This window comes from Gossypium raimondii, chromosome 10, assembly GCF_025698545.1.
Source record: "Gossypium raimondii isolate GPD5lz chromosome 10, ASM2569854v1, whole genome shotgun sequence".
Classification (NCBI taxonomy): domain Eukaryota; kingdom Viridiplantae; phylum Streptophyta; class Magnoliopsida; order Malvales; family Malvaceae; genus Gossypium; species Gossypium raimondii.
Genome location: NC_068574.1, coordinates 51,033,975 through 51,178,153, shown reverse-complemented (window position 1 = coordinate 51,178,153; position 144,179 = coordinate 51,033,975). Strand labels below are relative to the sequence as shown.

At 32.2% G+C, this 144,179-nt stretch overlaps 11 protein-coding genes, 1 long non-coding RNA gene and 2 pseudogenes across 16 annotated transcripts; 9 read left to right on the top strand and 5 right to left on the bottom strand.

Moving 5' to 3' along the window:
• Nucleotides 1-17,793: 17,793 nt before the first annotated feature.
• LOC105777774 (aquaporin SIP1-1) lies at nucleotides 17,794-18,966 on the bottom strand. The gene has a single exon (XM_012601232.2). The coding sequence runs from the start codon at nucleotides 18,792-18,794 to the stop codon at nucleotides 18,063-18,065; it is 732 nt and encodes a 243-aa protein (XP_012456686.1). The 5' UTR covers nucleotides 18,795-18,966; the 3' UTR covers nucleotides 17,794-18,062.
• Nucleotides 18,967-52,731: 33,765 nt separating this feature from the next.
• LOC105775897 (hypothetical protein) lies at nucleotides 52,732-54,308 on the top strand. Its single transcript, XM_012598392.2, has 3 exons — nucleotides 52,732-52,879; nucleotides 53,013-53,374; nucleotides 53,452-54,308. Exons 1-3 carry the CDS (start codon nucleotides 52,819-52,821, stop codon nucleotides 54,286-54,288), a joined length of 1,260 nt encoding a protein of 419 aa, XP_012453846.1. The 5' UTR covers nucleotides 52,732-52,818; the 3' UTR covers nucleotides 54,289-54,308.
• Nucleotides 54,309-62,527: 8,219 nt separating this feature from the next.
• LOC105775565 (septin and tuftelin-interacting protein 1 homolog 1-like) lies at nucleotides 62,528-65,294 on the top strand (annotated as a pseudogene).
• Nucleotides 65,295-69,632: 4,338 nt separating this feature from the next.
• LOC105778430 (two-component response regulator ORR10) lies at nucleotides 69,633-70,733 on the top strand. The gene is made up of 2 exons (XM_012602140.2): nucleotides 69,633-69,999; nucleotides 70,083-70,733. The coding sequence occupies exons 1-2, from the start codon at nucleotides 69,888-69,890 to the stop codon at nucleotides 70,526-70,528; spliced, it is 558 nt and encodes a 185-aa protein (XP_012457594.1). The 5' UTR covers nucleotides 69,633-69,887; the 3' UTR covers nucleotides 70,529-70,733.
• Nucleotides 70,734-72,958: 2,225 nt separating this feature from the next.
• Nucleotides 72,959-75,182, bottom strand: LOC105778073 (60S ribosomal protein L7-1). The gene is made up of 6 exons (XM_012601659.2): nucleotides 75,015-75,182; nucleotides 74,734-74,938; nucleotides 74,202-74,299; nucleotides 73,975-74,112; nucleotides 73,394-73,496; nucleotides 72,959-73,309 (listed from the first exon to the last, which is right to left on the bottom strand). The coding sequence occupies exons 2-6, from the start codon at nucleotides 74,932-74,934 to the stop codon at nucleotides 73,091-73,093; spliced, it is 759 nt and encodes a 252-aa protein (XP_012457113.1). The 5' UTR covers nucleotides 74,935-74,938; nucleotides 75,015-75,182; the 3' UTR covers nucleotides 72,959-73,090.
• A 5,487-nt stretch (nucleotides 75,183-80,669) lies between these two features.
• On the top strand, nucleotides 80,670-90,219 carry LOC105777480 (PH, RCC1 and FYVE domains-containing protein 1). Of its 2 annotated transcripts, none has more exons than XM_052622329.1 (9): nucleotides 80,670-81,310; nucleotides 82,458-82,544; nucleotides 84,109-84,198; nucleotides 84,784-84,864; nucleotides 85,033-85,227; nucleotides 85,413-87,446; nucleotides 87,756-87,902; nucleotides 88,889-89,271; nucleotides 89,750-90,219. In XM_052622329.1, the coding sequence occupies exons 1-9, from the start codon at nucleotides 81,230-81,232 to the stop codon at nucleotides 89,880-89,882; spliced, it is 3,231 nt and encodes a 1,076-aa protein (XP_052478289.1). In that variant the 5' UTR covers nucleotides 80,670-81,229; the 3' UTR covers nucleotides 89,883-90,219. The 2 variants fall into 2 exon arrangements, with proteins under 2 accessions (XP_052478289.1, XP_012456234.1); XM_012600780.2 differs by having other exon boundaries at nucleotides 85,308-87,446.
• Nucleotides 90,220-91,837: 1,618 nt separating this feature from the next.
• Nucleotides 91,838-94,147, top strand: LOC105776775 (uncharacterized). Its single transcript, XM_012599682.2, has 3 exons — nucleotides 91,838-92,030; nucleotides 93,572-93,609; nucleotides 93,823-94,147. Exons 1-3 carry the CDS (start codon nucleotides 91,958-91,960, stop codon nucleotides 93,934-93,936), a joined length of 225 nt encoding a protein of 74 aa, XP_012455136.1. The 5' UTR covers nucleotides 91,838-91,957; the 3' UTR covers nucleotides 93,937-94,147.
• A 124-nt stretch (nucleotides 94,148-94,271) lies between these two features.
• On the bottom strand, nucleotides 94,272-102,589 carry LOC105776774 (flowering time control protein FY). Of its 2 annotated transcripts, XM_012599677.2 has the most exons (18): nucleotides 102,226-102,589; nucleotides 101,584-101,675; nucleotides 100,772-100,840; nucleotides 100,578-100,682; nucleotides 99,756-99,851; nucleotides 99,571-99,653; nucleotides 99,383-99,454; nucleotides 99,212-99,309; nucleotides 98,833-98,892; nucleotides 98,688-98,748; nucleotides 98,521-98,608; nucleotides 98,356-98,419; nucleotides 98,066-98,144; nucleotides 97,117-97,206; nucleotides 96,539-96,627; nucleotides 95,785-96,302; nucleotides 95,166-95,414; nucleotides 94,272-94,504 (listed from the first exon to the last, which is right to left on the bottom strand). In XM_012599677.2, the coding sequence occupies exons 1-18, from the start codon at nucleotides 102,398-102,400 to the stop codon at nucleotides 94,436-94,438; spliced, it is 2,157 nt and encodes a 718-aa protein (XP_012455131.1). In that variant the 5' UTR covers nucleotides 102,401-102,589; the 3' UTR covers nucleotides 94,272-94,435. The 2 variants fall into 2 exon arrangements, with proteins under 2 accessions (XP_012455131.1, XP_012455133.1); XM_012599679.2 differs by lacking the exon at nucleotides 102,226-102,589 and having other exon boundaries at nucleotides 100,772-100,851.
• A 982-nt stretch (nucleotides 102,590-103,571) lies between these two features.
• LOC105778007 (protein SENSITIVITY TO RED LIGHT REDUCED 1) lies at nucleotides 103,572-106,043 on the top strand. Its single transcript, XM_012601554.2, has 2 exons — nucleotides 103,572-103,722; nucleotides 104,866-106,043. The coding sequence occupies exon 2, from the start codon at nucleotides 105,026-105,028 to the stop codon at nucleotides 105,887-105,889; it is 864 nt and encodes a 287-aa protein (XP_012457008.1). The 5' UTR covers nucleotides 103,572-103,722; nucleotides 104,866-105,025; the 3' UTR covers nucleotides 105,890-106,043.
• A 1,271-nt stretch (nucleotides 106,044-107,314) lies between these two features.
• LOC105777531 (protein ACTIVITY OF BC1 COMPLEX KINASE 3, chloroplastic) lies at nucleotides 107,315-113,571 on the bottom strand. 2 transcript variants are annotated; one of them, XM_052622232.1, is made up of 7 exons: nucleotides 113,118-113,571; nucleotides 112,467-112,694; nucleotides 110,675-111,010; nucleotides 109,383-109,938; nucleotides 109,090-109,270; nucleotides 108,459-108,825; nucleotides 107,315-107,600 (listed from the first exon to the last, which is right to left on the bottom strand). In XM_052622232.1, exons 1-7 carry the CDS (start codon nucleotides 113,397-113,399, stop codon nucleotides 107,472-107,474), a joined length of 2,079 nt encoding a protein of 692 aa, XP_052478192.1. In that variant the 5' UTR covers nucleotides 113,400-113,571; the 3' UTR covers nucleotides 107,315-107,471. The 2 variants fall into 2 exon arrangements, with proteins under 2 accessions (XP_052478192.1, XP_012456314.1); XM_012600860.2 differs by having other exon boundaries at nucleotides 109,084-109,270; nucleotides 113,118-113,566.
• A 9,071-nt stretch (nucleotides 113,572-122,642) lies between these two features.
• Nucleotides 122,643-124,140, top strand: LOC105776752 (uncharacterized protein At5g39865). Its single transcript, XM_012599644.2, has one exon. The coding sequence runs from the start codon at nucleotides 122,892-122,894 to the stop codon at nucleotides 123,711-123,713; it is 822 nt and encodes a 273-aa protein (XP_012455098.1). The 5' UTR covers nucleotides 122,643-122,891; the 3' UTR covers nucleotides 123,714-124,140.
• Nucleotides 124,141-125,956: 1,816 nt separating this feature from the next.
• LOC105776751 (probable ADP-ribosylation factor GTPase-activating protein AGD11) lies at nucleotides 125,957-130,633 on the bottom strand. Of its 2 annotated transcripts, none has more exons than XM_012599639.2 (11): nucleotides 130,486-130,633; nucleotides 130,311-130,388; nucleotides 130,102-130,221; nucleotides 129,403-129,513; nucleotides 128,950-129,034; nucleotides 128,413-128,488; nucleotides 127,768-127,931; nucleotides 127,445-127,673; nucleotides 127,025-127,141; nucleotides 126,807-126,902; nucleotides 125,957-126,497 (listed from the first exon to the last, which is right to left on the bottom strand). In XM_012599639.2, the coding sequence occupies exons 3-11, from the start codon at nucleotides 130,142-130,144 to the stop codon at nucleotides 126,216-126,218; spliced, it is 1,203 nt and encodes a 400-aa protein (XP_012455093.1). In that variant the 5' UTR covers nucleotides 130,145-130,221; nucleotides 130,311-130,388; nucleotides 130,486-130,633; the 3' UTR covers nucleotides 125,957-126,215. The 2 variants fall into 2 exon arrangements, with proteins under 2 accessions (XP_012455093.1, XP_012455095.1); XM_012599641.2 differs by having other exon boundaries at nucleotides 130,102-130,216; nucleotides 130,486-130,549.
• A 1,180-nt stretch (nucleotides 130,634-131,813) lies between these two features.
• On the top strand, nucleotides 131,814-141,225 carry LOC105778338 (photosystem II CP43 reaction center protein-like; annotated as a pseudogene).
• LOC105778339 (uncharacterized) lies at nucleotides 138,506-139,236 on the top strand. Its single transcript, XR_001128674.2, has 2 exons — nucleotides 138,506-138,786; nucleotides 138,911-139,236. It is a non-coding gene; the product is annotated as an uncharacterized LOC105778339 (long non-coding RNA).
• Nucleotides 141,226-144,179: the final 2,954 nt, after the last annotated feature.

The window sequence follows — 144,179 nt, the reverse complement described above, 5'->3', positions numbered from 1 at the left end:
TAGTGGCGTTTGGGCCAGAAACGCAACAAAAATGTGTTTAAAATTATGTAAAACGGCGCCGTTTGGCCACAGGAATTTGAATTTTAGTGGCGTTTTTTATGAAAAACGCCACAGAATGTATGCAGTAGTGGCGTTTTTATAGAAAAGCCACAAATCCATAAATTTTTGTGTGTACGAAAACGGCGTCGTTTTCTTAAATGATTTGAACTCTTTAGTGGCGTTTTTATTTAAAACGCCGCAAACTGTAAGCTTTAGCGGCGTTTAGTATGAAAACGCCACAAATGTGTATTACAAAATGTTCAGAACGTCGCCGTTTCGTTACAGGAATTTGAATTTTAGTGGCTTTTTTTGGAAAACGCCACAGAGACTTGTTTTTTACTCAAAAGATCCAACTGATGAGGGTTGGTACGTTGTACTCCATAACATCCCTAGAGACTTGTTTGACATGGGCAGTGGAAGTAGAGATAACATCGACGATAGATCAGAAACTTTGCCTTTCCAGAACAAAACTTAAATTATAATATCCCTAGTACTAGTGCACAATTTCAATGGGTTCGTCAGGATACAGATGAAGATATTTACGAATAATGATGTAGTAAGATTTTACGATTGTTTAATTATATGTAATATCATAATTTAAATCTTGGTCTTATTATATATTTCAACTATTTTATATGTGCTGTTGTTGTTGTAATTAGTTATTAAGTTTTCAACTATTTTATGTGTATTGCAGATAAAATGTCTAGAAGAAAAATTCTAAGGGGAAGCATTGTTCAAAATGATCCAAACTCAACAAAAACAAATAGTACTGAACAACAGACAGCAATTGGATCTTCGAATGTTCCGATTACACCTGAGGATCCTATAGAAGTTCAAAGTAATTTTACATTTAATTTACATGCATGTTGACTTATAATTGATTCATTTTCAAATTCTTATATTATAATATACCATTTGTAGCTGAAAATGGTGGGACACGCAGAGGTCGATGACGTACGCTACTTAGAGAGTTATACGAGTTAGATCCAGTCGAGCGTGTCAAAGTTGGACGAAACAGTTTTGGTCAGCCTGTTGGATCAGAAGATCGACTTTTAGCAGGATACATGGGCATTTTAGCACGAAATGCGAATATGTTGCCTATCAACTACGAGTCATGGCATCAAATGTCCGATAGCAACAAAAATCAAGCCCTTGGTAATATTAAGGTAACAAAATATTAATGTCATTTATAATGCTTGGGAAATAGTTTCATTTATATTTACTTTATTAACTTGTGTTTTTTGTAGGCGAGGTTTGTTTTAGAGGTCTCGGATGCTTATGTAAAGAAGGCATTGGGAAAAAGATGGAGAGACAATAAAAATACTTTGAAGAAAAATTATTATAGGACAAAAACAACCCTCGATGAGAAATTGCAAAATGTCCCGCCGGGTATGTTGAGGTACCAATGGGAAGATGCAGTTAGATTTTGGCATTCGAAGAAAGGCGAGGTATGACGTACTTCCAAACTATTGTAATTATTTTGGTTTATAGTATTTACTATTTACGTATTAAAAATTTCATAACGTAGGATCGTGAACAAGTTGGAAAAGCAAGAGTGTAAACAAAAATTCACCACACAATGGGTCGAGAAGTTTGCATGTGTAGCTGAGGCGGAGGTATTTTTAATTTTTTAATATTGTCAAATATGTATAACTTTCCATTAAATAATATTTTTACTGCTATATTGTAGGAACTGTCGTCCGGTCAAAAAGTTGGACGCCTTCAACTTTTTGAAATTACACATAGGAAGAAAGATGGATCTCCCATGACTCCTGAAGCCGGTGAAATAATGGTACGTTTACTTAATACGATTTGACTTGTTTTAGTTATTTATAGTGTTTATTTTCTAATGGTTTAATTCATTGCTTGTAATGCGACTATTGTTATGTTGCATATGTTTTTTAATATATATTGCGTTCCTAACTATGTGATTTATTTATTAGGAAAAACTAAAGGATAAAAAAGGCGAGTCTGACGATTGCTTCTAGTGATAGTTCTTTTCATCCCAAGACATTGATAACCGGATTATTATTGAAGTTTTGGGTCCCGAAAGGTATGGTCGGTTCGATTTCAAGGATCTTTTGTTAGCCCAACCCAATATTTTGGATCCATTTCATGACAATACATGGCTTCGGGGAGTCAGGCTCAAGCTGAAGTTCAGAGGTTAAAAGACTAGATGGCTCAGATGCAAGCGACCACAATTGAGGTTCAAAGGAAATATGAAGAACTCCAGCTACAACTTAAAGCAGAGGCGGCAGCGAGGGAAGCGGAGGCTGCAGCGAGAGAAGCAAAGGTTCAAAATAAATATGAAGAACTCCAGCTACAACTTAAAGCTGATGCGGCATCGAGAGAAGCAGAACAAACGTTAGCGACGTTTTCGTTAGCGGCCTTTTTTGCGGCGCTTGTGGAAGCGCCGCTAAAGGCCTAAAAAAACGCCGCTAAAGACCTGTTTTGGTGTATTGTATGCATGTGGGAATGAATAATATAAGACGAACGCAAATTATGACGGTCCTCCAAATCTGTTCTTAAAGCTTCAAATGTAAATTAATCATCATCTGTTTTTAAAGCTTCAAATGTAAATTAATCATGGGATTCAATCCTGTGAATTTTAGCAAAAATGTTTGAGTAATTGGATCCGCTCTTAATAAGTCGACTAAGAATGAGTCCCCGTACTTGTAGTATATTTCTATGTGCGAATCGCAATGTACGGGCCAAATGTGTTGGCACCCGCCAGATTTGTTTTATGTGATCGATATAAAGAGTATTTTCTCTTATTGGTGAATTGCTTATTATTTTTCAAGTATTGGGATGATTATTGTATGATTCTATCATTTGCTGCTGTACTTGATCCTTGATGTAAGTTGAGTTTTTCTACAGCATCTTTTTGGGAAATTGGGTACTGATTACTAAGGTAATTGGTCTGTCATTAGCGAAGAATTCAAGCAACTTTTCAAGGAGTATGAGAATCGAAGTCATCTTTTCTCCATCATCTATCTCAGTTGGTAATAATGATCAAAGTCGTTGAAAACAAGTACCTGAAGATTCGAGGGTAAGTTTAATATTTTTATTGAAATATATTACTTTTTAATTTTAAATTTAATTTATGTATTTGTTACTGTAAGTTGATATGTGGATTATATTTTATTGTTATAGAATTTTACAAATTATGGCGTTGGATTTATTCGAGATAGAACTGAATTTGATATATATTTGGCTGCAAAAAGAGAAAATTTTAGATGCCAACTCGAAGTTTTGGATTGGTTTAAGTAAAATCGAATTCAATATCTCATCCTTTCAACAATGGCAAGGGATTTGTTGAGTTTTCGAATCCCTTTTAACTTTTATCATTTGTTAAAATACCTTAATTTGGATGGGAAAACGTTAACTTCATGATATGACTTGTGAATATTGATGTGACATTTACATCATAATCTACATGTATGTCATATCAGCATCTACATGTATGCCACATCAGCAATTAATTAAAATTAAAAATATATAAAATTTAGAAAATATATATTTAGTAAAATTAATATGTAGCATCACATGTATGCCACATTAATAATTAATTAAAATTGAAAATTATAAAATTAAAATTCAAAAATATTGAAAATTATAAAAAATATTTAAATTATTTAAATTTTACAAAAGAGATTGTAAAAATTATAAAATTAAAAAACACAAGAAATAAACTTGTATATATTATGGGCTTAGCATTTATGAAGATAAATAAAGGCCTTTTATATGATTACTTAAAAGAAGAAACATGATCGTAATTGATTGTGACTTCTCAAACCTAAATAAACTTGTATATATTATGGGCTTTTATTAGGTAAAATGTACTGAGGTAACACTTTATCCTTGTTTATATAGGAACTATTATTTCAAGTGCATAACTATCAATAAACTTAATTGATTCACTTGGTTTATATTTAAGTTTTCAAGGGAGAAACATATAGTGGGGTGTGATACAAATTAGAGAACATGTGTAAAGTTGCTAAATGGTGAGTGCTTAAAACTTAAATCATAACTAAAGTATAGTGAACTGGCTCTCTGAGCAAGGTTAAATTGACATAGAAGGAATCTGAACTGTATAACTAAGGTCAAATTGACCCATTAACTAAATTCCCTAAAACACATACAAGCTTTTAACGAAGTCGCTTGATCTTCTTCCTTATTTGATTTTTTATCAAGGACTTAAATTGCTTCAAGTTGACAAGCACTTGATCCTTGTGATTAAGGAAATACATTTAAACCTTTCTTGAGTAATCATCAATAAAGGTTAATACATATCTATAACCACCTTTTGAAGTTGTTGGAGAAGGCCCCCAAACATTAGAATGGAGATAATCCATCCTATCTTTTGTAAATCTCATTGCTAAACTTGACTCGAGTCTACTTTTCAAAGACGCAATATTCACAAAATTTAAATTTTCCCTACACTGGCCATACAACAAACCTCGTTTGTTCAAGACCAATAAGTCTCTCTTGTTCATATGCCCAAGTCATATATTTAAAAAATAATGTATAAAAAAACATAGACATGGAAAAAATTTTAACTCTATTTATGAAGTTGAAAAATTACCCTCCATGCATATCAAATAACTAACCTATTTTTATTTTACTTTTCATGTTTCTATTACATAAAAATATGTGCCAAACTAATTTTCAATTTTTAAAATCACATTATTTATTTTTTACTAAATATATTATTTAATTTTCAAAAATAGAAATAAAATTATTTATTAAAATGAAAATGAAAATATAAATATAAAATATTTTATTTAATTTTTATAACTACATAATCACAATTATTGTGACAAAATAATGGAAAATCTAAAATTTATTTATTTAATTAAGTTTTAATTTTTAAAAGATGAAAAGTCTTTTTAATTTAAATTTTATTATTTACAGATTAAAGTGCTTTTTAAATTAAAAATTAATATTGGTTGGTGCTTTTAAAATTAAATAATAATAATTTCACTTTCATAAATTTTCTAACTATAATGTTTTTTAATTAAAAAACATATTTTTTTAATTTTAAAATCCAAAGTTGTTACCCTACTGTTGCCACAACAAAGCTAACATATTCAACAATGATGATGATGATACTCCTTATATGAATTAATCCTACAAGGCTATAGTGGATGTTATGTCAACTGAATTAAGCCTGAAAGATGAAAACATTGAAGTGAAAGGAAAAACAAGTTGAAGCTATCAAGGAAAAATATAATGTGAAATGATCTCAAGAGACAAGATTGTGAATGAGAAAGATGAAATGATTGTTAAGAAGGAAGAGGTAAATGCTGCCTGCAAATCACATTCTCAAGAAGCTTGATAAGATGTTAGCCGTAGGAAAAATGAAAACTGGTCACTATGGTGGTGGGAAATCTCTAACTTCTACTGTTTTTGATGAAGGCTAAAGAAGGGTTAATGTACCAAATGGTACCTGATTTTGGCATTAATGTTCAATGCAGTATTTATATATATTTGTTCCAATTAGGTATTTATTTTGGTTTCTATTAAACAAATTAGTACCTAACTTTAACAATGCTAAAGTCTAAAAAATTTACCCAATTAACACTAAACAAATTAATGTTTTCTCAATGGTTTTTAATTGGGTTAACAAATGTTTTAGTATATCTATAAAATTAAATGAGAATCACCAAATTAATTAGAAACCCTTCATTTTAAATGATACAATCATCCTTCCAAAACACATCAATACATTTCCTTATTAGGCTTAAAGCTAATCTATCAAAATTTTAAATCAAAATTGGGGTTTTAAAAAATTTATAATAAATTAGAAATACATTCACTTGATCAAATCGCTAAAATTTATATCTGACCTCACCGTCATCAAATTAAACCGACCATAAATATCGATGAATTAAGAAAAAATTATCAAAAACCCCCCAAAAGACCAGCAATATCAGTGATACACAACAATTCAAGTCTTAAATCAACTACCATTATTATGATTTATCATGATAAAACCATCAGAAAACAATTCTTAATATTCACAAATCTTGCATATCCCCAAATAAAACTAAAAATTAAAAGTAAAATAAAACTCTTCTACATTCAAAGAAAATAAACGGCGCAAAACAAAAACTATGAAAATGTGAACAATCACGAAACAACACTATAACAAAACCATGATAAAAACAAAATAAAACTAGGAAAAATTGTTTTTAGAAAGCGGCATCCAACAAATGATACCTCCATCTTCCATCTTATAATCATCGGCAGTTTTCTTCGGATCTATAAGAAGCTATCGATTTTGAATATAAAATCTGATTTTCTTCGGATATTGTAGCGGCGTGCTTCGCGCAATCAAATACAGCAAGTGATAATCAGTTCCAAATAGACCCACTTTCAAAGTGATCTGCATCTCTCCCTTGGCCCGAGGCAGGGATATCAGTGTCGTCTCAGTGCTGGCGGATACATCACGTCGAATAACATCAATGGAATCACCATCTTCCAGCTCCAAACGATTGGCTGAAAACAATGGGTTTATAGGTGAACCATCAAAAACAAATCTCACAGAGCTTAACGGAACATCAATTCGTCGAGTGTAATCAATAATTAGTTCTTTGAAAGGTGTGTTTCGACCCATCCAATAGTAATATTGATCAGCATGTTTAAGGCCACTCTGCAGCTTCAAAAGAATCCGTTCTTCATTGTCTTTCACCTCAGACTCAGACAAAGAGATCAACGTAGATTGAGTTGCTGTTATGCGCCTGCTCGTCTCCATTTTTCACTAACTGTTTGATCTTATCGCCTTTTCTTATCACCAAAAAAACTTTATGTAGCAATCAATTAACAGCAAAAAACAAAGAACATTAATTAGTTTCAAAGCTTGTCATTGGAAATGAAAACTTGGAATTAGTAAGGGATAATAAGTACAGCCTGCTTTTTGGAAATAAATTTCTTCGGATTTGAAATTAAATTAGGATATTTTGGATATCTCATATTTATATAATTATTATTGTTGAGTATGACTCTTATTTTAATCAAATTTAAAAAAATAATATTTCAGTTAAACTCTATTTATTTGTTTTAATCAATCTCTGATTAGTCTAGATTAATTTTTTATTTGACCTATAAATTTAGCATATAAATAGTTTATTTTATAACCTTAGAAAAAACATTCATTAGAGATTAGAACTCATAATACCTTTGAAGAATTGTTATGTTTATTTTTTAGAGTTCTTTGTTTTCGTGTTTTCGGGGTTTAGTTTTTTTTATTCCCATCTTTTACACTTTTCGTTCTTTTTTCATTATAGTAAAATTATTTTTGCCCGTGATTTTTATCATTTTTGGAGGAGGTTTTTCTACGTTAAATTTGTATTTTTTAAGTTCTAAAATTTTTCGTTTTTTTTACTTGTTCGTTGCTTAATCAGGTCTATCCCTAACAATTATGATAGTAACTACAATAGAATTATAATTTTTAAATGTGTTTGGTGATAGATTGTAATTATATTATAATTCTTTATATCATATTTGGTATTACAAAATGTACATACACAGTTACATAATTTATATTTTTAAAAGTATTAATTATTATGAAAAATTATCAATATGATATAAAAAGTTTCTAAACCAGTAACAAAATTAAAATCAAATAATCATATACAATATGTTAATCTAAAAAGTAATCAATAATACGATTACATAATATTAAATTTTATCTAATTGCTCTAGCATTTTATATTTGTTAACCTATTCCTCTTTAACATTGAAGATATAGCCATCAAGTTCATTAAGATTATCAATATTTCCTTCGATGTATTATTCAAAGTATGAATCATCTCAATTTAACTTACAAATGAAGTTATGAAGTATGCAGCTAACCCACTAGTATGATTTGAACTTTTTTATGTTATACTTAAGTGATGTTAATATTAGATTTTTTTTTAAGAATAACAAAAGTTCTTTTAATCACATTTCAAAGCTTCAATGTCTAAAATTAAATAGTTCGTAAACCGTCTCTAGTGCTTCTTTTTGGCTCAATTCTTTTAAATAGTATCATACCACACATCATGGTACAAGAAAATATTTTGTATTTGAATAACTAGCTTCTACTCCATAATATTTGGATTCATATTGCAAAAGGCATTAGCTTTGATTATAAAAATTTCTATAAACTCAATTTGGAAAAAAATTTATTCTAAATTACAACCCTTTTATGATACCTAAAATAGGTTTAAAATATAAAATTTTATGATATATAACTTTTATTAAAAAATGTTTTATAAAGTATCCAATAACTTTCATTACACTATTTATAAATAATATAATTTTTCCTTAATTTTAGAAATTTATTTTTATAAATAAATTATGGAAAAATATAATATTTTTTTACAAATAAGAATATTATTTTTATAATATATAGCATGTGCATGAAAATAAGTTATGTTAATATCTTTTGAAATACCTTTTTTTATAAATGAGTATATTATCATACTTTTATAACATTTAAATTATTTTTATAATATACATTTTGTCCATAGCTTTAGAATTATTTTTAGGACTTAAATATAAAATACATATAGATTATTTTTATAATATATATTTTAGGATTTATAATATAACTTTAAAATTTTTTGTCATAATCACCCCAAACACTCATACATGTTCATGCTTATAATTTAATTTTCATAACTTAAAATTGTATTTAATTTTAAAAAGATATATCATGTATAAGTGTTTTGACAGTTATAAGGTAATTTTATTTGAGTGTAATTACATGTGTAACGGCACGACTTAATTTTAGTTGGTGTCAAAAACTACGATTTTGAAGTCAAAATCCATAAATCGAACCATTGAAATCATGAAAAGAAGAATTAGTGAATTTTAAATTGAAAGTATAGTATTGGACAATCAAGTAATTGAACCGAGAAACAGTTAATTATAGTACAATAACTAAATTGTAAATGTACAATCACTAGCAAGTTTTAAATTAGAAATGTCAGAGGACTGAATTAGCAATTGAACCAAGGGTCAAATGTACAACATGGATAATCAAGTTCGATGACTCATCAACTTATTCTCTAATTAAAGGAGTTAATTATATATTATAACCATCTAATTAAGTTAATTAAATTTAATTAATTCCTTAACCTAACTATAAATAGCAAGTTAGTGGGAGAGAGATGAAAGCCATTGTAATGGCCCAATATTGCCCGGCCCAATAGATAATAAAAAACCAAATACCACAGTTTATTAAACAGTCCAAATTACAAACAATTTCACCAAACCCAATTTGCCTAGACTCTAGCCCAAACCTAAACCTAATTCTAAACCCAGCAAACCACTTAGCCCAACAAGCCCAAACCCAATTAAAGCCCAAACTAAACTACCCGAATCCCAGAAACCCCTAGGGTTTCTAAAATGCTTTCACGCCTCAACAGCAGCAGCTTTCTGCCCTCGCGCCACAGCAGAGTCAGATCCCCACGCATGTTGCGCCTTCGCGCCAGGTCCACGCGCGCCTTCTCCAGCTGTACTTGCAACCGATTCACACAAACAAACAGCAAATAATAGCAGCGAAATAACAAAAAAGAAGAACGGATTGGGTTTTTATTTTTCTATTTTTATTATTTTTATTTTCTTCTGTAAATCTGGCTATAAAAGAGCCATTAGGAATATTGTAAAAGGGGTTACACACATTGAATACAAAAAAAAAAGCATTATAAAAAAGAGACGAACAACATTTTTTAAGGAGGTGATTTCAGATTTTATTTTATTTTATTTTTATTTTATTTTCTTTCCTCTTTCGCTTCATTTTGGTGCACTAGATAAAATCAAGGCGAGAAGATAAAGGGCTGAGAGTCACCTGTTGCTTGAATGTTGTTTACTCCGCCGTAATCGGAGTCGAATGAGCGTTCAATGAGCCTCTGAACGGCTGAGGGCATGAAGCGGCGCAGAGTGCTTAGGTTTTTTTTAGTTTTCTTTTGTTTTCTAATAGCAGATTAGATTTAGATTAGGTTTTTATTATTTTTATGTTAATTATTGATACGACGCCGTTTAGAGGTTGCGGCCCGCGCTGTGACCTAACCCGGGGAGGATCCGCGTGTTTCGTGAGGATGGGTTATTTGCGCACGTGGTCCTTCCGCATTTCTAGCGCACTTAAATCCAGTTCTTTTTTTCTTTTTAAATTTAACCTCTCGATTTTCTTTTGTTTCATTTTAGTCTAATGCAACGCTGCGTTTTGATAGGGCGGGGAATATTTCTGTTTAGTCCTCCATGTTATTTGCGCATTGCACATTGGCCCTTATTTTGTTTTATTTACGATTATTTCCCGATTAATTTCGTTTTAGTTGCAATTTAATCTTTTTTGTGTTATTTGTTTCTTTTTAATTAGTTTAATGTTTCCACCATTATTATCATTATTATTTTTTACTTAAATCTTATTATATATATCCTTTTATTTTATTATATGATATTATTTTATGTTTTTATTTATTATTACTTATTTTCATAAATGTTTTATTATATACATTTTATATTATCTTAGTATAACTTATATATATATATATATATATATATATATATATATATATATATATATATTTTAACCTCATATGTGTAAAAATATACGTTTAGCTTCAAAACTTTTCATAATAATATCTCATGTTTTTCCATATATATATATATATATATATATATATATATATATTGAATTGAATTTAGTATACATATGTATATATAATGATACGTTATTAATTTCAAATTGTAAATTTTACTTATTTTTATGCACAAATATTTTATTCCTTTTAAATTTGCTATTCTATCTTAATTACTTTAACTTATATATATTATGACTATATATATTATTATTTACATTAAGATTTTTTTACTTATAAATCAAAACATATATCAATTTAAAAATTATTAACCTTTATTTTCTTACAAATTTTGTCTTTAGAATTTACTTAAACATTTTATTTTTAGTTCCACTATTAAATTGTTTGAAATTTTATATTAATTATTTTTAAATTTTGTGTATATATATATATATTGAATCCTGAATTCATTTTATTTTATTTTGTGAATACATTTTATTTCCTTTTAGATTAATAATTCTTGAATGTTAATGTTGATATTTACATGTGATGTGAAATTATTGTATTTATGCATATGGTATTTGTTTATTGGTATTCATTTATTATTAGTGTTTATTAACTTATATTGTGGTTTATAAATTATCACCTCGCGTCGTGCATTGTTATTCCATTGTGCTTTATTCGTTCAAAAAGTCGTGTCTAATATGGTTTAATATCAAAACCGATTTATTCAAAAACTTTCAAGACAATGCAAAGTTCGATATTTGGAATCTTCGAAAGAATTGAGCCCTAACGTATTGGGTTCCAATTTTCCTCGTTGAATCTAAATAATCGAAGATTTTCTTTAATCAAAACACATAAATAAAAGCTCATTCTCGGGAATTCGATACGCCGTGTCCTAATGTATTGGACATGACATGTTGATTCCTCGAGATGAGAATTTTTAAAATAATAATAAAGGCAATATTCGATATTTAGGAATTTTGTGAAATCGAGCCCTAACTTACTGGGTTTTGATTTTCTCATTTGACCCAAATGATCAGATATCCTTCTCAAAAATGCATAGGTTTTAAAAGTTAGGAGATAAACTTAATTTTGGGGATTTAAAATTTTGTACTCTAACTTATTGAGTGTGAAAATTTATCTCTTTGAAATAAATGAGGCTTATCATACAATTCATTTTATTCAAATTTTCTTTTCAAAGGATCATGTTTTAAAATCTTTTCAAATTCTCGACACTAAGACATTAAACAATCAATTCGGTACCAATTTTGGGCATTACGAGGGTGCTAACCCTTCCTCGTGTGTAACCGACTCCCGAACCTATTTTCTCAAAATTCGTAGACCTAAAATTGTTTTAAGGTGTACCGATCACACCTCAATAAAGGATCGGTGGTGACTCCAACTCCCATTTTATTTTCAAAAGTCGATAACCATTTTTCAAAATAAAAAAAAATGGTTTCAACAGCCATCATCTAAATCTTGCCTTAGTTTTTGTCGTTCCATACAATAAAAAAAGAAACTTAATTTAATTAATTCCAAATTTGGTAGTTTAACTTTTAAATAATGTAATTGTTCAAGATACTATAGATTACATTTTCATTTTCATTTGAGAGTAACAAGTTTTATCACGAAAAATTACTTTGAAAAATGTAGTATTAATAAGAAAGTTAAGCTTTGAATACCCAGAAACACGCACTAGTTTATAGACAAAATCAACTTATTACAAGCTAATATTGAACTTTTAGGTTTTTGTTAATTTACAATGGCTTCTTCTTCTTCGTTGAACTCTTTAGAGGATAGGGCCACCAAAAAAATTCGTATGCGTAGCAATGATGTGGGGGAGGAAGATCACCTTATGGCGGTGGACGAAATTGGGATTTCTATTGGTATTGAAAAGCCTGCTAACTCACGAGTTTCTTTCAAAGACATGTTGCTTGGTGCTTCGAGTGATACAGAAAAGAATATGATCGAACAAGATAATGATGACTTACAACTTCTTGATGGAGATGTTACCACGGGAACAGAGGATGGTTTACCCTCAATTCGTTTCTTTGATAAGGTTCATCAAATCTTATATCAAGGTACGTTTCATACGGTTGTGGTTAAACTTTTGGAAAGGAAAATAGGTTTCCAAACACTCTCGAACAAAATCTATCACCTTCGGAAACCAACTATCCCGTTAAAATTATGGACTTGGAAAATGATTATTTCATGGTGAAGTTCCAAGAGGAATTAGATTATACTTGGACCCTCGTTGAAGGACCTTGGATTGTTTTTGGACAGTATTTAACGGCTCAGCCATGGACAGAATCCTTCTCCACTTCCCAACCATTCCCTCCAAAGTGATTGTTTGGATTTGACTTCCGGGAATTCTTGGTTTTATGTATCGACAGAGTGTTTTAAAGAGCATCGAGGAGACGATTGGGCATGCCATAAAATTGAATGTTAACACTGGTAGTACGCAAAAGGGTCGTTTTGTTCGTATGACAATTTTGCTTGACCTTAACAAGCCATTGGTTTCCATTCAACATGTTGAATCATTCCAATATTTGTTTTTCTTGTGGACATTTTGGTCACTTTAAAGATTCTTGCTCCTCCGTTTCCAACCGTGTTCCAGTGTTGGGGGAAATGAACCAAGAAAATCTGATTTTGTATGAGAACAAGAAAGACTCGGATATGTTTAGGCCATGGATGATGGTTAATCAACAGATAATAGACTTGACCAAAAATCAACACTTGGACTGGAAGAAAGGAAAGTAACAGGATCAGTGAGATCTCACTTTTAACATTCTCCATGATTTGATGAATGAGAACCAAGCAATTAATGGGGAATCTAATCCCACTGATTCAGCAAAGTTGAAAGGTAAAGGGGTTGCCATTTATAAGAACCCCTTAGGTGAAGAAGGGCCAACTCCCAGGGATAGTGATGAACAGATTCAGGATTTTGGGGTTCCACGATCGCTTGTAGAAGAAATTGCTATGGGTCAAGGGCTGGATCAAGAAAAATGGATAAGGCGTTAGGCCTGGTAGACCCAAACGTTGTTGGTTCCTCCAAAACGGTTAATGGGGCTTCCAAGCAAAATGCCAAGTTTCTACTGGATCTCAAAAACATGAGAGTTATGGGCATTTTAGGATGGGTTCTATGCCTGGTGGTTCCAAATATTCCCTATAGGCTATCACTCTCATTTCTATCGAATTGAACCCAACTTCTTATTTGTGTATAGAAGGAAGGTGACATTAATTATAAAGAAACCCCTGTTCGCATTTCACATGATAATTCCAATAGGGAATTAAATTTGTTAACCCAAGGCACTTCACGCAATTCAGTTGAAAAATCTAATGTGACTACCTTAAATCCAGAATTTCATTTAGTGATTAAATTTGTAGAAAATCATGATCCCAATTCTCATTCTACTGGTATGAATTCGTCTGCTTCCTTTTCTTTTTCAAAAATTGGAAACCTTAAAATTTTTAAGAACGGGTCTCACAATATATAGGATAAAGACAGCAAATTCAAGGTGAAGGTAGTCGGTCGTGATTCTGTTGCTGAAGTTATGACGAAAGTCGTTGATAGGACCAGTTCAAAAGGCTTGATTGCAAAGGAAAATAACTTTCAAGGGGTACCTCCTGGTTCTAATGAGATGACTACCTTAGATGTTTAAGGTGGATTTGTTGATGTTTGTCTTTCACTTTATGATTTGTCAGATGTTACCAAGTATTTTTGTATGAAATTGTCAAGGGTATACATCGCCTAAGTTTGTTAATGTGGTTAGAGATTACTTTGCTGAATTTAATGTTGATGTTGCGACATTTCTTGAAACTTGAGTCAGCGGTTTGAAGGTTGATAGAATCATTTCTAAAATTGGTTTGGATTGTTCTCACAAAATTGAAACTAGAGGCTATGTTGGGGGTTTATGGATTTGTTGGAGAAATACTGTTCAGATCCAAATTATTCTTAATGATCCACGGTTTATTCTTTGTTGTACGGGAAAACAAGGGGGATCCAAAAGTGTTTTAGGTACCAATTGGATCATACTGCTCAATCCATTTCCGAGCCATGGGTTTTGTTGGGCGACTTCAATTCAGTGTTGTCTCCAGATGAAAAGAGGGGTGGTCGTCCTATTTTCTGGGTGCAAGTTATTTCAGGATTTTATCCTTAGTAATAGTTTGATGGATCTTGGTTTTAAAGGTCCAGAGTTCATGTGGAAAAGAGGGGCTATCTTTGAAAGATTAGACCGAGCAATTGGTAATAGTGAATGGAGTCAACTTTATTCAAATGATTTTTTCTTCCATCTTCCTCATTTCAAATCTGATTACAGACCAATTTACTTATCTTTTTCTAGTCTCAGTCAAGTTGTTCAATCGAGACCTTTCCGATTTCTTGCATCTTGGATTTCTCATTCGAATTGTAACAATTTCGTCTGTGATATTTGGAGACATGATCTCTTACCACAAACCTTAAAAAGTGGAATTTTGATGTTTTCAGGCGCATTATCAGAAGAAAACGGTCGATTGCCCATCGTATTGGTAAAGTTCAAGTTGTTTTAGATTGTAGAGGTTCCGGGTACCTTATAAATATTGAATCAAAGTTACGTTTAGAATATGAAAATATTCTTGATGAAAAAGAATTACTCTGGAAACAAAAATCGAGGATGGATTGGGTCCATTTTGGGGATTGTAATACAAAGTTTTTCCATAATAAAGCTCTTATAAGGCGGAATTCTGATAAAATTTCTGCCTTGAAAATTAGGGATAACTAGTGTTATGATAATGAGAGTTTGCATGAGAAAGCTATTCGGCTTCTTCTCTTCTTTCTTTTACTTGGATGATTTGTCATGTGTTGCTTTCCCTTTATGTTGTCACTTTCCGTATGTCGACTCTAGCACGATGGAATCTTTAACCTTGACCGTTAGTGTAGAGGAAGTTAGAAGTGCTTTGTTTAGCATGGGTCCATTAAAAGCTCCTAGCCCTGATGGTGTTCACGCTCTTCTCTACCAAAGTCAGTCGAGTCGGATGTTTATTCTTGGGTTCATTATGTTTTTTTTGGTAAGATTCCCATCTCTTCTATTAATAGTACGCTCTTGGTTCTCATACTGAAAATTAAAAATCTTGTTTCTTTCTCCCATTTTCGACCAATAAGTCTTTGCAACGTCTTGTATAAGGTTGTCACAAAAATCATTTTCGATCAGTTCAGACACATTCTTCCATCCTTCATTGCTCATAATCAAGTTAGTTTCATGGCAAGAAGACATATTATGGACAATATTACCATTGCTTAGTAAATTATACATTCTATGCGGACTAAGAAAGGGAAGAAATCGTGGATGGCTATAAAAGTGGATTTAGAAAAAGAGTAACACCCATATCCCATTTCTGTTGCCAGAAAAGGAATACAAGATGTTACCGGTCAAATTGGATAGATAATAACGATTTGCATTCAATAATCATTTCACTACTTTATATTGTAGATCATTATTTATGCTAACAGAAATAGTATTTAAGATTTTTTTTTAAAACATTTTTTTATAAATTTTGTTACATTAATTTAATGACAAACATTATTATGTTTATATTATATTGAAATTATTTTTTACTATATTTAATTTTTTATGCAAACTCTATCAAATATGTCCATTATCTACTTCTCAATTTATTTACTTCCAAATTTTAAAGTCAAAAAATATTAAATTTAGTGATAAAATATATTCTACTCTCAAAAAAAATGAAAAATGAGATTATATAAAGAAACAAGGGTAATTTACCAATAAAAGCCGTTTTTTTTTCAAAATTTACCGAAATGGGCCGATTTTTTGATTATTTACCGGAATGGGCCATTTTCCGCGAAATCGCGTCCACGTCAACGCGATGTCAGGGTACGTGTCAAGACATCGCGTCCACGTCAGCGCGATTTGCTTACGTTGACACAAATCGCGCCTACGAGGAAGCGATTTGCTGACGTGGATGAACAATTTATGTTTTTAAGCTTGGAAAACTTTGAAAGGCCATAACTTTTCGCTCGGTTGTCCGATTGAGACCATTTTTTTTATTTCGAATAACTTTTCGAGATCTACGCGCTGACAAACAGCCGAAGGCGGTTTGCCGTAGTTTTCATCAAAAAAGATCTTTTTTTGCCCCTAAATTTCGATTCTTTCGGTTTAAAATTAAATTTTAAAACATTCAAATCATTATTTTCCTTATTTATTTGAAGTAAACACCGGATCTTTTTTTACAGAATTGTCTTATATCATCCTGTTATAGGTATAAGTCAGCTCATTCCACTTTTGAGAAGTTCCCTAAAATTTTCCATTTTATTCAATTTAGTCCCTAAAACCTAAATAGTCATATTTTCAAATCTAAGCTTCGTTTTCAATTCAAATTCAATTTCATCCTTCCATAACATTCAAATATTCTTAAATACAAAATTTCATGCTAATTTTGAAATAATTACACTTTAGTCCCTATACTCGTAACTAACAAATTATACTTTACAAATTAGTCCCTATTCATCTCTAAGCGTTTGTCGTAGCGAGATCTCGAAAAGTTATTCAAATAAAAAAAAATCGTCTCAATCGGACAACCGAGCCAAAAGTTATGGCCTTTCAAAGTTTTTCAAGCTAAAAAACATAAACTGTTCATGCCACGTCAGTAAATCGCGTCCTCTAGGGCGCGATTTCCTGGCGCGTAGCCTGACATCGCGCTTACGTGGACGCGATTTCGCGGAAAATGAACCATTCCGGTAAATAATTAAATAGTTGGCCCATTTCGATAAATTTTTAAAAAAATGGCTTTTATTGGTAAATTACCCAAGAAACAAAGGCAAACCTATTTGAACAATAAAACAAAAGAGTTTAATAATAATAATAATAATAAAAAAATATGAAGTTCCTAATTTGCAAGAGAGGAAAAGGAAACAAACTTCCAAGAAGTAAATTCAAAGGATTTAACACTCAACCGCTGTCACACGTCAGCAATAATTTGATTCAGCATCATTTTTATTAGGTACGCCGACAAGGGGTCCACCATGGATTTGTTATACAATATATAAATAAAAGTTACAAGAAAATATTCTCAAATCTGATTCTTTATTTTTATAATTTTACAATTGAAGCCATAAATATATTTGTAAAAAATAAATAGAATAATTGAAATACAAACAATAGATAATATTTGTAAAATATAAATATAAATTAGAAATTTAGGGGTAAGTCATTTATTTATTTGTGGAAGAAAGGCAAACTCAGGTAGCTGAGCATTACTACCTACCATTCCTACCCATCCTTACTACACATTCAAATTAAACAACAAAAATTACTTTCCTATGATCTATCTTTATTTATTTTAATGTTTGATCAAGTAATCCACAAATAATTTGCCGAAAAAGAAACTAGTGAATCATAAATGCCAGGACGGTTTTTTATTATTAATAAAACTAGTGAATCATTTACCTAAAAATCAAGCTTTTTTCTGCTTGGTTGGTGGTGGAAGTGGCAAAGAAACCATGAATCTGAAAACCCAAGCACCCAAAGTTGCCCCAAACAAAGCACCGATCCAATAAACATAATAAAGTTCCCATGAATTATGTCGATTATTAACATATGCCCATCCAAATGCACTTGCAGGATTCATGGGAGCTCCCGTGAATCTGGAGCCCGTTAGAACCAAAATCGCCGTCGCTAAAGACACCAACCATTGCTTAACCCACCCGTTCTTTGGACCCTTAAACATTATCAGCAGCAGTGCAAGGCTTCGTCCGAATGTGAACAGTCCTTCCGCGACGGCTCCCGTGTGTAAGTCCACTTTCAGGGAAGGTCCAGTCAGGGTGTTGCTGTATTCCGCAGGAATCAAACCCAGAGCTGCCTTGACGCCTGCGACTCCACCGGCGGCTTGAGCTGGGAATCTGACGGCCATGGAGAGGATGGAGTCGTTTTTCTTGAGACCCGCAACGTGGAAAGTCATGGAAGCGGCGGGATTGAAGCTTGCGCCGCCGAAAACGTTGCCGATAAAGCTGAAAATCATGACTAAAATACTGACTAGGACCGTCGAGACCATGAGAGTCGCCAAAGGCAACGTTTGGGCGCCGAGGAAACCGACGATTTTGAAGGTGAAAATCTTTAAGAGCGGCATGGAAAATACCCACATCGAGGTTAACAAGGCGTCTCCAATGGCTATCGTAATGATTCCCATGGCTGCTGATACTGAGCTCTGTTTTGGCCTGGAGAAAGCCTCTGAATGGGAATCTTCAGCCTACCTTTCTTTTCCTGCTCTTCAAATTTATTTGTTTATTTTTTATGGTTTTTTATTAAAATATAGTTGTTTTTTTCTCAGAGAAGGGATTTGTTTTAATTTTTGAGTTTTGTGAAAGAAAAAAAATAAATGTTGGAAGACACTTTTTTATTATGACTTAGGCTTGTTTCCAAAATAATCTGAGTTTAATATAACCGATTTTAACAAAAACATAATAATAGTTTAAAAATAATATACAATAAATAATTAAATATATAATTTGAAATTAATTAATAATAACATATTAAAATAAAAATAGATTTAAATGTATGTGAAACAAATTTTAAACTCATAAATACATCAAGCTAAGAACACTAAATGAATACATCAATCTTAAGTTTGTGTTAATTAATATGTGACAATAACTCAATTAACAACATTATTAATATATATATATATATAATATTGATGGAGGTAATAAAATTAATTTTTTGTAAAAATCAAAATAAAATTTTACTTGAATAGTAAATTTAATGTTTACCAATTATATTGGCGTGGTTCAAATATCAAAAGATTCATTTTTTATTTTTTAAATGAAAACTAAAGTACTCATGAATAATATATCTTATTTTAAATACGAAATGATTTTTTTATTTTTTAACCTAATTGATGCTCAACTCATTCAAGATTTAAATAATATCAAAATTGATGTATATTTAATATGACTATAAGACAATAAAATTTTAATATCATAAATTTATTTGCCTATCGTAAATGGAAGTCGACTCGACTTCTATTCTATAAATACCTAATCCATATCTCTTTTCTTCCCACTCAAAATCGCTTCAAAATGAAATTGGTATTTTGAACTTTCTTTTATCGGGAAAAACTGATTGCTTCACTGTTATAATTTGATAGTTAATTTTAGATCACATGTTATAATTTGATATGCTCAATATTTTTAATTTTTGGATTAGTTGTGTGTACAATTTACATGTATCCAATCATTAAGATTAACGTGCATCTATAATACAATAAACTATATCCCAAACTAACATGAGTTTTATATCTGTATTGTCGAAACCATTCTTTCGTAAAACGAGGTCGACTGAGATTTTGAAAATGAAAAAAAACGAACATGGGAGTCCCCACAAATCCTTTTTTAATGAGGTGTGATCGGGTCACCTCGAAAAGTGGTTGTTTTTTAATAAATGGTTTGATTTTATTAAAACAACGATTTTGGTCTACGAAATTTAAAAAAACGGGTTCGGGAGTTGATTACATACGAGGAAGAATTAGCACCCTCGTAACGCCCAAAATTTGTACCTAGTTGATTAATTGATATCTTACTGTCGAAAGTTGAAAACTTTAAAGAGTTTTAAAAAATACAATCCTTTAAAAAACTTGAATAACATGGGTTGGAATTTAGGATTCTCTTGTTCTGAAAGAATATCACATCCAGCACGTTAGGATACGATACTTTAAACCCTCGAAACCAAGATCACCTTATGGTTTCCAAAACCCATACTTTGAAATTTTAAGAGGATACTTGGCTATTTGGTCAAACGAGAAATCGAAACCCAGCACGTTAGGGCACGTTTTCTCGAATTTCCAAACGCAAAATATTATCTTATTTTGAAAATTTCTTTTTTTTTGAATTTGAATAAGCACTAATGCGATATTTGATAAGATATGTGTTTAATTCATTCAAACATCGCGTGGGAGCGAACAGATATTTTAAACGTAATGTATAATACAACAATAATGAAGTAATATAACATAACTCCATGGGTAAAAAAAGTTTAAAAGGTAAATAAAGGTATACAATAATAACAAAGAAGTGATTATAATAACAACACCAAGTAATAATAATCATATTAATTACTATTCTAATGCTAAAACAATAAAAATGAATTAAATACTAATAATGATGGCAATAATAATGATGATAATGAAATATACAAATTGAGAATAATAAAGGTAATAATATAAAAATAAGTGCAATAAAAAGAATGATAAATAATAAATGGTACCCCAAAAAGTGTAAAAATAAAACAAAAATAATGAAAGTATTGAGTAAATAAAATAAATAAAGCATTTGATTTTTTTTTAAAAGGAATTAAATCAACAAAGAAGAAAAAACGTCCAACAAAATAGTTTATATATTAAAAAAATGAAAATAAGAACAAAAAAAATGAAATTAAATGGACCCAGGACCAAACTGAAATTAAAACAAAATTAAATGATAGAATTTAAATAAAAAAGGTAATCGGGGCCCGAACTAAATGCGCGCAAAGATGCAGGGTCGAAAGGGAAATATTCCCATGCCATTTGAATGGCACCGCTTCAGGGGACAACATCTGCGCATGGTCCACAGACTAAATTGAGGCAGAAGCAAAATTTGAGGCCCAAATCAAAAACAAAAAAGGGATCAAATTGCACTATACTACAAAAGCGGAGGGGCTGAAACTGCAAATAGCCCCTTCAAGCCAAAACGCGCGAGTCCTAGCCGCAATTGGGTCGAGTCACGCACGGGTTGTGTAAAACGGTGCCGTTTTAGCGCTGAAATCCTTAGGTGAAACGACGTCGTTTTACTTATGCTATAAAAGCCAAAATTTCTTCAAAATTTTCATTTCTCCCTTCTTTAAAAAAAAACCGAAAAAAACCTCCCAAATCCCATTCTCACCCCAGAACCCAACCAAAGGTACGGCCATCGGCCGCCGGCCACAGGTGATGGCGCCGCCGTACGCGGTGGCTGGAGAAGGGGAGAACTTCAAATCTGGTCCTTTCAAGCCTCCTCAGCCCGAATTCGTGTTCAGAGTTCCCAAAATGTTAACAAAAATACCCTAAAGACTCAAGAAACCTTTCAGCTTCCAGCCACCTATCCTCGGAGGTGGCTCCCTCGGCCGTCCCGGCGGCGTTGCGAACTTGAATACGGGTAAGTTCTTTCCTTTTCCTTTTTTTTTTATTTTTGCATGTAAGAATATGTATATAAAAAAAATAAAATAGACTAAAAAATGAAGCAGAAGCTAAGATGATAATAGATATCAACCTTTGGATTTTTTTATTGATTTTGTTCTCTTAGTATTCTGTTGTCTGTGTAAAAAATTACATGGTTATTTTTGTGGCTTTTATAGCCACGATTACATTGCTATATCACTGTTCATTTTGCTTTTGCTTTTGTTCTGCTATTATTTCTATTGTCGTTTCTGTGTTTGTCTCCCTTTTGGCTTTGTTTGCAGGTCTGTGGCAAAGTCAACTTGCCGTTTTGGTGCAAATGGAGGCTACCTTGGGCGACGAGTGTGCTACGGAGGCACATGGGCAGCAACGGTGTGTTAGGGCACTAGGGTTTCTGCCTTACCGAAACCAATTAAGGTTTTGGGCCTATTGGGCCTTGGGTCTTTGGGTTTTGTCTGATCTGGGTTCTTTAGTCTGGATACTAGAATATTTTTATGTTTTAGTTTTGTATTATTTTTTTGGGTCTTGGGCCATGTATTTGGACAATAGGGTTTTGGGCCTGTATGTATTTTATATATCTTTGTATATTTAAAGCTCGGGCAAGAATTGGGCTCTACATGTATATTTTACTCGTTTTATTTTAACAATTGTATTTCGCAATATTTGTGCATGTAATATATTGAAAATATTACTAATATTTTATATTTCAAATATTTTATACACATAGTAAGGGTAAAAAATTAGTTGTAAATTATATTCCCATAAAGTTTCAACTCAACTTTTTTAGTTTTGTAATTTTTGCAAAAATGTTTTCAAGATGTTGCCAAATTAAATTATTTTATTTTGATTTTTTGACCAATGAGATGATCAAGTTCTTCAAGTTTAACATAATCTACAATTCTCAATGGTCTATGCATATATCGAAGGGTGCTTAAAGGCGACTGGTTTACATGTGACATCCACAATAACGAAGTTTAATATGATATCGAAGGTGCTTACCACTTTAATAACTTGCTTTTCGATCGACAAGCATGTGGTAACCAAAGCCAGTAACAGCGATGGGGTGTAAAAGTGCCAACGATTATTGGGTGCCGTCCTCTCTAATAATAAGTCAGAGAATAATTTAATGGGAAACAGATGAAGTGTATGTAGTTGAGAGGCTTGTTAGACCAATCCCCTCAACTACATGCAATTGAGAGGAGACTAATTGATATGATAGAGTTTAGATGATTTGGATGATAAGGAAAATGTTGTTGCCAGACAAGTTTGGCAACAAGGTCCATTGCATTTATCTTTCCCTATTAGAGTCCTTCAAGATGGTCGATAGGTTTGGATGGGTTCTGCGACTTTGGTGTTGTTGTCTAACACTATCAGGGCAACAAGAAAACCAATTGATGAATTAAATAGTTGGTGTTTGCTTATGCAAGCATGAGCATTGATACAAATGTAGTGGTTAGTGTCTATCCCTTAACAATCATGAGAGTTCCCTCTCAATGAAAGCTAAAAATAGAATTGTGTATAAGGTAAAATAGTCATATCAAAATTTAAACTTATTATTTTGTACTTCGTTTCACAGGAAAAATGGTTACATGAAAGTTTCAAGAAGAACACGTTGCAAACTATATTGTAAATATGATAAAATTTTCAATCCATTTTTCATTTTTTTTATTTTGGAATATTTTTAAGATTTTTCTTTTGGTCATATTATTTTTTTAGTGATTTTTTGAACAGCAAAAAGATTGAATTATTTGTGCTCTACATAATTTAAAATTCTTAAATATGGATAGATATGCCAGTGCTTTGATGCTTTGGATGGTAGGGGGAATGTTGATGCTAGAAATGTCTGGCAACAAGATCCATTGCAAATGTCTTTCTCTACTAGAGTCTTCTGATACAACCAGTAGATTTAGCCAGGGTTTTGCAACTATGATATATTTGTACAATGCACTTTGTAGGGTGATACGAGAACCTATCAACAAAATAATGGTTGTTTCCTGCATCTACAAACTAGGGCATAAATACAAATGTTGTGGTTAGTGTTCATCCATTCACAACTATGCGAGTTCCTTCTCAATAGAAGGTAAAAAAATATAATTGTGTATAATATCTTGAAATTTATTCAACCATCAATATTTACTATCCGTTATTGCATTAAATATTTATATTGATTTAAGAGGCGCTTGGATCATACATGTTATAGAAGGGACTTGGTTTGAATGTGAAAAGAAATCGATTGACGAGCTAATGAAAAGGTATGTGGATGTTGAATTGATTTTCCTATTAATGAATATAATTGTATTTGTATATATTTGCAATTTCAATGGATGTTATACTTGGAAAACGTGGTGTTTGTCATCATTTCAGAGATAGCTTTCAAGTAATATGTGCTATTCAGGGCATGAGTGGCCATCATCTATTTCCACATCATGGAGTAGGGCCCTAATAGGGTGAAATGACAGTTTGGGTTCGTCAAATATGTTGTAGCAAACTCATAGAATAAGGGTCTGTTTGATTGACGGAATTGATTTTCCGGAAAATCATTTCCAACTTTTCCAGCGTTTGATTGGCAGAAAACATTTTCCATTTGGAAAATGAACTCCAAAACAAGGGAAAATGGGTTACATTTTAGGGAAAATGTCTTACCCTTTCAATTTCCGTAAGACATTTGCCGTGCTCTCCTCTCTATCGCCTCCTTCATTCCTTCCTTCATTTTCGGTAGAAAACTGCTTCATTTATCGATTTTCCAAGAACTAGTTTTTTAATTATTCAATACTTGTTTTTAACACAATTACAAATAATTTATTTGATATTATTTTTTCAATTTATAACGATTAATATTGTAGCTTAATAATTTAGTATTATTATAAATAAATCATTGCAATATATGTAAAAATAATTTAAAATATAAAATTTATTAATATATATTAATATATGTAAAAACAACTTTTTCAAAAATATTTTCAAAAATCTGCTAAACAATGAAAATATTTTACATGATTCAATCAAACACCGAAAATATTTTCCAAGAAATCAATTTACAGAAAAGTAAAACATTTTCCAGAAATCATTTTACGGAAAATATTTTACTAACAATCAAACAGACCCTAAATCTAAGGGGTTGCAAAAGTATTGACTAACGGAGCATACACTGTGGGTTGTGCTTTTGGGCCAACGAGATCAATTTTTAGTTAATTTTACATACTTAGGTTAGATTAAAACTTTTGATCCACGCTTCATTTAGAGTGTCATAATGCTGTTGATACTCTTGCAATGTGAAGAAAAAGAGTTGAGCTCCTGTATCCTAGATGGAATCAACTGAGCACGTGCTTTTTTTTTTTCTGCCCATTCAACTGGGTTGTATAGGGGAGGGGATCTCATGCTTCATTTACAAGCCGAGACGTGAAGGCTATGTAAGTTTCAATAAGTGGTTGGATTCTATGGTGAGATTCATTCGAATTTTGTGTCCCTCACCCTCACAATGCCTGTTATTTGGACTGTGTGGCACATTAGGGCGGCACGTAATGCCTTTGTGTTTTAGTGTGGTCCAATGCATTTCAACATTTCACTGCCTTTTTCCAATTTGGCCTCCCTCAAGGTGACTGACTTCTTTATCCTCTGCTCCCATTGATCCACCAAGCAAGATGGCCATTAATCGTGATAAAAATTTAAATTGATAGTTAAAAATTTTATATAATAATAAATTAAATTCTTAAAATTTATAAATCATGTTAATTTGGTCATAATTCTGAAAAAATAATTTACAATATTTAACTATTATATTATTATCTCAATTTGATGTTTTTTTAATTTTTAATTGAAGTCCTTAAATAATGAAAAATATTTTATTTAAATTTAATTAAAAAACCATATAAGTGGAAGAGAAATCAGAAGAAAAGGACGTGACATGTGCAATCATTAATCATTTTCTGCCAATATCAGATGTCTGTATGTGGCTTGGAGAATTTCTAGGAGCCCACGTTATCTACCATAGAAAATCATTCATAAATCCCATCCACAAACAAATTTACTTTCAATGTAAATATCTTGTTTCCATATTCAAATTCATCACTTCTAGATTCAAACAAGGTTATAATATTTTATACCTCTATCTATGAATTTTTTTTATTTTTTTTAAGAAATTAATTTTTATTTTTATTTTAAAATTTAAGTCTATTTGTTAACATTATTTTTTAATTTTTCAGTATGATATTTTAAAATAAATATATATATATATATTCACTAGGTAGTAATATAACTAAAAAGAAGATGTTGTAATGAATATGAATTTAACAATATATTTTTAACAATGTTGACAATTGAACTTGAATTTCAAAATCTAAAATTCTTAAAAATAAAAGTACAGAGATTAAATTTTAAATTTATAAAATGTTTAGGGCTTAGGACATATTTTAACCTTTAAACAAACATCGATTTTACTTAATACTTTATTCAAAAAATAAAATATTATTTGCTATAATATAGTATGTATAACAATATGAGTTTAGAGATACTTTTGAACTAATAAAATATTTTTATTGTTTGTTATATTACTAAATTGACATTAGAATAACAATTTAATATGTTACAATTATTATGTGATAATAACAAAATTAATATTAATTATTAAAATTAATTTATTTTATATAATTAAATAAATTTAAAATAATAAAAAACCTTTAGATCAGTGATATATAGATATTACATATATTCTTTATTATTATATGTGGATGTAATTTTTAGTTTCACATTTCTTTTAAAAATATGATAAAATATTATTAATATAAAATAAGAATAATTATAAAAAATTTATCATGTTTATTTTGTTAATATCTTTTCATTATTAGTGTTATAACTATTATATTTAATTAAAATTTAGATCCATATTAAATTTTATTTATTATTTTAAATTGAGTATCACTTAATTAATGTTACGATTATATACCCATTCACACTATAAGTAAAGGTATTAGCGAACATTTTCATTCAACTTTAAGATTATTTTATAGGTTTTGTTTTCATTACCAAAAAGAAGTGTGATTTTCATTAGTATGTGATGTGTTCAATTTTTATTAATTTTTTTATTATTTGATAAATAATATTCCTATTACTTTTTATATTAGCAGTATTTTCTTCATGTGAAGAATCGCTTATTAATTGATGATGGTGATAATAATGATAGATTAAAGAAGAAGATCATTAAAAGTTTGTCATGAATTGATAACTCAACATTTTTATACATTAAATTTCAAAATTATACATAAATTATGGTTCAATGTGTAATCTGTATATATGAACTTAATTTGATTTTGTACAAGTTTATGCATGAAATTTTATTTGATTCAATTCTTGTAAATTTTAATATAATTATTAATATAACATTATTCTATATTTATATATTGGATGCATAAATAATTATATTTATCCAATATAAAAATAATTTGATGTACTTATTTCTTTCAATGTGTATGATTAAATCAAAATTAAATTTTCAAGTATACATTTGAAAGTTTCTTGTGTATAATTGCACCAAATTAAAGTTCATGTATAATTTTAAGATTTATCCCTTAAATAATTTATCTTGATAACTCAACATGTTTAAACATTAAATATTTTCTTATGAATCATTATCAATATTATTATTATTACTATTATGGATAATGCATATAATTTAACTGTGCATTTCGTCTTCTACTTCGATGTTTATTAGTTAGTAAATATGATAAAATATTATTAATGTGAAAGTTGGTTGAATTTTGCTAGGCAAACACACATCCAGATATATGGTAAGTGATGGGTGTCGAATTCATAAAAAATAATATCCCTATATCTAAATAGTATATAAATAGCAGTTTATGGAGTAGAATCAATCTCACAGAGATTGATATATCTAAAATTGTCATTTCGATTTAGTCAAATTGCGCGTCAGGTAGTTGTCGTGCCCACGACGTGTAATGGTCTGTGAAAAAATAAAATAAAAAAGAAATCTGAATCTAATAAAAGTAAAAATAATAGAGGTAATTGAAATAAAATAATTTTGAATAAATCAATGTGATAAAATTCTAGCTTCAGGCTCGAATTTTGCTTCTGTTTCAAACCAATCTTTGATAGCAAATCTTCTCCTTCAAGCGATAAGTTAGTTATAGTGATCAATGATGCCTCAAACCACCAAACGAACAACAAAAAAACACATATCTATTGTAATGGCCCAATTTCACCTGGGCCCAAGACCAAATACAAATAATAAATAAAACCCAAATGAATAAAAAGTCCAAATATCAAGTCCATTTACAACAAACCCAACAGTTCCAAATTACAAAAAAAAACCCTAGTGGCCTAACAAGCCCAAAGCCTAAACATCTTTTCAAAAAAAAAAGAAGAAACCCTAGCCCCCATGTGCGGCGCTCCTCCTCGGGTACACCACCCGCGCCTCGTCCTGAGGTCTGACCTCCCTCTGTTGACCTTGCACCAAAACGGCAAAAAGCCGGAGCCTCCGCCTCCTTTGACCTCGCCAAGCCCTGCAAAACAGATTTAAAAGAGAAGATAGAGTAGGCAGAAACGAAAGCAGAACAATAGAAATAATATACAGTGTTGTAAATGGATATAAAAGCCAAACATATCAATGTAAATTTTTTTATAGACAATAGAATAGAAAAAAAAAACGAAGCAATCAAAAACAGAAGAAAAAGGAAATCTTTTATAGGTGGTCTTTTTATTTTTTTTCTATTCATTTCGTTTTATTTATTTATTTTTATTTTTTTAAAAAAGAACAAACGAAAACAGTAAAAAAGGGGGGAAGATCTTACTTTTTTTTATTTTGCGCCACCGAGGAAGGCCGAGGTTCGTCGTTTCCGATGAAAAACGACATTTTTAGGCTCAGGAAGTCAAAAAACCAAAAAAATGGCCTTTTTATTTTTCGGCAACCGTGAACGGCGGTGCCGTCGCCGGCGATCGACGGTCGCCACGGTGGCCCGACAGCCGGACGCCTAGACAGAAATAGGAAGGGAGGGGAGAGTTGAGAGGTTTTCTTTTATTTTTTTTGAGGAGAGTATTAAAAATAAAAATAAAAAATCTGAAATTCTATCTTAAATAGCAACCATCAAATGGCGATGTTTTGAGAGTTGGGTTCAGAGATCGAAACGACGTCATTTTGGCCTCTGACCCGTGACCCGATCCATTTGCCCAAAGGATCCGGGTGTTTTCTAGCGCATGGGTTATTTGTACAATCGGTCCTTCCGCTTTTGCGATGCGCTTCAATTTAGTCATTTGTTACCTTTTTAGATTTTTTTTTAATTTGGGCCACTGATTTTTTTCGTGCTTCAATTTAGTCCCCAATTCGTTGATCTGCAGAGGAAAGGACACGTGTCCTGGGGATAGGGCTAATTTCTTATTTAGTCACTGCTTGTTTGTCCGCATTTGATTTTAGCCCTTTACTTTATTTTATTACTTAATCTATTTATTTTATTATGATTTTTACTTTAAAGTTGGCTTAGATTCTGATTTAGTCCCTTACTTTCGATCTTTTACTTTTCTTTGTTTTATTTATTTATTTATATTTATACATTTTTTTACTTTCTGTTTTTCTTGTACCATATTTATTATTATTACTATTTATTTATGTATCTTATTACAAATTGCACCCATAATTTCATTTATATTTTAATTAAGTCCTTTATTTTCAATATTATATATAATATTTTCCTTTATGTTTATTTACTTATTTATTTATTTCTTTGCCTTCATTATATTTAAAAATTGGTATTGTCATTTCATGCACATATTTTGTCATTAGAACTATTTTTGTTATCATCGTCATTATTTGTTTTATTATTTATTTATTTTATTTTTCTTTAATTGTTTATATTGGTATTAAAGTGATATGTGTTATGAATTGCTTATTAGTACATTTATATTGTTGTCATTCATTAGCGTAACATTTTATTCAGATATCAATCTTAATATTACATTAATTTTTATCCAAATTCGTAAAAAAGAAAATTTCAAAAATAAAGGCAATATTCTGTATTTGGAAATTTGAGAAGTCGTGCCCTAACTTACTGGGTTTCGATTTTTCTCGCGTTAAACTTAAATAACCTAATATCCTTTTAAAATTAAAATAAATGATGTTTAAATAAAAAAATAAAAGGCAAGCTTATTCTCAAAAATACGAGGTGTCGTGTCCTAACTTACGGGATGTGACATCTTGTTACTTCGAGATAAGAAGGCATTTTACATATTTTGATTTATTCGAGTAATTTTAAAATAACACAATATAAAGAGGGATCGTATTTTAAATTCTTTTCGAGTTTTTAATCTTCGACATCAAGACATTAAGTAATCAACTAGGTACCAATTTTGGGCGTATCGAGGGTGCTAATCCTTCCTCGTGCATAACCGACTCCCGAACCTATTTTCTGGATTTTGTAGATCGAAAATTATAGTTTTAGTAAATTTAAAATTTTATTAAAATAATTAAATTATGAGGTGATCCAATTACACCTAAATAAAAATGATTGGTGGCGAGTCCATTTTCATTTTTAAATAAAAGTCGACCCTTTTACAAAAAATGGTTTCGACAGCTTGGCGACTCCGCTAGGGACAAAATAAGAGAGTCAAGCCACGAGTTGATTATTTCTTGCCTTTTTGTCGAAAGTTGATAATTTGGTTTAAATTTACAATCCTTTCGTTGCATTTCATTTTTATAGTTTGCGTCATTTTGCTATATTTGCTTTATTTGTTCAAGTCTCTCGACATATTTTTGCATATTGCATTTGGGTATAACCGTTCTGTTATACACTTTTAAGTGGGAGTGAGAAACTATTCCTTCGTGAGGTCTTCACCTCCGTGTAGGATAGTCGATCACTTTCGGGATACACCCGTACCTATGTCTTCATGAGATTTTCATCTCCGTGTAGCCATAGGGAAATGTATTCCCCTGAAATAAACTTGGTCCATATGAGCCTATAATGGGTGAGGATCGAGGAATCTACCGGTTCGGGTACCTTTACATTAGAACCGAACCCTATATGGCGAGCCTTAAGAGCCCACCCTAGGTAGAACCGCACCAAACCCCTAGTGGTCATCCAAATAGGTACTCTTTTCGTTATTTATGTTTTTACTGACGTGTTTTCTTTTGTTTTGATTATGATTGCATTACATTTTCATCATAGAAAAAAGGTGTTGATTCACGTTCAGTTGCTAAATAGAGAGCTTGTCATGGAAAATGGATTTCTTGATAAAGTGAAAGACAATGTGGTCGTCTGAATATGGTCCGAGAAAATGCAACGAGAGAAAGGTGATAGTCTGATGAATGAGTACACGACTTTGCTTCGTTGATCGAGGATTCAAGTCGACAAAGCTTATTCGAGAGCCGTCAACATCCCAGCTTTCTTAAAGAAGCTAACGAGTATCACGACGATGAGTAAGCAATGGGTCGCAGCCTGGATCGAGCAAAAAGAAGCTAGTAGAGGCATCCATTGGAAAGGTCGCGAGATTTGATCTTAACATCCGGATATGAAGAAATGGATCGATGTCTTCGCCTGGAGTATGAGTGTAACACCCCTTACCCGCATTCCTGATCGGAACAGAGTATGAGGTATTACTAAATTTTTTTAAAAAAATTCGACAGCATTTCTGCTTATTTTTACTTAGACCTCCTGCAAATTTTCAAACACAATTCAATATTCCAACCAATTTCAGTTGTATAAACATACACAATTTAACCATTAATAAACACAACATTTTAAATCGAACCATAACATATATTTACATGGTGACACCCCATTACATAAGTCGTCTATACATGCCATAATTTCTGGAATACTAGTAGCAAAATACCCAAACGTGGATGATAGTGTAGATGATTGTCTGACTCCGTCCCAATTCCGAGTTAATGGAAATCACTATAATCAAGGGAAAAATAAAAACGAGTAAGCATATAGCTTAGTAAGTAAACATATGACAAATAAATAAATTTCTCACATGACTACACCATAGTATAAATTTATTCACAAATAAATTTCATTGTTTGTGTAATTTCCAGCAAGCTGGTTTTCTGCGTCATGACCACTAATTTATTTTTATCCGGAGCTACAGGGCTCCAAATTGAATTCTGTAAATTTTCCCTGAAACTAGACCCATATATCTTTCTATCATAAAATTTTCAGAATTTTTTGTCGAGCCAATTAGTACAGTTTATTCTTTAAATATTCCCCTGTTTCACTGCCCGACAGTCCTGACCTCCCCTTACAAAAATTCACATAACTCTCTGTAAAAATTTCAAACAATGTTCTCATTTGTTTCTATTAAAAATATACTCAAAAGGAACCCAGACATATAGATTTCAAGCCATAATTATTTTTTTTATAATTTTTGGTGATTTTCCAAAGTTGGAACAGGGGATTTCGAAATCAATCCAGCCCTGTCTCAAATAAATTCAAATATCCCCAAATATAAAACTCTTTTTCTTGCTCTGTTTCTTTCATATGAAAATAGACTCACCCAGATTTAATTTCATATATTATTCAACCTCCAATTCAATTTCCACCATTTATGGTGATTTTTCAAAGTTGCCCAACTGCTATTGTTCAAAACAGTTTTATATTTAATTTGCTCTTTTGTAGTTTTTGATACTTCCTCTTACCTTATACATGGATTGACTATGTATCAAACTCAATATTCCTCCCATAAATTTGTCCACCATACATAAATATTCACCTTCCCAATTTCCTCGTTGAACACTCGGAATGTTAACCGTTATCGGTGGATTCAGCACTTAGCAACCATCAGTGATTCGGGGAATCAGCACTTAGCAACCCCTTTCACATTCAAAGATATGGTGGAATCAGCACTTAGCAACCACCAATCATTCGGGGAATCAGCACTTAGCAACCCCTTTCACATTCAAAGATATGGTGGAATCAGCACTTAGCAACCACCAATCATTCAGGGAATCAGCACTTAGCAACCCCTTGGGGGAATCAGCACTTAGCAACCCCCTTCACATTTAAGATACGGTGGAATCAGCACTTAGCAACCACCAATGAATAGGGGAATCAGCACTTAGCAACCCCTCGGGGGAATCAGCACTTAGCAACCCCCTTTCACATTTAAAATACGGTGGAATCAGCACACAGCAACCCCTTTATATGCAATATGCTCCGGCCTATTCCGAGTGTTCAACCAAAAACCGTGTTTTGCAACCCCTTACCACATTTCCCAATTTAACAACATTTTTGGAATCTTGCCAAACATTTATTTTATATTCAAATAAATCTCAACACATATCAATAATATCAAAATAATACATTAAGTCACATGTTTACTTACCTCGGTGCAAAATATCGTAATTTTGCAATTCACTCCACTATCTTTTCTTTTCCTCGTTTGAGATAATCTTCCCGTCTCTCTTGATCTATAATAGCAAATTTAACTCGTTTAATGTTCACGTTTATTAAAATAATCCTCCACCCAACTTTTGAAAATTTACAATTTTGCCCCAAACTTTACATATTTACACTTTTGTCCCTAAGCTCGAAATTAAACTTCATCACTTATTCTTAGGTTTTATGACATGCTGAACATTTTCCCTTCTATGGTAACATCAAATTCTCACTCTAACACATACTTTTGAACATTAACTATTTTTACCGATTGTGTCAATTTACCCGCTTTGCTTAAAATCGCTAGCAAAAGTTGTTTAACATAATTTATAGCATCATATTCCACCATAAAACAGTAAAATAAACACATTTCACCTATGGGTATTTTTCCAAATATGAACCCTAACACGAATTATTGATAGAATAAGCTAAATTAAGTTACCGGGACTCCAAAAACGTAAAGAACATTAAAAACGGGGCTTGGAATCACTTACTATTGAGCTTGGAAGCTTAAAAACCCTAACTATGGCTTCCCCCTTGCTGATTTCGTTCACCATGAAGAAGATGAGCACATTTTGCCATCTTTTTCCCTTTTAATTCTTTTTATTACTAAATGACTAAAATGCCCCATTTAAAAAATCTATTTCACCCATTTCTTATGTCTATTTTTTCCATCAATTAACTAATGGTCTAATTACCATATAAGGACCCCCAATTTATAATTTCATAACAATTAGACACTTATAACATGTAGAACTCAACTTTTGACTTTTTACAATTTAGTCCTTTTGACTAAATTGAGTGCCCAAACGTCGAAATTTTCGAACGAAATTTTTACGAAATTTTTTTGTAAAATTTTAGACCATGAAAATATAATAATAATCATATTTTCTCTCGTCGGATTTGTGATCCAGAAACCACTATTCCGACTAGGCCCAGAATCGGGCTGTTACAATAAGGGCAAGACCGTATAAATATCTATTTTATGTAAAAATATTTGTTTTCTAATAAAGTTATTCTAATAGAATTGAATAAGAATCAATGCCTCTTTTTGCATTCATGCATCTGCATTGTATTTCATCATATGCATTAAATTTCATAAAAGGATCCTAATTAATTAGAATTATGGAAGTTACCCTAGAATATCGTTACGGTACACACGGAAAAACTAAAACCATGGACCAAAGATTAGAGAGATTAGAGCAAATGCAAAAGGATATGCAAGACCAACTGCAAGCACAGATATAAGAACAACTGGCCAAAATTCAACAAAACATGAGAGATCAGATGCTAGAATCTCAAAGAAATATAATGAGCCAATTAACGCAGTTACTAGCCGGAGGGCTTGAAAAAGGGAAAGGTCCAATGGTCAACAATAGGGTTGATAATGAATCCCCCATCTATCCTCTAGGTTTTATCCCAATAAGCATCCAGGCCCAACCAGACGCGTATCTACAAGGGGCACCTGTTACTATCAGACCCCGACAATATCAGACCAGTACCTCAGCACCAATAAATTACTCGACAGGCTCAGGTTCCAATCCGGAGGACAATCCAACCAATCATGTAGTTCCTGATCTAGATGAAATGCTAGAAATAGAAAAAGTAAGGGTGGAACTGCCAAAGCAACGATACAGGTGGTTAGAGGAAAAACTCAGAGCAATGGAAAATTTTGATTACCATAGTGGGGTTGATACCAAGGATCTGAGTTTGGTCCAAATCTAGTACTCCCGCCAAAATTTAAGACTCCAGAATTTGAAAAGTATAATGGGACTAGTTGTCCTAAAGCTCACATCACGATGTTCTGTCGAAAAATGACAGGATACGTTAATAACGATCAACTGTTAATTCATTGCTTCCAAGATAGTCTGATTGGGCTGGCTGCCAAATGGTACAACCAACTGAGCCGTGCCAAAATTCGCTCATGGAAGGACTTGGCACAGGCTTTTATGAAGTAATATAGCCATGTAACAGACATGACACCTGACAGAATTACACTACAGAATATGGAAAAGAAGCAAAGTGAGAGCTTCAGGCAATATGCCCAAAGATGGAGAGAGGTAACAACACAAGCCCAACCACCTCTTTTGGAGAAAGAAACCACGATACTTTTCATCAACACTCTGAAAGCCCCATTTATTAACCACATATTGGGAAGCGCTACCATGAGCTTCTCAGATATGGTAATGTCCGGCGAGCTGATTGAAAATGCGGTAAGGAGTAGGAAGATAGACGCGAAAGAAAGCGCCAAAAAATTAACCCCGAAAAAAAATAAAGTGAATAATGTGAGCAAAGAGTATTCTAAATCAGTCACTGTAGTCCAGCCGAGGGTCGTGACTACTAGCTATCAAGGCACCTCAAGGCAAGAATCCAACTAGAGGCCAAACACAGAAAGACTCCAGTTCACACCCATCCCGATGACATATAGAGAGATATGTCGTAAAATTCTATGAACTGGAGTCTATGCCCATTCCGATGCACATGTGGTATCCCTGTTCTATTTGGAACCCATGTAACCTCTGTTCCCAAAATGGTATGACGCGAATACTCAATATGAGTATCATGCGGGAATAATAGGACACTTAATTGAAAACTGCACCACATTTAAAAAGTTAATTGAAAGGTTCATTAAGATGGGCATCGTGAAATTCGATGATCCATCGAGACCTCATGTAGCAAGAAATTCGTTACCCAGTCATTCAGATCAATGGGTAAACGCGATAATTGAGAATGGAGCAAAAAGAACCAAAACCAATGTTGCAGAAGTAAAAACCCCACTGAAATAGGTTTTGAAACAAATGATAAACATGGGACTAATCATTCAAACTTTGGAGAAAAGAACAAAAGGGAAGAGGAGCTACTGTAAGTTCCACGCTGAAGGAAGTCATGAAATCTAAAAGTGCGCTGAATTCAAAGCCTTGGTGCAGAGCCTAATGGATAATAAAGAGTTGGAATTCCTTGAAGAAGTCAAAGGCCCGGAAGGAATGTTGAGGAATTTAAATGTTAACGCCGTATCCAAAGAAGGAGCCGGGGAAGAGAATTTATAAGGCATTTGCCCTTTCACACCTAGGAGTGTTTTGAACAATGGGACTGCGGAAGAGATTCCTGTAGTTTTTAGACCTAATTCAGAGTAATGTCCAAAACACGCTTATTGTTCTAAGCTTAGGAGCAATAAGAATCTTTTTGTGAGATAGGCTTATGTCCAGCATCTTTATTTTAATAAAATGCATCTTTGTTTCTCACTTCAAGCAAATATTCTTTTATTCTTTCCGTTTCATTCATAATCATACTATGCAGATAAATATTCTTAGATTCTTTTGTTCTTTGGATCTTCTTTCGTCCTTATAATAGGTCTCTGGATATTAATGATATGAGCGACACTGCTATTGTCTCAGAAACTCCTTTTAAGCAATATATGTGTCTAGAGGAACCGCAGAACTTTGAAGATGATCGAGACTGTAGCTTATCTCCTGATTTGTTAAGGATGGCAGAACAAGATGAAAAATAGATCCTACCTTACGAAGAATCAATGGAATCTATAGTTTTTCTCTATGTGGGGCATCGATGTCATTGGGCCGATCTCGCCAAAAGCTTCTAGCGGTCATCGATTCATCTTTGTTGTCATTAATTACTTCACTAAGTGGGCAAAAGCTGCTTCATGTGCCAATGTCACAAAGTCGACAATCAGTAAATACTTGAAAAAGAAATCAGATGTCGGTAAAATGATCATATCTGACAATGCACTAAATTTGAACAATAGCACGATATCAGAAGTTTGTAGTCTGTTTAATATTAACACCATATCGCCCCAAAGTGAACGGTGTAATGGAGGCAAAAAAAAAACTCTACCGGGGTAACTCTTTTCTCATTGGTATATGGAATGGAAGCAGTTTTACCCATCGAAGTTGAGATTCCTTCTCTTCGAATGGAGGCAGTTTTACCCATCGAAGTTGAGATTCCTTCTCTTTGAGTCTTGTTAGAGCTGAAGATTAGGTGAAGCAGAATAGTTCCAAACCCGATATGATCAGTTAAATTTCATTGAACAGAACAGGTTGAAAGCTATCTGTCATGGTCAAATGTACCAAAAGCGAATGATGCGAGCTTACAACAAAAAGGTTCGCCCTAGATAATTTCATGAGGGGGACTTAGTATTGAAGAAGATCATTCCCATACAAAAAAAATTTAGAGGAATATGGATGCGAAATTGGGAATGACCTTATGTGGTAAAGGTCTTTTCTGGAGAAGCGTTGATATTAACTGAGATGGACAGCAAGAGCCTGCCTAATCTAGTAAATTCTGATTCAAGCAAGAAATACTTCACTTTAAAAAAAAAAGAAAAGAAAAAAAGGAGAGGTCAATGTGAAAACCCGCAAAGGGCGGTTTGAGACCAAATGGGTTTTGAATTAAAAACTCAGGAATGGGCAATTTAATTTTTTGATCAAAAGTGGGGCATGTGGTAGCCTTGTCCTCTTCGAATTAACAAGAAGGAGGGATGCTACATCTTGGGGCATCAACAAAGTCTTCTATGACTTCTAAACACGTATCAAGTTCAAAGGGTCCTCAAGAAATTTTGTGCAGAGAAGCTCATGTTACGATATCTGGGGCACCGATTTTCATCTTATTCATTTCGTATCTTAGCAAAATTTTTTATCTTGATTAATTTATTCATTTCGAGCTTTGCTCTCAATAAAATTTTATCTTGTCCATTGTGATAATCTTTTTCAAGCATTTTTCATTAAAATAACGATTAATAGGCTGATAATATTCAAGCAAAAGGAATTTTGCATATTACTCCGAAAGCTTCTAAATAGTACAAGGACCTAAAACAAGACTATTATTTAGAACTAACCAAATTTAAAAATTGGAAACATTTGGGAAATAATAGTTTAAATTATGACTATTTCTTCATGTTTTCTGTCAAAGATACCAGCTGAATAAGAAGGCAGGGTAATGCGTCAGTGATAGACCCTTGATGAACAACGAGCAATGTCAACCCAAGCATTAAAAAGGGGATCATTCTCAAAAAATAACATTATATATTCATGCAAATTTCATTCATACACATCTAGTTAAGAACATTTGATTCATTCTGATCATGACATCTTAATCACTAGGCATAAATAGGTCCATGAAATAGATTCTACAGGTCATCTTCCCTAGAGGACAGATCGGTAAAACCACAAATCCTATATCCGTGAAGTTGCAGTGGGATGGATTGATGTCATTATGGCAGATCTTATCTTCCTGAAGTTGTAGTGGAGCAGATTAAAGCCACCAGCTTTATCTCCCTGAAGTAGCAGCAAAGCAGACTGAAGACAGTGAATCTTATTTCCCTAGCATTGAAGTGGAACAGATTAAAGCTACAAATTATGGTGAATCTTATCTTCCTAAAGTTGCAGTGGAGCAGATTGAAGCCATTAGCCTTATCTTCCTAAAGTTGCAGCGGAGTAGACTGAAGACAGTGAAATTTATTTCCCTGGTGCTACAGTGGAACAGATTAAAGCTACAAATTATGGCGAATCTTATCTTTTTGAAGTTACAGTGAAGCAGATTGAAGCCACCAGCCTTATCTCCCTGAAGTTGTAGCGGAGCAGACTGAAGACAGTGAATCTTATTTCACTAGCGTTGCAGTGGAATAGATTAAAACTACAAATTATGGCGAATCTTATATTCTTGAAGTTGCAGTGGAACAGATTGAAGTCACCAGCCTTATCTCCCTGAAGTTACAGCGGAGTAGATTAAAAACAGCAAATCTTATTTCCATGGCGTTGTAGCGGAACAGATTAAAGCTACAAATTATGGCGAATCTTATCTTCCTAAAGTTGCAGTGGAGTAGATTGAAGCCACCAGTCTTATCTCATTGAAGTTGCAGCGGAGCAGACTGAAGACAGTGAATTTTATTTCCCTGGCGTTACAGTGAAATAGATTAAATCTACAAATTATGGCAAACCTTATCTCCCTGAAGTTGCAGTAGAGCAGGTTGAAGATACCAATCTTATCTCCTTGAAGTTGCAGTGGAGTAGATTGTAGCTACTAATCTTATTTCCCTGAAGTTGCAGTAGAGCATATTAAAACGATGAATCTCATACCCCTAAGGTTGTAGTAGGTCGGATTAAATCAACCATAGCAAGTCTTATCTCCCTAAAGTTGTAGTGGAGCAAAATAAAACCGCAAGTCTCATCTTCCTGAAGTGGCAATGGGTTAGAATGAGGCTACTTGAAGAAGATAAGCACCAAGAAGTTAAGATTCAGTGAGACTGGACAAAATTAGCCTTTTTTGAAGTCTTTGCTCTATTCCCGTTACACGACAACGAGCAAAGAAGGGCAGCTGTAATGGTCTAATTTCGCCCGGGCCCAAGACCAAATATAAAAAATAAATAAAACTCAAATGAATAAAAAGTCCAAATACCAAGTCCATTTACAATAAACCCAACAGACCCAAATTACAAAAAACTCTAGTGGCCCAACAAGCCCAAAGCCTAAACATCTTTTCACAAAAAAAAAGAAACCCTAGCCCCCATGTGCATTGCTCCTCCTCGAGTGCACCGCCCGCGCCTCGTCCCGAGGTCTGACCTCCTTCTGTTGACATTGCACTAAACCGGTAAAAATCTAGAGCCTCTGCCTCCATTGACCTCACCAAGCCCTGCAAAACAGATTTAAAAGAGAAGACATAGTAGGCAGAAACAAAAGTAGAACAATAGAAATGATATACAGTGTTGTAAATGGCTATAAAAGCCAAACATATCAATGTAATTATATTTTACAGACAATAGAATACAAAAAAACGAAGCAATCAAACACAAAAGAAAAATGAAATCTTTTATAGGTGGTCTTTTTATTTTTCTATTCATTTTGTTTTATTTATTTGTTTTTATGTTTTTTAAAAAGAACAAACGAAAACAGTAAAAAAAGGGGAGAAGATCTTACTTTTTTATTTTGCACCGCGGAGGAAGGCCGAGGTTCGTCATTTTCGATAAAAAAATGATGTTTTTAGGCTTAGGGAGTCGAAAAGCCAAAAAACTTACCTTTTTTTATTTTTCGGCCACTATGGATGGCGGTGCTGTCGCCGGCGACTGACAGCCGCCATAGTGGCCCGACGGCCAAACCCCTAGACGAAAATAGGAAGGGAGGAGAGAGTTTAGAGGTTTTCTTTTGTTTTTTTGTGGAGAGTGTTAAAAATAAAAAAATCTGAAATTCTATCTTAAATAATAACCATCAAACGGCGCCGTTTTGAGAGTTGGGTTCAGAGACCAAAACGAAGTCATTTTGGCCTTTGACCCGTGACCCGACCCATTTGCCCAGAGGATCCACGTGTTTTCTAGCACATAGGTTATTTGCGCAATCGACCCTTCCGCTTTTGCAATGCGCCTCAATTTAGTCCTTTGTTACCTTTTTGGATTTTTTTTAATTTGGGCCACTGGTTTTTTTCGTGCTTCAATTTAGTCCCCAATTCGTTGATCTGCAGAGGAAAGGACACGTGTCCTTGGGATGGGGCTAATTTCTTATTTGGTCCCTGCTTGTTTCTGTGCATTTGATTTTAGCCCTTTACTTTATTTTATTACTTCATCTATTTATTTTACTATGATTTTTACTTTAAATTTGGCTTAGATTCTGATTCAGTCCCTTACTTTCAATCTTTTACTTTTCTTTGTATTTATTTATTTATTTATATTTATACATTTTTTTATTTTCTATTTTTGTTGTACCATATTTATTATTATATTTATTATTAATATTTATTTATGTATCTTATTACCGAGTGTTTCAGCCGTATCTGGATCAGTTCATCGTGGTATTTATCAATGATATTCTGATTTACTCTAAGACTGAGGATGAGAATGATGAGCATCTTAGAGTAGTGTTTCAGATACTCCGAGAGAAACAGGTCTATACGAAGATGAGCAAGTGTGAGTTCTGTGAGGTAACTTTTCTGTGTCATGTAGTTTCTGCTGAGGGGATTCTAGTTGATCCTAGAAAGATAGAGGCTGTGCTGGACTAGAAACAGCCTAAGAACGTATCTGGGATCCGCAGTTTTCTGGGTCTTTCGGGTTATTATCGGCAGTTTGTGGAAGGGTTCTCTCTAATTGCAGCTCATTTGACTAAGCTTTTGTGCAAGGGTGTTCCTTTTGTTTGGACTGATACGCAACAATCGAGCTTCGAGAAGCCCAAGTCTATTCTAACTCAGGCTCCTATTTTGATACAGCCTAAATCTGGTAAAGAGTTTGTGGTGTACAGTGATGTATCGCACGTCAATTTGGGATGTGTACTGATGCAAGATGATAAGGTTGTGGCTTATACGTCCTGTCATCTTAAGAGACACGAGTGGAATTATCCGACTAATAATCTCGATTTGGCTGCTATAATTTTTACGTTAAAAATTTAGAGGCACTATCTGTACGGTGAGAGGTGTATCATCTACACTGATCACAAGAGCCTCAAGTACCTTTTTACACAGAAGGAGTTGAATCTTAGACAGCGTCGATGGATGAACTGCACAAAGATTATGACTGCACGATAAAGTATCATCCTGGTAAGGCCAATCTGGTAGCCGATGCTCTATGTCGTAGAGCGATGACTAATTTAAGGGTGATGTTCGCTCGTCTTAGTCTGTTTGATGATGGGGGTCTATTAGCCGAGTTGCAAGTTAAGTTGACCTGCATTGATCAAATTCAGGATAAGTAATTAGAGGATGAGTATCTGGGTTTACGGTTTTCTCAGATTGAGAGTGGCAGTACTTCAAATTTTAGGCTGAATAAGGTTAGAGTTTTGTATTTTCGAGGTCAGATCTATGTGCCAAATGATTCTGATGTGAGGCAGTCAATTCTGAGGGAGGCACATAATATCCATTATGCTATGTATCTTGGTGGTAATAAGATGTATCAGGATCTTCGTGAATTGTACTAGTGGTCGGGTTTGAAACGTGAGGTTACGAATTTTGTTGTTTGTTGTCTGACATGTCAGCAAGTTAAGGCTGAGCACCAGTTACTTTCGAGTTTGCTACAACCTGTTAAGATTCCCTTATGGAAATGGGAACGAATGACGATTGACTTCATTAGTGGGTTGCCCTTTGACACCTACTAAGAAGGATTTTGTTTGGGTCATCGTGGATCGATTGACCAAGTCTGTACATTTTATTCCTGTTCAGGCAGACTACTCTTTGAAAAAGTTAGTGAAGCTCTATATCTTCAAGATTTTAAGACTGCATGGGGTTTTTGTTTCGATAATTTCTGATAGAGATCTTCACTTCACTTTTCGGTTAGGGAAAAAGTTGCGTGAGGCTTTGGGTTTGATATTGGACTTCAGTGCTGCATTCTATCCTCAGACTGATAGTCAATCTAAGAGGGTGATTCAGGTATTAGAGGATATGATTCGAAGTTGTGTGATTGATTTCTAAGTTAGTTGAGAGGATTTTTTGTCAGTGGCTGAGTTCGCCTACAATAACAATTTCCAGTCTAGCATCCAGATGGCACCTTAAGAGACTTTGTATGGTCGTAAGTGACGTGCTCTGTTATGTTGGATTGAGTTGGGTGAACGTCGAGTTTTGGGTCCGGAGTTGGTTTCTAAGACCAAAGATAAGGTTAGACTGATTCAGGATCGTTTGAAGGCAACTTCTGATAGACAGAAGTGTTATACGGATCTAAAGAGGAGAGATATTGAGTACTCTGTGGGTCACTTCATTTTTTTAAGGTTTCTCCGTGGAAGAAAGTTTTGAGATACGGTCGTAAGGACAAGTTGAGCCCTATGTTTATTGGACCGTATCGAATTCTGAAGCGTGTGAGACATATTGCTTATCAGTTGGAGTTACCTCCGGAGTTGAACTGTATCCAAGATGTGTTTTACGTCTCGATATTGAGGCGGTATCGGTCTCATCCATCTCACGTTGTTCCTGTTGAGGAGATCGAGGTTAGACCGGATTTGACTTTTGAGGAGGAGTCAGTTCAGATTTTGGATCATGATATTAAGGTTTTAAGGAGAAAGTTCATCCCGATAGTTAAGGTTCTATGGCATAATCATGGCACTGAGGAAGCCATTTGGGAACCTGAGGAATCGATGCGTCAGCAGTATCCTCATATGTTTAGATCAGGTAAATTTCAATGTCGAAATTTCTTTTAAAGGGGTAGAGTTGTAACGCCCTGATAAATTTATTTATATTACTGTAAAATCTGACACAAATATCTATTTGCTTCAGTGGTTAAGTGTTCTGGGTGTGTCTGAAAGGTCATGGGTTCAAGTATCACCTTTGCCAAATTTTGTTATTTTTCTAATCCTAACCTTACCCTTATTGAGTGGGTTTATATTAAACTGTCTCCTAATTTATATCATATTGAGCTTGCTGGTTTGAGTGGGAAGGGAGTTAGTGGGTTGAAGGTCCTGTGTTCAAATTTATGTATTAGCATGGGTGTTAATTTTTGCTCAGTTGACTAATAGAGTTTCGGTGGAGCTAGAATTTTAGGGTAGTTGGATGTGGATATGTGGGGAGTTTGGATATTAGTAGGATTTTTGGATTTTAAAAAGATTTTATTTTATTCCTTTTAACTTTTTTTCATTTTATTTTATTTTTCCCAAAATTCCTCTTTTCCATATTTGACGTTTCCTATTCCCTTTTCTCCCCTGTTCAATTTTCGTCTCTTTCTCTCATTTTCGGTTTTCCAAATTCACCTCCTTTTGTGCAACTTTTGACTGCGTTCGTTCGGCAAGTCTTTTATTAATATGATCTTAATATTTCCTGGCTAGTGTTTTAATGGGGGTTTTGTGTTTACTCTCGATTAGGGGAAGGGCAAGAATCCGTTAGTGCTCCTGTAGCGATTTGAGCGTTAGGGGTTTCTGTTCGTTAGCGGTAAGTATTCGAATTTACTGATTGATATTGTAAGGCTCTGTTTGTGAAATATTTTCGATTGAGTTTCGTAAGTGTATACTAAATTTGGGCATTTGGATATTGTTTCTTAGGTTTTGGTGGTCTCGGGAGTGCTTGTGCATCAAAACGGTACTAGGTGTGTACCCAAAACATGAAAAACTAAATTTCGACGAAAGCTAAAAAACCACACTGTCGACGCCACACGAGCGTGTGTCTGGCCGTGTGGTTGGCTGTGTGCGAGACACGGCCATGTGATTGACGATGGCATAGCCATGCGCAAGACACAGTCGTGTGATGATGTGAGTATGGCGTGTGGGCCATACGACCTAGGCCAAATTGGGCGTGTGGGATTTGGGCCAGGTCATATGGGCCATACAGGTGAGGCCAATCTCAGCATGTGGGCCCACAGGAGCATTTGGACCCATAATTTTGAATTTTTCTTTAGGGTCACACAAGTCATTCCGGTCGATTGTGGGCCTACCGTAGGGCCGGTAAGGGCTAATTAAAACCTAAAATTATGTGACCTGATAAACTGATATTCTGCTCTGAGTATGACATTATATGCATGACTGATTATTCTTATAAGTGTATATATATGACATATATACAAGAACATGTTATGCATGATATTACTGTAACTGTTATTTTTGTATCTGTGACTGAGGTGGGTTTTGTATATGTGGAGGAAGTCATCTGTACGGTGACACTTCACCTATATTCTGGCAGCTTGTATGCATATTATCTGTAACATGTCACATTGACACTAAAATTTTATTTCGATCTAACCTGACCCGACCCAACCCATAATCCGATCTAGTTGCCCCTAATGCCGCTCCCCCTGTCGTTTCTATTCCTAAGAATATATATTAATAATAAAATAAATAAAACCTAATAAGTATTGGGGTTGGCTGTTATGCGCCCTCTATTATTTGTAACGCCCTGATAAATTTATTTATGTTTCTGTAAAATCTAACACAAATATTTGTTTGCTTTAGTGGTTAAGTGTTCTAAGTGTGTCTTAGAGGTCTTTGGTTCAAGTCTTACCTTTGCTAAATTTTGTTATTTTTCTGATCCTAGTCTTACCTTTGTTGAGTGGGTTTATATTAAATTGTCTGCTAATTTATATTAGAATGAGCCTGCTGGTTCGAGTGGCAAGAGAGTTAGTAGGTTGGAGGTCTTGTGTTTGAATCTCTGCATTAGCATGGGTGTTAGTTTTTTCTCAGTTGACTGATAGAGTTTCGATAGAGCTGAAATTCTAGGGTAGTTGGATGTGGATTAGTGGAGAGTCAGGATATTAGTAGGATTTTTGTATTTTAAAAAGATTTTATTTTATTTCTTTTAACTTTTTTTATTTTCTTTTATTTTTCCCAAAATTCCTCTTTTCCCTTTTTGACGTTTCATATTCCCTTTTCTCATCTGTTCAATTTTCGTCTCTTTCTCTTCTTTTCGATTTCCAAATTCACCCCTTTTTGTGCAACTTTTGACTGCGTTCGTTCGGTAAGTCTTGTATTATGATCTTAATCTTTCGTGGCTAGTGTTTTAATGGGAGTTTTGTGTTTACTCTCGGTTAGGGGAAGGGCAAGAATCTGTTGGTGCTCCTGCAGCGATTTGAGCGTTAGTGGTTTCTATTCGTTGGCAGTAAGTATTCGAATTCATTGATTGATGTTGTAAGGCTCCATTTAAGGAATATTTTCGGTTGAGTTTCGTAAGTGTGTACTGAATTTGGGCATTTGGATGTTGTTTCTTAGGTTTCGATGGTCTCAGGAGTGCTTGCTCATCAAAACGGTACCAGGTGTGTACCCGAAACACGAAAAACTAAATTCTAGCTTAAGCCAAAAAACCACATTGTCGACTCCACACGAGCGTGTGTCTAACCGTGTGGTTGGCCGTGTGATTGACGAGGGCATGGTCGTGCGCAAGACACGACCATATGATGATGTGAGTGTAGCCGTGTAGGCCACACGGGCTGGGCCAAATTGGGCGTGTGGGCTACACAGGCATACCATACGGGCGTGTGGGCCCACACACCTATAATTTTAATTTTTTTCTCTAGGGTCGCACGAGTCGTTTCGGTCAACTGTGGGCCTACTGTAGGGCCGGTAATAGCTAATCAAACCCTAAAACTATGTGACCTGATAAACTGATATTCTGCTCTGAGTAGGACACTGTATGCATGACTGATTATTCTAATAAGTGTATATATATGACATCTATACCTGAGCACGTTATATATGATATTACTGTAACTGTTATTTCTATATCTGTGACTGGGGTGGGTTTTGTATAAATGGAAGAAGTGATATGTACGGCGACACTTCGCCTATATTCTGACAGCTTGTCTACATATTATTTGTAACGTGTCTCATTGACACTATATGGTGTGTAAGGATGGGTGGGTGTTTATAACCCCACATGGTGTGATGGGCTGGTCGGAGATCGTGTGTAGAGGATGGGGGTAGGATTTTGCATATCTGTACTAATTATCTGATTCTGTATCTGTATCTGAAATGGACAGGAGTTCGAATCTGTATCTGACTGTATATGAGATCTTTGTATGTATTGCATGCCTATTTCTGTTAGGTTACACATTGAGTTTACAAAAACTCACATCTGTTTGTCTGTTCTGTTCTGGTAATCCATGGGCTTAGGCGGATCGATGTGACGGAGCCTCACGGTGACCATGAGTTCGTAAACTGACTTAAATATTGGTTTTTATTTAATTTAAAGAATTATTTTCGGGAGTTTTGTAATAATTGGACTCTTCGGACTGTTTGATTTTATTTTGGGATTTTGGATTTTTGTTTTTACTTTTTATTCGCGATGGATATAAAAAAGAAACATGATTTTTTACTAAAACAAAGGTTTTGCAAAATTTACGAATGGGATTTCCAAAAATAACGTTTTCTACGACTTCTGCTGTAAATTACATTTTGGCGAATAATTTAATTAAATAACGTTTTCAACAATAGATATAAACGAAAATGAGTTACAAACTAGAATGATTTATCGAAACGACTCTGTTTTCAAAACCTTACTTTGTGACATCTCTGGATTCGGTCATAACGTCTAGGCCGGGTTTGAGGTGTTATATTATTTCTAACTAAATTTTATTTATATAATAACCCTAATTTATAAATTTTAAAATAAAAAAATAAGTTTAAAAATATAAAAAGTGTTAATAAAATAATTCTAAAATCTAATGCCAAAACTTTCATGCAATTAGCATATTTGTTCATTTTCCGACACGCTAGACTATAATTGTACCTACATAGAAATTGATTGATTAAGTGTTAAATTAGGTAAAATTCATGTCCAAAATTAATTAAAATAAATAATAAATATATGTTGCTTACGTGCATTATCAATTTGCAACTAGATAAAGAGACAACAGTAAGTAAAAAAAGAGTTGGTCACAAAGAACTTGTTTATGCAAATCAAAATTTTTTTACATTTGTGAGGTCTTGTCTAAAGAGTCAATGCACTATCCTCCAACAACTACAAACTATGATTTAAGTCTTACAGACTCACCATGTAGCAAGCTCACATCTATACTTTAAATAGGACCATTTTCATTTAAGACTTTCCTCTAAAAACTTAAATGTAAACCAAATGACTCACTTGTACTTATTTACAATTTTTTTTTACTCAAAATAGTAGCTCATATTTGAACAAATATAAATTGCTCTCTCAATACATTTTAACTTAATACAAGTCGTGCATATATACAAGTGATTTGACTTGATAAGTTACAATCAATTACAATCATATTCCTACATAAGTAGTCACATAATAAAGGTCTTCAATTATCTTCGTAATGACTAAGATAAAGGCCGAGATTTCGGTGATATAAAAAATTCAATACGATTTGATCTTCTTAAATGGGAAACTTGAATAATATTGAAAGACTTTGATTCATCCCTTATTTGATTATTGCACATTTAAGCATTATAGATGGGCCATGAGCAATTTCCAAAGTTCAAGAACTAAAGCCCATATCGTTTTAGATAAAAAAAAAAAATTACCAACACAAATAAAGTGAGTTTTGTCACCGCAACTTTCATTGTAACTAGAAATCAAAACTAATTCTAACATAATATTTAAGCTAAAAACTAAAATCATTATTATTATAATTATTATTTTATTAATAATAATTAAAACAAAATATTAAAGATTGCCTTATTTGTAACTCTATCAAAGTGAAAATAAAATTATTATTTATTTCATTTATAATATTTTACTTATATCGATATATCGATATCAAAACAATAAAATGGAAAAATAAAATAAAAATCTACAACATTTTATTTTTAATATTATACAAATAAAAACATTTTATAATATTTTATATATTTTAATAATGATTATTTTATATTAATTATACAAAATTAAAATATTTTATTAAAAATAAAATAATTGAATACATGTATTCACATGTAACACACATGATATAAAAACTAGTGATTATAATATTAAGTACTAAATTGTTATAGCTAAAATTTATAAGTGTTAAATTTATATTAAAAATTGTTTGGTAAATGGAATATAATTATGTTGTTTGATAAAGGGTAAATATTGATTTTGAAAGATTATTGTTTTTAATTTTAATATTATTAATATATATTTTATATTATTTTAGAGAGTCTTGGATAAAAGATAAATATAACAATTTTAATATCTCAATTTTTTTAAAATGATAGTTTATTTTAATTTTTAATAAAATAAAATAAACTTAATATTTTATATATTAATTGATAAGTAACGATCGCTTATCTTATAACACTTTTTGTTGAAATTTTATATTAAGTAAAAAATTAAAATATTATCAAATGCATTTATATATTAAATATTAAATTATTTTAATAATTTATCAAAAATACACTTAATCTAATATATATCTTAAGATAGTGATTATATGAACTTTGTATCACTAAAATAGAACTCTCAAAATTTCAATTATAATTTTATAAATTTACATTAATTTTTATTTGAATTTTGTTTCAACTTATTATTATATTTTATTCATGTAAATTATATTAAGTTAAAAATATATTCTTCTATGTAATTAAAATATTTTTTAATAGGATGAATTAAAATTTTAGGCACTAATCAATAGGTTTCCTGTAGTGGACATTCTCAACATGTATCCACATTATTCTCGTCTAAATTTTATTTTTAATTTATTATCGAATTTCTTACTAAAGTAAAGCTCTTTAATTTAATTATATCATGATTCTTCTCAATTGTTTTTAATGGATGAACTCATTGAAATAAGTTGCTACGATGGCCCAAATCACTACTTAATTAATCTATACTACTTATATATATAAAAGAAGAGCCTTCAGACATTCCTTCAAATCTTTCCATATTTTAACTTCAATTTTAATTTTAATTTTTTAGATTATCTAAAAGTAATTAATTTTCAGTTTAAATATTTATCGGAGATTTAATCTTTATACTTTAATTTTGAATTAATTTTATTCCTTAACTCTTATAATGTTATTAGTTGGTTTAAATACTTTATTCCAAGTAAAATGTTGATGTGAATTTTTATGATTTGTTAACATTAATAAAATTCTTTATTAAATTCAAGTCCATTACAATTAAATGTGTTCATAGGCCAAGTCAAGTCAGGCCTATGCAAGGTATGTAGATAAATTTTCAAGCTCTAGTCTAGCCCGACCCAATTTAAGAAAAGTAAACCCCGGTCCAACCCGGCTCGCCCATTTTTGATTTCTTTTAGATTGTTTTAATTTTAAAACAATTTTTTTAAAAAATATAATACACTAAATGCATTAAAAAATACTAAAATAAAAGTTTTCTAACACATTAAAAATACCTTAAAAAACATTTATATTAAAAAACACTACCATAAATATTTTATTATATTAAAAACTCAAATAAAAATAATAAATCTTTTATTATATTAAATATAAGTTTTAAAATTTTATATTTTTGGTTAGGTTATTTAGTTCAATAAGTTTTTTTTTAGGTTTTAGGTAATGGGTTTAATTGTTATTGGTTAGTGATTTGATATAAATATATATAATAAATATTTAACATATATAATTAATATAATTATTTTTATAGGGCTAGAGTAAAAAAAATTCTTGTCCAAGGCCCGACCCATATAGAAAACGAGTCTTAAACTTTACCAAAACTTATTTTTGGGTCTCGTATTTTTGTTCAAACCCTCCTATTTTTTAAGCGGGCCTTCGAGCCTAAGCGAGTAGGTCTAATTACAATGTCATTTTGCTGCATGAATACCAAGTGAGTATTTTTATAAAATTTAAATTTGTCACATCAACAAATTTAACAAATGAATTTTAACAGTATTAATAAATAGATCTATAATTTTAAACTAAAAAAGTGGAAGGACTAAATTTCTAAAAATAAAAATATGAAAACTACATTTCAAATATATAAATAGTACAAAAATTGAAGGCATATTACAAATTTAAATTTTTATCTATAATTAACAAAAATAAATAAATATTTAACCTAATGTGAAGCATGCGGGGAATCATACTAATCTGAGTTAAGTATAACTACTTCTAATTATTAAATAAGTTTTTCTAAACCCTTGTAGGCATGATGTTTTGGGCTTGGCCACCATTATCTATTAAATACAAAATAAAAGTATTTTAGAAATTATTGTATTATATTTTAAATTATATTTTAATCCTTCTACTTAAAAATGACTAAACTCATCTTTATACATTATAAAATTGGTGTTTATATTTAAGGCGTAACAATAAATGTAATCTTAAATTTAATTTGACCCTTGTTCTTTTAAATTAAATAGCAAACTTGGAGATTAAGCTTACGAAAAAAGAAGTATTTATTATATTTGTTCTTTTTTACATAATGTCTAGGATTACCCATGACTCTTCTCCAACCCATAAATAGGAGGATAATGCGCTTCGGCACACTTGATCCCACGTCCCCTATATTGACAACAATACCTATGCCAATCGAGTTAAGACTCAATCGGTAATTTTAAATATTTTTTTATATTACTATAAAAATCACAAAAAGTTATTACAATTATTAAAACTCCTTTGTTTTTCTTTAGAAGATTGTACGTCCATGTTCACAAAAATGTTATTCAAACAATTTTTTTTAAAACCCTTGTCTTTAGCCTTTTCTTATATTATATAAATTATTTTTAACTATTTTTGGAGTTCTTCAAACATCAAGCCAGGAATCAAGATTTAAGGGTTAAAATATAATTTTATTATTGTATTAATTTAATATTCCAAAATATTTAAAAGGAGTAGAGTGAAATATTTCCATTTTGGAAGTCAAAAGCATAATTTTATTGTTATATTAATTTATCCTTTCATATTTTTTTCAAGGGACCACAAAAGAAATTTACCATTTTAAAGAGGGTAAGGTATCTGTCTGCCATTGCCACATCCATGTAGCTTTTTACATTTTGTTAGTACAAATTTATGGATTTCGTTTTAGTAATTAAGTTGGAATAGTTTTTTCTTTAAAAATTAAGTCGGTACAGTTAAACAAAGTAGGAGGACAAGTACAACCTAAACAAATTCAATGATTAACCCTTCGTGTTCGATAAACTCACTAAAAAAATAGATGCTAGTCACGAGTTTTATTATTGTTGTTTAGTTAAGCTCCTCCATTTCCTATTTCTTACTTTTAATTTGGTAATGTATAATGAATATAAATACACCTCCTTGCATATTCCTAAAACAATAAAATGAATAATTTGGTTTTGTAATACGTTTTATTTAATTTAGCTCAATATATTAATTAAGAAAATAGAAACTCTTGAATAATAAACCATAAATATTATCCCAAATAATTCCATTTTTAATCTCTAAGTATAAAAAATACGTTTTAATTCATACATTGAGTCATCATTTTCAAAAATAAATTCTATTTGATAAATATAAATTTTGAATATTATATTTTGTTTATAATCTAAAATTTAAATCATGAATGTCGTGTAGTTTAATAGAATAAATCAATTGAAGTTGAATTAGTTGAGCTTTACTCTATTCTCATTATTATTATGATAATGTTTTAGTTAGAGTTATGGGGAATTTAAGGAACATTTACAGGAAGTTGTCTAATCATACATTCCAACACACTAAATACCAATGTTAGGAGTCATGCAAAACAAATGTGCCAACAATTTCGCTTCTTGAATTAGGTTCCACTATTTCCCTATTAATTTCCTCCCAAATTGTAATGTAAAATTTAATTAGTCGATTGAGCATTAGTTCGATTAGTATGGATGTTGTCGTCAATGTAGGGGGATATGGGTTCGAGTGTGCTGAAGCACATTATTCTCTTATTTATGGGTTAGGGATGGACTAAAGGTAAGATTTTATACATGAATTTTTTTTATTCGATTCAATTTACATAGATCACTAACAGCATTATTGAATTAGCACAATTTTACGTTGATATGAAATTAAAATTCATGTTTAAATTGCACAGTAAATCAAAATTGATGTATAAATTTAATATTTATCGTTATAAATCTAATAATTTCTTAATTTGCTGTTGAATTAGTCTATATTTAACTTTATAAAAATGAATAAATTAAAGAGCTTTAAATGAACCAACGACTGCATTACCTTTCCTTTTCCAATTGCCAAGTATAAAGTCTCGGCCATATCAACGAATGCGGCAAGACAATTCTATATTATTATATATAATCACAAGCATCAATCCTTTCTCTTGTTTATTCGGTTCACCACCTTTGGTTGCTCTAACAAACAACTCTTTTGTCTTTGCTTTTTCTATTTTCTTTTCCAGCCATCGTTATGGCCGACGGCCCACAAACCCCTGCAAGTAGAGCTTCTGCAACCCTCTCTCCAGGCTTGTGTGCGTTCATAGTTGATTGATACTGAAATTAAATATGTTGTTTGTGTACTCTTTTTTTCTAGTAACTGGTGTTTCGTGCGTGCAGAAAAGGTGGTAACTTAATGCAATTTATTCATTTATAAATGCAATGCAGGGTATAGATGGTCAAGGGTTGCTATGGTGGGGTTACTGCTTATGCTCCAACTCTACTTTGTTGCTAGCCATAGAAATGTTCATGTTCCCCAGCCCTCGGCCTCTCCTCCTCTGAGACACAAGCATTCCCCACAGGCTGCTATTAAACCTTTGATCGATGAATTTCTGGATGAGAACTCCCCCCTTCGGCATTTGTTCTTTCCAGATATCAAAAGTGCTATACATCCCGCAAATGGTAGCCACTACTACCGTCCAGGCCACATTTGGTTGGATACTCAAGGGAATCCCATTCAAGCTCATGGAGGTGGTGTGTTGTATGATGAAACATCGCATACGTACTATTGGTATGGAGAATACAGACAAGTAAGTTTAATAAAGACAGACATTTCATTGCATATTAGATCCTATATCGAATATTTTGCTTTTGTTGTAATCTGCAGGTGGGTGTTATAGGAGTTGGTTGCTATTCTTCCAAGGACTTATGGACATGGCAAAACCAAGGTATTGTGTTGTCTGCACAACAGATAAATAATGAAACCCACAAATCCAACATGTTGGAACGCCCAAAAGTCATTTACAATGACAAGACAGGAAAGTATGTAATGTGGATGCATGTTGACGATGTCCACTACAGGAAAGCTGCTGTTGGCATTGCTATCAGCGATCGCCCAACAGGTCCTTTTCAGTATCTCGGTAGTCGAAGGCCTCATGGATTCGATAGTAGGGACATGACCATCTTCAAGGACGACAATGGTGTAGCATATATCATTTATTCATCTAAAATGAATACAGAACTTCACATTGGACCTTTAACCGAAGATTATCTAGACGTGCAGCCTAATATGCGAAGGATTCTAGTTGGACAACGCCGGGAAGCCCCTGCTGTTTTCAAGTACCAGGGGACGTACTACATGATAACATCGGCTTGCACTGGATGGGCACCGAATGAAGCAAAGGTAGATGCAGCCGAGTCGATCATGGGACCGTGGGAGACGATTGGTGACCCGTGCATCGGAGGGAAGGAAATGTTTCGACTTACAACATTTTTGTCACAGAGTACATTTGTGCTTCCACTGCTAGGCCTTCCAGGTTCATATATTTTTATGGCAGATCGATGGAATCCGGCTGAATTAAACGATTCGAGGTATGTATGGTTACCTTTAGCGATCGGTGGTCGGTCTCTTGAATCGAATAGTTCTGGATCTCAATCACCATGGCCAAGAGTGTCAATACATTGGCATAAGAAGTGGAGACTTCCCTTGAGTTGGAGGCTATAGAAATCAATATGATTGCTTCATTAGTTTGTAGCTAATAATACTCTTAATTAGGTCACTTTCACTTCACTTACAAGTTTCTATATATCTTTATTTATGTAATATTTTTTATAGGTAAATGTTGATAGGAAAGATTACTATTTGGTTGGTTAATGACTTCTACTTATTTATTTTTCTTAATATATAATTTGCACTCAGTTTTATTTGATAAATGAACCCTCTGCGAAGGTCTATGTTATTTGCCCCCAGAAAAAAGAAAAGGCCCATTTTGGTTAGGCCTATAGTTTTACCAAGGCACGCTTTTCAGAAATTTGTTTGAATAATTATTTTTGGGAACATACAATCAATGTCTTCCTACTTCAACTTATTAAAAAAATATATACTGAATTAAGATGTACTTGCAAATAGAGAAGGTAAACTCGAGATGATATTATCGAAAAGAACAATTACAAACCCTGTACAACAAATATGAAACATGTATTTAAAAATTATAGTATATTGATAGATTTTCATCATGGTAAAATAAGTAACATAACAAAACAATCAGCTTTTTAAACTCTCTTTAAAAAGAAAAAACTAATTCTGGTCGAGAAGTTTAAATCTTGACTAACAACGTATAAAAATGGACTCAAACAATAACACTCATTTGTTTTTGTTTTTGTGTTTTACATAAAAGGATTAGAGTTTGGAAGGAAATAAAAAGAACATAGATAAAATGTATTTAATCAATTGATTTGCAAAAGGAAAAATTGCATTTATGTTTATTTTAAAAGAGACCCTAACACACTACTAAAAAAAATATGGTTTTTTTTTGTTCAACTATGCTTGCAATAAAAGAGAAATCAAGAAATATAATTTCCCCGAGAAAAATTATTCATTTATATAAAGAAAAATATTTCTTTTTCTTCTTAAATTATATAACTGTTGTTGATGTATGTATCAAGCTAGGTGGAAAGGGAAATGAAGATGGATGTTTCACTTCGCTCAAAGCAAAGTGGAGAGCTGTCGAGGAAGGTGCTAGAGGGAGAAGGAGAGAAAGGAAGAATGTGTGTGTTAAGGGGGAGAGAGAGAGAGAGAGACCCTTGTCTCACATGTCGAGTTATTACAAGTGGACTAGAGGAAAGTAGCCAAGTAGCTTGCTACTATTGGCCTACATAAGGTGGCAATTGGACATACTTTCAATCATCTCAGATGAGACATGATAGTTGGAGTCAGAAGTGGCAGTTAATAAATGAGGCCCTCATGAGTGCTAAGCTTAGGTGTGCTTCTAAGAGGTGTGCCCGAGGGGTTCACTAAGCTTATTGCTCGGTCCCAGAGATTAAGATATAACAATTTCGCCTCTCAATTGCAAATGGTTATACAATGGCCTCCTTCGAGACATTGCTAGATGTTTAGTTGTTTGAAATGTTATGTGGTACCTATTATTTAACACTTGAAATTTGAAACGTTAAGGTTTGCATGTGGAATGTCCGTGTGGTTTGTGTTGTTTTAGGGTGTGTACATATATGCACTTGCATTATGATTATGTGTTACATTAACTTAGACATTTCCACAACAAAGAATATTAATTTTTAAGCAGAACCTAAATTTTTTTTTATTAAATTGAATTATGATCACAAAGTTCAGTCATTTATGCAAACACATACCAAACTTATATCAATAAATGGAACAAATTTCTATCTCTTTCACCTAAATTATGTACTTTTCACTTTTTAATGAACAAAAACAACAACCCATATCCATGTAATAGAAGGGAGAAAATGAACATCTTATCAAAACAAACTTAAAGGCTAGTTTAATAATACTTTTGAAAATTGCTATGAAAAAGTGCTTTTGAGAAATACTTTTAAAAGTTTAGTTTAAAATTTGAGTATTTAGCATTCATTGTCAAAAGTCTTTTGAGAAATAAAATGTCCATTTTAGACATGTTATTATCAAGTAACAAATATGCATTTAAATAATATTTAAATTAGATTATTATATTTTAGTAAGAATATAAAAAATATTATAACTTGTTAATATTTTAATATATGAAATATAAATTTTAAATATTTTAAGTAATAAATATTAATTATTTATAAAATTTAATTAGAATATATAAACTATATTTTAAATATTTAAATATAACCATTAAATATTTGTAATTAGTATTTTAAAAATATTTTTATTTTTAATTAATAATTTTAACACATTTGTAATTAAGTACCAACAAAAAAAAATGGAAAAATACTATGTCATTGGAGGGGTGAAAAAGTGTATTTGGGAGAGGAAAGGCTAAAAATTTTAGTTTCTTATTTTCAGAAGTGTTTTCAAAAGTGTTTTTCAAAAGCACTTCTGAAAAGTAAAATATTTCAGCCAAAAACATTTTTTTAGCACAAATTTTCTTCTAAAAATATTTTTTTAAGCACTAATGAATAAAGACCAAAAGCTTACTCAAATTGTTTTCAGTTCTATTTGTTCATATTATTTGTAGTTTTGTCCATCACATCATTCTATTTGTTTTCAAAGTCAATAATTTTTTAATTTGATTTAATGAAATGTGGGACTTTTGTTAAGTCATGTCATTCTATTAGAGGCTAAAATTTTAACTTTTTAGACGTATAGACTAAAATGCTCCTTCTAATAAAAGAAAATTTAAAATAAATATTTTGACATTTAACCAATTCTATTTCATTTGAATTTAGCCAGATACACACAACCAAAAAAAAACTTTAAAAAATTAATTTGATTTTTTTTTTACATTTTTTAAGTACTTTATTCGCAACTAAACAAAATTTATGCTTATTGATGGGCATCAAAACCACCAAATATAATTTCCTACGCTCTAATTGAATTAGATAGTAGTATAGAGTAGTAGGATCGATCCCACAGGGACTGAGATTCCTAATTTTCCCATTTAGGTGATCAAATTCTTGTGTCTAGGTAGCTATTGTGCCTACGACAGCATATAAAATAAAATGAATATTAGAATGATAGTTGCAAAAATAAAATTAAGTAATTTAAATTAAATCGGTAAATCAATGTGTGAATATACTTAGCCTTAGTCTTGATACGCTCCAAACTCAAACCGATCCTTGAAAATGAATTTTCTTTCTCTTAACGATAAATTGATTATAGCGATCAGGGACTCCCTAACCGTCAACTCTTCCTTGTGTAGTTGGTTCTAGTACGTTCTGCAAACCAGCCCTTACCGATTATCTAACCACGTAACATGTGTTCGCGATTTAAGATCTCGACAGCCTTGCGACCTAGAAAAGCTCAACTTGAATTAACGGCCTCAACCGCGCGAGTCATTTAAATCTTATTTATCTCCCTTGACAAAACCAACTAGATTTTTCCAATTGGACACGCCAATTTGTTCGCGAGAACTCGAATACGATAGGCGACCGACTCGCTTTCCCAACTGTACGCCAAAACAACTCCCTCCCAACATGCACTTTGAGCTGAAATTGAATCAACTTTAAGGGACGATTGTGACTATCCCATATATTAGAGAAATTACGAATACTGTGTTGAAAAGTTTTAGTACAGGTTCATATCTCACGATTTTTGATAGAAATGATAACCAGTCTAAGGTTAAATGAGATTTAATTGAGCATGAAATTAATCATACTTGATGGGTATTTAAAAAATAATACTTTTAATGGAAAATAATAGGTGAAGAAAAAATTGAACCAAAATAAGGAAGTGAAAAAAATGACAGTAAGCTTTTCAAAAGCTAAAGACGTGTGGAAAATAGAAAATAAAAATAGTTTTTCATTCCATTCAAGTGTCTTTACCAATTTCATATGCCAAATTTAGCATCATTCCACCTAACATTATACTTAATCAACCAACTAAAATCAATTTTTTTTCTATTCACAGAGTTTAATAAATTCATAATTTGACTTTTTTAATCAACCATTGATTCTGCAATTTTTCCAATTTGACCCCTTTCCTTTCTTTTTGTTCCAATTCAATCCATTTTGCTTGATTTGGAATTTCGACACTCTAAATTCGTCTCTAACAAAATTAAAACAAGAAACACAAGCTTAGCTAGTAGCATTCTCTTCAAGGTTTGACCACAAATAAGTACATTAAACACACAAAGTTAACTTGCTATCGCTTCTAATATCAGCTCGATATTATAATCTTAATTAACCCCACTATGTCGGGGTTTTCCATTTTTTTTCTTTTTATAAATTATATATAATAATATTAAAATTTAATTTTCACACAATTTAATAAATTAATTCTTTTGTTAATTCTAAAATTTAAATATACTATTTATTTACAATTTATCGAATGTAAATATATAATTTAAAATTAAATAAAAATTTTAATCAAATGTAAATACATAACAATTCTAATAACTTATTTTAAATTTCTTTCTTTCTTTCCAAATCAAACAACACTTAATTAGAGATAGAGTCGAATTACAATATTGAGATCTTTTTAATAAATGTCTTACTCTTATTCTCAAATCCCCAAATTAATTTATATTTTTAACAAAAATCTACGCCTTCGCAGCGTTCACTGATGGGCGTCAAAATCACCAAAAATAGTTTCTACAATAAAATAACTCTAAATAGTAGTAAAGAGTAGTAGGGTCGAGTCCACAGGGATTGGATATTATGATCAACTTTCGTGTTTTTCATATGAGCAAAATTTCGGTCGAGCCAATAATCGTGGCAAAAGTAGTTCCTACGACTCCAAACAGACCTGCTGAAAAGAAAATTAAATAGATTAGGGGAGTTGGAAATGTCTAGAAATTAAATAATAATAGTAGAAATAAACAATTAAAGAGATCGAAAGTAAAATTAAATTAGAAAATGAATTTGGATTTTTGCGAACAGAATTAAAAAGCCTTAACCCTAGACTCGGCGAATTCCGGTTTTTGAATCGATCCTCGAAAATTAGTTTTCTCCTCCAAACAATAAGCTGGTTATAGCGGTTAAGAACGTCCTAACCGCCAATTCTTCCTCTCGTAGTTGATCCCGGTATGCCATGCAAACCAACACTTATCGATTGTCTAATCGTGATACACGCGTTCGTGATTCAAGACCCCGGCAGCCTTGCATTCTGAAGAACCCAACTCGAATTAACGGCTTCAACCGCGTGGGGCGTTTAAATCTGATCACAATCCCCCTAATTTGTTCGCGAAAATCTGAATAAAGTACGGTCGACTCGTCTTCCCAACTGTACGCTAAAACCACTCCAACCCAACATGCACTCTTTGAATTGAAATCGAGTTAACTTTAAGGGATAAATTTGTCAATCCCAATATTCCGGAGAGATGGTGAATACTAATTTAAAAGATTCTTTAGTGCGGATACATTTCTCACGATTCTTGACCGAAAATAATACCTGGCCTAAAGCTAAGTTAGAATTTTAGTGAAGCATGAAATTTATCATGCTTTTGTTGGTTTATGGCAAAGGATTAAATGGAAATGGAGATCGATGGAAAAGAAACGGGACTTGGAAAATTATTAAGCTAATAAAGAAATGGAAAGCTATTGAAATGAAAATAACAGAAAGAAAAGAATAAGCTACATATGTTTTTGAACAAAAGTAATAAAATGGATAATTGCATTAAATCCAATTAATTTTCGGTCTGTCTTCAAGCTACCACAAATGTCTTATTTATATACAAATGATTTACTAAATTTGGGCTAACTACCCACTACACAAAATTAGAATTAAATAAAAATAAAATCAGATTTTCTTCTGATTTTAGCTTCTACAAGATCAAAAGAAATCTGATAAGTCCTTTTCTACTCGTTTTTTAGTCATAGCATCCCAATTGCATTCCTGACAGGATTAAAACATAAAATCACTAATTTAGCAAGGATCAATTCCAGAATTGACGGATTTAAACATAAAAAATCATGCAAATTTAACATGTTATCATTCACCAATTGCTATTCGTCGACAGTCGTCTCCATTTAGGATATAGGTTACTTCTGAACCTCCGTAGGATAATTTTGAACCAATGCTTGAATTTTTTATTTCTTTTCTTGTTATGTTTTTAGATGAACCTTTTTCTCACTTTCATTCAAAGTATTAATTCAATTGAAAAGTATATGTTCGTAATTTTATAATTTAATTCATAATATAATTGTATAATTTAGTTGGTCATTAACAAAATATAAGTCTTTTATTGAAGAGTAAAGGACTAATCATTTTGAGAAATAAAGTTTTGCTGAGAATATAAATTAAATTGAGAGTTACTTGAACTCTAATAAATTAATAAAATGAATCATACTTTTACTATAAAATTATATCAATTACAATGTAATTGTTGTATATAAAGAGGCTTTAAGTTGAGTAAAGAAATTGGGAGTAACTAAGATATGATCACAAGAAAGAAGCATAAAATATCCTAAAATGAGAGTATATATAATAAAATAAGATACACAAACAAATTAAGAAATAATCTAAGTGGCATCACAAGATCACAATAAGTGGACACATTTTATGACTTAACACCTTATCTTTTTTATATAATTGTTGAGCTCACATCTTAATCAATAAATAATATTTCATTTAATTTAAAATAAATATAAATATTTTCTTTATATTTAAAATAACTTTCTCAAATTTGAAACCATTTCTATTTACAATGCATTTTAGGTTTTTCTTAAAATAAGAAATTTTATTTATGATTAAAATTATCTTTAAACTTTTTATTAAAATAAAAACTTGTATTTTAAAAACTTTTAGCTACTCTAATTAACTTGTTTCTCAAATATGTAATTTCACACAATTTAATTAGAATAGGTCATATTCATAACTTATTTTTATAAATTGTAACAAAACTTTTAAATTATTAAAATAAATTAAATACATTATAATTAACTAGAAATTCTATCAGATTATATGCGTAGAAATTACATATTTAAATTATAAGTATATGTTTACAAATAATATACAACAAATAATGAAGAAACTAATAATAATACACATATAAAATACGTATTTAAATTAAAATGAAAAATAATTTAAATGGAGTAGTGGCAAAAGATTTATGTTTAAGGATATATTTATTTCATTGAAAATAACTTTCAGAAAATGATTTTTAAAATATAAATTGATTTTTCTAAAATAAAATTATATTTTATGGTGTTTGGATGCTTCTACGTAAACTAGTTTCCGTTGTTTGACAAGTTTTCCTGAATTTAATTTCCAAGACTCAAGCTTGGCCAAACCTAATTTTTAAGTTTGTAATGTTTTATATTATATAATTTATAACACATAAACATTAAAAAAAATTAATATGACTATATATAAAATTATAACAAAATAAAAATATATAAAATTTTTAAATATTATACTAAAATAAATATAAATATATATTTTTTTTAAAATTAAAAATAATAATATGGGCGGCATAAAAATGGGCTTGGGATAGTCATTTACAAATATAAGCGAGCTTGAGCAAAATTTAAGTCTCATTTTTTGGATTGAATTGGGCTTGAGAAATCATAAAGCGTGTTAATGTCATGCTTAAGTCCAATCTAGACTCGACCAATGAACACATCTATGTTTGTGTATCATATATACACATTTAATATTTTTATATATTCTTTATATAGGTGCTCAAGGGTTGGGTCGGGTCGGGTCGGGCCTAAACATGATATTAACATACTTTACATTTACCTAAGCTCAGCCCGACCTAAAATATGAGCCTAAAATTTTGTCCAAATCTGCTTATATTTGCAAGAGACTAGCCCAAGTCTATTTTAGGTTTACCCATATTATTTTTAAAATTTTTTAATAATTTTTATATTATATTATTTTAATATTTAATAATTTTATACCTTTTTTATTTATTAAAAATTTTTATAGTCATCTTAACATTATTTTAATGTTTACATTAGAGTAGTATTATATATTTAGTATAAGTTTATTTTTTAATTTGTTCTAAATTACATAATATATAAAAATAATATAATATAAAATATTATAAACTTAAAATTAGATCGAGTCAAACTTGGGCCTTAAATATTCAAATCTGAACCTGACCCATATTCTAAACGGACCTTATTTTTTAAACCTAGGTATCCCGGCCCGAAGCACCACCCAAACTTTAAAGTTAAAATTTATAACATGTATTTAAAATAAAATTTATTTTAAAAATTAGAATCAAAAAGTAAAAGATAGGGATTATATATATAATTATCATTCATGTAAGTTGAACTCTGAATTCTTAAATCCTAAACCCGTAACTAACTCCCACTTCCTTCTAATTTCTAATTTCTAATTTCCCCATTCGTATAAGTCTGATTCCCACCCTCTTTGTACATATCAAGAGATGGAAAGGTTTTGGATGGAGAGCGATTTTGAAGACGCAGGCAAATTCTACTACAAAAAGCGCAAAGCAAAACGGACTCAGACAAGAGATGATGTTATTTACGGTGTTTTTGCATCTAATACCGACTCTGAAGACGGTGGTTCTTCTTCATCGAGGAAGAGAAGGAAAGTATTCGGGAAAAAAGTCGACTTGACGAAGCCTGTCAACTTTGTTTCTACAGCTACTATAATGCCTACCCAAGAAATTTATAAGAATTCTAAGGTAGAGAACGATAATAGTGTTCCTGATGAGAATAGGAATATACCAGGCCTGGATTGGGGTCTGGCATAGGTTTAGGGTTTGGTGGCAATGATAGCTTGCCCAAAAGTGATGGTAATGGTGTTGCTGATGAGGTTGAGGGTTTTGGGAGAAAGATAAAGGAAGGGGCACAAAGGAGAGAGAAAGAGAGGGAGAGATTGATAATGGAGAAGAAAAGCTTAGGAGGCAGAACAAAGGCTGGAGGTGGTAATGGGGATGTTGGGTCTTTCGAGAAGCATACTAAGGGTATTGGGATGAAGTTGCTTGAGAAAATGGGGTATAAAGGAGGTGGTCTTGGGAAGAATGAGCAAGGAATTGTTGCACCTATTGAGGCAAAGATGAGGCCTAAGAATATGGGAATGGGGTTTAATGATTTTAAGGAGGCTAAGTTGCCAGGGTTGCAGCAGTTGGAAGAGAGGAAAAGTGTGAGTCAGCAGCCTGTTGGGAAAGCAAAGGAGAGGCTTCGGTCGAAGAAGGCAAAGAGGAGGAAGGAGGTGGAGTATATTACAGTGGAAGAGTTGTTAGCAAAGAAGCAAGAAGAGGGTGCTGAGATTGTTCAGAAGGTGATTGATATGAGGGGGCCACAAGTTAGAGTTTTGACCAACTTGGAGAATCTAGATGCCGAAGAGAAGGCAAGAGAGAATGATGTTCCGATGCCCGAGTTGCAGCATAACTTGAAGTTAATTTTTGACTTGGCAGAGTTTGATACTCAGAAGATTGAGGAAGAGAACTCGTCTGTTAAATTGACCTTGGAGTCCCTTGCAAATAGTTTTAGGGATTTGCAGAAAAATTATGGTGATGATTACAGATTGTCTAACTTGTCCTGCATTGCATGTTCATTAGCTTTGCCTCTGTTTATAAGAATGTTTCAGGGTTGGGATCCTCTTGCGAATCCAACTTACAGGATGGAGGGGATCAGCATGGAAGGATTTATTGCAAATAGAGGGTAGTTATGACATTTGGGAGGATGCAACAACACCATATTGTCAATTGATCTCGGAAGTTGTTTTACCAGCTGTGAGGATATCTGGCATAAACACATGGGAGCCTAGGAACCCTGAACCAATGCTTGGATTTTTGGAATCATGGGAAAAGTTGCTTCCGTCACCTATTCTTCAAACCATATTGGATACTGTGGTAATGCGGAAATTGTCAAGAGAAGTTGACTCATGGAATCCCCGTAAGGAAACTGTTCCAATCCATGTCTGGGTTCATCCATGGTTGCCAAAGTTAGGGCCAAAGTTGGAGGGTTTGTATCAAACCATACGTATGAAGTTGAGTGATGTTCTTGATGCTTGGCACCCAAGTGATCCATCTGCTTATGCTATACTATCACCATGGAAGACTGAATTTGATTCAGTGAGTTGGGAACAACTTACGCGCCCGTATATAGTCCCCAAGTTGCAGATTGCTCTGCTGGAGTTCCAAATAAACCCTGCAGATTAGAAGCTTGATCAGTTTTATTGGGTTTTGACTTGGGCCTCTGCAATTCCCATTCATCTCATGGTTGATTTGATGGAGAAATTTTTCTTTGTAAAGTGGCTGCAGGTTTTGTATCATTGGTTGTGTTCAAAACCCGACTTTGAGGAGATAAAAATTTGGTACATGGGTTGGAAGGGACTTCTGCCACAGGAGCTTTTGGCTAATGAAAGCATCCGCAATCAACTTCACTGTGGTCTTGAGATGATGGTTCGGGCTGCTGAACATGTATCAGTAGTGCAACCTGGTTTGAGAGAGAATGTTACATATCTTTAAGGTGCGTGAGCAGAGGCAGTTTGAGGCTCAGCAGAGAGCAGACGCACATGCACAACAGGCAGCTGCGGCCCCGGTGGACAGCAGCATGAGTTAGTATTCAAGCCCAAGCCTGGAAGGATGCATAATGGTCTACAGATATATGGCTTGGGTAACATAAGTGTAATAGTTGATTCACTTCACCAGAAAGTTTTTGCCCAAAAGAATAATGGCTGGTCCCTGGTCTCACTTGATGATTTGTTGAAAATGCACTCTAATTCTCCTGCAAGGAGGCGTTGAGTTTTAGGTAGCTTATTAGGAAAGATGCTGCAGTGAGAATTGTTTTTGAGTTTTAGGTTCAGATAATAAAATGAGCATTTTAAGTGTTTTTATGAACTTTCGTCCCAATCCAGACCTAAAGGAATACTAACGTGTCAATTAAGCGTGCAGGATATCAGTAGACTGCGTTTGATGTTGCAACACCAAGATTGCTCCAAAACCTTGTTGTCGTGACATCCAACTCAGGCGAGGATGAAAGGAGCATATTACTTTCGATGTTGCGACACCGGTCCTAAAGTACTTGTAGTGAACTTAGCCGGTTACACACAACCAAAGAAAATCTTTAAGCAGTTAATTTGATGTATTTTCTTTTACATTTTTAATTAATTATTAATTTCGTTTTTGTGAGTATTTTATCCACAACTAAACAAAATTTTACTGTTTGCTTAGATTTGGAAACTTTATGCTTATAATATCATCTCGATATTGTAATCTTAATTAAATCTCAATATTAATTTTAAAAAATGGCATTTGATTATAAGGAGACTTATTTTTGGACCACCACTAACATTGCTTTCTTTTTATACAGCCAACCTGATCTATTTGGTCCCCGAAAGCAACATTCTATGTCTTATTATAAATTAAGTTGGAATTTGCTTTACACAAAAAAGAAAAAAAATTGTATATGTTATCGAATAAAACAAATACAATATCAAATTTGAAAATGAAAGGTAGTATTGTTTGAATCTGATCGGTTGATCAAAATGAAAATCGGTTGATGTATCGGTTTATATGTACAGATTGAACCGACCTTTGAGTGTACTATTTAGAATCAGTAAACAATCAAAAATTGGAATAAAAATTATCGGTTGAACTAATCGAATCGATTTTATAATTTTTATAATTATTTTTAACTATATTTAATTATCATTGGATTGACGATCAATTTGATTGAACCAAAAAATTTAATTTTTCAAACCGGTTTGATTACCAATCGATTATTAAAACATTAATAAAATGATGATTTAACGTGTCATGTCACTTACTATTACATTGTTAACGATAATTAATGGCTCAATGATTAAAATGTTATAACACGTTAATGTAAGTAATTAAAACGTAACATTTCAAATATAAATGATTAAATGTAACCTAAAATAAACAAAAGTTTATTTTGATAGTTTACCCATAATATTAAGTTGATCTTCCCTATTCGTGTGCATATATATCCGTATACAAAGTTTCAAATAAAAAAAAAAGTTAAACATAACTGGCATTGAGATTTTGGCTTAACGATAAGGTTGAAGTTTTGGGAATTTTGAAATTACAAATAGCATCATCGAGTTTTATTTTAGATTTGTTTTGGTTAGTTAGAGTTAAGTCGGTTGTTGAATTCATTCAGGGGTAAATTCATAATTTTCTCAGGAGGCCGAAATTGAATTATAAAATTTTGGGCTTCACCAATTTTAAATTGATATATTATTACAATTATATCTTTTTATTTGGAAGGAATTATCTAAAAAGAGTATATTAGTAATGCTGAAATATAAAAAGTACAAAATCTTAATAATTGTAAGTTCATTAAAAAATGCAGAAAATCTTCATAGATTCATAAATTCTTTAATTTGAAATCTTTTTATTTATTTTCTCTGTAAAGAATATTTGATTTTATTTTCGTCTTTGAAAAAAAAAGCAACAAAATCATTGGTACATCTGCAAATCACTTTTTTTTATTTAAAATATTTTCAGAATCAAAAATGAATTTAACTTATATATAAATATTTCATACATTTTGGGATTTTAGTGATCCCAAAGGATTTCATTTCTAAAAATTTTATATTTGTGATGTAATTTATATTTTAATTTAATAATCGTTAAAATAATTTTAGAACTAATTATTTTATTTTTAAATTTTTAATTGAATATTAATGAATAAAAATTAAAATGAAAAATAAATAGAATAATAAGTTTGAAACTTTGAATACTTTTTTTTTTCAAATTAAGTTCACATTCAAAGGTCATCATGGTTTAAATCAAATCATGGTTGTACAAGCTAAACTCAATTCAATAATTTGGTTTCAATTATTATCGAAGTTAGTCCAATTTTATAAAAATAAAAATTAAAATGCTAATTTTCAATTAAATTATTTTTAAATTTTTAAACAGGGATAATTTAATTTAATATATATTTTTATATTAATATTTTTGTATACTTAATTAAAATTTTACATAAACAGGGATTGGGAATTTTGCACAAAAATGAGAAACCCTAAATTATAATGGAAGTTTCCTACCAATTTTCAATACAATTGGCTCCATTGAAAATAAGCAAACCATTCTGTCAAAATCCAAGCAAAAACAAACAAACCATGGAAAATTTATGGTTTCAAATTACTCCTTTAAATATCTTAGCTCACCAATTTGACTCTCTGTTTATGTTAGCACGTGTTTGACTCATAAAATATTTAAATTTAATTAAATTATTTTCTTCCATTTTAGGGGCTGAGGTCCCTGCCAATCCCCTACCTACACCTAAAGGTGAGTATTCGATCGAGTCGAGTCAAAAAATTTCGAGTCAAGTTGACGAATCCTATTATTTATACTCAATATTATGTTTACATGAACTGATTATTTAACTAGTAGACGAAGTATAAGATTATTAAACTACATAAACAAATATAATGGTTTTACCTTTTAACTTAATAAGTAAACATTTATCAAAATACCGTAGTTTTGACTTTTAACTTTAGAAAAGGTAAACATTTATCAAAACGACATAGTTTTGTCTTTTCTTATTTGGATTTTCGGATAACTCAATTGTGCAATTCATATTCAAGTTAAACTAAAAACTTAATTTTTTATTCGAATTGATCCAAATAACTTGATTAACTCAAATAACTCGAATTACTTAATTCAAAATTTAAATTTTTTATCGAGTTTTTTAAATCAAATTGAATTTTGCTCACCCCTAACTACGCTCTTGCTAAGTTCATTTTACACTTATTATTAATAAATATTGAATTATATCAACAAATAAAATATTAAAAATATATCAATCTTACTTTCAGGGAAAGAAAAAAACCTTACCCAACCTTAATTTCAACCTACAGCAAGACTCATCACCCAACTTGTGGTTGATTCTAGGCCTATTATTAGAATTAGATTAAATCAATTAAATCGAGAATCGATTAATATAGTTGAATAATTTAAATTAATTCGCCGAGATTAAAAAACCCAGAAATTAAAACAAAGGAATTATGATTGAGTTAGTTGAAACAGTATATAATTTTTAAAATTTTAAATGCTTATTTAATTATTCTTAAACCAAGAATGGAGCAAAATTTTAAAACATTGACTTCTTCTTATTACATGGCTTGGCTTGTTATAGTCAAGATAATCATATTGACTCTAAAATTTTATTGCAAATGTTGTAGTAGGTCTCTTAATCATCTTTACTTAAAACTGTTTAATTCTCTGTTATGCAATTAAGATTATTTAAATATAAACATTTTAAATGTTTGATTTTATTTTCAAAAATAAAAAATAAAAAGTCAAAATGTATGTACATTGCTAATATCTCATTTCCTTTAAAAATATATGTATTTGGAATCTTCACATGTAGTTTACTAAAATATTCCTATTGTGAAAGGCAAGACCTACTGACTTTATGATTGATGTATTTAAAATATATCAACCAATCAATAATATATATTCATTAAAATAATCTTTTTTTTATTTGCTGCCATAATCTGGTCATTCAATAATAAAATGAATATTTATCCAAAAAATAAATGAATCATATGTAGTTTCCTTCTAAAAAATAACAAAATATATCTCATAATTAATTTGTGTATTTGATTATATTTATCCAGACAATAAATGAATATCACTCGATTTGGTAACTTTTCAACTTAGCCCTGAACTTTTTTTTAGTCTACATTAGTTTTGGAACGTTAAATTTAGTTATTGTGATAACGTGATACTTTGAGACTGTAACGCATCGTCAACTAACATTTTATAAAAAAATTATAATTTATAAGTGATGATATGATGCAACATTTGAATGTCACATCATCACAGAAACAAAAAATTGAGAAAAATTGTCAAGTTCCAGAAGTAAATATTATTTTACCACTTAAGTTTAATAAAAGTCAATTAATAGTGTTACTAATTGGACTAAATTTTTAGCATTAAAAGCAGAGGGACTATATTTCAAATGTCCAAACAGTACAAGGACTGAAGCATAATTAACCACTAACAAAATATCTTTTCTCTCTCATATTTTCTTAATATTTGTTCCAATTTGTACCGTATTTAAAAAATATATATGGGATTATTACACACCGTCATATCTATATATAATAAAGAAAATACACTGTCATAAAATATAAACCCATATTTTAAGTATTTTTTAATAATATCATTCTGATTCGATAATATCTATTTTTTACACTAATATTTAGAAGGACTTATAATTTCATTTCACTATAAATAAGAAGATAATATGTTTCAAAGATATTCGATCTCATATCTTTTTGTATTGACAACAATATCTATGTCAATCATCTTAATTGACATGTCCTGTAAATTAAAAAATAAAAAATAAAAAAATAGACGTGCATAGAAAAGTCTGAAACAGTAGCCCCATGTAGAATGGAAAAGGCCATCAAATTAAAATAGATGTTTGATTAACTTTGCCTTAACCACTAATCAAAAGAGTCAACACCCCATCTTTATTATTATTTTTTAAATAAAAATAAAAAATAGGAAAAACAAAAGCACCATCTTTGCTTGTTGTCCAATTCAAAAATCAACCTAGAAGATCCGCAAGATTCTGTATGAAAATCTCCCCCCGATCTTATTTGCCTTTCCAAACTGTCAGATTTCCCATCAATGGCTTCCCCTTTTATTAAGTCACCCCATCTCCCCCTTTCCCTTCATCTTTTCCATTTCCCTTCTTGGTTCTTTTTCTGGGGTTTTGTTTTGAATCATAACAACAATCATGGGTATGGCTATTGATCGTGATGACACCCAGTTTCATGTTCTTGCTGTTGATGATAGTCTCATTGATAGGAAGCTCATTGAAAGGCTCCTCAAGACTTCCTCTTTTCAAGGTTGGTCTCTCTCTTTTTCTTTTCTTTTTTTCTTTTTTCTATGGTATTTAGCAATTTAAGTCCTTATACATATGTGTTTGCAGTTACTGCTGTGGATTCTGGAAGTAAAGCATTGGAGTTTCTTGGATTGAATAATAATGATGCTGATGATGATGAAGAAGATGAACAAAGGGATTCAAACACTGAATCTGTTTCGTCTGATGAAGATCAAGATCATCAAGATTTGGGATTGGGGGTGAATTTGATTATCACTGATTATTGTATGCCTGGGATGACTGGCTATGATCTTTTGAAAAAGATCAAAAAATCATCATCTTTCAAAGACATACCAGTTGTCATCATGTCTTCTGAGAATATCCCATCGAGAATCAACAGATGTTTGGAAGATGGAGCTGAAGAATTCTTTTTGAAACCAGTTCAATTATCTGATGTAAACAAGCTCAGGCCTCACCTGATGAAAGGAAGATCCAAAGACATTGACTCCTCTCATAAAACAACATCCACTCGTTTGATTACCTCTGGGAACTAATTGATTTAATCTTTCTATTGGTTTTTTGAGATTTGGAACTTTCTCGGGAAATTTTTCTTTTATTCTCTCTCCTTTTTCTTTTTCCTTATCCTTCATCTCTATGCTTATACAGATTCGGTGTATATGATTTTAGTTTCATTTGAAAGCAAGAATCATATTTCCAATGTAAATTATCCTAAGGAAAAACATAACTCAATTTTGTTTAGATTATCCTCACTGATCAACTCCTAAAATCTAGGTTTTGGGTTTTCTGTTCTCAAAAATAGAGAAAGAGTTAGAGAGATTGAGATGTGTGATCTACATAATCATAGTTAAATCCGGATTTTCCATTAAAAAAGTTACTAGTTTGTTAATTATTTGAAGCCTAATTTCATGTCCAAATAAGATCATTCCTTATCTGAAAGATACATTTGTGTGGTCATATTTTAACAAATTCTTACAAGGAGGACTAAAATTGCAAATGTTAGAACACAAATGTTCTAATCTAGTTATTGCAACTACAAGCTCCTTCTTCTATTTAATCTTTAAATTTTTACTTACAACTCAATTTTCTAAATAACATTTTATTTAAGGATGAACAACATCCAAAATCATTAAATTACTAATTATGTAATAATTGAAACTCATATTTCCTCTTTAAATCAAAATTTAAACAATTTTTTATATTTAATATTAGTCGTCACCTCAATTTAAACATAAGATATATTATTTTACTTATTATGGCTACTAAGCCACTATATTGATAATCAAATAATCATTTAGAGCTCTGTAGTTGAATTTTAAAAAGAAAATTAATATCTTATTAACTTAGATAAAAACTTTTAAATATTTTAGTGACTATTTTATAATTTTTGAAGTTAAGTGATCAAAATATAATTTTATTAATAGTTTAGTGACCGTAAGTGTAGTTTACTCTTTATTTAATGATAAGCAAATTTATTAGTAAAAGTACCATGACAATCCTTATACTAAGAGTCGGATTGTATTTTGTTCCTTCCACTCAATAAATGAGCAAATTAGTCCTAATTCGTTAGATTAACCCATCATTCCATTAAAAATTCCATCCATTTTTATTGTTAAAAGCTAATCCTTGTACATGTCAACATGAAATATACATAGCACATAAAGTGTCCATATCTGATTATTCTGTTAGTCACACCAGTTTTTAATAATTATAAATGAATGAATTTTTTAACAAAAAAATTAATTTTCTCTTTGATCTAACATTTTGTCCATTTTTTGAGTAGATAAGACAAATGGTCCGTTTGTATACATGTAAAAGGTTTTATGGAAAATGTTTTCTGTATTTTCCTGTGTTTAATTCACAAAAAATAGCTTGGTCAACGGAAAATGACTTATAAGTCAACGGAAAATAAACATTTTTCCTTGTAAAATGACTTGCCCTTTTAAAAAGGGTAAGTCATTTTTCAGAAAAGAACTCCTCAATAGATAATTTTATTTTTATATAAAAATTAACTTAAATCAAGTTTAATTTTATGATATTAATAATATTTTTTATTTTTTAAAATATTTAAAATATTAATATAAAATATTATAATTTTAATATTATTAAACATACGTATTTAATTATTTATATTTAGTCATATAATAAATTATTAATATAATTAATATAATTTATTATTTTTAATAAATTATTTAATATTTAAATTTTATTTTAATAGTAAATTTTAAAATAATAATTTTAAATAATATTATTCACATATTATTGAAAATATCAATATTAATATTTTAATACTAAATATTTATTACAATTATAAATATATTAATAATAAATGTTTTGTAGTATATATGTTAAAATATGTCATAAGTCTATATACTCCTCATAAATTTGCAATTTAATTTCTATATTTTTATTTTTAAAATTTAATACCTCTACTTTCCAGATTTAAAAATCAAGTTCAATTCTTGACATTGTTGATTTTTTTGTCAATTTTGTTAATGTCACATTTTAAATAAAAAATACTTAGTTGGTAGTCATGTAACTAAAAATAATTGTTGCAATGAACCTAAATTTAACAAAATATTTTTAATATATGTAAAAACAATGTAAAATATAAAATTATAGATATAAAATAAACTCAATTAAACAATGCAAAATTAAAAAAAAAAAACTCAAATTTATGTTTGTTTAATTGAAAACGACTTTTATAAAATATTTTTAAAGAACCTGCCAAACAAAAGAAAATATTTTACACAGATTTATCCAATCACCAGAAAATATTAGCTTTTTCAGAAAAGTAAGTCAATTTCCGGAAGCCATTTTCAATAAAACAAACGGAGCCAAAATGCAATTTGACTCCAACTACCGGAGCCTCATGGTATTTTCTCTCTCTTTCATTCTGTTGCTCAGGAACCAATCACTCAAAATGCTCTAATAATGCACAACAATATGCTAATAAATCAAGGGAATTGTTTTTTCCTCAACAAACAAGTAGTAAATTAGCATTGATATAATGATAACCAAAGACAATTGTTTTGTCAATTTAAATCTGGACACATCCAACAAATCAAAATTTTCTTGCATGGACTATGATGTTCAAACTAATTCATCTTACTGATTAGGTCATTGATTTCGTCTCCGCGGTTACCGGCATCTCCGCCTTCTTTGTACGGCTGTTTCTTCCCTTTGATTAATCCATCTTCTGGTTTGCTCAGCATAAGGGGTCCCATAAAATGAATAACCTCCTTGAAATGTGGACCGACATTAGCGATTTCGTGCACAATATCTTCTATGCATATGATTCCATGCTTTCCCAATGTCTGAAAAAGACCAAGCATTATATACTTTTGTACAAGGTTAAGTCGGAACTTCTTCCTTAGATTCAGTTAAGACAATTACGATACCTGTTCGATGATATTATTATCAGTCAGAGGAACCGCTTTCTTGTCGATCCTTGCATAGCCCTTCTTGTAAATCAGCTCTTTCATGTTCTTAAGATTAGGATATCTGCATAAAACAATCTTAGCAATATAAATTGACGGCTTAAATGGCAACTTTAAGTTAAAGAAACAAAAGTACGAGCCATTGGAAATCGAACATAACCCTTATTAAGTAGCTTAAGATTATAGTTAATGAAGATTTGGCCCTATGCCTACAACAGTTGTAAACCTCTAACATTTCCCAAAGTAAAGCCCGTCTCATACATGATGTCCATAGTTTCCAAAATGCCAAATAAATTTAAGATCATTTGTGTGAAATGCCGGCAATTAAATGGAACCAGGCTATAAGCAATGATTATATATGCTCTATATGAAGATTTTGGTAATTAAATGAAACCAGGCATTGATAAAACAATGATATGCATACACTAGAGGATGAAAATAATCAACATACATACGAGTTTTCACCTTATTTGATTCACAATTTTATATTAACCATAAGAAAGAATAAACAAACTCGAAAGGAAAAAAGATTGCCTTCATACCCATATGTAACATAGGGCTCCACCTTTTGTAGCATTTCCATCACACCCTCAGTTGCCTTCACAAAGACACCACTAAAAAGTTTCCTCAATCCCAGATTGTATAGGATCTTCCTAGTTTTCGGATGCATATCATTTTTGCTGCAACGAAGGGAATAAAAAAAAATCAGAGCTGGAAAATATTGAAAGCAGAGATACTGAACAAGACCAAGATGAAAAAGATCACCTACCCTTGTAAACGGATAACAAAAAGCAAGTTCGATCTCAGTTTTGGTATCATCGATTTTGGCCTCTTTGCCCTCTGTTTCATTCTGATCAGGTCCAATTCCTAAACCCCAAAAGTAGAATTAAGATGGCCTTTGCAGTAAGTACAACTAAAAGGAGTGTAAATGCAAACAGTTGATCAAGCATACACAAGACTTAATTAGGATTATCATTACTCAAATACAGAACTTGAAACTCGAGCTTGAGCTCGAGTTCGAACACAAAACAATGTTGAAAACATGTAATGAATTCATATTACATAAAAAACAACAATTCAAAAACGTCTCCAGGCTCATGAGTTGCTCGAATCAAGTATTAAAGAACCCGACTCGAGTAGTTTCATTCATTTACAGTTACACCCTTTAACATACCCTAGTTAAAGAAAGCAGCAAAGCTTTCAAAACAATAATACATTCAATCAGCAGTAAAAACCCATTTAAAAAATACAGTAAACATGATGGATAAGCTAAAGAGACTTAAAATATGGCAATGATTTACCTTGTCTCTGAACTCTTTAATGAATTGTTCGGGTCTTTTGATGTCGGAAACATCAGATTGCTTCTTGCTTTTCTTCGCTCCGTATTTACCCAACTCCAACTGGGTCCTCCTCGTAATAGCTAACTCATCTCTTATTTTCCTTTTCTTCAACACTATCTCCGATACATATGGTAACGGCTGTCCTTCCTCTTCCGTCATCATCTTTCTGTTTCAATAAAATTTCTTTTATAAGAAAATTATACGAAAAAAATAGCAGTAAAGCAGAGAAAACCGGAATTTACTAGGTAAACGGCGTTGAAATTGGCGGCACAGCAGAGGAACAACGGTGCAAGTGATTCGATGCGGCGACGGAGAGTTTTGAGAGTTTGGGAGTTGAGTGGCGGCGGCGGCAAAAGGGGAGAGTGTAAAAGAGAAGGTATGAAAATAGAAAACAAGGGTATAAAAGATAAAATGTTAACCTTTAAGGGCATTTGTGTTTTTCGCGTCAGGTTGTGGGTGGGTTATTGGAACAAATTGTCAAAAACGTCGGTCCCCCCGACCCGGTTTTTGGAAATTTGCGGTGGAGGCCCAATACAAACATTTTTATTCAGCCTAGTCCTTAAGGCCCAAGGCCAAGCCTGCTATGGTTAAAAATCTAGATTTCACAACTCTTACAAATTTTATTTTATTTTTTAAAATTTTATACCGAGTTTAAGCTTACCACCTATTATTAAGGACACTGACTTGTTTGATAATTTTTGTAAAAAATCAATCTAACTAAGGATTCGTTTGTTTTCATATAAAATGTTTTACGGAAAACCCTTCAAGAAAAATATATTTTACGGAAAATATTTTCTGCACTTTCATGTGTTTGTTTTACAAAAAACAGCTTAGTCAACGGAAAATGACTTACAGGTCAACGGAAAATAAGCTTTTTTCCTTGTAAAATGACTTACCCTTTTGAAAAGCATAAGTCATTTTCCGAAAAATAACTCCTCAATAAATAATTTTACTTTTATATAAAAATTAACTTAAATCAAGTTTAATATTATTATATTGATAATATATTTTATTTTTATTTTTTAAAATATTTAAAATATTAATATAAAATATTATATTTTTAATATTATTAAACGTACGTATGTAATTATTTATATTTAGTCATATAATAAATTATTAATATAATTAATATAATTTATTATTTTAATAAATTATTTAATATTTAAATTTTATTTTAATAGTAAATTTTAAAATAATAATTTTAAATAATATTATTCACATATTATTGAAAATATTAATATTAATATTTTAATATTAAATATTTATTACAATTATAAATATATTAATAATAAATGTTAAAATATGTCATAAGTCAATATACTCTTCACAAATTTGTAATTTAGTTTTTGTACTTTTATTTTCAAAATTTTAGTCCTCTACTTTCCAGATTTGAAAATCAAGTCCAACTCACGACATTGTTGATTTTTTTGTCGATTTTGTTAATGTCACATTTTTAAATAAAAAATACTGAGTTGGTAGTCATGTAACTAAAAATAATCGTTGCAATGAACCATTTAACAAAATATTTTTAATATATGTAAAACAATGTAAAATATAAAATTATATATATAAAATAAACTCAATTGAACAATGAAAAAATAAAAAAAATCTCAAATATATGTTTGTTTAATTGAAAACGACTTTTATGAAATATTTTTAAAGAACTTGTCAAACAAAAGAAAATAATTTACACAGATTTATCCAAACACCAGAAAATATTAGCTTTTCCAGAAAAGTAAGTCATTTTCCGTAAGCCATTTTCAGTGAAACAAACGGAGCCTAAAAATTAAAATTTTAATATAGGTCGGTGTAAAAAGCTCTCAAGTTAAAAAAAAAATAATTAAGTCCCTATTTTTTCTTTTACTCAATTGAGTACTTGAACATTTAAAATATATAAAAAAAATGTCAAAGTAATTAAACCATTATTATTTTTGCACTCAATTGAATAATTGAATTGTCAAAATATATAAAAAAGACACTCAAACTTTTTCAGTTAAAGTTAACAACCCCTAATTTTTTTCAGTTATTGCCATCACTATCGCAACAAGTGACATGTAGCAAAATGATAAAAAAATAAAAAATAAAAGTTATAGAAATGTTATAAAATTCTTCTTTTGTACGATAATTTTTATAAATTTTTTATGAATTTTATATTTTTACATTTTTATAATTTTCTTACGACTTTATAGCATTTTATAATTTTTTCTATATTTCTATACATTTTATAATTTTTACAATTTTATAAAAAATTCTAATTTTAATAAAATTTAAATATTTTTATATTCTTTTATTAAAATTTAATATTTTTTTATCATTTTTGTCACATGTCACGCCATAATTGTGACACGTGGTGGCTTTAATTGAAAAAAATTAAGGGCAGTTAACTTTAATGGCCAACTATTAAAATTAATGGTTAAAAGGTCTTTTTAACATATTTTGACAGTTCAAGTACTCAATTGAGTGCAAATAAAAAAAATAGGGCTTAGTTACTTTTTCTGAAAAAAATTGAAGACTTTTTTTAATGTATTTTAAAATTTTAAATATCCAATTGAGTGTGAAAAAACAATGGCTTAATTTTTTTTTTAAAAATTGAGAGCTTTTACACTCTTAAACTTCTAATATATTTGATAATTCATAATAAAAATTATTTGGTAAAATTTTGGAATGAAATTTTAAAAAGAAAATAGATAAAAAAACGGCTAATTTATCAAAAAAAGTCATTTTTTTTTTAAATTTACCGAAATGGGCCGATTTCTTGATTATTTACCGGATTGGGTGATTTTCCAGGAAATCGCGTCCACGTAAGCGCGATTTCAGGGTACATGTCAGGACATCACGTCCCACGCCAAGAAGTTGCTTGATGATGTGGACGCTTGATGTCCAGCAAGGTGAACAATGGGGTCTAACGGTCAAAAATTTGACCGTTGCCCCCCCAACGGTCAAAAAATAAAAAACTATAAAAACCCCCCTACCCCCATTTTTTTTGACAACCAAATCCTATCTAAATTTCCTTCCAAAATTCTCTCAATTTCCTTCCAAAATTCTCTCAAACTCTCAAATTCCTTCCAAAATCCTCTCAATTTCCTTCCAAAAATCTCTAAAATCCATATTAAATTTCTTTTTCTATTCAATTTCATTTTTTAAGATAATATTAAATATTTTTATATTTTTTTAAAATAATTTTAAATTTTTTAATATTTTCAACAGTGGCCAGATCATTGATTTGTCTTGATAGGAATCACATATTGGTGGAGCAAATGAAAATGGTAAGTATTAAATTTAAATTTTAAATATTATTTAAGATATTTTTATTTATGTATTTTTAGATAATTATTAATTTATTATTTGTTATAAAGTCTGAATATCGGGTATTGGAATGCAATATCCGGAATATGCATGCTCCTCCATCACCGTTAGTAGAGGACTACCTGCGGGAAGCGGGTTTTTGGCACGTGGCGACGGTAGGCCGGAGATGCAAGTTGGAGCCGAAACTGATCAGTGCGTTGATCGAGAGGTGGAGACCCGAGACACGCACATTTCATCTTCCATGTGGAGAGTGCACTATCACTCTAGAAGATGTCCATCTGCAATTGGAATTGCCGGTGGACAGGCACTCAATCACTAGGTCTGCCCAATCTAGCAATTGGGAGGCGGTGTGCTACGAGCTTTTGGGCGCTGTTCCGGATAAAATGGATGGAGGTAAGGTGGAGATGGTCTGGTTACGTGCCACCTTCCCCGATCCGAATGCAAATTCAACCGAAATTGAAAGAATCCGATATGCTCGATCATACATTCTTCAAATAATTGGAGGTTATCTGATGCCCGACACGTCACGGAGCCGTGTACATCTAAGGTGGCTGCTAAAACTCGTTGATTTTAGATGAGCCGATGAATTTAGTTGGGGGTCTGCCATCTTGGCAACATTATATCGGGAGATGTGCGGGGCGACGCGACCGAGGAGAGCAAACATCGGAGGTTGCCTATCACTACTGCAATCATGGGTACGGTTTCACTTTCCATTTCTACGTCCTCGAGTATGCATGTGGGCTGGAGGTGAGTATGCTCTGAATCGTGGATTTTCTTCATCATCTGAACTCCTTTCACCATCTTCACCTTCTGTTGGAATAGGCTCCGGTTCAGAAAATAATCTCACATCTGCACCATCCGGCCCGGGCTCTCGAGGTGGCTCCACATCGGAGTCATCTTCAAACCCACAATCATTTGTAGCATACGACGTCCCCTCACCGATTGATGTCGTAGGTAGTACGTCATCCCTTCTTCTGGGCATTTGATAACGTCCCCAACTGGATGTAGATTGCCATCCACTAGAACTTGATGCAATTCCCCAGTACGTATTCCCAGCGTCAAACGTCGAGCCACCGACGTACATGTCCCATCCACCGACAGAGTGTCTTGCGGGGGATATGCATTCGACACTGCTACCGAACATGGGCTGTTTCGTATTTTGTAACCCGCTAACCGAGTGTCGGCCAGGGGTCGTGTATACATCTCGAACACCGGACATAAGTACATCAGTTGGCGACGTAAATTGTACATATAACTCAATATAAGTTGCTCCGCTAGCAATATGAGTCTGCACCATTGCCTCCAAGCTACGAGCACCTTTTATGTCGAACGAGTCATATGTCACCGGATCAACACAAGAACAAAATCGATATGTGATTGACAGAACTTTCATTGGCGTCGTTCCAAAGATTTTACGCCTAATTCTTTTACGAAGTTCTGGTTAAATGACAGTCGCACCGTATTCTCTGACAAAAAATAACACCATTCTCGGTGTGGCAAACCTCACCATCGTAGTAAATAACAGCACTAATACGTTCACTCATTTTGAAGCTCTAACTTTCTTAGCCTTTCTAAAATGTTTCTGCTATGACTTATGCACTCTAAGAACATTTTCTGCCTAATTTATAGCCTCAGCCCAAACTTGCTACTGTAGTAAAATCGCGTCCACGAGGGCGCAATTTTATACTATTTGCTCAGAAACGTAAAAAAAAATTATTTCTTACATGACCAACTGTAGCGAAATCGCGTCCACGAGGGCTCGATTTCACAATTTCTTCTCAAATATCATCCTGGTAGAAGCGATTTAATACTATTTGCTCAGAAACGTCAAAAAAAATTATTTCTTACATGACCAACAGTAGCGAAACCCTAAAAAGCCTGCACCCTAAACCCTAAAAGCTAAAAAACCCAAACGTGAAATCAACGTCAAAATCGCTTCCCCGGGAACGCGCTACGTGGCAGGACATCGCGTCCACGTCAGCAGGTCGCACTGACGTGGACGCGATGTCCTGACACGTACCCTGTCATCGCGCTGACGTGGACGCGATTTCCCGAAAAATGGCCCATTCCGGTAAATAATCAAGAAATCAACCCATTTCGGTAAATTTTAAAAAAAAAAGACTTTTTTGGTAAATTAGCCAAAAAAAACTACTTGATAAAATTCTTTTGTCCATCATTTAATATTGGAATTTATCGAAGATTCTAATTATATTATGTATTTAATATTAAATAGTATATTGAATATATTTTATAATTTAATATTTAATATTTAATATTCAATATTCAACATTTTAATTTTTAAATCTATTAAACAATAATAAAAATATTCATGAACGGTACTAGAACTTTTTATAATTTTATAATAAAAATTAAAACATAAATTTTAATACAAGGAAAAGAATGTTAAATGTCATCCAGTTTATAAATTTAATTTATTATTAATAGAGTTAAAAATGAGGTGGCGAAAGACTATTGGTGACCTGACTTTAAAAAAAGAAGAAGTCAACATGTTGAACGGTATTACATCCAAACAAAACAATCATTTTCAACAAACTTTTCCATCAGATTCTTCCCTTTTTTTTTTTTTTGCCTTTCACTCTACTTGAGCTCTCTCCTTCCCCCTCTAATGTCTCTTTTCAGCTGACCCGCCTTCCATTTTTCATTTTTTTTCCTTCGCATTTTCCTTCATTTTCTCGAAAATAATCCCTCGAACCAAACGGACCTTTAAAGCACAAAGAAACACAAAAGTACAAAGAGAATCTTAGGATTTTTCACCTTTTCTTTATTTCTACCTTTACTCTCCTTTGTCTCTTTGCTTCAACCTAGTTGCCACTTTCCCCTAGTTTTACTCGATTTTTCTTTTTTAAAAATTTTAAAATTGTTTCTATATTGTCTTTTCGGTTTTAGTTCTGTTTTAGTTGTTAAATAAAACGATGTTAATTTTTGAAGGAAATTCCTTTTTCGAGTTTTGATTTGCTTAAGGTTTGTCGCCGACGTGAAACGCGGGGTTAGCTGCGATCGAGCTAGGTTTTTTTTAAATGGTTTAATGTAGTGAAAAAGAGTGAGAGAGGCTTCGATCGTGTGTGCGCGGGTGCATTGGCAAGTGATGGATCAGAGTATGGTTGAGAAAGTCTATTGCTATTATTAGTAAATGCTGAAGTCGGAAGGGATGGCTGCGGTGAGGGCGGAGCAATCGAGGACGGCGGATGTACCGGAGAGGGATATTGAGTTGGTAAACCTTTTTGCTTTGATCCTTTTTATAATGTTTATAATTATAAAAGGAAATTGATTGGTATGTTGCTATTTAGAGTGAATTACGCTATTACTTACCTATTTGAATGTCTTAGCTTGTCTGGTGACAAAATGGAGAATGGAAAACGGTTGTTACTATTATTATTAGCTTTGTTGAGTAGATTTCTGATTGAGAGCCGTTAAGCATGTTGTTAATTGTTTTTTTTTTTTGTTTTTTTTGGTGTGTGTGCATTTTCTCTTTTCTTTGAATTAATGGAGTTGGATATGACTATGATTGTGGTTGGTGGATTTTGTTTTGTTGTTGGGTGGAATAATTGTTACTTGCTACAATGGATAGGGAAAACTTGAGTTTCTTGTATTAGGCAAGCATTTGAGTGTCAAGGATGTTGTAACCCATGATGTCCCGCCACGCCCCGATTGATGGAGAAAATGTGTACATTTTAAGAAATGGAAGGAAGAAGAACAAATATTTTTGTTGAGAAGAAAAGGAAGATAGGGAATATATTTATGATTGGTAAATGTGGGTGTATTAAAACAAGAATGATGGAACTTGATGACAATACCTTACTTGAGGAAACTATGAAATCTGTTAATATTGAATATCGTTGAAATTAACTGGCATAATTAGCCATAGCTTAGATGGAGATTCTGGATGAAACAAATTTGATGTCCAGAATATTGTTTTTCATAAATTTTATATACTTCACTGGAATGTGGAGATTGTTATCCGATTAGTTTTCTTTCTTTTTTTTTTCTTTTTTTTTTGGGTGTCTGGTGAACTTCCTGGTTTAAATGTGATGTTCTGCGTTATCTTTTTAGTTATTTCATACTTGCACATAGCATTATGATCATATTGTCAACAAGCAATAGGTGTAGCGGCCAATGTGTTGCATTGCTTTAATCCTTGTTGACGTTTGGTCCCCGGTTCAAACATGAACACCCTTTTCCCCTACCCTTTAATAAATAAATAAAAAAGAAAGAAAACACATTGTGATCATATTTTCCTTAATAAATTCTTATATCAATCCACTACTAGAAGTCTTTTCTTTCCATATATAATTCAGTTTGCAAGTTGGATTTTCTGTGGTTTAATTCATATTTTCAATTTTTTTATTTATTTACGACAGGCCATCACTGCCCTTAAAAAAGGTGCGCCATTGCTCAAATATGGTCGTAGAGGAAAGCCCAAATTTTGCCCCTTCAGGCTGTCTAATGTAAGAACGAATGCATTGGAAGATGCATATGTTAAGTGTTGTATGTATTTCTGTTAATAAATCTGCAGACATTAACTATTTTTCCTGTTTGTAAAAGTCATCTTTGAATGCGGCTAGCTTTGTGTCTGTCTTACTATTTATGTAAACTATGTTTCATGATGGAGTTGTTGAAAAGTTGATGATCTTTTTTACTTTCGGGAAGTTAGATGTCTGAAGAGCTGTCATTCTACGAAAGTGAACAAAAATTTTTTTATATACCTGTACCAGGAAGGGGGTGTTAGATGATCTCTTCTTAGTTATGAATGGCTCTGATACATTTTATGCAGATTGGTTTAACAGATTTTAGATTAATGACAACAAAATGACTGTTTAGCGATCTCGACATAATTACTTTTTTGAATAAATTTTCAGAAACTCAATTTTGGAAGCCTCTTTACCTAGAGTTTCATAAACATTACTGGAAAGATTGTAAAATCTAGTCGTAGGTGATTATCACCAGAGCTTCCTGCTTCCTATATGTTAGACATGCAAGAAAGTTAACTTCTAATAGAATGAAGGTTTTGAATTTATAGTTTTGAGCAACTATTTTTCTTGTGTAGACAATTGCTGTTTCAATCAACTAAGTGTGGGGGCTTATGTTGCTTAGAGGTTGCAACTAAGAGTCTTTGATTGTTACCTATGGTGAATGCATGTTGGCACTTAGAGTTACTTGGTTGAGAGGAAGGAAGGCTAAAGGCTTAATACAATGGTTAAACTACAGAGTAGGAAAGTGATAACGAAACCCAAGTATTATATTAAAAAGGTTTCTTTCCTTCCTAAAAAGAAAGCCTTAGGAATGGGTTCAAGAATTCAGTCTTATAAGTAACATTGCTTACAAGAGTTATATGTTAGGACACAAGTGAAAATTATGGAAATTGTTCATTGAAACTTATAAGTTGCTGTATCATTGAAGCAATGAACAAACAGAAGTGAACCATCAAGCTTGTGATGATATGAGGCTTACGATGGTAAAATTGCATCCCCCACCCCAACTTTATAATTCAATTTTGGCCCCAATATAAAATTTCCAGTTTCACCCTTACTTGCTGGAATTGTTGTATTACACAGCTTTTATCCTTTGCTATTTCTATGCTTTTACTAGATTTTGAAAAATCTTTGTGTGTCAATTTTATGGATAATAGCAAGCATGAGACTGAAATCAGACATGTAAAATCTAGGTAACAGTACTAAGAAGAAAAAGATAATACTATTTGTAAAGGGAAGGACAGTCCTAGGTGGCTTCCTTAAAATGCTTTCTTTATTGTTTGTATGCTGCTTTCCTTGGAAAATATGTGAGATAATTCAAATGTGCTCATAAGGTATGGCATTTATTCAATTTGTGAATGATGTTTTGTGGTTGCTTGCAAATAGTCTACCACCAGTATGTCCACACTGAATTTTGTTGGTTGCATTTTGTTTCTTTTGTTCCTTTCTGTGAAAACAGTCATCTTATTGGTGTTTGCATCAAGAGCCTACTGTAACCTAAAACTTCATTTCCCACATGTCTTTTCCTTGTTTCTTTCAGGATGAATCTATTCTAATATGGATCTCTGGGAAAGAGGAAAAATACCTTAAACTAAACCAGGTCACCAGAATTATACCTGGTCAGCGTACTGTAAGTTTATCCATGTCTATCTTTTGTTACATGTGTTAGTTATATCAAGCACTAAAGACTAAGTCTACATAAATTCAAGTGATTCTGCATAGTAACAATTGCAATGTTTAAAGGTTTTTGCTTTTAAATATCATTGAATGAGAATTTTCTTTTCCTGAATTCCAAGGGGTGTTTTACTTGTATTGTTTACTATCAAAATTCTAAATTTGTAAAGTTTTTAATGACGTGGTATGCTTGAGGTAGATTACTTTGTTTCATGCCTTCATGGAAACTGACAAGTGACGTAACCTAATCTGACAGGTATCTTAGCCGCATGTTTATTTGTAGCTTAGCTTACATATTCCAGTTGCATGACTCCTGGGTTATAACAGATATGCATTTAGATAGCGGTTATTTTTCCAATTTCTTTCTGAAGTGAGTTTTTAATGAGTTGGAGTACTTTTATTCAAATAAAACATGTCAAGCTGGAGTTCATTAATTGAATTCCAATTTTAGTTTTAGCAATAATAAATGCAAATTAGCAACTCTTTGGCGTATGGAATTTTATTTGATCTTTTTTCTTTTTTTCAATTTTGCTCATTGCAGCCAATTTTTCAGAGGTATCCCCGGCCTGAAAAAGAATATCAATCATTTTCTCTTATATATAATGATAGATCCCTTGATTTGGTAAGCTTCCCATTTCTATTCCCTGCTAGTGAATTGCGCACATGTGCCTAAGTTCTAGTTGTTTGATTCTCCATACATGCATAATTATTGCATCGTTAATTATTTACCGAGTTTTTGTTGGATGAAACTGTTTTATAGTCCATGAGTCCAACTTCTATTTTGTACCAGATTTGCAAGGATAAAGATGAAGCAGAAGTCTGGTTTACAGGTTTAAAGGCACTGATATCACGTGGTCATCATCGGAAAGGCAGACCTGAATCTAGAAGTGATGGGGTTTCATCTGAAGCAACTAGTCCCAAAGCACCTACCCAAAGAAGTTCACCTTTGAGCTCTCCATTTGGTAGTGGTGCTAGTTCACAGAAGGTTTTTTCCCCTTCCATTTTCTGTGTTTTACTACAATCTTTTATATATATATAGTGAGAATTCTCTTGTTCCTGATATAGGATGGGATGGATTCTCTTTGCCTTCATACTCCACATGAGAGTCCTCCTAAAACAGGTTTAGAGAAGGCATTATCTGATGTAATATTGTATTCTGTGCCTCCCAAGGTGTTTTATCCTTCAGAATCTGCTTGTGGATCAATGCATTCTCGGTCATCAGCAGGTTCAGATGGAAAAGCTGGGTTCATAAAAGGTTGGAATGGGGATGCTTCCAGAGTTAGTTTATCTAGTGCTGTTAGTTCCTCAAGTCAGGGGTCTGGTCACTATGATGGTGATGCTTTAGGTGATGTTTTTATTTGGGGTGAAGGCACTGGTGATGGTGTGTTAGGTGGAGGAATACATAGAATTGGAGATTGTAGTGGTATTAAGATAGATTCTCTTCTGCCTAAAGCTTTGGAATCTGCAGTTCTTTTGGATGTTCAGAACATAGCTTGTGGTGAGCAACATGCTGCTTTGGTAACCAAACAAGGAGAGGTTTTCTCTTGGGGAGCCGAATGTGGTGGCAGACTGGGGCATGGTGTGGATTCCAATGTCTCCCATCCAAAACTTATAGATTCTCTTAAAAATATAAATGTTGAACTTGTTGCATGCGGAGAGTACCATTCTTGTGCTGTAACGCTTTCTGGTGAAATGTATTCATGGGGTGGTAGCTCAGGCAATTTTGGTTTACTTGGTCATGGAACTGAAACAAGTCAATGGGTTCCAAAGAAATTAAATGGACCTTTGGAGGGAATACATGTTTCATCAGTGTCTTGTGGACCGTGGCACACAGCTGTTGTCACTTCTGCTGGACAATTATTTACTTTTGGTGATGGAACATTTGGTGTTTTAGGACATGGTGACCGCAAAAGTTTGTCTGTACCCAGGGAAATAGAATCCCTCAAGGGCCTACGTACTGTCCGAGCAGCTTGCGGTGTTTGGCACACTGCTGCTGTTGTTGAAGTTATGGTTGGGTCTTCAAGCACCAGTAATTGCTCTTCAGGAAAACTTTTTACTTGGGGGGATGGAGATAAAAGTCGTCTTGGGCATGGTGACAAAGAAGCTCGATTGGTGCCTACTTGTGTTGCCGCTCTTGTTGAGCCTAACTTTTGTAAAGTATCCTGTGGGCATAGCATGACCGTTGCACTTACAACCAATGGTCATGTCTATACTATGGGAAGCCCTGTTTATGGGCAATTGGGAAATCCTCAAGCTGATGGAAAACTCCCTATCCGAGTTGAGGGCAAGCTCACAAAGAATTTTGTTGAAGAAATAGCTTGTGGTGCCTACCATGTTGCTGTTTTAACTTCAAGAACTGAAGTTTACACTTGGGGAAAAGGTGCAAATGGACGGTTAGGTCATGGTGATACAGATGATAGAAATTCTCCATGGCTTGTTGAGGCTCTAAAAGACAAACAGGTCAAGAGTATTGTTTGTGGCACAAGCTTTACTGCAGCTATCTGTCTTCATAAGTCTGTGTCCAGTGTTGATCAATCAAAATGCTCTGGCTGCCGTCTTTTGTTTAATTTCAAAAGAAAACGTCATAACTGTTATAATTGTGGACTTGTATTCTGCAACTCATGCAGCAGTAAGAAGTCTTTTAAGGCTTCGATGGCACCAAATACTAACAAACCTTATCGTGTTTGTGATAATTGTTTTACCAAACTCACAAAAGCTTCTGAAACTAGCTCATCAAACCATTATGCTCTGAGTAGAAGAGGAAGTATGAATCAGGGACCAGATGACAGTGTTGAGAAGGTGGAGAAGTTGGATTCAAGAACCCCTGCCCAACTTAGTCGAAATGCTTCAATTGAATCATCTAAAGAACTGGATGGTGGATCTTCCAAAAGAAACAAGAGATTGGATTTTAATAGTACTCGAGTTTCACCCTTCCCAAATGGAGTTTCTCAATGTGCTCCACTAAACAACCCCAAAACGTCAAATGCTCTATTTGGGTCATCCAAGAAATTTTTTTCCACTTCTCTTCCTGCATCACGAATTGTATCCCGAGCAACATCACCTACATCTAGACGAGCCAGTCCACATCGTGCTACTACACCTACACCAACTCTGTCAAGCTTTTCATCAAAGAAGGTTGTTGTTGATGATGTTAAAAGGACAAATGAAGGTCTAAGCGAAGAAATTGTTAAATTAAGAACTCAGGTAATTTTACAAGTTAAATTATTTGCAGGGAAATGTGTTTTTCCTTTTAGTTCTTAGGTTTCCCTTTTTCTTTTTCAGCATTAGTTATTTGCAGAAAATGTGCTGCGGAAGGATGGAATAGTTTAAGTTCAGTAAATTCTGTATGCAAATTCATGCTGATAAAGTTAGTAATATATCAATATAAATAGCTAGCTCTGGATTTTAATATTAGGACGGATTGAATTAAACTGTGTTTTAGTCTTTAAACTTTTGGTCTTTGCACAAGGGTGTTAAATTTGTTTGCTGCACCTAATTGGCTATGTGATGTAGGTTGAAGAACTTACTGGCAAGGCACAAATTCAAGAAGTTGAGCTTGAACGAACAACTCAACAGCTGAAGGAAGCCGTAGCAGTAGCAACAGAAGAGACTGCAAAATGCAAAGCAGCAAAGGAAGTCATAAAGTCTCTCACTGCTCAAGTAAGTTAATTGACTCATTCCTAAAGCCTATTTATGGAGGGTTTTAACTGTTCATTTATTATTTTCACATCATAATTGGTAATCTTTAGTTTTTATGACTTAAAATATTTGTGCCTGATCTTCCTATAAGCCACTGTGCATCGTCTCAGGTAAGTTTTGAATCCCTAAAAACTCTACTGTGCTAAAATTAAGAACTTTTTGAAATATTCATATGTCTCAAAGAGACCCGGATAGGATGGAAAAACGTCTACAAATAATAGGTTTCATCATCCCCAAAACACCTACCTCCTGCCTCGCTCTTGTTGGGGCTTAAATGCCATTCATCCAAGCTTCCAAAGATGATAAGTCCTTGAAATACTGAGTTATTTGTGACCTACTAAATATCTCTTAATAGTATCATAAAGAGAAGGGGAAAACCTTTCTAAAATGGTGCTTTATGTCCTTGTCAACCTTTCTACTTCTGTGTCAAATTCCATAGTTTGACTACTTATATTTAACACTAGCAATACTATTTAGGATATTTATGAGATTCTCAATTGCTACATCAATCATGTATATGGGGATGCATGCTTAATATTAGTTCTGAACGTTTCTATTAAATTAGGGGGAAAGTTAGCACTTAAAGAAAAGAAAGGCTACTTCCAAGAGTACAAAAGCAGCTTGTTTAAGTATCTAGGTAGCCTGACTTGTATGATTTCCTTCGTGAAATTTGCAAACACCCAAGTCGCTTAACAATTGCTAGAGTGTCAGCAGCTCCATAAGTTCTACTTGCTTGTAATTTGCAAATCTATGCACTTTTCATGACCATTGTTAGAAGGCATCTATATGAAGATGCAAAATGCTTGGTTAATTATTGTTCAATCTTGAACATGAGATCTCGGGTTCCTAAGAATTACATGCATCACTTCAATGGGCCCAAAGTAGATTGCTTAGATCTCAAGACTTCATCCAATGTTTAACTAGTTTTCTTATTTTATTTATGGCAGTTGAAGGAAATGGCTGAAAGATTACCGATTGGTGCAGCAAGAAGCAGCAATTCACCCTCTTTTTTCTATTCTAGCTCAACTCCTCCTCGGGATGTTTCTTCTGCGGGCAGTGAGCAATCGAGTGGTCCAATAAGTTGCCATGAAATGGATTCAAATGGATCAAACAGCCTAGTGATTTCTAATGGGTCAGGAACCATTAATAACAACCTTTCAACCCCCACTGATGTCTATCATTCAGATGGAACAGCAAAGAATAGGAACAGAACTACAAAAGTTGAACCCAACCATGGGGATGAATGGGTTGAGCAAGATGAGCCTGGTGTATACATTACCCTTGTTGCATTGCCTGGAGGTATCAAAGATCTTAAGCGTGTTCGGTTCAGGTTTGTTATAACCACTGCCAACTTTTTGCATTTAAAATTAAACAGCCTGAGATTCTGAGTTTTCATGGTCTGGAAAAAGGATTAGAACTTCAATTAAAGGGATTGATTGAACCAACATGTGCCTGATTAAAACTGTAGTACTCAGTTCTGATTGGGCACAAGCATTAAGCAGTCCATAGTTCTCCAGCTGTTCCATGACTTACCAGATGCATTGGCCTCTTACTGCTTACTCTGTCTTCCTTGTTTGTTTATTCAAGTAAAACACAAGAGTGCTGGGTTGTTTTACTGAAGCGTTCTTATTCAAGAGCAGTGTAAATAAAAAACTTAGACCCTGTTTAGAAACATCCATATTCTCTAACCTCGTTGTCTTTTTTGTTTTAATCATAAATCTATTTTTTTGTTCTAGTTGTTGGTCTTTGTTTATCACTCCCACCGCTTAAATTATGTTTGACTATGGTCATTGTTCTCATGATCGCAGTCGGAGGCGTTTCAGCGAAAAGCAAGCAGAACAATGGTGGGCAGCAAACAGGGCTAGAGTATATCAGCGGTACAACGTTCCCTTGGTTGACAAACCCGCTCTTGGTGTGGGAAGGGAAGGGTTAGCTCATTGACTTGGCAGATTCAAGACTCAGGCTACTTAATCCAAAGTTCATTCCGGGCTACAGCTTTGAAGACTGAGCCAAGGTAAGATGCCCTCGATTTTGTTTTAGTTTTGCGAGGGTGTGTACTAGTTCTGGTTTCGGCACTTTAAATTTCGGCTGTAAATGTATAATTGTACTATGTTGGATTTTAGGAGATAAACTGTGAGGAATTGATTGAGTTCTTTATGACTAGGCTGCGGAGAGGGCTTTGTATTCGAAACAGATTGTAAATGCATAAGAAATTACTAACAGTCTGATTGTATAGCATTCATAAACTGAATGCATCATGCATGTGCTTGTTCTTTAATTTCTTTCTTTCTTCTTTTTTACTAAACAGTTAGTTTAAGCAATTTGATTTTGCCAATGATGCGTTGGTTGTATTAGAAAGGTCAAGGTTTTGGGATTTGATAGTTTAAGCTTGAGTTTCACCATCAACAATTATTAGATTATTATTCTGGTTTTAAGTCTTATCATGTGGATCATGTTCGGATATATTTCAATCTTTAGTTCGTTGTGATCTATATAGTTTGTTATTCTAGTTATGGTTTGTCAAACATGTATCATTTATGATTTGTCTTCAAAAAATAATTTGATTTTTATAAATTAAACCAAATAAACTTTCAACATTATAAGAAAAGGGTAAAGCCGTATAGCAATGTGACTAACCTAACTCGAATTTAGACTACACTTGAGACGCTGAAACTCTAACTATCAAGTTAACACATGGGATTCTTCAAACCTAAGTTTTAACTCTATCTACTTGAAACCCAACTTCCTGCAGTTTAATCTTGGCTGGCTATATTGGATTACATCTTTACTTTTTTCTTATCTCTTTTCAATATGATCTCATCAGTGCTATTATATGGATTTTTCATTTTGTCTAGTAAAATTTTTATTTAAAATTATTATATACAAATATATTTTAATTTAATATATTTAATATATTGTATGTGATTTTACGCATTAAATATTAGATAATCTTTTAAATATTGAACTTTTAATTGTAGTAATTAAAGTTAAGTAATATTTCTTATTTGAATTATTGAATATAATTTAAATATATTACCTTATTAATTCAAATATTACAATAGGAAATTTTCAAATCATAATTAAAACATTTTAACATATTCAACTTCGATATAGTTATATTTTATGTAATTAATGCAAAGTAACATAATTCAAACTAAAATTAATTAACATAATTAATTTTAATATCAATTAAGTGATAATTAAGATATTTATAATATTTTATATAAATAAAATTAGCACAACTTCTATTTTAAAATTAATACAAAATTTTTCAACTAATAAGTGTAAATAAATTATAATTATTTTTAAATGTATATATATCAAATTATATATTAGATATAGATTAATAAGTTAAACTTTGAAAAATATTTGAAAACACTGGTAATATAATTAAATTTAATAATTTTAAATATAATATAAAAACGCGGTATATTTATGGATTATTGGACGAGATTAAAAAGTGTCATCTATCATTTTAGTTTTAAATTCAAAAATATAACTAAAAGATTGTGAAATTAAGAAAAGTTCTTAATAAATATAAAATTAATATAATAATTTAGGTATTTAGTATAAATATTATATTTATTTTAAATATTTTAACATGTTTTCTAATTTATAATAGGATTAAGATAACATTTAGTATCTAAACTTAACACTTTTTTTAATTTACTAAGATTTTTTATCCAATTTGGTACTTGATATTTTTTTCTTAATTTAGTACCTAAACTTGACATTTTTTTAATTTGGATAGAAAAATCATACATACCAATTTGAGGAAAGTGAAAATTTGAGGGCTAAATGAATATTTAAGCATTGTAAAAATTATCAAATCTAATTCTGACTATTTTGAAGCTGAGTAATATTTTAAATTAAATATTTTAATAAGTTCTATGGTACAAAAACATAAAAAAGTTGAAGCATCCGACAATCTAAGCATCTAAGCCTAACCGAACTCGCAGAAAACCTAAATAAACAAAACAAACGGAAAACAAGGGAAGACGTTATACTGAGCCGACATGGCAAGGGACAGCTGCTTGGCTCGCGTCACCGCTGGGGTCGCCGTCGGAGGCGCTGTTGGCGGCGCCGTTGGTAAGTTTCCTATTCTTCCACTGCTCGGTAAAACCCTAAACCTCATTCCTCTGTTTTAGTTAGCTACTGAAAACATTGAAACCAATAATTTTACTTCAATTACAATAGCAATAGCTATAATTATGGCTTTGAATTATTTCCAGAAAGCAAAAATAAACTTTAAAGAAATAGCTATAATTATGGGCTTAGAATTTTAGAAGTAAAATGTTTAGATTTCTGACCTTAAGGCTTTTTAACATATATAAAGTATTTTAATAGTACTTTTTTCTATTTTTTTCCTTCACTGATTTAGCTGATTGTTTGCAAAGAAAATTACGAGTAAAAGGAAAACCCCAAACTCGAAGAATTTTTTTTATTTATTTTATAAAAAAAAATCAATGTGAAACAAAAGCCCCACTTTTTGTTTAAGGATGGATGGTGGTTTTTTTCTTTTCAGTATTACACTATTACACCATTATGCATGCTATTTTCTTATTTCCTAGTAAAAAGAGGGAAAAAAAAATAAAGGATAATATTTATGGTCTTAATTTTGTACAAATGTGGAAAATTGGTTCTTTTATTAACTCTTTTTATGGATGGCCAAAGAGGAAAAAGAAAGGCTGACCTAATGATTTTTGGTTAGCTAAATACTTGTTTTGACGTTTCTCTCTCTCTCTTTTCTTCTTACTGTTGATTCTTTAATTTCTTTCATGCTTAAGTGTCTATGCTTATTGTGACATTGAAAAGCGATTTTGTGGAATATGTGTTTAAATGATCAAGCAATTATCTTGTTGATAGTATGTTTCAATTGGTTCACTTGAGAAAATTTAGTGTGCTTAAATTGAAAAGAAATGATTCAGAGACAAAAGTATTGTTATTTGTAGTTTTGGGATCTAGAACTGTGCCATTGTTACTTTTTTGGCATATGTCAAAGCACAATGCAAATCCCTTTACAGCTAATGACAGGGAGCTTGTCCTCTTGCATTCGGTAAATCTCAAACTGTCCGTCCCAAGGCTTTCAAACCCAGACCTTTAGTTGGAAGTTAAAGTTCTAAGCATTAGGGACATAGTGTTGGAGTTCAATGCATCTGCACATAGTTTTCAACTATCGAGGAACATGCAACACCACTACTTTGTAGAATACTTGGTATTTAAAGAAAGAGTTGGAATTCGAGGATAATGTGCTCGACACCCATGTTTGATCTATGGAGATTTGATCCTCCTAGGATTGTCCAAATGTAATAAAGAAACTTGAAAGAGTCGGCCTACCTGTGTCGGATATGTACTCGAATTTGACACTCACCTGAATATGAGTAACATAGATGTGCTTGAATGTCCTTAGAGGTTAGAAGAATGAAGATGATTAGCATAAAATTAGGCTGCTCGACGGAGGTGGTTTCAAGGACAGGGTCTGCTATTAGTACCACCTTTTAAATGCAACTATTCTACCTTATTGCAAATATTTCTGACAGTTCTTTTAATTATTTATTGCACCATGTTACATCACGTAAATTTGTTTATGGTCATGAAATAGGCACATTTATGTGACTTTGCTTGTGCAGGTGCCGTTTATGGGACTTATGAGGCAATTAGGTACAAGGTAATGTCCAATATTTTCCTTTTATTTCAAGAGAGGTGATAAAACTATCATGGATATATATGATTCATATTTCTATAGCCCATGCAATGATTATGTCGTGTTTTGCTGTTTTTCCTACTTCCGTGGTGACGGAGGTAGTAGTTAAAGATATCCGGCCACGCAATGGCATAAAATGGCTGTGTATGTCAATATTCATATTTTCGAGTTGTGCAGGTTCCAGGACTGCTGAAGATTCGATATATTGGGCAAACCACATTGGGCAGTGCAGCAATATTCGGACTTTTCTTGGGTGCAGGGAGCCTAATCCATTGTGGGAAGTCCTACTAAACCAATTCATTCTTTGTCTTGAAGACCTTGAGAATGTATTTCTCAGAATGGTGCTTAGCTTTAGATTTAAAAAGAAATGGTGTTTAACGTTTGCAAGCCTCGGTTTTGTTCTTTGAGCTTCCTCTATTGCCTTTCTGTGGGAGAATGCATACTTGGGAATACATTTGACTTCAATCAATGTTGCATAAATGTTTCTCCTTTGTTATTTCAATTTTTATCCCCATAAAAACGCATTTAAATCAAAATAAATCATTATTTTGTCAACCAATGTTCAATATTTCTTTCTAAGAGAAAAACTTGAAACGTACAGTTGAGAAGCCAAGGCAAAATGAGGATTGGGCTTTCAAGCATTCCAATTTTCATACGATAACGTACAGCAAAAACAAACAAAAACCAATTTGCTTGGTGATATCCCAACTGTTCCATCCACGTCAAACAAAAAACAGTTGTCTCAACGAAGCCAAAATAAATACTTGTAAACATTCTAGAACCATAGGTCTTACTGCGGAGTTTGGCCATGTGGTGTGGGACCCGTTGGCGGTGGAGGCATACCAGACTGACCACCAGACTGCAATAAGCGGAAGCAATAACATGTTAGTATCATATGAACTTGGGTATTTTACCCAGATACAGTTGCCTCAGATGAGGCTGCATGAAATGCAGGAGCGTTCCAGCAGTTATACAACCGCGCAGCAGAATCAAATGTGTGTTTTTATGAGTGCTGAATATAGATATGTATCCAAATATGATTATAATAGTGGAATATCTAACGAGTATGGCAGCATCGCCTATAGGAAATAGGATGCATAAATTGTTTTACTCTCAATCCAGACAAAATGAAAATAAGCACTTAATCAAATTGGTTTTCAACAGAAGTAACAGCACGAGCAAAGAATCTCAATAGTTTCCATTAACTTTCCATTCCGCTGAAACTGAAGGGGGCATTGAAGTGGAACAGCAGGCTTTGGCCCTGTGGCTCATATTGATGATGCAGGGACAAGGTTCAAACCTCACTCCTGCTTAAGCTTTGGATTATCACCGATTACTATAAAGAGAAGGGAGCATCAGGAAAGAAGGAACGTGACAGCTATTCATTCATTTACCAATCAGTCCCGCTTAAGTGCTTCTGAATGCTGTTCTATCACTAATTCTGGCCATAAATCCAGTCACTGACATAAAATATAAGGGCAGAGACGAACAAGATAAAGATAGTGAACGACATCATTTACCTGGTATGGATTGTACCCAGGCATCATTGGCATCTGACCACCTTGTGCACGATTGAATCCACTACCCTGCGGATACATTTGGCCACCGCCCATATTTCCAGGGCCCTGCATATTTTGCATACCATTTGGAAAACCTCCAACTGAAGGGCCACCACTGGTGGGTAATGATCCTGAGTGCATTGGATTCATGCCCATAAAATGACCTTGTGGCATTGAAGGAGGCATCTGATTCATTGTACCTTGCATGCCCTAAAATTTTGAAATAAGTTTTGATCAAGCTTCTTAAATTTGTCTCCGGTAAAAGAATGAATCTAAACAAATATCTTAGCACCGCAGGCTTATGGAAAAATCCACTTTCCAATCAAAATACGGAATAAATTTTGAAATTTTACAAGAGATGCATCCACAACCCATACTCAAAAAACTAGTTTCAACAGAAATATCGACTGCATGCCATCCACGCATGCAGCCAGTCAGCAAAGGAACTATAGAGAATAAAACAGCTTCCCTCTTTGGAAACAAATTAACTATGACCCATTTAGAGAGTAATATACAAAAAAGAAAACCAGAGTTGCAAAAAGGAATGATTTATGTAGTAGAGCTATTTACAAGGTCATACCATTGGACCAGGCATTGGCATTGGATGTGATGTCGGCATTGATGAAGGTGGATTCAAAGATCCTGGCATTTGTGAAGCCATACCATGAGGAGGCATTTGGGGAGGAGGGCGTTGTAAATGAGGATGTGGAAGCAGGGGCATGTGAGATGGAGGTTGTAGCTGCATATTTGGAGGTCCCATTGGCATAGGAGGCATTTGCTGTTGCATTCCCTGTTGCTGCTGTTGCTGAATTTGTTGAGGGTTTTGTTGATATCCATGCTGCTGATTGGCTAGAAGAGATGGATGTGGTCCAGGAGGAAGAGGAGGAGCTCCAAAAGGCAAGGAACCAGGATGAAGCTGCTTTTGGTCCCCTTGAGAAGATGCATCAAGAGATGGAACTGATAATGGCATGGGAACTCCGATGCCAGGGATTGTTCCCTCATTCCGGGTTGCAAATGGCCCCGGAGTTGTTGGGCCTTCAGGTGCTGCAAAATTACCAGGCATGCGACTGGCTAATGCAGGATTTTGCTCACCATAGCCTAGAAACAGTTCATAGTGTTATTAAGTATAGAACAAGTATAAACAGTATACTCCGGGATAATTACAGAACAACATTGACTTTTGCGACAAATACAATGACTTGCACAACTGAATCATTCAGGTAGAATGGAAAAAAAAATATAACAGCTTAAACATTTTTCTCTTTTCACCTATTACTTTTCCTGATTATTGGGAAGAGATAAAAACAGTAAAAAGCAGTAGAATAAGTAGAAACCTTGATTTTGACCAATGTTAAATTTATCACGAGGGGTATCTCCAGGCCTATTTCTGCACCAAAACTTTGTGGTGTGATCATTGCTACCACTGCATAATTATGAATACAAGTTAAAACACCTGATGATGGGATTGACATATAATTTACAGATTGATAAGACTCAATGCTTATTAGTATACTGATCTGGCCAGGAATAAATCAAGTTCTATATTCCAAATACAGCTAAAAAGGAAAAGAACAGAAATCCAAATAAAATCAAATGAGTTCTAGCACTAAAAGCAGCAAAAAGAAAAAACAGTAACAACAATCACCATAAGAAACTTGATAATGTTCACTAATGAAATGGAATTGAGTCAGATGAGGATCAGATGACATTTTTAAGCTTTAGAGATGTTCCCCAACATTTCATTCAATTTCTATCGCAGAAAATCAAACATGATATATAGCCAACACTTTCCAGCATTCAAACAGTGCAGCATGTCAAAAATAGAAGCATATGCATTTTAAGTTTCATATGGTATGCATATATTAGGAAATCAACAAGGATGCAGGACAACCATAAGTCTAGAATTGGGCACCTGCATAGAAGATATCCGATAGGATGCCAGGCGATGTCCCACACGCTATTATCATGTGCATTGGGAAGCTCAATCTGAGGTGTTTCATGCCTGCACATCATAATAATCTTTAGCAAACATAAGTTGAAATAATAGTAATAAATCAACTACCATTAATCTGAAAGACGCTAACATATCAAATGAACCACTGAACTTTCTCATTTTTTCTAAGCCTCTATGCTTTATTGTACCCAAATAAGTCTTTACCCTAAATTTGTATCCAAATAAGCCCTTATTCTAAACAAAAACTTATATCTCGAATTTTAAAATGTTAATTGGAACAAATTAAAGGCTAAAGGCTTATCCGGTTATAAATAAAAGGTTAAAAGCTTATTTGGGTGCAAATTAAAGGACTTATTTGGTGTAATAAATGTATAAGGGCTAAAGTAAAAAAAAAAGTGATAAGGTTCAAGACTCTTTTGTTACTTTAGTCTTCCAAAGAACAACAATAAATATATAACTAATATTTGAAATAAGAGAGATAAATTAGCTTTGGATATGGAAGGGCATAATGAATCTTGCATATGTATATTAAACAGATGAGCATGTTCCTAGATGAACATCAAAAATGAATTTTAATATGAAAAAATATATACACAATAAAATAATAAATTTTCTTTGGTAAAAGGTCCTGTTCCCTTATAGTATTATCAGCCTTAATGATTACAACTCAAGTTTAACCCCATCAAGGTCTATAAACTGAATGTTTCAAACGTTTTGATGTCTCTGATAATTGGCATTGTCACACACCAACTTAATAATCCACCCTAAATGTATATTCCGAAAGATAAATACCTTATGTAGAGTAAAACAAATAAAATCAAACAAGCTTTGTGACCTGGAGCACAGAGGAAAGGACAAAACTAAAGAATTCAGTAATGCAGCCAGCACTTTGAATCAGAAGACTTACCCAACCAGCCAATGGAAAATAGATCCATCAAAGCTCCCACTGACAAAGTATTCTTCATGGAATGGGTGCCAAGCCAATGCTGGCAAAATTGGAAATCAATAAGTTTAAGTACCATCCTTATAGAATTCATGCAAGAAAAGAACTAAATGATCATGCACAATAATAACAATAAGCCACAATCAACACAGTCTTCTCATCAATTCTATCACAATGGTGACCAAAATCCTGCACTCAAGCATATATTTGATGGGCCAGATGCTTTAAGCAAAAGGGGTTCCACTAAGACTGACCAGTCACATCCTTCCTGTGGCCTCGGAAAGATTCAAGTTCCTTCATAGATCTAATGTCATAGAGCTGAAAAGGACAGTGAATATGAAAAAGAAAATATTAACATATATGTGTTTATATATCAACTCCCATCAATTAAATAAAGCAGGGAGAAAAAGGATAGTGACCTTAATGATTTGATCCTTTGCAGCAGTCAACACCCAGTTCCCATTCTGGTTCCATTTGACACAAAGTACTGTATTTTTATGGCCATGACTGCAAAAGACTTGCATTACTTCTCAAGATAATTATAATCGTTAGCATTTCTATTAGTTTCACCAAGATATTTACTCACAATGAGCAAAGCTCTCTCCCTGTCTTAGCATCCCATAGTTTCACAACGTTGTCTTTTCCACCTAAAGAGAAGCCAAGCATGGCATTACAATGACAACTAGCAAAATGATCATGCAAGAAGCTAGGAAAATCAACTTGACACATACCTGAAACCAGTAAGGATTTTGTAGGATGCCAATCAACACTTTTGACATCCCAACCATGGCCTGCCTGAGTTCAAACCATGTAAGAAACTCTTAGGTGAATCCATGCATGCAAGAAATATATATGTGTGTATGTGTATGTATATGCATGTATATACCAATATATGTGCATTTTGACAATCTTTGTCAAAGACAATGCTTTACCGGAAGATAATGATATTACATATCTCAGTACAAACACATCACCATAAAACTGCCAAAAAACCAGAATACCTAGTGTAATCAATGAGGCAAGAGATTATGCTGCTTCACTATGCCATCAAGAAAATACCAACTACAGAAACATACTAGTTCTTATAGTTGATAAGTAAAGAAACATTACCAGTTAATGAACGCTCCTCCTGGCACCGGGCAAAGTCCCATACTTTTACAGTAGTATCATCAGAACAGGAACAAAACTTTAAATCTGTCCTACAAAAACTGTTAAAACAGTACATCTTAACTTCCATACAGATAAAACTTTTACAGAAAAAAGACATGTCAGAAAAGGAACCTTAAGTCACGAACTGATTCTTTGTGAGCAGACTTATTGACCTTAACATTATTCATGTTGTTCTGCCAATACCTGTAAAGTCACGAACACAATTATATCAGCACAAAAACATGTCTAATTCAAACAAAAGTTCACAAGCATGAAAGCAGTGAGGCTAAATAGTACAAAAGAACAACAATAATATATACTTTATTGCACCACCATCGTCACCAGAAACCATCCAGTTGTCATTGTGACTCCATACCATAGACCTGATGGCTTGATCATGGGCCTAAATATTTTACGGGGAAAATGAGTCCAAAAGCCATCAATATGGATTCTTTAATGAGTAATCCTAATTAAATATGATAAACATCTCAGTTAATAAAAATACCTGAAGAATCATTTCAAAATTGAATGATTGTCCGTTCCATAGAGTAAATTCTCCACTCTGCGACCCTGTGATAAGACGTCTACCCGTGGGAGTCCACTAAGATGAGGGAAAAAACCGGTATAGCAGCTTAGCAAATTTGGTAACTTAAAACAAAAACCATTTTCCCTTTCGGGAACTGGGTGAAACACATTGCTATTCCAGAGAAAATAGATAAAACAACAGTAGAACCAACCCTATCCTATCCAGATAGTTGTATACAATTTCAAAAAGAAGTGTCATTAACAGCAATAATGACAAGCTAAGCTTTTCCACAGCATAGGCTTAGCTGTGATCATGCATAAAACATCAAGAGATAAGTAATGAAAGCATGCAAGTATAAATACAGGTGCTACTTGCTACCTAACTACACATAACAGTGATTTGTGGATAAAGATGCACTAAGATAAGTTGAAGGGTTCTGGCTTTTTGGCCATCTGATATCACCGCCTCCTTTATTTTCAATTTGTTGGGTAAACAAAGAAAACCCAAAATTTTAGAAGTTAATTCAATTGGATTTGTATGTAATCATGTTAAACACATTACAGTAACATGTGTCATCATTTCTAGCAAGAAAAGCTAGTTATGGAACCTTTTAACTAAAAAACAATAGTCCCAAAGTCAGAAGCCAAATAAATTTGGGCTCCATTGCTTCCTCCAAGTGAAGCTAGACCGAAGCATTTAATCACAGAAATAATGGAAAACACTTGGATAAGATTGATTGTAATCTAACTTGCTAAGGAAAAGATAACCCTACTGAAAAAAGTTTATTCTAATAAAACTCACCAAAACGCGATTTATAGAACACCGGTTCTTGTTTAGAGATGTATGAACAAATTTGGCAGCAAAGCTTGTGGATGGGTTATCTAAATAAGCAGCTGTCGGCAACATCTGCATGGAGGATCAACCAAGTACATATTTATATCTTGCTACTCATAATCCAGGAAATAACAGGATAAAGAAAAAGCATGTTCAGTAACATCAATTGCTGCTGCTGGTGTAGGCTGCAATGTTGTCCTGTCCCGTGAATCCCGCTGTGACATTCGAATCTGCAAAACCACTGCTATTAGATATAAGGACGTCAACATCATTTGAGATTCAAAAGGGAAAAAATTGTGTTTAATATCAATAAGAGGAGAACATGTATTCAAACAAAATAAACACCTTCTCACCTTCTTCCTAAGGATATAAACCATTACACCCCTAAGCATGAACAAGGATTATGGGTGTAATGATAGGTTCTACTCATGAATCATGAACTGAATAGTGATGAACACAAAGTCTATTGGCATTGGTCCAAACTATGATAAAGAGGAGCTACTCTTAGCAACTAGGAAAAATATGACATAAAAAGACATCAACTTAATATTTTTCCCATGAAGCAAAAAAAAAAAAAAAACATCTTAACACCATACATCAATATTAATGGATTTTCCAGCAGCAATCTGAAACACAACTCCATAAGTTAAGCTATCATAAAGATACAATTATGGCTATAATAGTGCTACAGAGCTTTATAAACTTTAAAATACAGCAGCCAAGTACATTGAATAATAAACTTGAGCAAAAGGCTACAGAAGAAAAAAGCAAACTGATTTCTATGATAGAGAAATCAATGCCCATATTGATAAAGAGAAGGCCAACAACCACAATAATGAAGAGACATTTAAGCCATCTAAGAACAAACATAAGCATCCATGTTAATCAGATTCACCAATCTGACCATGCAAGAACTTATAGAAAGATATAGAAAAAAAACGCTTATGAAAACAACTAAACATGAAAAAAATACCTGCATATATCGCACAACAGTACTAGTATAATCAACAGCTCTCCTTTGGGTCAGCTTTCTCATTCTTTTCGCAGCAAAATTGTCACCATGAGCTGAAAGAAGTATTTAATAGAAAAATAAAAGAATTTTGTCAGAACTAAAATTTAGATAGCCTAACTTCTCAGAATTGTAAATCATCTAAACAGGCAGTTGAGAGTAGCCATGGACCTAGAGGGGTTACCAAAAGATAAGGCTCATGGTAGAAAATGAACATCAGAGTGTAAATACATAAGGCTTAGAGCCAATAGAAGCAAACTACAATAAAAGCCTGTAGTATAAGAACATCAAATATCCCCACTATTAACTAGGCAGACAAAGTTATAAAAAAGCAAAAATTAATTGAAGCCTAAAGAACTTGTTTGTTAGAATTCCAGCAGCAAATATGCCTTCCAGAAGAATCTATAAAGCAACCATAAACCTAGGCGCGAAGCCTATCTACCTTAAGCGCAGTCCCCCCCCCCCCGGTATTCTACTAATCTCTAGAAGTGCCTTAGTATGAACCAACTTGAACATTGAATTTCAAGAACCAAGTAACTATTTTTCGATAGAACTCTTACAATTCCCACCAATTCGAACCAAAAGAAACAGAGATAATTACTCTACCGTCATAAGGCGGCATCTGAGGAGGAGGAGCACCAGGGTGGTGGTACTCTGAGTTAAGAGTAGTGGAAGAAGCAGATGGCTGCCGCATCATTTGCGGAGGCGGAGGACCTCTCTGAAACTCCCCAGCTTGCGGGTGCGGCTGGTTCTGCTGCTGTTGCGGATCACCGTACATCATTGTGAAAACCCCAGAGATCCTAAACCCTAAATTCAATTGGAGTGACTGTATTTGGAAAGCGCTGAATAAAACCCTAAACCCTAAATTCTGTTGTGGAATTGGGAGCGGGAAAGCAAGTGGAAATTTTCTAGTGAAAAGCAAAAGGAAATAAGACCGGGTTCTGGCCTTTAGTCTTTACCCATTAATGAAAATGGACTAGGATCATCCCGTTTATGAAATTATGCTTAAATCATTTCTCTATTTGATTACCTCTAATTTCATTTTAGGTAAATCAAACCTTGCTTGTTTCTTGATTTTAAGATATTAAATTTGAATCTATCGATTAAAGATTGATTCAGATCTGATTAATTTGGATTTCATTTGAGCGATTTAATATTTCGATTTTGAATATCTTTGTTTTTAGAATTAAACATTATAAACTATTTGTTTTAATTTTTTTATTATTTATATTCATTTTTTTCAAATTCGGATAAATTTAAAATTGAATTGGATGAATTGAATTTTTTTTCGATTGAGTCTTAACTCGATTAGTTTCAGTATTATTGTCAATATTAAAGTTTCACGGGCTACGGATCAAAGCCCGTGACAAATGCACAAAGAGAGTCTCGTAAAGGTCAATTTGTTACATAGGGCACATTCGATTCACTCGAATTGATTCGATTCATGGAAAATGTGAAGAAACTTATCTACTTGAAGTTTTGATGGTCCAATAAAGCACTTAAGAAAAATTAAGGTTGTCATGGTAAATATAAAAAACTTATCTTAAAAGATTTGATTTTGTAACCCTTAAAAATCTCAATTGTAGATAGATTTTAATCTTTATTATCGATATAACTCAATTTATATCATTGAATCTAAGGAAGTTCAACTGTAAATAGAGATCTTTCATCTCAACTATAAACTTTTACCCGTGACAAAAAAATGTAAGTTCGAACATGTATTAACCTCCTGTCTAAGAGTTAAGAAGGACTATAACTAGTTAAAATTAGAGTGGACATGCATTAGAAAAAAAAAAAGCTTCTTAGAAAAATGAAAATGAAAAACTGTGATGAAAGCCTAAACTCTTTAATAATATCTTTAATTAACCAAAACCCAAAATAACTTTTGGATTTTATTTTTGGCCCAAATATCATCAAGCCCAATAACTTTTTTTTTTTTTGGTGCATCTTCTTCATCTGCTTTCTCCACTAACAGCCACCCATAATCGCCCGCCTCCATTGAATCTGACACACTTCAAACATCGGCGTCAGTGTCTAATCGCGTTGGCACCGGTGTGCCGTCGAAAAAGACGAGTCCAATCAACGGAGCTTTTAACTTTTAAGGTACTCCACACAAGGAAATCATCCAGGAGACTAATTTTACATTGTTTCCCCTTTCTGCACGATCAATTTTAGGGTATAGGTTAAATTGTTAGAAGAAAAACACATGCCTGGTTTCATATTACCAAACTTGAATCTCTAAACCCGACTTTAGTTATTTTAGTTGTTCTTTTGAATGTGTTGATTTGAGAATCGGGAATGGGATAGTAACAGTTCAGTTATTTTTTTCCTTCCTATCTGTTAGTGTTAAGGTAGGGTCTGGTTGGCAAAAGATTGGTTCTTGTTCAACCTTGTATTTTATTACATTTTAGGCGTTCCTTTCAGCTATCATCATAGATTTTGTTCTCCACCTTAAAGCGAAGATGACATCAGATCATGTTGCTGTATTTCTTGTTTATGTTCCTCATCTTCATGTTTGCGGGGAAGCCAATTAGGCTATGTGATCCCTACTGCAAAAAACTGTAAAAAACTGAGCCTATGGTTAGGGATTGTGGCGTGACCTGATAATCGATGTATTCATGTCCTGTTCGTGTTATCGTCTCTTGTGGCATAAACATTTTTAAGATATTATATGTTTGACACTTTAAGAAAACTAGAATTCCTTCACATTTGAACTTTATGAGATTTCAAGTTCTTTATTTTTCCTCCATTAGAGTAGAGCTGACTTGGGATATTGTTTTTCTCTCAAATGCATCATTGAAGTTACAAAACATGAAGCTGGATGAGCATGATTGGCTTTAATTTGGAAGAACTAATGTTGGTTGTCTGGCATTTGAAAAACCTTTTTCTGCTCTTTAAGTGTTCTAATAAATATGTTTAACGTAAATTCATCATTCAAAAGTTGTAGCATTGGTTGTAATGCTATGTTGCTCCAATTCTTCATATTTCTTGAAGTACTCATGTCCAATGCATATACAGACGTAGGTATGAAGAAGTGGAGATATGATCCTCTAAAGATCCTCTAAAAACATGCAAATCATGGTAAAAAAAAAAAAACTTAAACATGCCAGTCTCTGATACTCACACCCGAATCAAACTAACTTAGCATGTAAATGTGTCTTGCCTGTGTATTTGTGTTGTTTTCCTTCCGCTGCAATTCTATATTTACATCTGATTAAGATTCAATATTTGCAATAATGATAATAGGTGCAATCATCTCTCCCCGTTGTGAAGAAGAGTTTTTTGCATAAGTTGATGTGAAGTCATATGCTACCCACTACTCCCCAAGATCTTAACAGTACTTGTACCTTATTGATTTGGGGAAAAAAGGAGGATTGTCAGAGACAAGAAAATCTTTGTTTTGCCAATGGCTGCTACTACAAAAGTTCTCGCCCTTGAGAGTCCAACTCAAACCGGAGAGTGGACAGTTGTTCTACCCCGTAAGGGTAGACATAGAAGGAATTCCCGAAAAATAACAATTGCAAAAGGACAGCAACAAGAACAACAGCCGTGGGTTCCAACCGATCTTGAGATTGACCCTGAGAGACAATCAAAACTTATGCATAAGATACAAGCATGTATGAAGAAAATTGAAAACTCTCAATTTTTCTTGGCTTTCTTGGATCAGATGCAAATTCCGAAAGTCTTGAATCACTTTCACAGGGTTTTGGGATCTGAGTCGCAACTGCAAATGGTGATATATGGTATTGGCAGCATTGAGTCTCATGAAACTCCTCGACTTCAACTTAGCCTTGCACTCTTGATGAAAAGAAAGTTCAGCTGGATTGGGGATATTGAGGTGTTTGATCCTGTTCTATCTGCAACTGAATCTCAGGTGTTAGAAGACCTTGGCTGTTCCGTTTTGTCTTTAAATGAGCAAGGCAGGCGGGAAGCTAAGAAGTCAACACTTTTCTTCATGCCACATTGTGAAGCAGAGTTATACAACAATCTTTTACAGGCAAATTGGGGAGTCGAGTCATTGAATCGAATTGTGCTGTTCGGAAATAGCTTTGAAACTTACGAGCAGCATGTGTCATTTAAGTACTATGATCAGGAAGTGTCACTTATGAACTCATCTGTAGCTGAGTCGGTCACACACATCTTAGCTGCTCGAAGATTCATAGATGAATTCAGGATCGAGACAATTTCAGACGATTATTTTGCAGCTTTTCATGATTCAAGTTGGCATTTTTTCAAGCTTGCTTGTGAGAATGAGCTGCAGTTGAATTAAGTTACCGATTTTTATTTTGAATTTAAGAAAAACATATTGATTTTTTCTAAAATCATTTTGGTGTGTGGTTGATAACTGCATAAAGGATTGATAGCTTGCTAAATGCTTGAGCTGTAACAATATATATCTTAATGCTTAGTTTGAGTTCCTTGTATCTATCTGAGTTTTTCTTCTTTATCTATAAACATCATATAAAAAGAGGATGCATGGGTGGCACTGTAGATGTGCACACCCATGAACCCTCCAGGTGTCCTTTTAATTTCCCATTTAATATTTTAACTTTTGGATGCTGTAGCCTGTAGGGTCTCTTTTTTTTTTTTTCTAGATATTGTAGTATTATAATTTTATCATTATAAATAGATAAATGCATGAATTTATATATATTTTTATATATTATGTTGAAGTTATTTTTGTTTAGTGTTTTAATTATTTTCTCTGTATTTCAATTCATTTCATATTTAACATAAATTATTGCGATAATTTTTTATCAAAATTTCTTTACATAAAATATTAAAATATAAAAATCTAATAATTTGTTATAGTGATTTAATTTAGAGAAAATGTTTTATTACTTAATTAGTTTTATTATATTTTTAATTTATATATTTAAAAGTATTGTTTTGTATGTTATTTCAAATGTCAATTTAGCATAGGGCGAAGTCCAAAAAAAAAATTTAGGGTCGAAATTAAGTTGTAATTTTTACGATAGTAAAAATATAATTTTATTATTTTAATAGCTTATATCTTTATAATTTTTAAAAGATTAAATCAAAATTTATTATTTTTGGAGTCAATGTATAATTTTATTTTTATCAATTTAAAATTTTTAAAATTTTAAATAACTTTAAAAGAAAACTTTTTATTTTAGGGAGACTGAGCCCCTGCCAGACCCCCTAACTACATCTCGGATTTAGTATGTTCAGACTAAAAATATATTTTTAAATAATTATTATTTTAAATTTAAATGATGTACATCCACTCACAAATCCATTTACGATCTTGCCAAACATTTTATTTTTTTCAATGCTGTAAATAAAGAAATTTATCCATACATTTACTCAAAGATGAATGTAATATTCATATTTGATTAGTTAGAAAATTACCGGATAGGATTTTTCTACAAAAAGTGTAAAATGATAAATAGATAGACATGCTTATTATTTAATACAGAATAAATTTAACACTTAATTTTTCAATACTTATTTTCCAACACTTATTTTTTTCAATTTCTCGAACATAACCATAAATTATATAGCTTGAAAGAAAATTTGAAACGCATTGCGGGGTTGTTAATACTATTTAATATAAAATGAAAACTGAGTTTAACTCGAGCTGGAGCAAGTTTGAAGTTTTGAAGTTAAGTATGGTAATTAAGTTCATTGAACCGACGACTCAAAGGTCTCACCAATTTGACTCTGTAAAGGATAGCTGGAAATGGTAAAACTATACATTCCAAAACACAAGTGTATCATTTTTGTTACATCTTTTTTAATGTTAAATCACAGGACAAAGAATATAGTTGCAGATTTTAACATGTTTCATAAACATACAATTCTGTAAACTTTATCTGGAAATTCAATGGTCATAAACTAGAGGAAGTAGGAACAGTTGGTGTTCGAAGAAGTTGTTGCAGTAAGCGAGCTGCAAGTCGCTGAGTGACCCCTCCAACTACTCGGCCCCCTAGACTGCGTCCCTCCGGCTGTTGGAGGACCTGTTCCACAACCCACCTTTCATTACCCAACTTCATTCAGTGTAATAATTGTATAAAGAAAATGGTTTCAGCCAAATGCAACACTATCCATGTCAGTGTCACCCTAACTGTCGCCTGTGAGTGCGCTTACACCGAAAGTATTTTTCTTTTTACACACTCACCGGCCTTTGAAGTGCACTTCCCTTAGTTCGAACCATGGAAAGAATGTCTTTGGAGATTAAGTTTTTCAGGGTTCGATAAGTGCTCAAAGAAGACAATACTTCTAATGTTAGCACAACCAGAGGCGATTGCCAAGTCTCAGTGCAAACAGTCATTTTAGACTCAAGACGTTACATATTTGGATATAGATACGAGAATATAATATTCCTATGCGTACTCATATATGATATTCACCTTTGAATTTGAATAATCTAAATGAGTATTCAAGTAAGATGCCAAGGAGAGCAACTTATGCAACTTTAAACCCTCAATTAACAATTAATCCCAGCCCTCATACAGGGTGTATCTATGTATCAACCATTTAAAACATTTTGAGAAAAGAACTTACAAAAGACATTAAAATAAATAAAGATAAACTTCTGACATAAAAATATAACATCGTTGCACCAATGAGGCTTCCTGAATATCTGTGTTTTTGTATAATTTTCTATGGTAGTAACCTATGGTATTCAGACTTTAATGAGAGTATCGGATATTGATATGCCTCTAAGATGGTCATATTCAAAAATTATAAGTTTTTTTCACGTATTTAGAGCATATATGGAGAGTCATATTCATATCTTTATACTATGTTCGAATTTGTGTCAGATATAAGTGCTAGACATAAAACAAACTATACCAGAAATAAGGTTTACTTACCTGTAAAATAGGCTGCAAAAGTGCCGGATCGAAATTTTCAGAGGAACTCAGAAGCCCCCAGATTCTGAAAACCTGGTTCCGAAGCTCCATCGTGGCTTCCAAATCAGCGGTGCTTATTGCAAGCGCTCCATTTCCATTGCCATTGATCATTAGAGTTTGAATAAAAGAAGGTGCAGAGTTGTATGTATCAGCGACTGAGCCTAAAACAATGGCTTCAGTGACACGAACTGCCTCTTTAATTGTTAAATTTCTAAGTTCTTCACCGTCTGGTCCCAAAAGTAGCCTTAAAACAGGTTGTAATGCATCTTTTGCAGAGAAATCTCGGTCTTTTCTTCCCTCAATAAGAAGGTCTTCTAGTCTATTCCACCTGTCACAAACAAAAATTATAGGTATTTCAAGCTATGCTGTTTACAGACTCTTCACTTTTCAAGTACCCTAATCTGATCTCGTGTCCAATACATATTTCTACATGGGTATAATGATATAATACTCTAAGGACCTTCCATATGTATGAAAAAGAAGTTTATAAAACTAAACATACTCGTGTCAGACATAGCTAGATTTCAGGAACTCAAATGCACAGAGAAAATATGATGTATAAATAAGTTGGTTAGGAAATTCATGCCTGAACCTGCCATCCTTGAAAAGCAACTCTATGAGAGCATCTCTCAAATATGGATTAGGATCAGTGAGAAGCCTTTTAGCAAAGTAAGGATATGAGGCAGCCAACACTTTAAAATTAGGATCAGCATACAGGGCTAACCCTTCTAGCACCGTAAGCGACCTCAATATCAGTGCATAATAGGCAGGTACTGCAACAACATTAAAAACCAAACCATTAGCCTCCATAAAATGTTAGTAATTACTAACCAAACTGAATTATAGGGCTCAAAAGTAAATGGACAAAAAGAAATATCAGCTCACCATTAAAAGGGTATTGATATAAAACATTACCCAAACCATCAACAAGTGTTTTGAAGTTAAGTTCACTGACAGTGTAATTAAGTGCATCATCAAAGAAGTCCCTAAGAGCTGGCACAATGGGAGAAACATCTACATCAGTCGATAAGAAATCCAAAGCATAATAATCACGAGCCATTGCCTCATAATCCCTATTCACCATATGAACAACATGCCCTACTATTGCCGATCTTGCGTCCTCTGGTGTCTCACTCATCATTCCAAAATCCAAAAAAGCCAGCTTCCCTTCGGGGGTCGCCAAAAGATTACCAGGATGAGGATCGGCATGAAAGTATCCGTATTCTAGGAGTTGTCTTAGGCTGCATTGGATGCCTGTAGTTACTAAATCCAAAACCTTTAAACCTTGGCTTTCAATGGCGGCTTGTTGGTTTAGTTTCACTCCGTTAACCCACTCCATTGTTAGTACTTTGCCACTTGTGTAATTCCAGTATATATCTGGGACAAGGATGTCCTCTTTGTCAGCATATAACTTCTTGAATTTTCTTGCATTTTGTCCCTCCTGCAGGCAACCTGTTAAAATTAACATCTCATATATAGAATAAGAAACTGCACATCATTTATTATTTTCTTTTATAAGATCACTCGGACTCGAATGTGAATGTTTAACAAGGATGTGTATCTTACACAAGTAATTTTAACTTTTTTCTATGTTTTTTCATGCTCTTAGAATTGGGAAACGTCCTGTCTTGAGATCATATCCTCATACTTGCATTCAAATATGTGTGGTAGAAATATTTAAAAAATAAAGAGTTTAAGTAACATGAATTTTGTTTCACAAATTCAAAAGGATACAAGTAAGTAATTTTACTACAAGGTTTTAACATATATAAGCTATGTTAAGTAATTTTACTACAAGGTTTTAACATATATAAGCTATGTTGCTTAGATACCATGTATGAACATAGATATAGAGATTTGACCCCAACTAAATATGTGAATTTTTTTATATAGTATGTGAATAACATTCAAACGATACAATACAAAACTAAATCCAAATCCACTCTTTGGAAACATAGAAAACAAACAATAAAAAGAGAAATTGATGAGTGGTTAAGGATGTTTCCTTATTGAAAACGAAATTGGGAATCAAAAGCATAATGTTGTAATGAGGTTGCTGAAATCATCGTATCCAATACATTCTTAAACATGAGTGTGCAAAATGTAGTCCGATATATAAAAGACTTGAAAACACGCACCATATCCAACATTACATGTAACATAGTAGAGAAACTAACCTGGACATAGTTGAGCTCTTGGTAAACTCGGCGTGCAAATTCATCGATAAGGGCGATAACATCGGTTGTGATGATATCAACATACTTATTGATGAAAAATCCCAAGCCTCTTATAAGGTAAAAATCAAGTCCAATGGCTTCTTCAATACCAGGTCGTTGTACTTTGACAGCAACAGTTTGGCCTGAATACTTAAGTTGAGCTTTGTAGACTTGGCCTAAACTGGCCGCCGCAATAGGAGATGGAGATATTGAAGAAAAAAGGGATTCGATCGGCATCCCCAACTCCGTTTCGATGCATGAGAATGCATCTGCATCCGCAAATGTAGGCAGCGCATCCTAGTAACATACAATACTCAGTAAAGTCGAACCAACAAACTATTTCAAGTAGCGACAGGCATTTGCCACACCAACATAAGCTATAGTTGACATGTCATATGCCATTCTCTTGCATCATTTGCCACAATCAACTGAACTATTTCAAGTAGTGGAGGGAATTTGTGACATCAATATCAACTACAGTTGACATATCATATACTATTATCTTGTGTAATCATTTGTCACGATAAACTTTAACGAAAGAGCTTAATTAATTTTCAGGCATTTGTCACATAAACATTAGTTACCGTTGACATGTCATATGTTATTGTCTTGCCTAATCATTTACCATAATCAATTTTAACGAGAAAACTTAACTAATTTCTTTTCAATAAAAGTTTGAAAATATTTTATAAGGGCTTAATTTTTTTAGTAAGCATTATTTTAAAAACTAAAAAATAAAATTTCAAGTAAATAATAATAATAAATACTTGCATTTTTCAAAAAATATTTTTATATAAAAATTCTAAATCATTTTCACTATTTTAAATATAATATTTATTTTTACATTATAAAAATAAGGGTAAACTATCAAAATAGTCACTTTTGTTTGCCTTAGGTTACATTTTAGTCACTTATGTTTGAAATGCTACGTTTTAGTCACTTACGTTATTGTGTTGTAACATTTTAGTCACTGAGTCGTTAATTATCGACAATAGTGTAACGGTAAGTTGATGTGGCACATTAAATCATCATTTCAAACGGAAATTTTAGGTTAAATTCTACAATGGGTCCCTATATTTTTTCATTTTCAACAATTTAAAATTTTCTTTTATGTTCTTCTAACTTTTTTTCCATTCTCTTATGCTTCTCCTCTATTTTCCTCCTTCTTCATTTCTTTTAATATAGTTTTCTATACTTTCCATTTGTAACTAGTCCACAAGCTCGTCTCACTCGAAAAAATTTAATTGTTCAAAAAATAAAACATAGAAAACTACGTTGAAAGAAATGGAGAAGGGAGGAAAACAAAGGGAGAAGCATAAGAGAATGGAAAAGAAAAAAAGTTAAAAAAACATAAAAGAAAAAAAAATTAAATTGCTCCAAACGAAAAAATATGGGGACCGATTGCATAAATTAACTTAAAATTTTTGTTTGAAATGATGATTTAACGTGCCACATCAGTTTACTGTTACACCGTTAACAGAAACTAATGGCTCAGTGACTAAAATGTTACAACGTGATAACAAAAGTGACTAAAACGTAACATTTCAAACATAAGTGACTAAAATGTAATTTGAGCCAAACAAAAGTGACTATTTTGGTAGTTTACCCTAAAAATAAATAGATTAATTATAAATTTATTTTTTAACTTATAATTCATAAATCACCCAAAAACATGTATTCAAATAAATTTCCAATTTATTGATTATTGTGGGCTAATCTACAAAACCGAAAGAAGTAGAAGAAAGAAAATTACCTGGAGTTCAGCCAGCTCCTCGAGATACTCAGGAGGGCAGAGATCGGGTCTAGTGGATAAACCCTGACCCAGTTTTACAAATGTGGGCCCTAATCTGGTAAATATGCCTTTTAGTTTAATGGCTCGCTTTCTCTTGTTTCGATCCAATGTCCCGTTCCGTTGATCCACCAACAGTTGCAAAGCAAATGAGCCTAAGGCTACCAATATTTCCAATGTCCTTTTCGCCGCCTATTCATCATATCAATTCCATCGCCGTTAACCAAACACGAAACCCATCTTAATTCCATTCGTTCACAATCAAATTTTATCCCTAATTCTGAATTTTTACCAATATTCAATAATTAACCTCTAACAAGAGGATCGATTTTTGATAAATAAAAGATAGAAGAATTATGTTCAAATTTAAACCATAAATTATTTCTTGCATTTTAAAAGAATAGTGATGAATTTAAGAGCGATGAAGAATGATAATGGTTAATTTTAATATATATATATATATATGCTTACCTAAAAATTGATTGAAATCAAACAAAATATTATAGATAACCAAATTAACTTAATTGGATTACACCGATTTTGAATTGATTATTATCATTATTATTAGAGTAAATTTTCAGTGTATTTTTTTTTTCAATTTTTCTGGGGCCTAACCTGGACAGGTCGTGACCCATATTTGTTGGCAAGAAGTTCGGGGCTGTAAACGGAGGCATTTGCGGCTCGTGCCATGGCCCTGGCCTCCGCTTGCAGGTCAGCCGCAAGGTCCCCTCTCGATACTTGCAGAGCCGCCGGGGAACCATCGCCTCTTGGTCCGGCTTCTACCAAAGCAGCCCGCGGACCCAATTTGCACCCCTTGGGTTTGGAAATTGAAAACCCTTTACCGGCCTTTAAATTGAAAGAGTGAACCCCAGCTGAAACCAGATTCATGGCCGCCATTGCTGAAACTTTCCCTCTGCTTCAACAAATGGAAAGTGAAGGAAAAATAACGGAAACTGTACGCCACAGTTTGATTGATTTAACTCAGTTCAAGCAATTGGGTATTTGGATATTTTTTTTATTTGTATTTCTCCACGTAAGTTCGTTGCTTGCACGACTGCCATGAACGTAAGTGAACCAAAAACTGCCATTTGTCCCACTCTGACTCACTTCTGCCGCAGTGTTCATCCAATCAAATCATAAAAAGATCCATGAGAATTTTCAACAATTCAATTAAAACTTTATATTAAATCTCAGGTTTAATTGTGCCTCCAGTCTCCGTAATCTTTAGACTTTGAAACTTAGTCCCTCTCTTTTCTTTGATAAGGTAAATGGGTTCGAGTTTTCCATGGATTGAACTCAAGGCTGAGGTCAATTGAAGATTTTACATCCACCGTAGTTCAGTCAACAATCCCTCTAATTTTAATTCCCAAGTAGTGTCTCTACTTATCTAATTTAAAATTAAAAGTTGAATTAATAATGCTATTAATAGAATTTTGTTAAATTTTAATATTCAAATTTAAATAAGGTGTTGTTTGATAAACTTAAAAATTAAGTGCTGACAAAATAAGTGTTGAAAAACTAAGTATTGAAAATTTAGGTACTGAATTTAATTTCTAAAATCATTTGATATATTATTTAAAATTAATTACGAAATATAATTATATTTTTTACAAATATAGATTTTAAATTATAAAAGAAATTCTACATTTTATCCTTAATTTTAAACATTTCAAATTATTCTAAACAAAATCAAATTTTAAACATTAAGATTTTATATGATAATATAATATTAAACTAAATAAACTAAAATTAATTAATTGAAATATCTCCACTAAGTGATAAGTAGCTTTCATCTACTAATCATTTTCTATACTTTTTATAAAAAATTCTATCAAATTGTTTTGTTTTAGATTATCAAACATGTGTAATTTTTTTTAAATTATTGAAAATATTAATTTTCAATTGATTTAATTTTTCAATAGTCAACCAAATAAGCTTAAAAGTAATATCGATTGAACTTTAATTTTCAAATCAAATCAATAAATTTATATAATTAAAAGTAGAAAACTAAATTTCAAAAATCTAAATGTACAGGGACTGAGTGCAGAATTAGACGTAAGTTATAATATAATATCGTTTTAAGAAATATTTCCAAGAAAAAAATCCAGTTTTTTTAACGGGTCTTGGCATCGAGCGGTCCAATTTTATGAAGTAGGCTTGCTTTATAAAATAAGAAATTGATTGGCAAAATAAAAGTTAGTTGGGCCGAACTGAGCCAAATTCTGGGCCGAGCCGGTATATCTTAATTTTCACCCTTTTTCGTACAAACGTGATCGTTATACAGCAATTGGTTTCTTCTGTTAATAAAAATAAAAATTAAGGGCTTGTTTAGTATTGCGGTTGAAAAGTACTTTTAAATATTATTTATCAGAATTAATTTTGAAAATTTTGATTTTAAATTTAAGTGTAGTATTGCTGTAAAAAATACTTTTAAAAGATAAAATGTATATTTTAGACATAATGATGTTAAGGAAGAAAAGATGTATTTAAATGATATTAAAATTCGTTAATGTTATTATATATGAAATACATCAAATTAGATTATAAAATTTTTATTGTAACTTATATTAATATTTTAATACATGAATTAGAAAAGTTAAATATATTTAAAATAAATTGTATTAATTTTTTGTAAAATGTAATTTGAATATATAAACCATATTAGATATTAACCTAAAAAACATAACATTAACATAAAAAGCATACCTCGAAGGAACAAAGATCAAAAGATGTATCTTTGAAGAAGGAGGACAAAGGAAAAGTAGTTCAAAGAATTGCTCCAGAAGTTGAAAGAACTAGAGAAAATGTTATTTTAGTTGGTGTGTAGTAATCAAAAAATATATTGTTGGTGTGTTTAAATGAGTGCGAAAAAGTAATTCGAAACCAGGTTGCAGTAAAAGCTCAAAATTTTCTGCTTCTGCATTTGATCAACTTTTGGCATTTGAAAAGTACTTTTTTCTCTCAAAAGCAGCTTGTTTTGGAATGTTTTTATCTCAAAAGAGCTTTTTGTCCCAAAAGTGCTTCTTAAAAGTATTGCTAAACTAGCCTTAATAATCTGACTCTAAATTTCTTTTGGTATCTTTTAGGAAAAAATAAACGTTCGATCAATAGATGATGGGTGTCAAAACCACCAAATATAATTTCCTACACTCTAACATAATTAAATAGTGGTATAAAGTAGTAGGATCGATCCCACAGGATTGGGACTCCTAATTTTCCTATTTACATAATCAGATTCCTAAGTCTAGACAATTGTTATGCTTAGGGGTGTTCATTCGGTTAACTGACCCGAAATAACATTAACCGAATTAACCGACCTTTCAAAATTTTTAACCGTTAACCAAACCGAAATTTTTCAAAAAAATTAACTGAACCAAAATTTTTTCGGTTAATTCGATCGGTTAACCGAAAATTATATGTTTTTTATTTTTGGTTAAAAATTAACCGAATTAACCGAATTATCCGAATTAAATCACTACATAATTAAATTATTTTTAGACTTTTAGACTTTAGTTTTAGTTTTAGTTTTAGTTTTAGAATTTTATTTTTATTTATTAAATTATTTATAATTTTTATGATTGGTTGGGTTAGGTAATTGGGTTGGGTTGAATACTAGGGTTTAAATTAGGTTTAGGTGAATAGTGGGCCTATTTATATATTATAATTTTATTTATTAAATTTTTTGGTTAAACAGAAAAAATTCGGTTAACCGACCAGTTTCTAACCGAATTAACCGTTAAACAAAAAATTAAAAAAATTAATCGACCCCCGATCGAAAAAATTCGGTTAACCAACCGATTAACCGAATTCAATCGGTTAACCGAATTTTTTCGGTTTTACCCGAATTTTGCACACCCTTAGTTATGCTCACGACCTGTGCGTTGCAGAGCTAAAAAAACTAAAAGGGGGATTTTAGTTGATAAAAAAAAATAAAAACAGAATTATGATTGCAAAATAAAATTAAGGAAATTAAATTAAATCGGTGAATCAAATATATTAATGCTTAACCTCAACCTCGGTACACTCCAAAATTGAATCGATCATTGAAAGTAAACTTTTCTTTCCAAACGATAAGCTGGTTATAGCGGTCAAGGATGCCCCAACCACTAACTTCTCCTTGACCTACAAACCAACCTTTATTGATTATCTAATCACGTGACACGTGTCCGCAATTTAATATCTCAACAGACTTGCGATCTAGAAAAGCCCCAACTCGAATTAACAACCTTAACCACGTGGGTCATTTAAATTCGATCACTGTCTCCCTTGATGGAATCCAACTGGCTTTTCCCAATTGAACACGCCAACTTATTCGAGAGAATTCGAACTCGACAGACGACCGTCTCGTTTTCCCAACTATATGTGAAACAACTCCAACCCAACGCACGCTTTTTAAATGGATGATTATGACTATCCCATATTTCGAAGAGATAATGAATATTGCATTGAAAGGTTTTAGTGCGGGTTCATATCTCACGATTTTTAAAAGGAATGATAACCGACCTAAGGCTAAATAAGGTTTTGTTGAGCATTAAATTAATCATGCTCAATTGGGGTTTAAAAGTGGATTTGAGTGTAATTGTGATAGGTGAAAAAGGATAAAAGGCATACAAAGCAATTGAAACAAAAGAAAGAAAAAGAAGGAAATTGACAAGAAACTCAAAAGCTACGGACGTTGGATGAGATAAAAGAAAGCATTAATTGTATTTAATTCCATTCAAATCTGTTTTTTTTCATGCCACCAATATAAGGTATTTATATATTTAGCATAATTCCTCTTAATAATATATCAACTAAAATCAACTCTTTTTTTTCTATTTATAGAATTTGACAACTTCAAAAATGTGATTTAATCAGCCACTAATTCAGCCATTTTTTCAATTCGGCCTATTTTTTTGCTTCTTGTTCCAATTTAACTTTGCTTGATTTCTAATTTTGGCATTCTAATTTCATCCTTGATAAGATTTAAGCAATAAATGATAAATTTAACAGTATTCTATTAAAAATGATCCAAAAAATAGATACATTAAAAGCACAAAATTAACTTGCTATCAATAGACGTTTAACCTCTCTCTAAATTTTAATGAATAATGGATTGACCGTGGTTATACTAATTTAACTAATTTGACTTAAAATGATAATTAATAATGTATGCACGTGAAAACTGCATATTTAAAATATATATATGTATGTGAAAATAACATCTATTAAATAATAAAACATATAATTTAAAATAAATAATAATACGATATATACAATATATACAAAATTAAAATAAAACTACTTGTTTAAAATGTTGTCATATTAGGAAGCTTTAAAATATTAAAATACCTATATCGTATTAAACTAATTCTAAACAAATATATGTTTGAAGATTATAAAAGATGTTATGTACCGTGTAATAATTTTACACAATTCTCCATATGTTGCCTTATAATTTCTCGAGGTTCATAAAATTGCAAAATAAATTTTGTGATCATCAAATTTTTCATTAAAATGTAGATCTTATACTAAATTTATTTCAAAATCTTATTTTTACTATATAACAATTTTGTTTGAATTGGACCGGATTGGTCGGATCGAAAATCAATCAGGGGACCGGTTCGAAAAGTGACTTTAAACAAGTTAGATCAGGAACCAGTTGTACCATTTAAAAACCGGCTGAATAAAAAATTTTAAAATTAAAAATTTTAATACGTTTTAATCAAACCGGTTCGGTTTCAAAAAAACATTGTCATGTAGACTTCCTCTTTGATACAAGGTTGTTGTAACTGGACCAGACTAGTCGGTACACTGGTCTGGATAAAGAAGTTGAATTGGTTGACTTGCGAAACTGTACAAATTGAACCGAGCTAAAAAAAACATTTATTTTTATTTTTATGATTTTTTAAATAATTCATTTAATCAAACCGAACCAACTAGTCAAACCAAAAACTAGTAACCTAACAGCTCAACCACTGATCCAATTACAAAAACATTACTTCGATATGATTTTTGTACGTAATTGAAATATTAAAGATCCGATTAATTTTTAAAATATAAATGTTTCAATAAAACAAAACTATGGTGGTTAAAAATATAAATTTTGCCCCAAATTTTTAATATAGAAGATGTCATGAGTTATATTTGAATGCAATCATAATCTTCTGTGAATATATTTCTGCTATTTTTACCTAAACTTAGTACATCAAATATAATATATTGGCTTAATATACTTTTATTTGTGAGCATAATTAATACATAAATATCATATTTCTACATTATATTCAGATTTTGATTTATCGTGACTCCTATCAACAACATAAAATTGTATCATATAATTAGGTATTTTATTTGAATATGATAAAATAGAAGATAAGAAGGTAAGAAATGTAACTAAATCACACCACTGCACCATTGGGACAACATTTCCCTATATTTTATAAATGATTGATTGAGTCTTAATTTGATTGGCATGGACATTATTGTCAATACATGAGGATGTGAGTTCGAGTACGTTGAAGCGCATTATCCTCCTAATTATGAATTGGGGAGGGGTTATAGGTAGTTTTAGGCATCATGTCAAAAAGAGCTGATATGATAATAACTTATAATGAGATTATTTAAAAAAACTATATTTTATAAATGAGTTTTATTAATGTATATACTATCATTTCAACCAAAACTTGTCGCTTTAAATCGTGTTTATCTATAAAATGAGATTAGATTAATTTAATTTGATAAATTTGCTAAACTATAAATATCATAAATTTGATCATTTAAGTCTATTAAACCAATAAAAAGGGAGTTCGAGGTTTTAATAAAAGATTTTTTATAAATTTGATTAATGTACATAAAATAAATTGAATAAATCTATTTTTATATATTTTTATAAAGGCTTAAGGGTGTAAAAAGTTTTTAAATTTTTTCAAAAAAAGTAATTAAGCCCCTGATTTTTTTTTTGCTCAGTTGGGCACTTGAACTTTCAAAATGCATCAAAAAGACCCTCAAAAATTTTCAAAAAAGAAATTAAGCCCATGCTCTTATTAAAAATTATAAAAAATAAAAATAAATTTTAGAAAAATATAAAAAATTAAAATTTATTAAAAATTAGAATTTCTTTATAAAAATCATAAAAAATTATAAAATTTTATAAAAATCATAAAAAATGACCCTTAGTTTTTTTTTCAATTAAAGTCATCACGTGTCGCAGCATAGTGTGACATGTGGCGAAAAATGATAAAAATAAAAATCAATAAAATTATAGAAAAATTATAAAATACTTCTTTTGGTAGGATAATTTTATAATTTTTATGAAAATTATATTTCTTTACCTTTTGTATAATTTTCTTACGACTTTATAAAATTTTAAATTTTTTATGATTTTTAAAATTTTTATGATTTTTAAATTTTTACAAATTTTATATATTTTAATGATTTAATAATTTTAATAATTTATAATGAATTTATAATATTTTATTTTTATTAAAATATAATAATATTTATAGATTTTATTGATTTTAATTTTTTATAATTTTAATAAAAGCAGGGCTTAATTATTTTTTTGAAAAGTTTGAGAGTCTTTTTTATGTTTTTTGAAAGTTAAAGTACCCAATTGAGTGCAAAAAAGGTAGGGCTTAATTGTTTTTTTTTAAATGTTTGAGAGCCTTTTTGATGCATTTTGAAAGTTCAAGTACCCAAATAAGTGTGGAAAAAAAGCAAATGCTTAAATTTTTTTTTAAATTGAGGGCTTTTTGCACCCTTAAGACTTTTATAAATGTTTATTTTTATTCATAATCTCTCAACTCTTAAATCAAAAGAAAAAACATACTTAAGCATTTAAACTCATGTTTTCCTAATTAATAGTGTCACTAAATTAAGGCTCAATCAACTAATCTTGTTGTCTTAATATAAATATAAAAGAACACAAAATATTGATTTTCATGTAAAAATAAATGGATTAAATAAAATAAAATAAACTAAAATGAGAATGAATAAAAAGGCTTAATGATAAATTTGGCCACTAATGTTTGTATGTTTTGTCAAAATGGCCTTAATTGTATTTTGAGTCTTTTTATTGAGATATAATTTATTACTTAGATAATCCAACAAGATAATTACATGTGGAAAAAAACATTAAATTAAAAAATAACTCTTAATTTAAACAAATAAATGTAATTATCTAAAAAAATTAACTCAATAGAAAAATTTCTCAACAAATGTACAAAGGTTGATGGCAACAAAAAAAAAATTAAAAAATACAATTAGAACCATTTTGACAAAATATGCAAACGTTAATTATCAAATTTATCATTAAGCCGGAATAAAAACATCAACAAAAATTTAAAATTGAAGTAATGATTTTAGCTTATAACTTAATCAAAACTTTAATCCGCCCACCAGCTCCCATCCACTTCATTGACTTTGAAATGAGTCATTAAAAGCCAAACATCAGTTTTCCATTCAAAATTTGAAATTGTTAACATAATGGTACAGTAATTCATTAAGAAAATAATGGTTGAATTTCTTTTAATGAAGTCATGTGGATTTAATGTCAATTTTAAATAATATTTAATAATTTTATCAACTTTATTATTCCGAAATTTCAATTTAATTTGGTCACTATGGATAAGTTGACTGAATTAAAATTATTTTCCAAATATTTTCAATATTAGGTCTAAAACTTTTAATTCTTTTATTTATATTAAAAGGAAAGAGAGTAAGGTTTAATTAGTCGACCATAATTTCTTTGGTTAGGGTGTCATGTCTCATTTGTTTATGATTCCTCTGGACTTTGGATAAAAGAAATATTTTTATTTTATTATAACGGATCATTTATAGTTAAATCGAAATAATAATAAATTTTTTCTTCAAAATTGTTTTGATTTAAAAGATAATGTTGTTATTTCGATCTCTTTATTATATTCAAATTTGAGATATAGGCTTTGTTTTATAGAGTGAGAAGAAATTTAAAAACATGGAAAATCGAAGAGGTAAAAATTAAAATGATGGAAAACATAATTTTCTTTATGCTTTGTAGAGTTAAAAATGAAATAAAAGAAAAGAAAATATTTGAAAATATATAATTTTGAATTAATATACGTATCTATCTTATTTTCTCTCTCTCGTATTTCTAATTTGGAAGGATTGATTTTTATGCATTAGAATAGAAAATAAACGTCCTTTCTTACTAAATTAATGAGTTTTATTGGTGAAGCATATACGGTGAAGGTGAACAGCTCTCCAAAATTAAATTAAAGAAAATGGAAAAATGCACATTATTATTCTTACTAACTAAATTGGAACTTACTCATTTAAACAATTTGGATTATTTTAGATAATTTTATCCAAAACTTTTATTTCCATTTTTATTTTAGATATGCTCAATCCAAAAACAATTTTAAAAAAATTAAAATTTAAAATTTTTTATAATTCCATTTATTTTATTTCTCTATATATTTTCCTTTTAATTGTGAATTTATTGATTGTGGGCAGTAATTTCAAGCACACAGTAAAATTGTGAAAAAAGAAGAGAAACAGTGGGATGAAACTGAGAGAGCACACTGTAAATAATTTATATTTACCATTTTATGACTACTATTATTATTAGGATTATTTTTTAAAAAAAAGAACGAAAGTGGAAAGTGTTATACACGTGAGTTTATTGTGAATAAAAAATATATATAAATAGACAAATGATTTTGTTCCAAAAATCACACCCTTCAAAGAACGGCAAAAGCCCAAAAACCGCGTCTTTCAAAAGAGACAGCTTCTACCTCATTTCCTGTTCACCTACACAGTAAGTTTTCTCTTTCATACATTATATATAATAATTTATTAATTAAATTAATTAAGAAAAAGCTTTTTTAATAAAAATTCCTTTTTATCAGGAATTCTTTTTTAAATATTATTTTAAAATGATATCTTATCTGACCGTTTTGTATCACATAAAAATAAAAAATTACTTTTAACGATAAATGACGTAAGAAGGACTAAATAAATATACCTGAATATTATTTTAAATTCAAATTTTTTGAAAAATATTGTTTTCAGCAGATTTAGAAAAAAATTTATTTGATCAGTACAAAAAAAATGGTTTAATAAATTATTTTGTAAATTTAAAATTAAGCAACATAGAAACAAGAAATATTTCTTGCTTTGCTGCTACGCCTACAAAAAAGCAAAGCTCTCCTTTCTTCAGTTACCATTCTCCAAATAAACAATTAAAAAAAAAAAAGCTAACAAGAAGAAGCCTTCATCTTCTTTCAACCGATTGGAAGGGATTCTATTTCTTAGTTGTTTTATCAACGAAATCAAGAAGAACCCAAATCACAATTCCCAATAATCTTGATTTTTTTTCCGGAAAAGTTTGAATTTTTCCGTTAATTTGCGATTTTTTTATCTGGGTCGATGGCAGAAATGGAAGACAGCAAGGCGAAATCATCATCTGGGTCGTTGTTCTTCAATCGTTCGTTCACGATGAACTCTACGGCGGCAGCTGAGTCGAATTCCCCCAAATTCCATCTCCTTCTCAACAGCCCGTCGTCTCTCAATCGAGCAGCTTCCATTTCGAGGTTTTACAATTCCTTCGATTCCGTCAAAGGTAAAGTTAAAAAGCTTTGCAATTTGTTCGAATCCGCTAAGTCTTCGTCTTCACCATCGAACTTAGCCAGTCCTAAAGAAACTTCTCCCAAAGTTGTTTTGAGACCCTCGAAATCGATTGCGTATTCGTCTTCGTTTTCTTTGAGCTTTAATAACTCTTCGATAAGGTTACCGGGAACTGAAGATCGAATTGTTGTTTATTTAACTAGTTTGCGAGGGATTCGAAGGACTTACGAGGATTGTTATGCTGTTAAGATGATATTTAGAGGGTTTAGAGTTTGGGTCGATGAGAGAGATATCTCCATGGATGCAGCTTACAAGAAAGAGTTGCAAAGCGTTTTGAAAGAGAAGACAGTGAGTTTGCCTCAGGTTTTTATAAAGGGCAAGTACGTTGGTGGTGCTGATGTGATTAAAAGCATGTTTGAAGTTGGGGAATTGGCTAAGATTCTTGATGGGTTCCCAAGGAGACAACCTGGGTTTGTTTGTCAAGGTTGTGGGGATGTCAGGTTTGTGCCTTGTTGGAACTGTAGTGGGAGTCGAAAAGTGTTTGACGAAGATGAAGAGTTGCCTAAAAAATGCTTGGAATGCAATGAGAATGGCTTGATTCGTTGCCCAGATTGCTGCTCTTAAAGCTTTGGTACTTGCATGGTGCTAAGGTATATTTAGAAGTTTTCGTTTTCGTTAACGAATGTAGGTGTTAACGAATGTAGATGTTGTGTTTAATGGTCTTGTGTGTCGGTATGAGCCCTTTCAGTAGCAGATTTAGAAGCTTGTTAATGTAGATGTCGTGTTTAATGGTCTATTGTGTTTGGCATGAAACGTTTTGTTAGCAGAGAGCTGATGATCGTTCGTTTGTCATGTTCAACTGGATGTTGACAAATAATATTGTAATGTAAAATCAAAATGCCATATTTGGTTCTGGCATTTTGATTATGGAGGAGATCCGAAATTTCTCTCTCCCATATGGTATTGTAAATATTTAGTGCTATCTTAATGTAATGGACTCACATATTTTTGTGATAGATTATAATGAGAATAGAATATTATTTATGCTTTACTTCTTTTCTTGAATTCACTTTGTAATCAAAGAAGCTGCAATGCATATATATCTGGATTTTCATTTGTTCATACGGAACTAATTTCTTGTTTATTCAAGGCCTTGAACTCAATATACCTAATCGCTTATTGCTCTGGAATTATTCCTACTTTAAGGAATGAGTGAACTGTAAGCAAAAGCTGCTTTGTGTGTTGAGTGCATAGATTGTGAGATTTTAGACAGATTGATGTCTAGATTCTACAAATGTCGACTATCTTTAAGCATGCATTGATTTGATAACCTAACTACTTTACTTTGTACCAATTTTCTATCAATGCAATTCAGTCCTTGTGCCTCTATATTGATATGCTAAGAATTTAGAGATGCTCCAAATGGTGGAATAATTTGGATTTTGGAGTCTGTAAAAGTGTTAGCAAATTACTACGTTACTTTGACTTGGATGTGACAGTATGGGTATGCTTATTGTTTCCAAGTTTTTCTGTATTTGGAGGCTCATAATCTTATATCTTATACGGGGTTACTTAACAAAATTGAAGAGTCGTAGAAACATATCATTGGATGGTGTATAATACTTCTATATTGTTATATTCATTCTATCCCTTTCTTCTGAGGCAAATTTTTAATATGTTTAAGAGCCATGAGTTACATGATTAGTGCTAAACTGTAGTTGTGTTGGTCTATGAAGTATTTCCTTTAAATTTGGTTTATAGGATTTTCTGGGTTGTGTTTTCATGACAAGTCTGTTCTACCTAAAAGACTGTTCTTAGTTTGTGCCCAAGTTATATTGTACTTTATCTCCTGCATGTTTTAACTCTTGATTACTGATCGATATCAGGGCTGTTATGTCAAGGATTATTTACTGTTTTATTTTCCAGCTATGTTAGTTCCGACTTTTCAGTTCACTTGAAGTATCTGTGTGGGAATACGATAATACAAGGACTTTTTTTTGGGCCACACAATGCGAAGACCCTTTACACTTATCTGTGCCTGTAAACAATAGCTTTCCATTTTCTGAAGGTAGACCTAAATTTTGGATGCTTCTGGCCTAATTCCCTTCCCCTTAGTTTGGTCGGGACAATCCATTAGTTTGGTCGGGACAATCCATCTCCATCATAATTCAGGTGAGCAGTCACCATCATAACTCCTTAGGCTTGGAGTAGGCACTAATCACCTCATCTTCAATCCTCTCTTTTCCATCAGTATAATATTCCAGGTATGAATCAATGAAAAGAGAGCATTGTATACATGAAGTTACTAACATTTAGGCGACCACTTGCTATCCTTAAGAGCAAGCATGAAAGAGCAACTGATACTCTAGCTCTTAAATTAACCAGAACACTGGGATTATCTTTCAGAAACTGCACCATTTTACGCCTCCATTTTCCTGCATTCCAACATTGGGAGTACATTCACCATCAGGATGGTTGCCATGGAAATGCGCCTGTAATCCTTGAAATTAGGCACGACTATAATCCTTGAAATATATTAGCTCCATTGGAGTATCAGAGGCTTATGTTGTTCCGGTTCTCCATTTTCATTATTCGAAAGCAGGTATGAGATATGCCTTCGAAATATATGAAAAGACTAAAACATAATAACTTCTGTTCACATTCGAGTCTGAGTAAAGAACAGAAAGAACCATTCTCCATATTTTGGCATTTATATTCAATACATATTTAGGCATAACTCTCACTATATTAGCTCCGTTGGAGTATTTGAAGAGGCTTATGTTCTTCCAACACATTCGGATATAAGTATGAGATACGATCCTCCGAATATATGAAAAGACCAAACATACTCATATATGCCGTTCATATTTGAGTTCCAGTAAAGAACAGAAAGAACCATTATAAAGAAGAAAGCTGAGGAGTACAAATGAGTGCTACAAAATTATACACATTGTTTCACACTATAAAATGGGGTTTTGCCTGCTGCTTTATCATCACCAAGCCATGTTTAAAACCTTCTATGATGATGTTTTCCTAAAATTACACGTATCCATTCAAAGTGGTCATAACAAGCATATTTTCGGACATTCTGATATGAACCTGACTATTTTTCCTCCCTTTTACAAGCTATTGAGTAAGCGGAACACATTCGAGCTCAATCTCAAGCACCCCTCTCTCTACCTTTTGTAGCCGAAGAGAGATATCCTGTTTTACTTTCCCATCTGTCACAGTAATTATACCGTCTTTTTCTAGGGTGTTGTCTTTGCTCGCAACCCATTTCCCTAGCTGCATTGATTCCTGAATCTCTGAACGCTCATGGGCTTTTGCCGCAGCAACCAGCGGTTGAATGTCAATCTCTGCTTCCCCCATAAAATCGTCATGTGAAAATGTATCTTTATCATACACAATCTGCATATAAAGGTCCGGAAATGTGTTAAATATGAGCACTTAGGGAAAAACAAAAAGTTAGAACAACATAAAGGCAAATTACCACTATCTAACCAGGAAACGTTTCATTCTTTTGGACAAAAGCAGGAACTTATAATTATAATGTCTTGGTAGAGATTTAATCATTTTCTCTAGAAGTTCATTTGATCAAGTAAAGATATTCTTAATGATTTACAGGCAAACATAGTACTACCAGTGTAATAAAACTTGCGTTGCGAAGTGTCAAAGTATAGTCATTTCGTGCTTTTGTGTTAAAAAAATCCAACTCACCACTTTCAAAGGAGGAATGCTATCTGGAATTGACAACATTAGGCTTTCGTTCCAGACCGGATTTAGGTTGTTCTTTATGACTCGGGTCTTGACTGACTGCAAGAAAAGAGATTTACTAAGAATTCAGATCATTTATGACAACTTGCTTCCCTAGATTTGTCCGTTTCAGTTCAAGATTTAATAACATCATCAAATTTGTGAAAAAGATAAAAGCATACTTGTTGACCCAACGTGAGCATGACGTACGGATCGCTGGTAACCATATCCCGGACAGCTAGGTTGGTGCCTTTAACAACATTCACCTTAATCATCCCAATGAATTCAACCATACCTGCCTATAAACAGTACATTTAAAGAAAAAATAACATTCAGTAACACAGTTAATTTGCAGAAATAACTTCATTGAAGGCTTTTCTATGATCATACTGATATTCCCAGAAAGCTAACATGGAATAACCGTGCTGTAGTACCAGTCCAGTTAATTTGGAAGGATATGAGGCATAGAAGATTGTATCAGATTTAGAGATATCAATTTTTCTTACTCCAATATGCACCAACTAGCTAGTTCTTGCGGAAAGAAGTGCTTCTGGAATCGGAAAATTAAAATAAGCATTGGTAAAAGAAAAGGTAATAATTACCAATGAGTTGCTCTTCCTTACGGACTTGTGATGATCACTGTCTCTTCTTCCCCAGCTGTTTCTAAATTTTTGCCCGATACGATGTCTGGTCGGCTGTTTCTCATACTGTCTTTTATCTTGACCAAACAGGTTGGACAAAGAACCCTGTGAGGAGGAAGACAAAGTCCGTTGAGGAGAATGGGGGTCATGTTTATTGCCATCGAAAAATTGCAGCATCTCGTATTTTCTCCTAAGCATTCAAGAAATAAAATACTCAGAAAAACGAATTAAGTGTTCTAGCTAGAAAAAGAAAGAAGGTATTGGCAAGTTAATTTTGGCATTACCTAATGAAATCGGCACGCTCCTCATTGGATGAATCTGGTGACGGCTTTTTGAGGTTTTCAGGAATGAGAGCTTCATATTTATTGTTTGCTACATTATTGCCACCCAAATTTACCAGAACATCAACTTGTTCGTCTGTCCATTCATCGAGCTTCACTGATAAAACCTAGCATAATTGCGTTTCAAATGAAGAGTCGGTGTAACTTAGATAATCAAAACACTACAACATATCACAGATCAATGACCACGGACTGGTTGAATAGCCTCTATTTGGCAAACTTAAATGCAGAGTATCTATGAGAAAAAAATTACTAATACAGCAAGGCCGGTAATTTTATGTGGCAACTTCCAGTTACCGAAGATGGTTAATATGTGCAAGTCCAAATAATATGAAATAATTTTGATTCTTGGCTTTTCGTGTTCTGCAATGACAATGACTGTACATAGCAGACATAGGGATGGCTGATTCACAATGCTTTAATGCAACTAAATCAAGGTTTTATACCAGTAGAATCCTTTGACTATCGTATTTAAAGTAGTAATTTCTACTTAGAATAAGTTTTAAGAAGTCTCGCTAAATACACAATGTAATTCAATCCTTTAGAACCTCATTCAAGTAAAATATGAGCCAAATCCAAGAACCATACCTTTGATATATGTACTCCGAGGCTTCTATGAACACCAGAGCATTTAATACAAATAAAAACTCCAAGTGTTAATGATCTGATATGCAAGAAAAGGAAAAACAAAGTAAAAAAGAAGGAAATGTCGATTTAATATACCAAACTTAAGCACAAACAAAATGGAAAAACACCTGAAAAGGGCTAAGAAATGAATTACTGCCACTATTACAGATATTGGGACAAACTTCAATGGAAAAAGAGAGATAAAAAGTATTTACAAAATAGAGCATAGACATATGCGGCATGGACTCAGGATAAGTGTCGGATATGGAAATGCTACGTGTCCAATACCAATATGCTCAAAAGTATGAATTCAGTTTCAGTACAAGAATTCACCCCCGGAAAGCTGGGAGACGCATTCACGTCACTCAAGAAAAGAGTATTAAACTTGAAATGGAGTTCCATTAAGAAAGATACAGAAGCTTAAGTCTTGAGAAATCCAAATTATTTCCTAAAAACGAATAAACCAAACTTTATAATAAATCAAAGTACTTCACTTACACCCATTTTGGATCTGGGGTCCCGCAATCTGCACAAACACCGTTCCCAGACTCTTTCAACAATTTCTCCAGCCTCCCTTTTGCACCTATTTAATGAACAGTAGAAGTTAAAATTTAGAAATCAGGATAAAATTATATAGCTGTACGGGAAGTCAAATGAGATACTACTGCTACTATAGGTTCCGTATTCGAACACGGACTGAGGTCCTCAAAGGGATAAACCAAAGAATTAATCCAAATGCACAAAGGCAAACACGAGTGCTTTCACAAAACTACAAACACAGGGTTCTGTAAGTATATAAGCACTGGAAAGGCATCCATGTTAGAGACCAACATAGTGTAGCGTGATGGAATTAGGTTCTATGCCCTTTGACGCATTTCATTTTGCAATTGCTATTTTTCATTTTCCATTCGATATGCTTAAGCGTAACATTTGAGTTAAAGACCATCATACCAGAAGATTTGCACGACTCCCTAAAATTCCAAGGTGTACTATCTGCATCACTTGGTCGATTCCAATATGGCTGTTCCGCACATAGGAGATCATATAAGCGAGAACCGGATCCTACATGTGCAACACAATGAATAAACCAAACATATTATCAGAAAAATCCAAGTTCCCGGCCAAATGTCATTGAAATACTAATAGGGGAACCGCTAAAGGAAGTTCAACATGTCATAGTAAGGAAACAATTAATCACAAGCTCACAAAACATAAAAAATATATGTATAAGGACTCTTGGCTTCGGTTCAACCAAAGGTATCATTAGTCGCCAAAATCGATCCAGAAATAGAAGATCACCATCAATAAGCGCAATCGTCGGCAACGGACGATTAAAGAAATTCAAGAATCTAACCTATTATTCAACATATGAAGCTAAAATGTTTTGTTTTCATTTTCCCCCCAAACTCAGGTAAAACATAAGCCAACATGGTTTCCAACATAGTGTTTTTTGTCAAGAAATCGCAGCCAAATCCATTGCCTTGGCAACAATTTAGATGATCTGATGTTATGAATGTTTTTCATTGCTTTCAAATGCCTTCTTGTTTTTTTCATAATCATTCAAAGTAAGAAATTATTGAAAATAAACAACAACATCAAAAAGAAGCAAGACAGCCCTTTTGTCTTTAAATGGTTTGCATGAATCATTACCAGAAGGTGGTTTAGTATCAGAATTTCCATGTTGGGTAGACATCTCCAGCCTTCAAATTTGAAGACCCTAATCACTGCTATTATTTGGAAAATCCCATTTATGACTTCTTTAAATCTGCACTAAAATAGCATAAAAACATCCATTAAACAAAGAAGCAAAATACAATAATTAGAATCCAAAAACAAAAAAGAAATAAAAAAGTTCTTACATTCTAAATATGTGGCTTTTTCTGTTGAAAAGAAGATCATCGGAAAGAAGAATGATGAACCTTTGATCAAGTTTTCTTCTGCATCAAATATATTATTTTAAAAATAAAATAATGGTATTTAAAAATTGAAACAAAATGCCAAAAAACAAGAATTTTAAAAAAGGGTTGTTCTTACATAGTTGGGAAAACCAAATTACAAAGTCAATGAAGGGTTTGCATAGGAAACAGAGAAGTTTTAGTTGGAAAAGAATTAAAGAAATGGATAAGGGAAGAAAAAAACAGAAGAAGAAGAAGGAAAATATTACCTGAATTTAAATATTTTTTATAAAAAAGATTTAAAATAGAATGTTGAGGAATAATACCCTCAGAAAAGTCAAAGTCGTAATTCTGGCAACTCAAAACTTAAATGCCCTTTTTTTGTCGGTTGTCTTCTTACCAGACGCACTAATCTAATTTTTTCACGCGCATTTCGTGCGCGTGACACCACCCCTCTTTTTTATTTATTTATTTAATAATTTGCTTGTATATAATTTTCAAATCTTAACCTATCAATCTTTCTGTTAGTTTTTTTTCCCCTAAACCATGGTTAAGAGTGAAAAGAAAAAATAAAGATTTGCTTCGTAAATCTGTTCATAAGTCAAATAATCCAATTAAGTTTGAAATCTCATTTGAATTATGTACGAAGCTTAAAAATAAGTTTAGACAAATAAAATGTCTATTTAAAATATGAATTGGTTTATGCTAACTCAACTTGTTTTATACTTTTGTATTATGTTTTTTATGTATATATCATATATTTTATATAACATAAAATTAAATATATAATAACATAACATAATGTAAATATTAAAAATATGCTTGATGTTAAATTAAAAAATATATATATTTAGACGAGCTTAAAACATGTTTGGGTCAATCATTTACAAATATGAGTCACCTTGAGCAAAATTTTAAGCTTATATTTTGGGTCAGATCAGACTTGAGCAAACACAAAGTATACTAATATTATACACAAGCTGGGCATGAACCTAACATGGTCTGGTCCATGAACATCTCTAATTTCAACCCCATTAAGAAAAATATATATTTTTTAAAAATTAGGTGGAATTGAGAATGGGCTACGGAGATTTTTGTGTCTCGTTTCAATATAATTATTAAAATATTTATATTTATTATAAATTTTTTAATTGAGTTAATGTCATGGGTTAATTAGATACCAACTTAGATCATGTTTGATAAAGTGTTGAAAAATTCAATCAAATAAAATTTAATATTCTTAGAAACTTGATTTTTAAACGAGTTTGATAACCCACAATGAAATTTACTATAACATTTCTTCAACAAAAAGTGTGAAAAATGATAAGTAGATAGAGACCTACATAGCACTTAATAGAAAATAAATTCAGGCTTTTTTACATGTATAATGCAAATAAAAAAATTTAAATACTGAAACGGTATATCAATACTATTATTTACTAAAATTTTATGTTTGAAACAATAACAATGGGTAGAGGGAGAGAGATGTGCGACATCCATGATTTTTCTGACACACTCATTGAATCATCTTTGTTTAAAAATTTTTTTTTAAAGGGTGAAGGGGGAGAGATGGGCAGCACCAATTTGGTACAAAAAGACATTGGCGCACATGTAAACGAGGTGCTCTACCAACTGAGCTATAGCCCTTGTGTTTGTGATACATATTTTATCATATTATGCAGATAATTTCTTGTCAATATGAATATTACATGATCCAACATCATAATCATACCCTTTTGGTCGGGTTGATTGGTATTGCTTAGAAGTAATATTGGATTTATAATCCATCGATGTAATAGGTCCCTTTTCTTTCTCTTTATGATTCCTTATGATAATAAATGACCTACTTAACTTAGCGGTTAGAGTATTGCTTTCATACGGCGGGAGTCATTGGTTCAAATCCAATAGTAAAACTTATTAAATACCATCGATCCCGGTGTCTAAAAAGTTTTTCTACCCACCTTCTTTTATTGATTTTCTATCTTTTTCATCCTATTCTATTTCCATTTTCAATTTTCAAATTTTTCGTTAGATCAAAATCTGATTTCACTTTTGATTGTATTTGATTCTATTTAATCAGCAGAATCAAAATGGGATGTATAAACGAAAGTTCTGTTTCTACGGAAATTCTTTTGATTAACCAACTCGTTACGAAATCGCGTTGATAGCCTCGACTCGTGTCCTAACCAGTTTGAGAGCTAGATTTGCCTCAATTGTTTGCCTCCTGCCTTCAGCTTTCCTCAAGTTAGCTTCTGCTATTTTAAGAGCTTATTGAGCTTCTTGTGGATCAATGTCACTACCCTTCTCTGCGGTATTTATCATGCACTTCTGTGACCTGAAACTCTTGAAGAATCTTTTTCATTTTTCCGTTATGTATGGAAAGATAGAAATAAAATGACCACAATTTTGGGTATTCACTTAATTTTGCTAGGTATAGGTGCTTTTCTTCTATTATTCAAGGCTCTTTATTTTGGGGGCGTATACGATACCTGGGCTCCGGGAGGGGGAGATGTAAGAAAAATTACCAACTTGACTCTTAGCCTAAGTGCTATATTTGGTTATTTACTAAAATAACCCCTTGGAGGCGAAGGGTGGATTGTTAGTGTAGACGATTTGGAAGATATAATTGGAGGACATGTATGGTTAGGTTCTGTAACAATCCGATTTTGAGTTTAGTCGAAATAGTAGTTTCGAGACCACAAATTCGAAGAGAAAAATTATTTTAATATTATTTTTGGTATTTACAACATGTGATTATATATGTGTGAAAGTTACATAAGAAAATTTTATTGTTTGAATGCTTAATTCGGTAAAAATGACTAAATCGTATAAAGCGTAAAAGTTGTGTTCTATAAGCTAAAAGTGTCTAATAGCTATACAACATTAAAGTTTAAGTCCTTATATTGTAATTAGACCATAAATGGTGATAGTAGAATGTGTTGGCTTGACATTTTGAAATTAGTAATATTTTATAAGGTTATAAAGGTAAAATAATTAATAATGATAAAATAACATAAGAATTATATGTCCATCTTCTTCACAAAAACACTTCAACCGATTCTAACATGGAGAAACCATAGCTAGAGTTTGTCCATGCTTATTTTGCTTGATTGGTAAGATATTTTGTCCTGTTTTTAATTATTTCTATGTTTTTGAGATTGTTGCTTCGTGTTCTAGCTAGCCCATGCCCTAATTTTTGAATTGGTTGATGAATTTGTGAGTTTCCATTGATGATAGCTTGACGTTTTTGAATGTTGATGATGGAAAATGAATAATTGTTGATAGATTAATATGTTTTGTAAAGTTATTTTTGACAAAAATGTCAAATAGGGATTAAATTGTGAAATATGCAAATTGAGTGATTGAAATGTGAAATAATGAAAGTTTTGGGTTGCTAGGGGCACTATAGTAATTTGGCTAAGCTTGGGTTATATTGAATTGTGTGAATTTTGTGTATTTGTGAAATAGGGATTAAATTGAATAAATATGAAACTTTAGGGGCTAAAGTGCAAAAATGTCCAAATATGTATTTTTGGATGAAATTGAATGAATAGTTGCTTAAATAAGTTAAATTTGAATTCATATAGATCAAGAAATAAAGAAATCAGATTTATATTGGGGGAAATCGAAAGTTGACGAGTAGTTGATCCGATCCGTTCGTTTCCGTACGAGGTAAGTTCATAAGTAAATAATTTTTTTTGAATTTAAATGTATATGTTTTATGCATTGCCGAATTTGATTTGTATATAGATATACATTGCCGAATTTGAATTGGTTATAAATATGCATTGCTGAATTTGATTTGTATATGGTTATACATTGCCGAATTTGATTTGTATATGGATATATATTGCCAAATTGATTTGAGCATTGGATGATTGGTTTCGTGCATGAATTGATTTAATTACGAAGTCAAAAGCTCCGAATGAACCTTAGTAAATGTATTGGATATTGATGTCATGATATTAGGACTTCCGAGGTGAGATTTCATGTAAGACCATAGCTGGGCTATTGGCATCGATACGAGATTTCCATGTAAGACCATGTCTGGGACATGGCATTGGTACGATACATTATGTACGAGTTTTCCCAAGTACCCTTAGTGTTCTAAGTGGTTCAACGGGTAATCCAAAGATTATGCCAAATAAAAGACAATGTATGATCATGTTGAAAAGATACAGATATGTACGAAAAATTCATGAGTAATGAACTGGATGTATATTGGACATTTTGGCAAGAATGTAAATGAGTAAGCCATACTTATGAGAATGATCTTGTGATGATCTTGTGATTATAGGTTTATATTTATGAGGTATAAATATGTGGTAAATTTGATTGATGAATGTGTGAGGTTTTTATGTAACAGCCTGATTTTGGGGCTAGATGGAACAGTGGTTTCGGGACCACAAATTCGACAAGAAAAAAATTTATTTTAAAATTATGACATGGGTTGCATTATGATAGGTATGTTGAATGAAAATACTGATATGGTAAATTAAGAAAATATAGTGATAAAATGGGTAATTGAGTTATGTCAACATTGGAAAGTATATTTATGACATATTAATCCAAGAAAGGATTATATTGCAAAAGTGAGAAAAGTTTTGTTGCCTAAGAGTAAATACTCAAAACTTGAGGGGTTAAAGTGTAAATATGAAAAGTTGAAGGACCAATAGTGTAAATATTTTAAGGAAGAATAATCTAGAAACTAAGAAAAATGGATGGATTAGGACCAAATTGAAAAAGGTGAAGAAGTTTGAGGGGCTAAATCACAATTTTACCAAATTAAGTGATGACTCAAGGACGGAATTTTAAAAGATCATAAAGGGCAAAATGGTCAATTAGAAGAGAGAGAAATCTAGAAGATAATGATGATGTTGGAGATATTTTAGATTAATAAATAAATAAATATTAGTTTATTAATATTTTAATTTGATTTTTTTAATGATATTATTTTATTGTTATTAATTTATTTAGTATATATATATATGTGGAAAGAAGGATGAAAAGTATCCATCCATTCTCACCATTTTGCATGCATTAACGTGAGAAGAAGAGGGAAGAAAGAAAGCTTTGCTTTCTTTACAATTTGGTCCTTTCACCAAAAATCCACCATTTTCACTTAGAAATCAAAAGAATTTCCATATCCATCAATAGAGAAAGATGGCAAGGAGACTATGGGGAGCTAGAATATCAAGTTAGATTCAAGAAATAGAAGCTGGAGGAGGGAGAAAATCAAGTTAAAGATTGAAATCAATGGCATAAGGTAAGAACATCAAGATTTTTATATACTTTTGAGTTTGATATTATTGAAAAAGTAGGAAATTAATGTTAAGGTAAAGTTTCATTATATAAGGTTCTATATTATTGTTATGTTAGTAAAGGAAATAAGAGAAAGTGATGAATATATTGAAGAGAAAGGAAAGGAAAGTGTTATAAATTTAGTTATCAACATTTTACACTAAAATAGTTTTGAAACAGCAGCAGTAGTCTGACTTTGAAAATCTACCAAAAATCATATGAATTGAATTAGAGGATGAAAAAAATATGAAATTAAAGCTTTTTGAGTCTAGTTTCTCATAAAAGAAACGGTGTAAGCAATGGAATTGTAAATTATGAGATATAATAGGTTTTGTGAGATAAGGTCAGAATGATTTCGGGTTCCCCTGTACTGACTTTGGAAAATAAAAAAAAATTGGAGAAAATTAATTAGTGGCTTAAATTTATATGTTTAAATCCTTACTGAGTCTATTTTTAATATAAATAAACGGTAACATCATCCGAATCCCGTACGATGAGATAATTAATTTTTAGTGAAGAAGGGTCGAAACTGTCAGACAGCAGAATAGGGATGACTTTAAAGAATAAACTGTACTTATTGGCTAAACTAAAAATTCTTAAAATTTTATGGTAAGAAGATATGTGAGTCTAGTTTCATAGAAAATTAACAGATCTCAATTTGGAGTTCTGTAGCTCAAGATATAAATAATTTAGTGACTATGACTCAAGTGGACAGCTTTGAATGAATATAAATAAATGTGAAATTATAGATAATGTTACATATAAGCATGTTATATATATTAAGGATGTGGAATGGAGAGGAGGAGGAGGAAAATAAGTGTATGGATATTCTGCTAGCATGAGTTTGCATTATAAATGGTTAATTTGCATGATTTGGGCTCTGGGACCTGAATTGAATAAAAGTAAAACTTTAGGGTAATTTTGGAAAAATGTCAAAATGACCAAATTGCATGAAATGAGTTGTTTTATTAAATGAAAATTAATTTTAGATCAAGATCGGGCAGAAAATCGAGAAAATGGAAAATTACTAAAATACCCTTGTATCTTGGTATTTCGCATATCACTGGTAAGTTTGTATGAACTATATTCTGTATAATTTTAATTAAAGTGAATGTTATTTTATGATGAATATTATATGGATATGTGTTTTAATATTGAAATTGAATTATTATTGGTAATATGTACAATTATTAGATGCAGTGAGATGATTATCGGAAGCTTGATTGTGGTTGGTAGGAAATGTTACATTATTTATGTTGTGAAGAATTATAAAAGCATGTTAATAATTTGAAAGTTTAACAATTTATGGAATTTTTATAGTTATTAGATGTTTTGAAATGATTATCGGAAGCTTGTTGGAGATATATCACATTATCCACTGGTTCTATCGGTAATTTTGGATGACTTGATTCTGGTTATTATGGCGTGTATAAGTTAATTTGGTTAACGTTAGCTCATTAATGTTTTGATTTTGATTGGTTATAAATATGAACGTTAGGTAAAAATGAAATGTCTGAAAATTAATTAGTAAACTCCGGTAATGCCTCGTACCCTATTCCAGTGTCGAATATGGGTAAGAGGTGTTACATTTTAAGCCAAATTAAATTGAGACATGATATGTTTAAGTCTGTGTTGTTGATGTATAGGTCAAATTAGAAAAACAGAGTCTCGATTTTATTTTATTTTTTTAAAAGGGAGTCGCCATTGATATTTTTCTAAGTGTGATCGGACACCTATTAAATTCTCTTTTTAAAGAAAAATTATTTTAAAATTTCTTTAAAAAAGAGTCGACTTTAGGTCTACGTCAAAATTCAGAGAAAATTAAGGTTCGGGAGTCAGTTACGCACGAGGAAGGTATTAGCACCCTCGTGACGCCCAAAATTGGTATCTCGTTAAGCGTGTGTTGTCAAAAATACGAGTTTAATTTAATATCTAACCATGATCCAATTTTAAAAAAAACAAGAATTTTGATAAATTACATATTATTATATATTTTTTAAAAATGTAATTTGAAAATTTATAAAAGATAAACATTTTACTTTAACACGAGAATTTTTAAACTTCTCGATTTTTTAGAAGAGTGTCCCGTATTTAACACAAACTAATGATATTCACCCAACATAACGATGAAATCAATGACTTAATGTTAAATCGGTTCGTTGCCTTATGCATTGAAATTATTTAAATTTAAAATTATAAAATGAAATAAACAAAATAATATTTCAAAAATGCCATGAAAATGCTAATTTAATTAAAATGGGATAATATTTAAATACTTAGACAAAATAAAAAGATCAAGAATTTACCAAAACCCTAAGTTATGGGCTGCACAATTTAGGCATTTTCTTTCTTTTCCTTTTCTTTTTTTTTTTGCTGTTGGGCTGCTGCTATTGGGCTGCCAGGGACTGGGCCGAATCAGCTGGCCTGGAGTTTGGCCTGCAGGATCAGCGTGGAGTGGGCCTGCTGCTGGGTGCTAGACTGGCCTGCTGCCTAGGTGCTGGAATGGGCCTGCTTTTGGCCTGCTAAAAATGGCCTGCTGCTGTTTTTTTCCTTTTTTCTTTTATTTTTTTCTGGAGAGGCCTGCTGTTGCTTGCTGCGCTAATCTGCTGCGTGTCGGCCTGGTGTTGGAGTTGGGCCTATTTGCTGGCCTGCTTCTTTCTTTATTTTTTTTCTGTTGGGTCAGGCCTGCTGGGTTTGGACTGTTGGGACCGTTGGGCTGCTGCAAGACCGGCCTGCTGGCTTTGTTAGGTAGCTGTCGGGTCGGTTCGGGTTTTGCGGGTCAGGTCGGGTCAACCCGACTGATTGTTTATTTTTTTCTATTTTTTCTTATTTTTCTTCTCTTTTTTCTTTCATTTTTTCCCTTTTTTCTATTCTCTTCTTCTTATCTCGAAACCCTAGCCCTTCTTTCTTTTTTCGTCGCTGTCGGTATCCCCTTGGTGCGGTGGCAAGACGGTCGCTGGTGCTCTCTTTTCCCTCCTCTCTTCTTCTCTTTTTTCTCTTCTCTCCTATTTCTCTCCTTTTTTCTTCTTGTTTCGTTTATTTAGGGAGGGGGAATTGTTTGAAAAATAAAGGGAAAAGAGAAAGGGCGGAAACGGAGGTAGATGCGATGGTGGTAGTGACGGTGGGGGCAACGAACGTGGTGATTCTGACTGCTATTTTTAGTGTTTTGCTGTTGTTTTTGTTCTTTGCTAAAAAATTCCGTTTCTCTTTTATTTTTCTTCTTTTAATCTCACCGATTTTGTCTTCTTTTTCTTTGTCTTCAGGTGGCAGGGGAGGGTATCATGGGCCTAGGCCGTCTGCCGGAGTAGCTAGAGGTGGGGGAGCACGCCTGACTGCCGATTGGGGCGTCAGACGCGAAGAACAGTGCACAGGTTTTAACATACCCAGAAGGACCAAACTGTAGATGATGCAAAACTTTTGGGGTTAAAATGTAATCTTAGGAAAGTTAGGGGTCAAAATGTAACTTCTAGAAAGTTTAGGGGATAAAATGTAATTTATGAAAAGTTAAGGGTTAAAATGTAATTTTAAGAAAGTTAGGGGTCAAAATGTAATTTATATTTTTATATTTTCCAAAATTTTATTAATATTATTTATTAGTATTTAAAATTTATATATATGAAAAAAACCAAAAATTAATAATGGGCTAAAGCCCAAGGAACAAAACCTAATTATCCAATCATAATGGGCCCAATTAATTCAGAAAAAATAAACACAACCCCCGGAAAAAATTTAATGCTTACATCTCATATTATGAGATATTTGAATTTTTGTGAGATAAGGTCAGAATGATTTCAGAATCCCCTGTTCTGACTTTGGAAAATCATTCAAAAATGTATAAAAGGATTTATGAGTTAGAATTTATATGATTAAAATTCTTAATGAGTCATCTTCAAGAGAAACAAACGGGAGCAACATTTGAATTTCGTACTAAGAGATAATTAATTTTTAGAGAAGAAAGGTCGGAACTGTTAGACAGCAGAATAGGGACGATTTTGAAGGATTAACTGTACTTATTGGCTAAACCAAAAATTCTAAAAATTTTATGGTAAGAAGATATATGAGTCTAGTTTCGGGAAAATCAAGCAGATCTTAATTTGGAGTTCCGTAGCGCAATATATAAATAAGTTAGTGACTATGACTCGAGTAGATAGCTTGATGTGAACATGAGTAAATAGTGGAACTATGTGCAATTATGATTGTATTATCTTGAGAACATATTGTGAGGATTGGTAAAAACTTGTTAACAAATTTCTTATTATTTACATACCAACTTACTAAGCTATATAGCTTACCCCCTTTCTTTCTTTTTCCTATAGTGTCACAGATACTAGCTAGGGTTGGAGATCGTCAGAGATTCTATCACACTATCAAGCTATTGATCGGTATCAACGTATTCAAGCATTTTAAGTTTATGGAATGTATAGGGACTCAGTCATTTTGTGTATGAGTTATTATGTTTTGGCCAAATGTTTTGGCTTGTAATGGTTAAAGGTTTGATTTATGTGTAGCCACGTAACTTGGCTTATATTGGCTAATTGGTTGTAAGCCTATATATATATATATTAATTATATCTCAAAGTCTTGTGATGTAAGTTGTGTTTGCATGATACATGATAAGTTGTGGGACCCTCATTTGTTGATGACATCATAAGCAGAGAATTACACGGGCTGAGGACACAGGCGTGTCCCGAGCCACATGGGCGTCTGACCCTCCAAAATATGAAAATTTTCTTAGTGTTCCAAAGTTTTCGGTTTAGTTTCGAACCACTTCTAAAGTATGTTTATGGCCTCTTAGGCCCTTACAAGGGATGGTATGCATGTGTATAAATAGTTTTAAATTGAATAAAATTTTATGGCCCGGTTTTGTATGGTTGCTTGTGTTTGAGACTGGTAATGCCTCGTATCCTGTCCCGATGTCGGACACGGGTAAGGAGTGTTACAGGTTCCATTTGTATATTTGGTGGAATCTGGCATATCTTAACCAAACCTTTTGCATGGGCTCGCCGTGTCAGGAGAGGCTTACTTGTCTTATAGTTTAGGTGCTTTATCTGTTTTTAGTTTCATTGCTTGTTGCTTTGTCTGGTTCAATAATACCACTTATCCTAGTGAGTTTTACGGGCCCACTGGACTAGAAGCTTCTCAAGCTCAAGCATCTACTTTTCTATTTAGAGACCAACGTCTTGAGGCTAACGTGGGATCCGCTCAAGGGCCTACTGGGTTAGGTAAATATCTAATGCGTTCCTTGACCGGAGAAGTCATTTTTGGAGGGGAAACTATGCGTTTTTGGGATCTGCATGCTCTTTGTTTAGAACCTCTAAGAGGTCCCAATGGTTTGGACTTGAGTAGGTTGAAAAAAGACATACAACCTTGGCAAGAACGACGTTCTGCGGAATATATGACACATGCTCCTTTAGGGTCTTTAAATTCTGTAGGTGGTGTAGCTACCGAGATCAATGCAGTTAATTATGTCTCCCCGAGAAGTTGGTTAGCTACCTCTCATTTTGTTCTAGGATTCTTCCTATTCGTGGGTCATTTATGGCACGCGGAAGAGCTTCATGCACCATGGCAATGGATTTGAAAAAGGAATTGATTTGACTGGTGGAAGATGAGAGAGAGGCGGCACCATACTGAAATGTGAAAACTTAAAATATTTAGGGACCTAATATTAAATTTTTGATTTTAATTGACTGCTAAAAAAATTTTAGGGTGACGCCATTAGTGGCACCAAACTTCAAAAATGTTAAATTCCTTTATAAGCCCTTCTTATTTACTATTTTCTTTTATTCTCTTTCAATACAAAAAAAAAGGAGAGAGGCTTATTACCAATTAGCTCAAAGTTTTTTCTACCAATAAATATTTTAAAAAAATTCGATTCCAACTGGAAATAAATTTTATTTATTTTTCGATTTTTTTTGTTTAAATTATTTCATTTCATTGTTTGAATAAATTTTTTCTAAAATTATTATATGACATACTAGACGGTCTAAATTTAGCAACACTTTTCTCGCAGGATCCATTTCGGGAAAAATATAACATGCAACTTCGAGCTGTCAATTATATCATTTATGGAAATGGCAAACCAACTCGAAGAATTTTTGACACAAGTATTCAATTAGTTCGGACTTATATAGTGTTGAGTTGGGACCAAGACAACAAAAGTTTTTCCGTCGAAGAGGTCTATGCTTCCTTTGTTGAAGTAAGGACAAATGGTCTGATTCGAGATTTTCTAAGAATCGACTTAGTGAAATATCATATTTTTTATATTAGAAAAAGAAATGATTCGTCAGGTTCAGGATTTATTTATGATAATAGGTCAGATCGTACCAATAAAAATATGTTTTATTCCATTTATTCTAACGCAAGGATTTAAAAATCGTTTAGCCAAAATCACGAAACTATTTATACGCTCTTGAACAGAAATAAGGAATCCCAATCTTTGATAATTCTATCATCATCTAATTATTTTCGCATGAGCCCATTCAATATATAAAATATCACAATGTGATAAAATAATCAATTAAAAAGATCTTCTATTTCCAAGTAAGAATTTATTATTTTATTTTATTCCAACAATTATTTGAACAAAAAAAATATTTTTTTGAAAAATAAATAAAATTTCTTTCCAGTTGGAATCAGATTTTTTACAAAAAAAACTTTTTGATCTAATTGGTAATAAGCCTCTCTATTTTTTTGTGTTGAAAGAGAATAAAAGAAAATGGTAAATAAGAAGGGCTCATAAAGTAATTAAACCTTTTTGAAGTTTGGTGCCTCCACTCAGGCGGCACCCTAAAGCTTTTATTTTTAGCAGTGAATTAAAATGGCAAAATTCATATTAAGTCCCTGAATATTTTAGTTAATCATATTTCAGTCTGGTGCCACCTCTTTCTCATCCTCCACCAGTCAGACTGTATTTTGGCACCAGAAAATATTGGTGCCGCCCATCTCTCCCCCTCCACCCCTTGTTACTGTTTTAATCATGCCATTTTGGTAAATAATGGTATTGACATTGTCGAAACCATTTTTATTTTAAAAAACGGGGTCGACTTTTAAAACGAAAATGGAGTCGCCACCAATCTTTTTTTCGAGGTGTGATCGGGTCACCTTGAGATTAATCATTTTAATAAAACATTTTGATTTATTAAAATAATGATTTTGGTCTACAAAATTCGAGAAAATGGGCTCGGGAGTCGGTTACGAACGAGGAAGGATTAGCACCCTCGTAACGCCCAAAAATTGGTACCTAATTTATTAATTAATGTCCTAATGTCGAAAATTTGAAAAGATTTTAAAATACGAACCTCTTTAAAAACCTGAATAAATCGAACTTGATGTTAAGACCTCCTTGTCCCGAAGTAATAAGATGTCACATCCAGTAAGTTAGGATACGCCATTTTAACCCTCGAAACTAAGCTTGTCTCATGCATTAAAGTTTAAAAATGATATTTGGTTATTTGGATAAAAAAAATCGAAACTCAGTAAGTTAGGGCACGATTTTCTCAAAGCTCCAAAGTACCGAATATTGCCTTATTTTTAAAAGTTTTCTTTTTTAAAATTGGGGAAAATTGACGCAATATTAAAACGATGCGTAAAAACTTTGATAAAAAAAAGGCAATATGAGAATACAAATAAACAATTTATAAAACACATAATGACAATTATTTAAATACTAGCTTTAATAATCAAAGACCAATGAATTTAAAACAAAGAGTATAAAATAAAAAATATATAAGGCAAAATAAAATGTAAACAAATTTAAAAATAATAAATTTGAAAATGAATAATAAGGAAAAAGAAATTTGAAATCAACAATATACAAATCAATAAATAAATTATATATATAAAAAGTAGGTAATATATGTATAAGTTTGGAATAAATAATATATAAAAATGAAAATATGTAATATATAAAGTAATAATATATAAATGAGTTTAAAAATAAATATTGTGTAATAAGAAATTTAGAACAAGTTATACAAAAACATCTTAAAATAAATGGTATATAAAATGGATAGTATAAAAAATTTGCAATTGATAATATATGGAAAAAAATTTAAAGCAAATGATTAAACAATTTAAAATGGATGATTTATAACACGAGTAATTAAAAATAAACAACATCTGTGACATAATATTAAAACAAATAAAGTATATAATTAATGGAAGAAAATAAAAGAATGATAAGAATGGTTAAATGAATGAACAATATGTAAATAAGAAAGTTGATGGATAAATAAACGAATAAAAGTAAAAGAATAATTAATGATTAAACAATTAAATGGATAAATAAAAAAGGTTAAAAAAACGTTTAAGTCAGCCTAACTCTCACAATATGAAGATTCAACGAAATTCCTCCACCAAAATCCAACTCAAATGAAAGCAATTTAAAAAGAAACAAAGATGAACGAAGAACAAAATAAGAACAAGCCACAGAAAATAAGATCGCAAGAGAGGGAGAAATTTGAGTGAAAGCTCTTAAGAATTATTATTGCTCCAAACTCAAGTGTTCTACAATGAAGGGAGAGGCCTCTATTT

What these genes read in the sequence shown, in the direction of transcription:
- LOC105777774 (XM_012601232.2), bottom strand. Translation starts at nt 18,794, where the DNA reads ATGGGAATCATTACGATAGCCATTGGAGACGCCTTGTTAACCTCGATG.
- LOC105775897 (XM_012598392.2), top strand. Translation starts at nt 52,819, where the DNA reads ATGGCCGACGGCCCACAAACCCCTGCAAGTAGAGCTTCTGCAACCCTC. An exon ending in AACCCTCTCTCCAGGCTTGT is followed by an intron (nt 52,880 to 53,012) that starts GTGCGTTCATAG and finishes AATGCAATGCAG; the next exon opens with GGTATAGATGGTCAAGGGTT. An exon ending in GGTATGGAGAATACAGACAA is followed by an intron (nt 53,375 to 53,451) that starts GTAAGTTTAATA and finishes TGTAATCTGCAG; the next exon opens with GTGGGTGTTATAGGAGTTGG.
- LOC105778430 (XM_012602140.2), top strand. Translation starts at nt 69,888, where the DNA reads ATGGGTATGGCTATTGATCGTGATGACACCCAGTTTCATGTTCTTGCT. An exon ending in CAAGACTTCCTCTTTTCAAG is followed by an intron (nt 70,000 to 70,082) that starts GTTGGTCTCTCT and finishes ATGTGTTTGCAG; the next exon opens with TTACTGCTGTGGATTCTGGA.
- LOC105778073 (XM_012601659.2), bottom strand. Translation starts at nt 74,934, where the DNA reads ATGATGACGGAAGAGGAAGGACAGCCGTTACCATATGTATCGGAGATA. An exon ending in GAGCCCTATGTTACATATGG is followed by an intron (nt 73,497 to 73,974) that starts GTATGAAGGCAA and finishes TGTTTTATGCAG; the next exon opens with ATATCCTAATCTTAAGAACA. An exon ending in ATAATAATATCATCGAACAG is followed by an intron (nt 73,310 to 73,393) that starts GTATCGTAATTG and finishes GGTCTTTTTCAG; the next exon opens with ACATTGGGAAAGCATGGAAT.
- LOC105777480 (XM_012600780.2), top strand. Translation starts at nt 81,230, where the DNA reads ATGCTGAAGTCGGAAGGGATGGCTGCGGTGAGGGCGGAGCAATCGAGG. An exon ending in GCCCCTTCAGGCTGTCTAAT is followed by an intron (nt 82,545 to 84,108) that starts GTAAGAACGAAT and finishes TGTTTCTTTCAG; the next exon opens with GATGAATCTATTCTAATATG. An exon ending in TTATACCTGGTCAGCGTACT is followed by an intron (nt 84,199 to 84,783) that starts GTAAGTTTATCC and finishes TGCTCATTGCAG; the next exon opens with CCAATTTTTCAGAGGTATCC.
- LOC105776775 (XM_012599682.2), top strand. Translation starts at nt 91,958, where the DNA reads ATGGCAAGGGACAGCTGCTTGGCTCGCGTCACCGCTGGGGTCGCCGTC. An exon ending in CGCTGTTGGCGGCGCCGTTG is followed by an intron (nt 92,031 to 93,571) that starts GTAAGTTTCCTA and finishes TTGCTTGTGCAG; the next exon opens with GTGCCGTTTATGGGACTTAT. An exon ending in ATGAGGCAATTAGGTACAAG is followed by an intron (nt 93,610 to 93,822) that starts GTAATGTCCAAT and finishes CGAGTTGTGCAG; the next exon opens with GTTCCAGGACTGCTGAAGAT.
- LOC105776774 (XM_012599677.2), bottom strand. Translation starts at nt 102,400, where the DNA reads ATGATGTACGGTGATCCGCAACAGCAGCAGAACCAGCCGCACCCGCAA. An exon ending in GTTCTATAAATCGCGTTTTG is followed by an intron (nt 99,852 to 100,577) that starts GTGAGTTTTATT and finishes CCCTCATCTTAG; the next exon opens with TGGACTCCCACGGGTAGACG. An exon ending in CTGGGTACAATCCATACCAG is followed by an intron (nt 94,505 to 95,165) that starts GTAAATGATGTC and finishes CGCTTATTGCAG; the next exon opens with TCTGGTGGTCAGTCTGGTAT.
- LOC105778007 (XM_012601554.2), top strand. Translation starts at nt 105,026, where the DNA reads ATGGCTGCTACTACAAAAGTTCTCGCCCTTGAGAGTCCAACTCAAACC.
- LOC105777531 (XM_012600860.2), bottom strand. Translation starts at nt 113,399, where the DNA reads ATGGCGGCCATGAATCTGGTTTCAGCTGGGGTTCACTCTTTCAATTTA. An exon ending in AGGAGCTGGCTGAACTCCAG is followed by an intron (nt 111,011 to 112,466) that starts GTAATTTTCTTT and finishes GTATGTTACTAG; the next exon opens with GATGCGCTGCCTACATTTGC. An exon ending in TTTTGCAGCCTATTTTACAG is followed by an intron (nt 107,601 to 108,458) that starts GTAAGTAAACCT and finishes GTTGTGGAACAG; the next exon opens with GTCCTCCAACAGCCGGAGGG.
- LOC105776752 (XM_012599644.2), top strand. Translation starts at nt 122,892, where the DNA reads ATGGCAGAAATGGAAGACAGCAAGGCGAAATCATCATCTGGGTCGTTG.
- LOC105776751 (XM_012599639.2), bottom strand. Translation starts at nt 130,144, where the DNA reads ATGTCTACCCAACATGGAAATTCTGATACTAAACCACCTTCTG. An exon ending in TGATACTAAACCACCTTCTG is followed by an intron (nt 129,514 to 130,101) that starts GTAATGATTCAT and finishes TTGCACATGTAG; the next exon opens with GATCCGGTTCTCGCTTATAT. An exon ending in GCATTCCTCCTTTGAAAGTG is followed by an intron (nt 126,498 to 126,806) that starts GTGAGTTGGATT and finishes CTTTATATGCAG; the next exon opens with ATTGTGTATGATAAAGATAC.